We start from the raw sequence: 144,179 nt of genomic DNA, 5'->3' as shown, positions 1-144,179 counted from the left end.
AAACCTCAACTTCCCCCCACCCCCCCCACCCTTGTTTTTTTTTTTTTTTTCCTTTCTTTCCTCCCCATCCTCCCTATCTATTTGTCCTCCGTGTTCCACCCCACTTCATTCTGATATTACATCCCATACTCTTTTTCCATTTCCACTCGAGTCTCTTTCTTTTCTTTTCTTTCTCCCTTTTGCAACCCTTTTTCTCATATTATAATTAGCTATATTTTTCATAAGATACAAACACTCATAGATGTACAAGTGTGATAATAATCTATAAAACTAACCCACGATTTTTGGATGCGGAAACATAAGACATATATGCCTTGAGATAATACTTTTGTCTTGCACTTCATAGGCTTGATGCTTGAGCTCTCTCTACATAGAGACTAATGTATACCATATTTATCTAAAATGACATACTGTGAATAGTATTGCTATGGTTATACTTTTTGCATGTGCTTTACTGTGGGACTTGGATTCATGTTGATCTACAATTTATTCTAATGTCCTATTCCCGTCTGCGATACAGGAGAACATGTATGAAGATGTGCACGGACTGCGATCCGTATGTGTCTATGATCTGTTTTGTCTTTCTTACTTCAATAAAACTATTTTTTTGGGAAAAAAAAAAAAAATACATATGTAGCCCCTTCTAGGCTAGCTAGATAGGATTTTTGTTAGAGAAGTGGCCTGGGATGAGCCAGCCTGGGAATGAGGTAGTGAGTTCACCTCAGGACAAGCTGGGAGGCTCTACAGGTCAGGGCTTCTGGAGCCCTCCCATCTTTCCAGAAACTTCTGGCACTTTCTGGAAGAGGGGCGGAGGAGGGGAGTAGGCCCAGATTTGCATATTTAGGGGAACTTGGCCAATCCCCAGGCAAGAGGCCAGGTAGTGTGGTCAAGGACAGCCCTTAAATGTGGCAGAGCCTGAGCAGCAGGGTTTATTGTTGGAGTCGAGTGAGGTGGAAGATGGACTGAGAAGGTGCTAGAGTGCGGAGCCCGGGAGAAGACCCCAGGGAGGGGAGCCTACCTACTGGCTGGATGCTGGACAGAAGGATCTCCACTGTGCCACAAGTCTCCTAGGGAGGACAACCTGTAAGCAGGGAAGGAGCTAGCCCAGCGTAAGGCTTGAAAGATGCTACCAACCCACTGAGCTACAGGACAGTATGAGAACTCCTCCACCCCCTGGGCCACAGAAGGGAGAAGACGGTCAGGTGCAACACCCAACTTCTCATCTGGGACTACTTAATTGCAGATCTTAGAATGCCTTGCCAAGAGATACCCTCAGGACAGCCGGGTGCAAGAGGAAGGATTCATCTGGAGTCTGAGGAGGTACAACAAAGGGGACTCGGAGCTCCTTAAATTAGCTGTTGCTGATGTTTGTTCCACATTTTGTACAGTGTGTGCTAAGCAGTTGTCCTCAAGTTCTACAGTTCCTTGGGCATCCCACATACCCCTAGACCCCATCCAAGTTGTTGTAGCGCTACACATACATAATATATGGAAGTGATCACTTACCTGTGTATACCGATACAGACTGAGCAATTGGGCCATCGCATTATTCGAATAGAAAGTACTGTCACCAATAAAACCGGCCACTTCTCCGTCTCCCTTACAGTAATAGTTGGGAGCTTCCTTCTCTCCAGACAATATCTTTATGACATATCCCAAAGTTTTCATTGGATCAGAACAAGTATTAAATATATGATAGCCCAGGGTGACATTGGGCAGGAGATCGGGGTTCTGGTTTATCTCATCGACAGCAGTAATCATCGCCAAGATGCTTTTGTACTCTTCAATGTCAACACTGCCAGATAATGAGAGGTTTTAAAAATGAAAATGGTTACTTCTGAGAGAACAGTTTGGCCACAGCCCACAAAACTAAAGCCCCGTATACACAATGAGAATATTGGACGAATGATCGTCTGTTTTTTGGGGGGGTCACGTCTTAGTCTCATATTGAAAGTGAAGAGGCTGCCAATGTTACGAACATTCTTGTACAACAGAAAGAACATTCTGGAGTGATGTCATGTATTTGTATTGTATTATCAGATGAAAACTGTACTGATTAAATCTTACAATCTGATATCATATGAGACACATTTCGTCCCTTCATATAGCTGTGTACGGACGATCAGATTATTGTACGATCGCTTAAAAAGCGGGAATTTCCGTACGATTTTCTGATCATGTGTGCTAGGCTTATCACTTCTTAGAAAACTATAAAAAAATGTAATTTGATAGGCAACTGCAGATCGCATAAATGACAAACAGCAGACTGCAGATGATATCTGGTAAACATGTTCCGGTTCCCTGGAGGTGCAGAGTTGAAAAGTGCTGGAAGAGGGGTGCAGAGGGGGAAAGGGGAGAGCAGGGTTGCAAAACAAGTAATTTTGGAAGAAATTGCATGAAGAGCAGTGCTGGATCAGAAGTATTTGAAAAGGATTTCAGGGGGAAAAGGGGACAGTATTGAATGACCATTGCAGCAGGTGCAGAGGTGAGAAGTGTTGGAAGAGGATTGCAGGGGGAGCAGTGAGGAATTAGGGTTCCAGGGGGTGCAGAGGTGAGAAGTGTTGGAAGAGGATTGCAGGGGGAGCAGTGTGGAATTAGGGTTCCAGGGGGTGCAGAGGTGAGAAGTGTTGGAAGAGGATTGCAGGGGGAGCAGTGTGGAATTAGGGTTCCAGGGGGAGTAGAGATGAGAAGCGTTGGAAGAGGATTGCAGGGGGAGCAGTGTGGAATTAGGGTTCCAGGGGGCGCAGAGGTGAGAAGCGTTGGAAGAGGATTGCAGGGGGAGCAGTGTGGAATTAGGGTTCCAGGGAGTGCAGAGGTGAGAAGTGTTGGAAGAGGATTGCAGGGGGAGCAGTGTGGAATTAGGGTTCCAGGGGGTGCAGAGGTGAGAAGCGTTGGAAGAGGATTGCAGGGGGAGCAGTGTGGAATTAGGGTTCCAGGGAGTGCAGAGGTGAGAAGCGTTGGAAGAGGATTGCAGGGGGAGCAGTGTGGAATTAGGGTTCCAGGGAGTGCAGAGATGAGAAGCGCTGGAAGAGGATTGCAGGGGGAGCAGTGTGGAATTAGGGTTCCAGGGGGTGCAGAGGTGAGAAGTGTTGGAAGAGGATTGCAGGGGGAGCAGTGTGGAATTAGGGTTCCAGGGGGTGCAGAGGTGAGAAGTGTTGGAAGAGGATTGCAGGGGGAGCAGTGTGGAATTAGGGTTCCAGGGGGTGCAGAGGTGAGAAGCGTTGGAAGAGGATTGCAGGGGGAGCAGTGTGGAATTAGGGTTCCAGGGGGTGCAGAGGTGAGAAGTGTTGGAGGCAGGAGGTACAAGGGTGAGCAGATTTGCACAGTACATCACCGCTACTATTGTATGTTACATTCAGGTGTACCTCGGTTTACGAATTTAATGCGTTTTCCGGGACGTTTAATTTTGCAAAAAATTTGTAAACTGAAATGTGGTTCCCATAGGAATGCAGAGAAAACCAATTAATCTTTCTGAAGGTCAGAAAAAAGTAGAAAAAAAGTTGATGTCACTATAGCTAAGTGTCGGTTTTTAAATGTAATTACTGCTTTTTTCTCCCTTCACTATAGCTCAGAGATTCAGCTGTCACTTCCCCCCAGCTAAAAGAAACAATGTTTCCTTCTAGTTTATTTCTTGGAGTTAAAAGAAACAATGTTTCCTGTAACTCCGGGGAAAGTGACAGCAATTGCATTTAAAAATCGGCACCGCCATACACTTCGTATTGTGAAAAAAATCCATAAAAAATTTGTACACCGAGGAGTTATTTTCAATGGATTTTCATTCATAAACTGAAAATTACAGTAACCGAGGCGTTGGTAATCCGAGGTACACCCGTACTTATATACATTGTTTGGCATTTTTCCTGCTTCTGACCACAGCACTCCCTACACTGGGCTGAACATGACATGCTCCTGATTATTGCTTACTTCACATTATAGACATGTGTGGTTCGTTTTGTTCCGAATCAAAATTCAGATCAATAAATCATTATTCGGAGATTCAGATGTATCCAAATTTCTGAACTACAATAGTAATGAATTTAAATGAATCCGAAACAACAATTCAAAATTTTGTCTGAAATTTGAATCTGAATACAAAATTGAATTTGAACACAGGAGTAAAGGCAAACTAAATAGAAAAGAATGGAGGAAAACAGAACAGAATAGAACAGAAAATAAAAGAAAATAATGAAACAGAATAGAAAATAATAGAATAGAATAGAGCATGAGGTTTTGATTCATTGTTTAAATAATTTTGTTTTGTTAACTTTGTTTAATTTGGAATTATTTTAGTTTATTCATTTTCAAGTTCGATTGAAGTTTTCCAAATTCCTTCAAATTGAATTTAATTCGACCAAATCGAAAAGCATTGAATTCTAATTTGAATGTATTCTTTTCAAAATTCAAATTTCTATTTTATTCTGTTGTTTATTTCTCTTCTCTTCTACAAGGTATCACAAAGTTTCAAGACTAGTTTTATAACACGCCAACAGATGGCAGCACAAGGCTGTATGCACAGTCACAGGGAGCACCGACCTTCATAAGTCAGTGTGCCAAAAGACATTGTCCTGTGTACATCGGGAGTTGTGCAACTGGTGCTATTCTGACCACGTGTGTTACCACGTCTGTTATTTCATCATGGATCATGACTTGATGTTTTGCTTTTTGAGATCTTTTAGCATGCTTCACTTTGTCAGACAGTGTCTATTTAAGTGATTTCTTGATTCAACAGGTCTGGCAGTAATCAGGCCTTGGTGTGGCAAATGTAACTCAGCTTTCCAAAAATGTGGTTAATCACAGTACATTCATGATTTAACATGGGGGGGACAATTACTTTTTTTACATAGTGCCAGGTGGGTTTGGGCAGCTTTTTTACCTTAATAAATGAAATCATAATTTAAAACACTACATTTTGTATTTGCTTTGGTTATCTTTGTGTAATATAAAAATTTGTTTGATAATCTGAATAATTTAAGTGTAACAAATATGTAAAAAGAAATCAGGAAGGCAGCAAATACTTTTTCACAGCACTGTCGCTGTCACAGTCTAGGCTGCAGTTTCCAGTTTGTGAAATTCTTACCTCCTTGCTCCATTGGTTCTGCTAAACCTGCGATTTCATTCACATGTGCTGCTGTCTTCTGTGTTCACCTATGGGCATCGCCTGCTCTACTGTGGATTTATATCCCCTTCCCTTCTATCACTTCCTGTCCTGCTTCCCCCTGTATATAGGCATGCTCAGTGCAGCTGGCGTTGCCTGAGCAACTTCCTAGTTTCTCTGTGATTCTTGTTTTCCTTGTATCACTTGTGAGGAACAGAAGTATTTGAACCCCCTGCGATTTTGCAGGTTCTCCCACTTCTCCATCATGGAGGGTCTGACATTCACATTGTAGGTGCATTCCCACTCTGAGGACAGAATTCAGGAGATCACATTGTATGATTTGTAAAGAATGTATTTGTCTCGCACGGCTGAACAGAAGTATTTGAACCCCTGAGAAGATCCGTGTTAATATTTGATACAGAAGCCTTTGTCTGCAATTACAGAGGTCAGACGTTTAGTTAGTTCCTGACCAGGTTTGCACTGCAACAGGGATTTTGGCCCCCTCCCCCACACAGATCTCCTCTAGATCTGTCAGGTATCGGGGCTGTCGCTTAGCAACACGGAGTTTCAGCTCCCTCCAAAGATGTTCTATTGGATTTAGGTGCGGAGACTGGCTAGGCCACTCCAGATCCTTGATATGCTTCTTACGGAGCCACTCCTTGGTTATCCTGGCTGTGTGCTTCGGGTCATTGTCATGTTGGAAGACCCAGCCACCACCCATCTTCAATGCTCTGACTGAGGGAAGGAGGTTGTTACTCAAAATCTCACAATAAATGGCCCCATTCATCCTCTCTTTAATACAGTGCAGTCGTCCTGTCCCCTTCGCAGAAAAGCACCCCCAAAGCATGATGTTACCACCCCCATGCTTCACAGTAGGGATGGTGTTCTTGGGATGCAACTCATCCTTCTTTTTCCTCCAAACACGAGGACTTAACTTTAGACCAAAAAGTTCTACTTTGGTCTCATCTGACCACATGACTTTCTCCCACGCCTCCTCTGGATCATCCAGATGGTCATTGGCAACCTTCAGACGGGCCTGGACATGTGATGACTTGAGCAGGGGAACCTTCCATGCAATGCATGATTTGAAACTATGACGGCGTAGTGTTCTACTGACAGTGACCTTTGAAACTGTGGTCCCAGCTCTCTTCATGTCATTGACCAGCTCCTCCCTTGTAGTTCTGGGCTGATTCCTCACCTTTCTTATCATCAGTGATACCCCACGAGGTGAGATCTTGCATGGAGCCCCAGTCCGAGGGAGACTGACAGTCGCCTTTAGCCTCTTCCATTTTCTAACAATTGTTCCAACAGTTGATCTATTTTCACCAAGCTGCTTGGCAATTGCCCCGTAGCCCTTTCCAGCCTTGTGGAGGTCCACAATTTTGTCTCTGGTGTCTTTTGACAGCTCTTTGGTCTTGCCCATGGTAGTAGTTGGCGCCTGACTGACTGTGGGGTGGACAGGTGTCTTTAAAGAGCTCAGACAGGTGCTACTAAGTTAGATTCATGAGTGGAGTAGAGGTGGACTTTTTAAAGGCACAGTAACAGGTCTTTGAGAGCCAGAATTCTTGCTGTTTCTTAGGTGTTCAAATACTTCTGTTCAGCAGTGCAAGACAAATACATTCTTTACAAATCATACAATGTGATTTCCTAAATTTTTTTTTAAATTCTGTCTCTCAGAGTGGGAATGCACCTACAATGTGAATTTCAGACCCCGCCATGATTTCTAAGTAGGAGAACTTGCAAAATCGCAGGGTGTTCAAATACTTCTGTTCCTCACTGTATTCTGTAAATAAGAATAATGCAACCGAATGCATGTACTCCTGCGCTGGACAGTGGACTCCACAATGTCACAATGTCAAAATCCTCACAGGAGTATGAAAGGAATGCAAGCCTTGCTGCCCTCAAAGGAGCAGGAAAAATCCAAAGAGAACTGTATATAAGAAACAAAGAGAGGGCGCACGGCCCTAGTGCATTACCTAGTGTCCACTGGCTCTGAGGAAGAGGTACAACCTCGAAACGCGTCAGCCACCAGCTATCTAGAGGTCTACAGTCCCCCACCAGACCACTTCCAGGGGTTTTGGACCACATTGCATCCTTTGTGACATGCTTTCCATTTGATTTTATTTCTCTTGTGAGTATTTGACTATTTATAATAAATCTCATTTTTAAAGTTAATGCACTAGGCCCGTGCGCCCCCTCTTTGTTTCTTATATAAACTTGTATTCTGTGCCTAACTACCCCTGTACCGACCCCAGCTTTGTCTACCATTTTCCTGAGTTCAACATATCTTTTTGGATCCTCTTCTGTTTCCTTCCATCTGTACTTTGCACATGCGAGTGGACTTTGCTTCATCAGCTGGGCATACCCGGTTCCAGTTTGCTGCAAGTCCATCCCCACCATTAGGGGCCCTGGTGAAGAAGCAGACTGGGAACCCCGAGTTGGATTTCTACCACTCTACCACTCACTACCATAGAAACCTGACATTTGCTTTCCAAAATGGGGTAATTCTGTAGGTGTTTCCTCTGTCATGGTGTTCCAGTGCATCCACAAATGTGAAAGGTAGTCAGGAAATGACATGCGTAGTTTATGTTCCTTTAAAGGCCAAAGATGCTCCTTGGATTTTGAGTGGATTTGTAATAAACAATCTGGTTATAAGAATTCAATAGAGAGCACTATGGTTTGTTTGTTTCTTCTGAGTGGCAATGCTGTACATGTTCCCTGGAGCTGGCTCTGATGATAGGGAAGACCTTCAACCCTCTAGTGCAGCTTATCCCGGCTAATTAACCACTTCCCTACGCTTCCGTCATACTGGTTGGCAGCGGTGGGATCAGGACACTGAGGAGATGGTAGACAGAGAAAGCCAGCGGATGCGGGAACAGGCCCAACCCACATAATACAAGAAGTCGACTGTGGCATATCTGAAGGAGAGGGCCAAGAAGCTGTCCCTTACCTGGAAGGGCCTAGCCAAAGAGGATCTGATTGCAGCCATTGAGGAAGCTGATTCCCAGGATGCCCCAGCAAGGGAGGAGAGCATGCCAACCCCAGCCTCCCCAGCACGCCATGACCCAGGGCCCAAGAGCCCCTGGCTTACTCGGGTGGAGAAAGAGATGGCCCTCCTGGGGTCAGACGCCATGGCAGAGGACAAGCTAGAGGCTAACCGGAGGGCGCATGAAAGAGAGAGCCAAGGGAGCCACCGTGAGCTAAGCTGTCCTTCCAGCCCCAGGGCTGCGGGTTACCATCCTCCCCGGGTCAGCCGCAAGGACTTTAAACCCTTCAACGAAGCCGCCAGGGATGTTTAGAGGTTCTTTCAGGACTTTGAGCAGCAGTGACAGCTCATGGAGGTGCCAAGCACGGATTGGATACGGCACCTCGTGGGTCTGCTAGAAGGGGGTGCAGCTGCAGCCTTCCGCACTCTGGATTATGTGGATGGCCGGGATTATGCCCGGGTCAAACAGACTGTGTTGGAGTGACCTGCCCTGCCATGCGGAGCCGTCCTATCGGATGTATGCGCACAAGATGTCACAGTCCAGTCAGAGGTGGCTAGAGGGGGAACAGGCCCGCACCGCAGAAGAAATCATCCAAGCATTTCTGAAGGGGCAATTCTACAACCAATGCCCGGTGGAGGTGCGCGGATGGGTAAGAGAGAAAGCCCCTACCACCCTTGCAAAGGCCGCTGCCCTGGCCGACGAGACCCTGGCCATCAAACCCCACTGGAAACGGCGGGCCTCTGAGCTGCCAAGGGCCCCGCCCCCCACCACCTCTGCCAAAACGGCCCCCCACCTACCACTGCCAACTCTGCAGGACCACCACCCAGAGCCCGGTTCATGGGCACCCCCATGGACCACCGCTGCTACAGGTGCAAAAGGCCGGGGCACCTCCAAGCCAACTGCCCCACCTCCCGAAGCCGCCACTTCCCCTGCCCAGTCCACTACCTGGAGCTCCATCCCGCAGAAGAACCACTGCCCCACCTCCCAGCGAATGGATGAGCTTCCCAGAAGACAACCACTCCCAGGGGGTTTACAGTGTCCACCCCCCAGAGGCTACATACCCCACCCAGAAACAGCGCCACCTGAAGGTCATGCGGGTGGGCTGGCAACCCACCACCAGTTTTTGTGATACGGTTTGCCTTCTTGACCATCGCCGACCCCCGAGTGATCTGGCCAGAAGCCATCCAACTCGACCCTGGATTCGCCATCGAGCTGGCAGGAGAAGCCAGACATCATATCCCCAGAGCATCCGTACATCTCGACTATGGGTTCGGGGAGCAACAGTGCTAGATCGGCATCATGGGTGGCCTCCTGGTGGATGTTCTGTTTGGCAACAACCTAGGGGAGCTACGATGCCAGTACATCGGGGCGGTGACCTGGAGCCAAGCAGGTCGAGGTCCTCCTACAGACGAAGCCACCACAGGACCTTTCCCCAGCATGGGTGAACCCCCACCTGACCCCGACCTTCCCCTGACCTGGGACCGGGAGACCTTCAAGCAGGAGGTAGCCACAGACCCCACCTTGGCTAAGTTTAGAACCCAGGCCGCCGCAGGGCGGCAGGAGGGGGGTGGAGACCAGCTTTGGTGGGAGCAGGGGCTGTTGTACCACGAGGCAGGCCCAAGCCACCCGGATCAACCCTCTGCTAGCTCCAAACAACTGATAGTGCCTAGACGGTTCAGGTTCCCACTACTCCAGATAGCCCATGACATTCCAGTAGCCGGCCACCTGGGCAAGAGGAGAATGGGGCTGCGGCTGACCCAAGCCTTCTACTGGCCAGGTATCATCCAGGAGGTAGCCCACTTCTGTCAGACTTGTGACATCTGTCAGAGGAATGGACGCCCAGGGGATCACCCCAAGGCCCCGCTCCGCCCCTTACCTATCATTGACGAACCCTTTCAGCAGGTAGCTGTAGATATCCTGGGACCCCTGGCCTGACCCAGTAAGTCCGGAAAGCGGTACATTCTCACGGTGGTAGATTACCCTACCCGCTACCCCGAGGCTGTTCCCCTGTTCAGCATCTCCGCCTCTAAAGTGGCCGAGGCCCTAGTCACCGTTTTCTCCCGGGTGGATCTTGACCCAGTTCATGTCCGAGGTGGTCCAATCCCTCTGGCGCACATGCAGGGTACGGGCAATCCGGACCACTCCCTATCACCCCCAAACCAATGGCCTCTGCGAGTGCTTCAATGGCACACTGAAGAGCATGCTGAGGTCCTTCGTTGACGGGGAGGCGGACTGGGAGAAGCTCCTATCTCACCTGCTGTTTGCATATCGGGAGGTACCGCAAGAGTCAACGGGGTTCTCCCCCTTCAAACTCCTTTACGGGCAGAAGGTCCTCAGTCCCCTATCCCTGCTTTGGGAGCATTGGGAAGGGCAGATAGAGGACACGGGTACCCCCACCGTTCCCTACGTTCTCGAGCTGCGGGAGAGGCTGACCCGCCTGGCCACCATGGCCCACGACCACCTCCGAGCAGCCCAGACACGCCAGGTATGGTACGACCGAAAGGCACGCGGTCACGAGTTCACTGAAGGGTAGCAGGTGCTCAAGATCATCCCCAACCCCCAGAACAAGCTCCAGCACACCTGGGAAGGACCCTACAAGGTCCTTCGCAAGTTAGACGAGACTAGCTACGTCATTAGCCTTGACGTCCACGACTGCAAGCTGCGCACGGTCCACATCAACGTGTTCATAGAGTACCACGACCGGACTCTACCCGTGCTAGCCGTCTGCCCCGCCTCCACAGGCGGAGAAGATGAGGGAGCCCTGCCCGATCTCCTGCAAGCCACCAAGGTCACCACTCCTCTAGATCAGATTCCCACAGGAGCTCAGCTGAACCCCCGCCAGACAGCCCAGATGCGGACCGGGCCGTCGCCTTCTCAGCCACCCCGGGCCGCACCGGGCTAGCCCTCCACCACGTGGAGATCCACAGTCAGAAACCCATTCAGCAGGCCCCATACCGGGTACCTGAATCTGTGAAGTCGGCCTTCCAGGCCGAACTCTCCGAGATGCTCCTGCTGGGTATAATCCGACCCTCCCGCAGTCCTTGGGCGTCCCAGGTGGTGCTGGTTCCAAAGAAGGATGGGACCACCGGCTTTTGCATGGACTACCAAAGGTTGAATGACTACACTGTCAGTCACGCCTACCCCATGCCCCGTATAGACGACCTGCTGGACCGTCTAGCCGGGGCCCGCTACATTAGCACCCTAGACTTCAGCAAGGGTTACTGGCAAATTGCCCTTATAAAAGAGGGCGTTGAGCACTCTGCCTCTATTACCCCATTCGGCCTGTACGAATTCCTCATCATATCCTTTGGCATGAAAAATGCCCCCGCCACCTTCCAACGGGTCATGGACCAGCTACTAGAGGGATCTCAAGAGTTCACGTGCGCCTACCTAGATGACATAGCCATCTTTAGCGACACATGGGAGGAGCACCTGGCCCACGTGGGGGCCATCCTAGACCGCATCTGCAGGGCCAGGCTGACAGTGAGACCAGACAAGTGCCAGTTGGGAATGGCTGAGGTACAGTACCTCGGGCACAGAGTAGGGGGGGACACTGAAACCTGCACCAGCCAAGGTTCAGGCCATTTATGACTGGCCCACCCCCCAGACCAAGAAGCAAGTGATGGCTGTCATGGAAATTACAGGTTGTCCTTTAAATGTGTCATATATTAGTGTTATTCATATGTCTCTCGTGTGGCTTAATTAAAGCTCTGAAGGCTGCAATTGGGCCATGCGCATGTACAATGTATATATTACAGTACTCAGCTCGGTAATGGATGAGATGGCAGATCTGCGCTTATAGACTGGCGTGTATGCCACCACGGCATTCGATGCGGGCCTGTATCCACATATCAGCAGCATAGTACCACATGGACTTCGTATGGCCAGGCGCCGGGCAGTGCGAACTCCGCGTGTAGGCTCATGTATATCTCTACAAGCCGTTACCGACCTGAACTGTATCTGGATGGATGTGTTTCAATAAAGATTGTATCGGGCCCATTCAGATACAGACTGGAACTGTTTAATCTAAGGGATGCTTGTACAGACAATGTACATACTGCTGGGAGCTGATAGCATGTAAATAATGGGAAACTCGCTCTCCAAAGAGAGCTTACGGGGGAGGGCAGGAAAAACTGGCTTAACTGGTTTTAGTAAGAGGGAACTTTACACTCCGAGCAGGATGGACATTCTCGTGTATGGACACTCCCTATACATTGTTCTGTGGAAGGGGGATTGACTTGGCCCCCGTGCGGGGGGGTGTTTTTGTAAGATAATAAAACAGGAGTCTGGTGTTAGACCCAGACAGAGTGGATTCCAACTCCAACCTGGGAGTATCGTCTGATTATTCCTGGATCACGGAAGCTCCATTTTCCCCACATCTCAAAAGAGCTAAACCTTTGCACACCAGTTGGAGGTGCAGGAATCGTGGAGCTAAGCTGCAGTCGCGGTAAGCGAAGTTCGCACAGATTTATGGGGGATTGCTGCGCATCCAACTGTGGGTATTTACGGTAAGAAAAAATTTGTTGAAAGCGAATTTCCAAGACATGGCCTTTCTCGGCACTGCCAGCTATTACCGTAAATTTGTGCCTTATTTCAGCTCCACGGCCCAGCCCCTGTCCGACCTGACCCGAAAGAACAGTCCCCGGATGGTGACCTGGACCTACGGCCTGTGAATCCGCCTTCCATGACCTCAAAGCTGCCCTGGCGAGCAACCCCATCCTGGCCGCCCCTGACCACAACAGACACTTCCTTGTGCAGACAGACGCCTACGGCCTAGGGGCTGTCTTCAGCCAAGTCAACGAGGTTGGGGAGGAACATCCCGTCGCTTTCCTCAGCCGCAAACTACTGGACCAGGAAGTTGCCTATGCTACGGTGGAGAAGGAATGTCTGGCCATAGTCTGGGCCCTAAAGAAACTACAGCCCTACCTGTACGGCCGGGAGTTCACCATCGTCACCGATCACAACCCCCTCACATGGCTGAACCTGGTGTCCGGGGACAATGGGCGCTAGCTTAGGTGGAGCCTCGCCCTCCAGCTTTATAATTTCACCATTCAATATAGACGGGGAAGCCAACACCAAAATGCAGAAGTCCTTTCCCGCCAACAACATCCACAGTAGCTAAGTCGGGGCCCACAAGTGCTTTCAAGGGAATCCGGTTGGGTCCCCCTTGCTGGCACTTGTAAAATGGAAGGGGGAGGATTGTCACAGCTTCTCCCCCCACTCAGCCCCTTGCTCTGTCCCTGTTCTCTCTGCCGTCTTTCATCCATGCCCCTCTCCCTTTCTGCAAACATGAAAGGCATTCCTAAGACAAGCTGGAGCCACGCTACCTCAGGCCCCCCCCCCTCCCCCAGTTGCCTAGGTGACTAGGGGGTCCTTCCAGTTTTAAGAAGCTGATGCCAGAGCTCCCAAGGTATTCACCGCTGTGTAGCTACTGAAGGAGCCTGGGCTGTGGCTGGGACCTTTTGTAGCCAGAGACTCAAGGCTGCCTAGGACCCCCCTTCTCCCAGAGCTGGGGAAGACTCTCTGCTAGACACCAGAGATCCGTGAGTACATGCTCCCTGCCTGCTTCATTTGAATTGTTCTTGTGCTGACCTCACACCAACCTCCCTGTTGGATTACTTGCTACAGAGACTCACACCAAACCCCCTGTTGGATTACTTGCTACAGAGACTCACACCAACCTCCCTGTTGGATTACTTGCTACAGAGACTCACACCAACCTCCCTGTTGGATTACTTGCTACAGAGACTCACACCAACCTCCCTGTTGGATTACTTGCTACAGAGACTCACACCAACCTCCCTGTTGGATTACTTGCTACAGAGACTCACACCAACCTTCCTGTTGGATTACTTGCTACAGAGACTCACACCAACCTCCCTGTTGGATTACTTGCTACAGAGACTCACACCAACCTCCCTGTTGGATTACTTGCTACAGAGACTCACACCAACCTTCCTGTTGGATTACTTGCTACAGAGACTCTCCCTTGGCTCTCGGTGTTGGACTTTAAGTGTGTTGGTCCTTCCATGTCGCCCTGGACTGGCGTATTCACCCTCCCTGTGAACTTCCCTATTCGGTGACTGCCATCTGTTTGCCTCAATAAAGCTTTGTGCATTTGCCATCTACTCTGTGTGTTCCATCCTGCCTACGCTTCTGTCATAATCCCATACACCTCGTACACCTCATACATCCCATACAGCCCATACATCCTGTACTCCACATACAGCCCATACACCTTTAACGTCCCCGTACACATTTTACATCCCCCACACCCCATACATCCCATACATCTCCATACACCCGGTACATCCCGTACACCTCGTACATCCCCCACACCCCATACATCCCATATACCTCCATACACCCCGTACATCTCGTACACCTTGTACATCCCCATACATCCCTGTTTATCCCATACATCCCAGTACATCCCATACATCGTGTACATCCTGTACATCCCATACACCTCATACATCCCATACACCCCGTACAGCCCATACATCCTGTACACCTTTTACATCCCCGTACACCTCGTACATCCCATACATCCCCATACATCCCCATACATCCCATACATCCCCATACATCCCATACACCCCATACACCCTGTACATCCCATAAATCCCCATACATCCCCATATACCCTGTACATCCTCATATACCTCGTACATCCCGTACACCTCATACATCCCCACACATCCCGTACATCCCCATTCATCCCCATACATCTCCCACACCACTACATCCCTGTACATCCCCATACACCCCGTACAACCCATACACCTCGTACATCCCCCACACTCCATACACATCCATACACCCCGTACATCTCTTACACCCCTTACATCCCCATACACCCCATGCATCCCCATACATCCTGTACATCCCGTACATCCTGTACATCCCATACACCTTGTATATCCCATACACCTCGTACATCCCTGTACACCCCGTACGTCCCATACACCCCCATACACACCATACATCCTGTACACTCCGTACAGCCCATACACCCTGTACATCCCCGTACACCTCGTAGATCTCATACATCCCCATACATCCTGTACATCTTGTACACCTCGTACATCCCCATACACCCTGTACATCCCGTACATCCTGTACATCCCATACATCCCCGTACATCCCCATACATCCCCGTTTATCCCCGTACATACTATACATCCCCGTACATCCCATACATGATGTACACCCCGTACATCCTGTACATCCCATACACCCCCATACACCCCATACATCCTGTTCCCCCCCCATACAGCCCATACATCCCGTACACCTTGTACATCCCCGTACACCTTGTATATCCCATACATCCCCGTACAGCCCATACATTCCCATACACCCCATACATCTCATACACCTCGTACATCCTATACACCCCGTATACCCTATACATCCCATAAATCCCCGTACATCCCATACATCTCATACACCTCGTACATCCCCGTACACCCCATACATCCCCATACACTGTGTACACCCCGTACATCCTGTACACCTCGTACATCCTGTACATCCCATACATCCCTGTACACCCCCATGCACCCTGTACATCCCCATATACCTCGTACATCCCATACATCTCATACATCTCATACACTTCTTACATCCCCATACACCCCTACATCCCCGTACATCCCAATACACTCTATACATCCCATACATCCCTGTACATCCCGTACACTCCATACACTGTGTACACCCCATACATCCTGTACATCCCATACACCTCATACATCTCGTACATCCTGTACACCCCGTACATCCTGTACATCCCATACACCTCGTACATCTCGTACATCCTGTACATCCCATACATCCCATACAACCCTGTACACCCCCATACACCCTGTACATCCCCATATACCTTATACATCCCATACATCTCATACATCCCATACACCTCATACATCCCATACACCTCATACATCCCCATACATCCCGTACATCCCCGTACACCCCTACATCCCCGTACATCCCCATACACTCTGTACATCCCATACATTCCCATACATCCCTGTGACGGAAGCGTAGGTAGGACACAACACACAAAGAAGATGGTAAACACACAAAGCTTTATTGAACTATGAAAGACACTCAATCAGGACCGTTTATGGCACTCCGTGACATGCGGCCTGTAGGGACACCCACGGTAAGCAGGCTCATGGGGACTCAACAGGACCTTGGTGATGGGGTCTGACCTCAGCACAATCCCCACACAGCTTTCTAAGGACAACATCAGGCTCACGGGGACTCAACGGGACCTTGGCTGTGGAGGCTGGCCTCAACACAGCTCCCACACAGCTTACTAGGGACGACATCAGGTTCATGGGGACTCAACAGGACTTTGGCTTTGGAGGCTGGCCTTAACACAGCTCCAACACAGCTTGCTAGGGACGACATCAGGCTCACGGGGACTCAACGGGACTTTGGCTGTGGAGGCTGGCCTCAACACAGCTCCCACACAGCTTACTAGGGGTGACATCAGGCTCACGGGGACTCAACAGGACTTTGGCTGTGGAGTCTGGCCTCAACACAGCTCCCACACAGCTTACTAGGGACGACCTAAGGCTCACGGGGACTCAATGGGACTTTGGCTGTGGAGTCTGGCCTCAACACAGCTCCCACACAGCTTACTAGGGATGACATCAGGCTCACAGAGACTCAACGGGACCTTGGCTGTGGAGTCTGGTCTCAACACAGCTCCCACACAGCTTACTAGGGACAACATGCTCACAGGGACTCAGCAGGACCTAGACTAGGGGGTCTGACCTCACTGCAGCTCCCACACAGCTTACTAGGGACGACCTAAGGCTCACGGGGACTCAATGGGACTTTGGCTGTGGAGTCTGGCCTCAACACAGCTCCCACACAGCTTACTAGGGATGACATCAGGCTCACAGAGACTCAACGGGACCTTGGCTGTGGAGTCTGGTCTCAACACAGCTCCCACACAGCTTACTAGGGACAACATGCTCACAGGGACTCAGCAGGACCTAGACTAGGGGGTCTGACCTCACTGCAGCTCCCACACAGCTTTCTAGGGACAACAGACTCACGGGGACTCAGCAGGACCTTGACAAGGGGGTTGACCTCAGTACAGCTCCCACCCAGCTTTCTAGGGACATGGGGCTCACGGGGCTCAATGGGACTTTGGCTGTGGAGACTGGCCTCAGCGCAGCTCCCACACAGTTTTCTAGGGACATCGGGCTCACGGGGACTCAACAGGACCTTGACTAGGGGGGCTGACTCAGCACAGCACCCACCCAGCTTTCTAGGGACATCGGGCTCACGGGGACTCAGCAGGTAGCGATGGCTCACTCACTCAAGGGGGCAGTCCAGGTAGCTATACCCTGGGCACGCCATGGGGCGGTTCAAACAAGGATGCACACAATAGGGGCAGCTCATGACAAGGGTGGTCTGAGTGCACAATAGGGACAGTTCATGACAAGGGTGGTCTGTGCGCACACTAGGGACAGTTCATGACAAGGGTGGCCTGTGCGCACAATAGGGACAGTGCTAGACAAGGGTGGTCTGTGCGCACACTAGGGACAGTTCATGACAAGGGTGGTCTGTGTGCACACTAGGGACAGTTCATGACAAGGGTGGTCTGTGCGCACACTAGGGACAGTTCATGGATTCTAGGTACACTCCCGGTAGGCATCTTGCAGATGCTCAGCAGCAGGCGGATTCCAGGGGGGGGTAGGCGACTTGCGGACGCTCAGCAGCAGGCAGCTTCCAGGGAGGTAGGGGAATTGTGGATGTTCAGCAGCAGGCGGCTTCTGGGGTGGTAGGTGGCTTGCGGACGTTCAGCAGCAGGTGGCTTCCAGGGAGATAGGTGGCTTGCGGAGACTCACGGCACCAGCAGGTAGGTCATGGCTCACAGCAGGCGACAGGAACACAAAAAGGGGGGGCAAACCTCCTCAGCACACAGCATAGTGGATAATCCGGGCCCCAGAGAATTAGGGGGATGGCAGCGGATAAACCCACCCTGGGCTATTCCAGAGTGGCAGCAGGTAACAGTCCTGACCTTTGGGGTCTTGCAGAGTGCTCAGCGGGGATGGCTGCGGAGGCCCGGTCCCCACCCGGACCTCCCACGACAGCGGTGGCCCCAGTGACATTAGCGGGAGTCCTGTCTGTGGGGCTAACCTTTGAGGGGGGGGCTCTGCAGAGTGCTAAGTGGGGATGGCTGCGGAGGCCCGGTCCCCATCCGAACCTCCCAAGACAGCGGTGGCCACAGAGACAGCAGCAGGAGGAAGAGACTGACCAGCTCCCGCGCCGGCCTTTTAAAGCTCCCAGGACGCTTCCGGGTTGCCCCGGCAACAGCGGCTCAGTGCTGCATTGCCAGGGAAATGAGGCACGCCCCCTTGACTCGGGCTGCGCTTCTCGTGAGCGCAGCCTTTGTCACTGCGGGGCGCAGAGCAAGGGAAGCCCCTTTGCCCACGCTGCGTCCACCAGAGGTGTGCAGAGACATCTCGGCGATCTGCCGCTGGGGTCTCCTGGCGGGGTCACAGCTCCTCCGCCTAGATTGCCGGATGAGCTGTGATCCCCCGCCGCAGGGGTCCCTTCCCCCCATCCTGCACAGCCTGGCTTCAGAGGCTGTGTGCAGGATGAGGACGCGGCAAGGGGGGAGGAGGGGGAAGGGTGAAGGCACACCGTGACACACCCCGTACATCCCGTACACCCTGTATATCCCGTACACCCTATACATCGTGTACACCCCGTACATCCCCATACACCCCGTACATCCCGTACACCCCGTACATAGTGTACAACCCGTACATCCCGTACACCCCATACATAGTGTACACCCCGTACATCCCGTACACCCTGTATATCCCATACACCCTATACATCGTGTACACCCTGTACATCCCCATACACCCCGTACACCCCATACATAGTGTACAACCCGTACATCCCATACACCCTGTACGGGCAACAAATAATACTGATAAATCTGCATGAGACCTGCACCACCATGGTGTAATGCTTTCCAAGCCCCTGCAGACAACAATTATAAATGCACATTTTTTTTACCTGCAAAAAATGTGCATTTATTATTTTTTACTAAAAGTTGAACTTATCCTTTAGAATTGCTGGCAAATTACATTTCATTTTCAGCTTCTTAAAAAAAAAAAAAGCACAAAACCCATACAAAGGCATGCTATGTATTTTGGAGACCATTGGAAATGTCTTAAAAAAAGAAGTCAGTATCGAAACGTCATCAACCTGCAATTTAAACTTTTTTTTTGCTTTGTAGCGCACCCTACACAGTGTTTGAGTCTGGTGTGGATTTTAAGGGGGACCTCACACCTAAAAAAACACTTGGGTTTTCCCCTAAAAATCCATTTCAGACCCTTAATAAAAGCATGCAGCCTGGTTGGCCAGGAAAGGTGGTGGGAGCCCTCCTGAACCATACAAAAGAGAGTGGGCCAGAACCATACCACCCCCTGGCAAAGCATCTTGTCACCATGTTGATGAGGACAGGGCCAACGATTCCTAGGAAGGTGGCAGGAGCCAGCACCCACTGCTTCCTTAGTGACCATTAACAGAGAGAAGCGGCCATATAGAAGCCATAGAAATACCACGTCTGTGTATGATGCTTGGCTCCAGCTGAACAGGGGGCTGACCAGTCTGAACCTAGATTTGCTCATCCATAGTGAAAGCAAATAGTGAGCATGAGGAACAAGAAGCCATACTTATAAAGCAGTAAATGTGACTTTGCCAATCTTTCACTGCTGGTGAATCAATCACTGTCATTTAAAGCAAATTTAGCAGGGAGAATCACCTGCAGTGAATATTTGTTGAATGTCATTCATTGCTTTATACGTATACCCCTAAGTTTTCACCAGGCTGACTTACTGCTGTGTTGTGAATAGGCTTGACTGTGACCATGTCAAACAACAAAAAAGACAAATTCCCGGCTCTAACTTGCCAGCCAGCCTGCAAACAAACCGAATTAACCTGTCTAGCAGTATGCGTTATAAACAGGGGTTTAGTTATCACACATTTGCAAATACATGAGTAAGCTACAGAGGCACATCACGGCACCCCAGTATTCTGTAGTTCCTAACTCTAAAATTTTAAGAGCCCCCATAGTAGAGGCACATGTATTCAATTTATAGACCAAGGCCACTGAGGGAGCCCACCCCACCTTAAAGGTACAGGAGCGCACTGGACACCCAGCATGTAGCACAATGGCAGCCAAGGTGTCCAGTGCGCCCCCTCGACAGTTCAACAGTACAAATAGTAAGCTACAGAGCCTCGTCATGGCACCCCCGTCCACCTGCCCTTGGTCTATCCATTAAATACATGTGCCTCTACTATGCGGGCTTGTAAAATTGGAGAGTTAGGAACTACAGAATACTTGGGCTCCATGACGTGGCTCTGTAGCTTACGCATGTATTTGCAAACATATGCTAACTAAACCCGTTTCTAATGCATACTGCTAGACAGGTTAATTTGGTTTGTTTGCAGGCTGGCTAGCAAATTAGAGCCGGGAATTGTTCTGTTTTGTTGTTTGACATGCGTCACCCTTCCATGTGCTCCTTGCTGTGAAGGCCAATTATAGACTGGGGCAGCGGCCATTTGTTGTACTGTTGACTGTGACCATCCCTGAATAGTAGGAGACTATACTAATAAGCTATTAAATGACAGCACACCTCCCTCCCTCCTGGCAGAAAGAGAGACATCAAGATTTTCATTCTGCAGGAGCCGTCAATAGGCACATGACATGACTATCTATCAGAAATCCCAGCACGGCCTGAAGACAAAGTATTATGCAAGCCATAGTTATCACATTTATTTTTTGGTGAAACACAGACTGGAATCAAGTAATCAGAAAATGTATAAAACATCATTAGAAACATTTGTACATTTTCATAAAAAATTACAGTGAAAATGAAGACAAAGCATTATTTTAACTCTTTGTTGAGACATAGGGACAGAGCAAAGATGATGAAAAGAGACTTACTAGAAACAATAAGAGAAGCATATCAATAAATTAGACAAACTGCAGTTATATAAAGTTGTCGGAAATTGACTACTAAAGTGAGCAGAAATCAGTCCTCCGATAATCACGTCTCCCTTCTGGTAATATTCATACTCAAACAATGGCTTTTGCATGTTAAGTCTACAACGAGGTGCTGAGCTTCGGGTCAATACTTCTCCATAGTGTGTGATGTGAAGGATGAGGATGAGCAGGTAACAGACCCAGAAGAGTGGAGACCACCTCATGGCACACAGCAGATCCTCTCAGTCACCGGAAGATCTGCCCAGGAGGAGACACAATCACCAGAACTTTATACACATCGACTGAGACCGATTTACTCTACAGAACAAAGAAGAGAAGAATAGAAACATCGACTGAGACCGATTTACACTACAGAACAAAGAACGGGAATAGAAACATGGACTGAGACCGATTTACACTACAGAACAAAGAAGGGAAGAATAGAAACATCGACTGAGACCGATTTACACTACAGAACAAAGAACGGAAGAATAGAAACATCGACTGAGACCGATTTACACTACAGAACAAAGAAGGGAAGAATAGAAACATCGACTGAGACCGATTTACACTACAGAACAAAGAACGGAAGAATAGAAACATCGACTGAGACCGATTTACACTACAGAACAAAGAACGGAAGAATAGAAACATCGACTGAGACCGATTTACACTACAGAACAAAGAAGGGAAGAATAGAAACATCGACTGAGACCGATTTACACTACAGAACAAAGAAGGGAAGAATAGAAACATCGACTGAGACCGATTTACTCTACAGAACAAAGAAGGGAAGAATAGAAACATCGACTGACACCGATTTACACTACAGAACAAAGAACGGTAATAGTAACATCAATCTGAAAATATGAAATCTATATCCAGCAGTGTAGCTGATCTAACAAAGTTGGTTTATTCTTATATTTCTCATTCAGTACACCTTCAGTAGTTCAGAATTACAATTATTCAATTATAAGATATATTTCCCTAAATATACATATTTTTTCTAGTACAATATCTTACATCCCAGGGTGGGGATGTCCAATAGGGGCGAATGAGTCATATATGATTTGATTTGTTGGGTGTTTGGACACAAGACCCACTCTTCTAGGGAAAATTCACAACAAAAATCGGTCAGTAGAATGAGCTATGGTGTTTAATGAGTTGGAGGGACATGCTGATTAGGATCTGTATTGGTACAGAATTATTGAACCCCTTAGCACTCCGTTGTACAGGATTGGTAGATCCTTTCTGCAGTCTTTCTAGCTGTTTCAAAATGTTCTCACCAATTTACCTTTACTCTCTATTTCATTAGCAATGCTTATCGGAACACGATATTCAGAAAACTCCCCAACAGGGGCAAAGCACTAAAATATTTCACGATTGTCTACACCAGCCTTTCTCAACCTCTTCAACATAGAAGAACTCTTGAAGTAACTTTCCGGTCTCAGGGAACCCCAGCTAAAAATGACTATATCTACAACTCATGATACATTAGTGTGATGGTCAGTGGGAAGAATGCTCCTTACACCTGAGGTCATTGGGAAGAATTTCCCCCTTACAGATAGCTAAAGATCAGTGGTGTCAGTGGGAACTTATCTGAGGCAAAAATTGCTCATTGCTCAACCTTTGAGGGAACCTTGTGGTTCCATGGAACCCTGGTTGAGAAACCCTGGTCTATACTGTATGGAAAAATGGGTTTTCATTGCTGTCCATGTCCCTGTAGGAGTGATTACCTTTCTCTTTATTTCCCAATCATCATTCTCACAAAGGCAGGAAATAAAGGGAAAATTTCCCAACTAGGACTTGGAAAGAATTAAAACCTGACAGAAGGGGACACCTACGGTACATGTGATGGAGCATGGCAGACATGTGACTCCGTATCTCGGCTACATTCCATCCATAAAACCTGGCAGAGACACTTCATAGGGACCCGTGGTGTTACAGACAGAGCTTCCAGCAGATCATTGTATGGTGAAAGTGGTTCTAAAGGGTGAAGGTTTCTTACTTTAAGGCATTCTATTCATTAAGGTAAAACACCTTCTGTATGCAGCCCCCCAGCCCCCTCCTTATACTTACCATTGGCTCCTGCTGCTGTCAATCACAGGCCATTGATGTCTATTGACACACAGAGCTAGCTTGGGAGCAGGCCCACACAAGTGCCCCCATAGCAAGCGATGGCAGACAGGGCCGTTACAAGGGGTAGGAAGAAGGGGTGGCTGCCCTGGGCACAGACGCTGCCCTGCTGGAACAAGGGTCTTGACAAAACAACGTACCTCTGTGTGGTGGTTAAACGAGTGCCTGCATAGGGTACATCATTTTATTAAGGGGATGAGGAGAGAGGAGAGAGAAATTAGACATGGCTCAGGCAGAATTGTTTCACTGGTAACAAATCTCACACTATCTACAGTAAATGGTTTATTGAAAGGCCACAGGTCTATGTGCTATGACAGCTTTTGAAACCTAGTGTGTTACCTGGGCTCTGGGGGAACCATTTTTGCATCTTATACCCAGAAAGTTAATTCTCCCAATAGGCTATCACAAGCTTTTAGCATCAGAGCAGGAGTTTAATACCATTGTGGAACAAGAGGACGGGTCCAAGTGGAGAGCTAGAATGTCTTAAAACAGTCCCTGGTGGAAGCAAAACATTTTCTCTAAATGGTAACTGGTACCAACTATACTGGGGAAATATTTCCCGACTCCTCCCTCAATTGCAAATGACAGTGCGACTAAAAGGGGATGTGTTAAATGTATGGGGATGTAACAGAAAGTAATGTTACTGGCGCTGCAGGACTCCCTTTCATCCACGAGATGGCAGCAGCAGGTGTACTTTTTAGCTTGTGATTGTCTTTGGGCTGCGGCATTCTGGGAGATGTAGTTTGGAGGGGGATTAGAATCATTGACTACAGTATCCAGTGATGCCTGAGATCAGGAGACGTTTTAAGAATAGAAAATCCCATGAAAGAGTAAGGCAGATGTGGAGAACACCAACCAGTGACTGAAAAAAGACTGGTGTGCCTCGCTGGGAGTGGTAAGAGCCGCTGATCTGCAGTATGCTGACCGCTGATGTACCCTGACCCAGCAAGCTCGAGTAAGCTAGGCTTTGTTGCCCCATCAGCTGTTCCAGTACCCTTTCTGGATCTCCAGTCTGTGAACCAGGCTGCTGCTATTCAGACCCACTTAAGGAATCACAAAGGTGAACTGCCAGAGTGTTGTCATCTTTCCTGCCACAAGTAAGAGTCATCAAATAAAGGAGGGCCCCTCCAACACTTCAGCCAACGGATACAGGAGGATTCCAGACAGAGAGAGTGGTGAGTGGGTCACAGACCTACAGTTAGTCTGAGCCTTTGATAGTGTCCATGTGTAAGAAGTTGACATGTCCTTCTCCCAATGTCTTCAAGGGCCCCAACCTAGCCGGTAGAAGGTTCACTTTAAGGACTATAGTTAGACAGCTTTATCCTGAAGGCAGATTTGTGTTTAACTTTAAATTCTTCTCCTCAGGACTAACCCTAGTCCCCTTGTCTGAGAGCTCTCAAGTGGCATAGCCTGATCTCTGTTATTACTTTTGTGGTCACTTGGGGCAAATCATCTCATATAGAGAGCTACTGTAAGGGATTTCCAGAAAGAAGAATCGCGATCGGGAACGCGCATGCGCAAAAGAGATCCTGCAGAAGAATTGCCGGTTGTGCGCAGGCACGCAGGAATGAGCGATCGCGCACATGCACGCACATGTGCACACATACGGCGAAGATTGGCGCCAGACGGGCTATTTAAGGTGCTCCTCTGCCCAGATTCAGTGCTGACTGGTCTTCAGCTCCCCTGTGTCCTGCTTGTTCCTGTGCGTTTCCTTTGGTGTTGACCCGGCTTGTTCCTGACCCAACTCTGAGTACTCTCCTGCCCCCCGGTTCCTGACTTCGGCTCTGATCCTGACTTTTGCTTTTCCTCCTGATTCTGTACCACGCTGCCCGACTGTTATGACCCTGGCTATCCTACGACTCCGCTCCAGTCCTGTGTCCTGGCTGCATACCTGGCTCTGCTGTGCATCTGGCAACCCACTGTACCTGCCTGGTCTATCACCACAGTACCCAAATCAGAGGATATCCTGCCTATCAAGGTCATCATCTGCAAGAGCCGCAAGCAAACCTCTGGCACTCTTGTCCCCCTGGTCCCTAGACGCCTTCTATTCCAACTTCAATGGGGTCAGGGCTAGTGATACAAGTGAGGCCGACCTCGTCAATTCACTCTCCCATCAGGTACGTGACAGCTACAGTTTATGCTGTTGGGGATCACAGTATATGCTGGAATTTAAAATCTCTGGAGGGGACCCTGTGAATCTAATTGTGTGCTCATTATTATGTTTATGCTGGTTGACTTTAACTTTTCAATACATTCTATTATTCTTTCATAGAGTTGTAAGTCTAATTCTTGTGTGCTTGTTAAGGTTCACAGAAAGATAAACTGGTGGTGTCAGTGAGGCCTCACATAGGGCTAAACAAGAGCAGAGCACCAAAATCAACCATTGGCTCCTGAGGGTGAGGCACTACATGTGGGGGCTGGTCCAGGATTCCGCTGCTGGATGTGCCAGTAAGTCATTTAATGAGCCAGAAGAAGATAACCATGGAGCCCACAGCAGCTGATAAGTGGTCCCAAGAAAAAATGGGTAACTGGAACTGTGTGGTGATTGGTATAGTGTACCTGGGGGCACATGGTCTGAAGAACAGGTGTGACAGACACCAGTAGCGTTGGTCCCTGGCCAACAAGTATTCATCCTTAACTGTGAAGACAAATCCATACACTCGTCACACCTGTGTCCTGACAGAATGGAAGAAAGGGATTCCTGCTGTGCTGCAAGAGGGAAGTCTCCAACTGGCTGATTCAATTGAAGTCCAGTTAATCCAATTAGGCAGACCAAGACCAAATCCAGAAAGCTCTGGGCGAGCCACATCTGACCCAAAAGTAGCCACCTCCGCTCCTGCCATGACCATTAAAGGTCTCTCAGCTTCTCTTGTGGCTGAGTTTGGGAAGCTATTAGAAGGTCTTCAATTCAAGCCATCGAGGAGTGGTAAGGGGCTGACAATGTCAAGAGTCAGAGAGTAATCAAGAGCCTACGGGCTCCAGATTCAGACACAATCTGGAATCTAAAGAACGATAAGATGCACTGCAGCTGAATGCCTGGAGGCTCTCTGAGAAATCTATGTGAGTCAAAAAGTTGATCTATCTCTCCAAGCATACTTGACAACAAGAGAATGAGAAGCTGTCAGACTATGTCAGGTGACTAGGCAAAATTCTTCACCAAGTTATAGTGAAAGGTGGTATGGAAGTGGAAGCTGCCATTAAGGCCTTTTATAGCACGTTCAGAAAGGGGCCCAGGCTTTAGTAATAAATAAATATAAAGGCCACAAAAAAAAATTTTTTTTCCAAAAGTATATGAATTGTGCTCAATCGCAAAAGAATCCGTGCTCCAAAATTCTTCAAAAAATGTGCTCCCATCATCCGTGATTAATGCTCTATCCGCACTCACCGGGTGGGGTGAACTCTTTGCTGAGATGGTAAAAGAGTCAAACAAGCTGAAAGTGACTGGGCGTGTCCTCCCAGAGAACTCTGTACTCAATACCCTCCAGAAACGACTCCCACGATTTTACCTCCTTTTTTTCACACAAATAGAGCTTTCTTTCGGTGGTATTTGGTCACCTGTGCACTTTTTATTTTTCATGCTATAAACAAAAAAAGACCAAAAATTTTGATGTTTTGTGTGAAAGTTATACAAAACTATGGTATAGATACTGCAATTTACGTCATTTTGTTGCTATACAGCGCTGTGCTAGTTTAATGGACAATTGCGCGGTCATGCAATACGGTACATAAATGTAATTTATGTCCTTTTTTTCACACAAATAGAGCTTTCTTTTGGTGGTGTTTGATCACCTGTGCATTTTTTATTTTTGGCGCTATAAACAGAAAAATTTTGAAGAAAAATTTTTTTTTTGAAAAAAACTATATTTTCGCATTTCGGTCGTAAAAAATATCCAAAAAAAACTTAAATTCTGTCATAAATTTAGGCCAAAATGTATTCTGCTCCATGTTTTTGGTTAAAAAAATCCCAATAAGTGCATATTTATTGCTTTGTGTGACAGTTATAGCGTCTACAAACTATGGGAGAGATAATGGAATTTACACAACTTTTACTTTCTGACTGCCCATCACATTTCTTAAGGTGCTCAAATATCAGGACAGTACAAACACCCCCAAATACCAGGACAGTACAAACACCCCCAAATACCAGGACAGTACAAACACCCCCAAATACCAGGACAGTACAAACACCCCCAAATAACAGGACAGTACAAACACCCCCAAATACCAGGACAGTACAAACACCTCCAAATACCAGGACAGTACAAACACCTTCAAATACCAGGACAGTACAAACACCCCCAAATACCAGGACGGTACAAACACCCCCAAATACCAGGACAGTACAAACACCTCCAAATACCAGGACGGTACAAACACCCCCAAATACCAGGACAGTACAAACATTCCCCAAATACCAGGACAGTAAAAACACCCCCAAATACCAGGACAGTACAAACACCCCCAAATACCAGGACAGTACAAACACCCCCAAATACCAGGACAGTACAAATATTCCCCAAATACCAGGACAGTAAAAACACCCCCAAATACCAGGACAGTACAAACACCCCCAAATACCAGGACAGTACAAACACCCCCAAATACCAGGATAGAACAAACACCTCCAAATACCAGGACAGTACAAACACCTCCAAATACCAGGACAGTACAAACACCCCCAAATACCAGGACAGTACAAACACCCCCAAATACCAGGACAGTACAAACACCTTCAAATACCAGGACAGTACAAACACCTCCAAATACCAGGACAGTACAAACACCCCCAAATACCAGGACAGTACAAACACCTTCAAATACCAGGACAGTACAAACACCCCCAAATACCAGGACAGTACAAACACCTCCAAATACCAGGACAGTACAAACACCCCCAAATATCAGGACAGTACCAACACCCCCAAATACCAGGACAGTACAGATACCCCCAAATACCAGGACAGTACAGACACCCCCAAATACCAGGACAGTACAAACACCCCCAAATACCAGGACAGTACCAACACCTCCAAATACCAGGACAGTACAGACACCCCCAAATACCAGGACAGTACAGACACCCCCAAATACCAGGACAGTACAAACACCCCCAAATATCAGGACAGTACCAACACCTCCAAATACCAGGACAGTACAGACACCCCCAAATACCAGGACAGTACAAACACCTTCAAATACCAGGACAGTACAGACACCCCCAAATACCAGGACAGTACAAACACCCCCAAATATCAGGACAGTACCAACACCTCCAAATACCAGGACAGTACAGACACCCCCAAATACCAGGACAGTACAGACACCCCCAAATATCAGGACAGTACAACACCCCCAAATACCAGGACAGTACAAACACCCCCAAATACCAGGTCAGTACAAACACCCCCAAATACCAGAACAGTACAAACACCTCCAAATACCAGGTCAGTACAAACACCCCCAAATACCAGGACAGTACAAACACCCCCAAATACCAGGACAGTACAAACATCCCCAAATATCAGGACAGTACAACACCCCCAAATACCAGGACAGTACAAACACCCCCAAATACCAGGTCAGTACAAACACCCCCAAATACCAGGACAGTACAAACACCCCCAAATACCAGGACAGTACAAACATTCCCCAAATACCAGGACAGTAAAAACACCTTCAAATACCAGGACAGTACAGACACCCCCAAATACCAGGACAGTACAGACACCCCCAAATACCAGGACAGTACAAACACCTTCAAATACCAGGACAGTACAGACACCCCCAAATACCAGGACAGTACAAACACCTTCAAATACCAGGACAGTACAAACACCCCCAAATACCAGGACAGTACAAACACCTTCAAATACCAGGACAGTACAGACACCCCCAAATACCAGGACAGTACAAACACCCCCAAATATCAGGACAGTACAAACACCCCCAAATACCAGGACAGTACAAACACCTTCAAATACCAGGACAGTACAGACACCCCCAAATACCAGGACAGTACAAACACCCCCAAATATCAGGACAGTACCAACACCTCCAAATACCAGGACAGTACAGACACCCCCAAATACCAGGACAGTACCAACACCCCCAAATACCAGGACAGTACAAACACCCCCAAATACCAGGACAGTACAAACATCCCCAAATATCAGGACAGTACAACACCCCCAAATACCAGGACAGTACAAACACCCCCAAATACCAGGTCAGTACAAACACCCCCAAATACCAGGACAGTACAAACATTCCCCAAATACCAGTTCAGTACAAACACCCCCAAATACCAGGACAGTACAAACATTCCCCAAATACCAGGACAGTAAAAACACCTTCAAATACCAGGACAGTACAGACACCCCCAAATACCAGGACAGTACAGACACCCCCAAATACCAGGACAGTACAAACACCCCAAAATACCAGGACAGTACAAACACCTTCAAATACCAGGACAGTACAAACACCTTCAAATACCAGGACAGTACAGACACCCCCAAATACCAGGACAGTACAGACCCCCCCAAATACCAGGACAGTACAAACACCTTCAAATACCAGGACAGTACAAACACCCCCAAATACCAGGACAGTACAAACATCCCCAAATATCAGGACAGTACAACACCCCCAAATACCAGGACAGTACAAACACCCCCAAATACCAGGTCAGTACAAACACCCCCAAATACCAGGACAGTACAAACACCTCCAAATACCAGGTCAGTACAAACACCCCCAAATATCAGGACAGTACAACACCCCCAAATACCAGGACAGTACAAACACCCCCAAATACCAGGACAGTACAAACACCCCCAAATACCAGGTCAGTACAAACACCCCCAAATACCAGGACAGTACAAACATTCCCCAAATACCAGGACAATAAAAACACCTTCAAATACCAGGACAGTACAGACACCCCCAAATACCAGGACAGTACAGACACCCCCAAATACCAGGACAGTACAAACACCCCAAAATACCAGGACAGTACAAACACCTTCAAATACCAGGACAGTACAAACACCTTCAAATACCAGGACAGTACAGACACCCCCAAATACCAGGACAGTACAGACACCCCCAAATACCAGGACAGTACAAACACCTTCAAATACCAGGACAGTACAAACACCCCCAAATACCAGGACAGTACAAACATCCCCAAATATCAGGACAGTACAACACCCCCAAATACCAGGACAGTACAAACACCCCCAAATACCAGGTCAGTACAAACACCCCCAAATACCAGGACAGTACAAACACCTCCAAATACCAGGTCAGTACAAACACCCCCAAATACCAGGACAGTACAAACACCCCCAAATACCAGGACAGTACAAACACCGCCAAATACCAGGACAGTACAAACACCCCAAATACCAGGACAGTACAAACACCTCCAAATACCAGGAAAGTACAAACACCCCCAAATACCAGGACAGTACAAACACCTCCAAATACCAGGACAGTACAGACACCCCCAAATACCAGGACAGTACAAACATTCCCCAAATACCAGGACAGTAAAAACACCTCCAAATACCAGGACAGTACAAACACCTTCAAATACCAGGACAGTACAGACACCCCCAAATACCAGGACAGTACAAACACCTTCAAATACCAGGACAGTACAGACACCCCCAAATACCAGGACAGTACAAACACCCCCAAATATCAGGACAGTACCAACACCTCCAAATACCAGGACAGTACAGACACCCCCAAATACCAGGACAGTACAGACACCCCCAAATATCAGGACAGTACAACACCCCCAAATACCAGGACAGTACAAACACCCCCAAATACCAGGTCAGTACAAACACCCCCAAATACCAGAACAGTACAAACACCTCCAAATACCAGGTCAGTACAAACACCCCCAAATACCAGGACAGTACAAACACCCCCAAATACCAGGACAGTACAAACACCCCCAAATACCAGGACAGTACAAACACCCCCAAATACCAGGACAGTACAAACACCCCAAATACCAGGACAGTACAAACACCTCCAAATACCAGGAAAGTACAAACACCCCCAAATACCAGGACAGTACAAACACCTTCAAATACCAGGACAGTACAAACACCCCCAAATACCAGGACAGTACAAACACCTCCAAATACCAGGACAGTACAAACACCCCCAAATACCAGGACAGTACAAACATTCCCCAAATACCAGGACAGTACAAACACCCCCAAATACCAGGACAGTACAAACACCCCCAAATACCAGGACAGTACAGACACCCCCAAATACCAGGACAGTACAGACACCCCCAAATACCAGGACAGTACAAACACCTCCAAATACCAGGACAGTACAGACACCCCCAAATACCAGGACAGTACAAACATCCCCAAATATCAGAACAGTACAACACCCCCAAATACCAGGACAGTACAAACACACCCAAATACCAGGTCAGTGCAAACACCCCCAAATACCAGGACAGTGCAAACACCTCCAAATACAAGGTCAGTACAAACACCCCCAAATACCAGGACAGTACAAACACCCCCAAATACCAGGACAGTACAAACACCCCCAAATACCAGGAAAGTACAAACACCCCCAAATACCAGGACAGTACAAAAACCCCCAAATACCAGGACAGTACAAACACCCCCAAATACCAGGACAGTACAAACACCTCCAAATACCAGGACAGTACAAACACACCCAAATACCAGGACAGTACAAACATTCCCCAAATACCAGGACAGTAAAAACACCTTCAAATACCAGGACAGTACAGACACCCCCAAATACCAGAACAGTACAGGCACCCCCAAATTCCAGGACAGTACAAACACCTTCAAATACCAGGACAGTACAGACACCCCCAAATACCATAACAGTACAGACACCCCCAAATACCAGGACAGTACAAACACCTTCAAATACCAGGACAGTACAAACACCTTCAATTACCAGGACAGTACAGACACCCCCAAATACCAGGACAGTACAGACACCCCCAAATACCAGGACAGTACAAACACCTTCAAATACCAGGACAGTACAGACACCCCCAAATACCAGGACAGTACAAACATCCCCAAATATCAGGACAGTACAACACCCCCAAATACCAGGACAGTACAAACACCTCCAAATACCAGGAAGTACAAACACCCCCAAATACCAGGACAGTACAAACAGTACAAACACCTTCAAATACCAGGACAGTACAAACACCCCAAATACCAGGACAGTACAAACACCCCCAAATACCAGGACAGTACAGACACCCCCAAATACCAGGACAGTACAGACACCCCCAAATACCAGGACAGTACAAACACCTTCAAATACCAGGACAGTACAGACACCCCCAAAATACAAGGACAGTACAAACACCCCCAAATACCAGGACAGTACAAACACCTTCAAATACCAGGACAGTACAGACACCCCCAAATACCAGGACAGTACAGACACCCCCAAATACCAGGACAGTACAAACACCTTCAAATACGAGGACAGTACAGACACCCCCAAATACCAGGACAGTACAAACATCCCCAAATATCAGGACAGTACCAACACCCCCAAATACCAGGACAGTACAAACACCCCCAAATACCAGGTCAGTACAAACACCCCCAAATACCAGGACAGTATAAACACCTCCAAATACCAGGTCAGTACAAACACCCCCAAATACCAGGACAGTACAAACACCCCAAATACCAGGACAGTACAAACACCTCCAAATACCAGGAGAGTACAAACACCCCAAATACCAGGACAGTACAAACATTCCCCAAATACCAGGACAGTACAAACATTCCCCAAATACCAGGACAGTACAAACACCCCCAAATACCAGGACAGTACAAACACCCCCAAATACCAGGACAGTACAAACATTCCCCAAATACCAGGACAGTACAAACACCTCCAAATACCAGGACAGTACAAACACCCCCAAATACCAGGACAGTACAAACATTCCCCAAATACCAGGACAGTACAGACACCCCCAAATACCAGGACAGTACAAACACCTTCAAATACCAGGACAGTACAGACACCCCCAAAATACAAGGACAGTACAAACACCCCCAAATACCAGGACAGTACAAACACCTTCAAATACCAGGACAGTACAGACACCCCCAAATACCAGGACAGTACAGACACCCCCAAATACCAGGACAGTACAAACACCTTCAAATACGAGGACAGTACAGACACCCCCAAATACCAGGACAGTACAAACATCCCCAAATATCAGGACAGTACCAACACCCCCAAATACCAGGACAGTACAAACACCCCCAAATACCAGGTCAGTACAAACACCCCCAAATACCAGGACAGTATAAACACCTCCAAATACCAGGTCAGTACAAACACCCCCAAATACCAGGACAGTACAAACACCCCAAATACCAGGACAGTACAAACACCCCCAAATACCAGGAGAGTACAAACACCTCCAAATACCAGGAGAGTACAAACACCCCCAAATACCAGGACAGTACAAACTCCCCCAAATACCAGGATAGTACAAACTCCCCCAAATACCAGGACAGTACAAACACCCCCAAATACCAGGACAGTACAAACACCCCCAAATACCAGGACAGTACAAACACCTCCAAATACCAGGACAGTACAAACATTCCCCAAATACCAGGAGAGTACAAACACCCCCAAATACCAGGACAGTACAAACACCCCCAAATACCAGGACAGTACAAACACCCCCAAATACCAGGAGAGTACAAACACCTCCAAATACCAGGACAGTACAAACACCCCCTAATACCAGGACAGTATAAACATTCCCCAAATACCAGGACAGTAAAAACACCTCCAAATAGCAGGACAGTACAAACACCCCCAAATACCAGGACAGTACAAACACCCCCAAATACCAGGACAGTACAAACACCCCCAAATACCAGGACAGTACAAACATCCCCAAATACCAGGACAGTACAAACACCTCCAAATACCAGGACAGTACAAACACCCCCAAATACCAGGAGAGTACAAACACCCCCAAATACCAGGACAGTACCAACATCCCCAAATACCAGGACAGTACCAACACCCCCAAATACCAGGACAGTACAGACACCTCCAAATACCAGGACAGTACAGACACCTCCAAATACCAGGACAGTACAGACACCTCCAAATAGCAGGAGAGTACAAACACCTCCAAATACCAGGACAGTACAAACACCCCCAAATACCAGGACAGTACAAACACCCCCAAATACCAGGACAGTACAAACACCCCCAAATACCAGGAGAGTACAAACACCTCCAAATACCAGGACAGTACAGACACCCCCAAATACCAGGACAGTACAAACACCTCCAAATACCAGGACAGTACAGACACCTCAAAATACCAGGACAGTACAAACACCCCCAAATACCAGGACAGTACAGACACCCCCAAATACCAGGAGAGTACAAACACCTCCAAATACCAGGACAGTACAAACACCCCCAAATACCAGGACAGTACAAACATTCCCCAAATACCAGGACAGTACAAACACCTTCAAATACCAGGACAGTACAGACACCTTCAAATACCAGGACAGTAGAAACACCTCCAAATACCAGGACAGTACAAACACCCCCAAATACCAGGACAGTACAGACACCTCCAAATACCAGGACAGTACAAACACCTCCAAATACCAGGACAGTACAAACACCCCCAAATACCAGGACAGTACAGACACCTCCAAATACCAGGAGAGTACAAACACCTCCAAATACCAGGACAGTACAAACACCCCCAAATACCAGGACAGTACAGACACCCCCAAATACCAGGACAGTACAAACACCCCCAAATACCAGGACAGTACAAACACCTCCAAATACCAGGACAGTACAAACACCCCCAAATACCAGGACAGTACAAACACCCCCAAATACCAGGACAGTACAAACACCTCCAAATACCAGGACAGTATAAACATTCCCCAAATACCAGGACAGTACAAACACCCCCAAATACCAGGAGAGTACAAACACCCCCAAATACCAGGACAGTACAAACACCCCCAAATACCAGGAGAGTACAAACACCTCCAAATACCAGGACAGTACAGACACCCCCAAATACCAGGACAGTACAAACACCTCCAAATACCAGGACAGTACAGACACCTCCAAATACCAGGACAGTACAGACACCTCAAAATACCAGGACAGTACAAACACCCCCAAATACCAGGAGAGTACAAACACCTCCAAATACCAGGACAGTACAAACACCCCCAAATACCAGGACAGTACATACACCCCCAAATACCAGGACAGTACAAACATTCCCCAAATACCAGGACAGTACAAACACCCCCAAATACCAGGAGAGTACAAACACCTCCAAATACCAGGACAGTACAGACACCTCCAAATACAAGGACAGTACAGACACCCCAAAATACCAGGAGAGTACAAACACCTCCAAATACCAGGACAGTACAAACACCCCCAAATACCAGGACAGTACAAACATTCCCCAAATACCAGGACAGTACAAACACCTTCAAATACCAGGACAGTACAGACACCTTCAAATACCAAGACAGTAGAAACACCTCCAAATACCAGGACAGTACAAACACCCCCAAATACCAGGACAGTACAGACACCTCCAAATACCAGGACAGTACAAACACCTCCAAATACCAGGACAGTACAAACACCCCCAAATACCAGTACAGTACAGACACCTCCAAATACCAGGAGAGTACAAACACCTCCAAATACCAGGACAGTACAAACACCCCCAAATACCAGGACAGTACAGACACCCCCAAATACCAGGACAGTACAAACACCCCCAAATACCAGGACAGTACAAACACCTCCAAATACCAGGACAGTACAAACACCCCCAAATACCAGGACAGTACAAACACCCCCAAATACCAGGACAGTACAAACACCTCCAAATACCAGGACAGTACAAACACCCCCAAATACCAGGACAGTACAAACATTCCCCAAATACCAGGACAGTAAAAACACCTCCAAATACCAGGACAGTACAAACACCTCCAAATACCAGGAGAGTACAAACACCTCCAAATACCAGGACAGTACAAACACCTCCAAATACCAGGAGAGTACAAACACCTCCAAATATCAGGACAGTACAAACACCTCCAAATACCAGGACAGTACAGACACCCCCAAATACCAGGACAGTACAAACACCCCCAAATACCAGGACAGTACAAACACCCCCAAATAGCAGGACAGTACAAACACCCCCAAATACCAGGAGAGTACAAACACCTCCAAATACCAGGAGAGTACAAACACCTCCAAATACCAGGACAGTAAAAACACCTCCAAATACCAGGACAGTACAAACACCCCCAAATACCAGGACAGTACAAACATTTCCCAAATACCAGGACAGTAAAAACACCTCCAAATACCAGGACAGTACAAACACCCCCAAATACCAGGACAGTACAAACACCCCCAAATACCAGGACAGTACAAACATCCCCAAATATCAGGACAGTACCAACTCCCCCAAATACCAGGACAGTACAAACACCCCCAAATACCAGGACAGTACAAACACCCCCAAATACCAGGACAGTACAAACACCTTCAAATACCAGGAAAGTACAAACACCCCCAAATACCAGGACAGTACAAACACCCCCAAATACCAGGACAGTACAAACACCTTCAAATACCAGGACAGTACAAACACCTTCAAATACCAGGACAGTACAAACACCCCAAATATCAGGACAGTACAAACACCTTCAAATACCAGGACAGTACAAACACCCCCAAATATCAGGACAGTACCAACACCCCCAAATACCAGGACAGTACAAACACCCCCAAATACCAGGACAGTACAAACACCTTCAAATACCAGGAAAGTACAAACACCCCCAAATACCAGGACAGTACAAACACCCCCAAATACCAGGACAGTACAAACACCCCCAAATACCAGGAGAGTACAAACACCTACAAATACCAGGACAGTACAGACACCCCCAAATACCAGGACAGTACAAACATTTCCCAAATACCCGGACAGTAAAAACACCTCCAAATACCAGGACAGTACAAACACCCCCAAATACCAGGACAGTACAAACACCCCCAAATACCAGGACATTACAAACACCCCCAAATACCAGGACGGTACAAACACCCCCAAATACCAGGACGGTACAAACATCCCCAAATACCAGGAGAGTACAAACACCCCCAAATACCAGGACAGTACAAACATTTCTCAAATACCAGGACAGTAAAAACACCTCCAAATACCAGGACAGTACAAACACCCCCAAATACCAGGACAGTACAAACACCCCCAAATACCAGGACAGTACAAACATCCCCAAATATCAGGACAGTACCAACTCCCCCAAATACCAGGAGAGTACAAACACCTTCAAATACCAGGAAAGTACAAACACCCCCAAATACCAGGACAGTACAAACACCCCCAAATACCAGGACAGTACAAACACCTTCAAATACCAGGACAGTACAAACACCTTCAAATACCAGGACAGTACAAACACCCCCAAATATCAGGACAGTACAAACACCTTCAAATACCAGGACAGTACAAACACCCCCAAATATCAGGACAGTACCAACACCCCCAATTACCAGGACAGTACAAACACCCCCAAATACCAGGACAGTACAAACACCCCCAAATACCAGGACAGTACAAACACCCCCAAATACCAGGAGAGTACAAACACCCCCAAATACCAGGACAGTACAAACACCCCCAAATACCAGGACAATACAAACACCCCCAAATACCAGGAGAGTACAAACACCCCCAAATACCAGGACAGTACAAACACCCCCAAATACCAGGACAGTACAAACACCCCCAAATACCAGGATAGTACAAACACCTCCAAATACCAGGACAGTACAAACACCCCCAAATACCAGGACAGTACAAACACCCCCAAATGACCCCTTTTCGGAAAGTAGGCACCATAAGCTATCTGCTGAGAGGCATATTGAGTCCATGGAAGATTTTTTTTTTCAACAAGTTTCTGGAAAATCACAAAAACATTTTTGTTTTACACAAAATGATTTATTTTTCGCACAAGCCATGGGTATGCAGTAAGGAACAGAAGTATTTGAACACCCTTCGATTTTGAAAGTTCTCCCACTTAGAAATCACGGAGGGGTCTGAAATTCACATTGTAGTTGCATTCCCACTCTGAGAGACAGAATTAAAAAAAAAATTCAGGAAATCACATTGTATGATTTTTTTAATGAATTTATTTATTTTGAACTGCTGAACAGAAGTATTTGAACCCCTGAGAAACAGCAAGAATTCTGGCTCTCAAAGACCTGTTACTGTGCCTTTACAAAGTCCACCTCTACTCCACTCATTAATCTAACTTAGTAGCACCTCTCTGAGCTCTTTAAAGACACCTGTCCACCCCACAGTCAGTCAGATGCAAACTACTACCATGGGCAAGACCAAAGAGCTGTCAAAGAGACACCAGAGACAAAATTGTGGACCTCCACAAGGCTGGAAAGGGCTACGGGGCAATTGCCAAGCAGCTTGGTGAAAATAGATCAACTGTTGGAGCAATTGTTAGAAAATGGAAGAGGCTAAAGACGACTGTCAGTCTCCCTGGGACTGGGGCTCCATGCAAGATGTCCCCTCGTGGGGTATCACTGATGATAAGAAAGGTGAGAAATCAGCCCAGAATTACAAGAGAGGAGCTGGTCAATGACATGAAGAAAGCTGGACCACAGTTTCAAAGGTCACTGTCGGTAGAACACTACACCGTCATAGTTTCAAATCATGCATTGCACGGAAGGTTCCCCTGCTCAAGTCATCACATGTCCAGGCCCGTCTGAAGGTTGCCAATGACCATCTGGATGATCCAGAGGAGGCATGGGAGTCATGTGGTCAGATGAGACCAAAGTAGAACTTTTTGTTTTAAACTTCACTCGTCGTGTTTGGAGGAAAAAGAAGGATGAGTTGCATCCCAAGAACACCATCCCTACTGTGAAGCATGGGGGTGGTAACATCATGCTTTGGGGGTGCTTTTCTGTGAATGGGGCACGACGACTGCACTGTATTAAGGAGAGGATGAATGGGGCCATTTATTGTGGGATTTTCAGCAACAACCTCCTTCCCTCAGTCAGAGCATTGAAGATGGGTCCTGGCTGGGTCTTCCAACATGACAACGACCAGAAGCACACAGCCAGGAGAACCAAGGAGTGGCTCCGTAAGAAGCATATCAAGGTTCTGGAGTGCCTAGCCAGTTTCCACACCTAAATCCAATAGGACATCTTTGGAGGGAGCTGAAACTCCGTGTTGCTCAGCGACAGCCCCGAAGCCTGACAGATCTAGAGGAGATCTGTGTGGAGGAGTCGGCCAAAATCCCTGTTGCATTGCAAACCTGGCCAAGGACTACAGGAAACGTCTGACCTCTGTAATTGCAGACAAAAACTTCTGTACCAAATATTAACACGGATCTTCTCAGGGGTTCAAATACTTCTGCTCAGCCGTGCGAGACAAATACATTCTTTACAAATCATACAATGTGATCTCCTGAATTCTGTCCTCAGAGTGGGAATGCACCTACAATGTGAATTTCAGACCCCTCCATGATTTCTAAGTGGGAGAACTTGCAAAATCGCAGGGTGTTCAAATACTTCTGTTCCTCACTGTATATGGAATTACACCCCAAAATACATTCTGCTACTTCTCCTGAGTATGGGGGTACCACATGTGTGAGACTTTTTGGGAGCCTAGCTACATACAGGAGCCTGAAATCCAATGACCACTTTGAAAGCCTGAAGGTGTGTAACTTCCTCATTTCACTTCCTCACTACCTATCACAGTTTCGGAGGCCCTGAAATGCCAGGATAGCACCAAACCCCCCCAAATGACCCCTTTCTGGAAAGTAGACACCCCAAGGAATTTAAAAAGAGGCATGGTGAGTATTTTGAAGATCTAATTTTTTCTCATAAGGTTTTGAAATATAAAAAAGAATAGAAAAAATATGTTTTTGTTTTTTTTCTTCATTTTCCAAAAACTTGTGGCAACAAATGAGATCTGCAAAATACTCACCATGCTTCTTATCAAATTCCTTGGGGTGTCTACTTTCCAAAAAAGGGGTAATTTGGGGGGGTTAGGTGCTATCCTGGCATTTCAGGGACTCCGAAACTGTGATAGGTAGTCAGGAAGTGTAATGAGGAAATAAAGCCCTTTAAAAGCCTGAAGGTTCTTATTGGATTTTGGGGTCCTGTACTTGGCTAGACTGCCAAAACGTGTCTCACATGTGGTACCCCCATACTCGGGAGAAGTAGCAGAATGTATTTTGGGGAGTAATTCCACATATACCCATGGCATGTGTGAGCAGTAAATCATTTAGGTGACAATTTTGTGTAAAAAAAAAAAAATGTTCTTTGTCATTTTCCAAAAATTTGTGGTAAACAAATTAATTCTTCTATTGATTCAACATGCCTCTCAGCAAATAGTTTGGGGTGTCCACTTTCCAAAAAGGGGTCATTTTGGGGGGTGGGGGCGTTTTATGCCCAGCATTAGAAGTTTATGCCACACATCACTCACTCTTCTAACCACCTGAAGACCAAGCCTTTTCTGACACTTTTTGTTCACATGAAAAAATCTAACTTTTTTGCTAGGAAATTAATTTAAACCCCAAACATTATATATTTTTTAAAGCAGACACCCTAGTGAATAAAATGGTGGGTACTACAAATTTTTATGGCACATAGTACTCGCACAGCGATTTTTCTAAGCAAATTTAAAAAAAAAATACACTTTTTTTACTTTTAATGCACAAAACACAATATATTGGCCAATTATTTGGCAAAATATAGAAGACGATGGTATGCCGAGTAAATAGATACCAAACATGACATGCTTTAAAACTGTGCATGCCTCGTGCAATGGCGACAAACTGCATACATTGTTAATATCTTAATATTTGCACACCTCTGGGACACCATGTCGCACAACCAGGCCACACAATGGGAGACCTCAATGTTTTAGTACTTAAGGGAAATTTCAAATCCATTCAGGAAAGAAAAACCTTTGAACTAAGAATGATAATTCTACTTGACACCAGAGATAACGGCCTGAATGTGGACCTGGGATTCCTCACTCATCATCCAACAGTTTTATGGCTATTAGCTGTAGCTTGACTCCCTCTGTGTGAGTGTAGTATCCCCCCCTCCCCCCTCTGTGTGAGTGTAGTATCCCCCCCCTCCCCCCTCTGTGTGAGTGTAGTATCCCCCCCTCCCCCCTCTGTGTGAGTGTAGTATCCCCCCCCTCCCCCCTCTGTGTGAGTGTAGTATCCCCCCCCCTCCCCCCTCTGTGTGAGTGTAGTATCCCCCCCCCTCCCCCCCTCGCTTTGGCTGTATCTTATCTCTAGCCTCTTTTTTTTTTTTATCTCTTCTAACATTTTGGTAAAACTTTGTGAGTAGTACTGCTTAGACTTGAAGAAGGGGACATTTCCCGAAAGCTTGTCCTCAAAATTGTATGTTAGCGCAAATAAAAAAAGTATCACGGACAGGACTCAATTGTTAATATCCATAGGCAAAGCTTTAATAGCCTTTACAAGCCACCATTTTAGATTTACAGAGGAGGTCGGGTGTTAGAATTACTGCCCTGGATCTGACAGTCACGGCGATACCTCACATGCATGGTGCAACCGCTGTTTACATACCGGCACAGGGTCAAGGCTTGTGCACACAGGTGTGCGCCATGGGAGGTCAAGTTTTTATTTTTTTTTTTAAGTTATTTTTATTTTTTTTATTATTTTTACACTTTACCTTTCATTTTTTTTTTATTACTTTTAATGCTATCACAGAGAATGCAAATATCCCCTATAACTTCAATGGGCATTGTCATATATTCTTTTTTGAGAAATCTGGGGTCTATCAGACTCTGGATCTCTCCTCTGCCCTTACATTATCTAATCAAACCAAGATCGGTGATCAGATGCTTTCCCAATTTACAAATGGCGCTGTTTATATCCTGCAAAACTGAAGTGATGAAATGCTCGGAGCTTCCGATTCTTAGACTATAGAGATGATTGGCACCACTCTGGTTTCCAATCAGCTCTATGGTCAGCCGGCAGAAACATTCTCAGGTATCCGCAATGACACGGGACTGCCCGAGAAGGCTGTGGAAGGCAGCGGGGGAGGGGGGACATCATCTTCCGCTGCTTGTAAAAGCAATCCTGCAGCTAATTAGCCACTAGGATTGCTTTTACATGAAAGCCGTTTGCTGGCTGAAAAAAACAATCCCAGGATGATACCTGCAGCTGTAGCATCATCCTGGTATAAGCATTCAAATCCAGTGATGTACCAGTACATCGTTGGTCCTTGTTGGGTGTATATGCTATGTTCTTTTTTTTTTGTATGCAGCCTGTGGACTGAATGAAAAAAAGAGAAGAAATCTCTGTCAGAAAAAGTGTGTGGTATGCCCACCATTAGAATATACCGCCCTGCATCCACCCACTTCTAATGGTGGGCACACATTAGGTCACGCGGTGCCACATGCGCCAGTTCCAAGATTGTACAAATGTCTAAATAGTGGCATGCTTGAATAAAACTTGTCCACGTATAAGTGGTACTCCATATGGAGAAATGATGACACCAAGTCCCAAACTATCTTGCCACTGCTCCCCATGTAGTCTGGGCATCCGGGGGGCTCCACGTGACTATCTTTTCCCTCGTAAATCTGAAACTTATAAGTATAGCCTGTTGCCCTCTCACAGGTCTTCTACATCTTGACCCCATATCTGGCACGCTTGTTGGGGAGAAATTGTTTGAATGGAAGGTGGCCAGAAAAATTAATGAGGGACTCATCAACGCAGATGTTTTGCTGGGGAGTATAGACATCTGCAAATTTTTGGTTAACGTGATTTACGAGGGGCTGAATTTTGTGGAGCCGGTCAAATTCAGGGTCATCCCGAGGATGACAGAGTGTATTGTCATTGAAATGCATAAAACACAATATACTCTGGGGAGTGCGCATGCGCGGCCGGCGGGACGGACATGTCCCCGTGAGGCTCCGTCTCCCCGTCGGGTGACGGCGCTCTACAGCAGCGGGTCCCGGCCCGCAATCACTCAAGGGGGATCCGATCCCCATGGCAACCACCCCGGGTCCTGATCCGCCCGGGTCTGAGGGGGATCCTCAGCTTCAGGTCGGAGAAATCCGACAGGGGACTTGGTCTCCACTGTGAGCCGCCATAAGCCCGCCCACCGCTACACACAGCATACCGCGGCTGCGGTGAAGAAGGAGAGAGCAGGGGGGGCTGAGCATAGTATAACAGCCCCCCCTTAGCAAACAGCAAAATGGTCAAAGGGGCACCCCGACATCAGGTCCCCCCATCGACCAAAACTATTAAAGAGGCCTTGGCAAAGGCCTCCACAAAGATGGCCGCCGCTCCAACACGTGGAAGCAAGCAAGCAGCAGGGGCATATGCAGCCCTGCAGGATCCGCAGCCCAGCCATCCCTGCACGTCTGAGGGTGAGTCCGACAATGAGACAGATGTCCCTGCACAAGCCATGATGCCTGACCTTACATCCCCAGACCTGTTGTCACGATTTGAAAAAATGCTACACAAAGCTTTGAAGCAAACCTCGGACCGCATTACTGCCACGCTATCTAGGGAAATCCGTAAGCTAGGACAGTGCACTGCGGACCTAGAACAGAGCGTAGATGGTCTTGACGCTTCGCTTCAGACGCTTACGGATGACCTCGATCTTCTGCGCGACGAGAACGCAACATTATTAACACGACTGGAGGACTTTGAAAACCGAGCACGGCGTTCAAACCTGCGTATCCGTGGCCTTCCGGAAACGATTGTTGATGTCCAATCAACGATAACAGCTCTGTTCAAAGAGCTCGCTCCAGCTATCCCAATTGACAGATTAGAATTGGATAGAGTTTACAGGGCGTTAGCACCAAGACGCACGGATGGTCCACCACGCGATATTATAGCCAAGCTCCACTTTTTCCGCACCAGGGAGCAACTCCTGCAGGCTGCCCGTAACGCAGAATCTCTTCAGTTCCAAGGTCATACCTACCAATTGTTCCAAGATTTATGCCCCACAACTATCTCCAAGCGCAGGGCAATGAAACCCCACCTACAAGTACTCCAACACCACGCTATACAATATAGGTGGAGCTTCCCCTTCGCAGTGCGATTCTGATACCAGTCCAGAGATTACACCTGCAAGACTCCAGAGGACCTTTTAGACACCCTACGGATCCTGCAACTACATTCCCCAGCGACGCCTTCAGAAAGCGCCAAGCGGAGGTCCACATCTTGCTCACCGCGGAAGTCCCTCCCCACACGTGCAGTTGAAGGTCAACTCCATTTCCACAAGCGGGGACGTTTTTCGTCTCCGGGCCTACCTTCGCAAGATACCATGGACTGAACAATATTCCATGTTTATTTTTCTTTCTCCTGTTTTCGCCACATGCATTGTAAGGTGTACTCGTTTGGTTATCACCATGGCGGTTACCACTGTAGTTATCCACTTTTCCTCTACCTGTTAAATTTTGGTTGCCCCAATATCTGGGGATTGTTCTACACCCCCCTCCTGAGCTCCACTGTAGTTTATGTTTGGGATCCTGGGTTCTGGCGGCATGAGATACCATACCCTTACACCGACGTTATCCAACTAGCACTACCAGTGCCGCCTGAGTCTAGAATCCCTGATTTTCCTGAATGTTCTTTTTATGCACCAGCTTTTTTTTTTCTATCGGGACCTAGCCACCATTTATTAAATACGCAGCTGTCACCCTCACGGTCCGCGTACCTGCACATTCCACCCTAGCCCCTGTGTTATTGGTTATTTATTAACACTTGGGCTATTGTTGTTCCCTGGCCAACCCTGATTCAGGGTGTCCTTAGGGAACCCACCTTTTAGGCCACGAATGGCCTTCTACACCCCTTTTCACCTGTTACCTTTCTCATACCGTACCCCTCCTCCTTCCTTCCAACATGACTCCATGACTTCGCACAACACGCTTCGTAACGCTCTCATCCCCTGCAGTAAGCGTCAGGCTACACCCCGAGTGGGAGTGCCACGATATACAAACCGCTTTGCACTTTATCCATGGGCTTGTTAAATATCCTCACCCTGAATGTACAGGGTCTCAATATTCCACAGAAACGGAATAAGGCTTTCCGAACCTTTGCTACACTTAAAGCCCACGTGGTCTGTCTACAGGAAACGCATTTCACTCCCAACTCCACTCCTAAGTTTTTTGGTCCTCGATATACTCAGGTCTATACAGCTTCTGCCACCTCCAAGCGCAGGGGGGTACTGATAGCCTTCCACCACACAACACCTTTCACGCTATGCACCGAAATCAAAGACCCGGAGGGTCGTTACCTCATATTAGTAGGGCAACTCCTGGACACAGATGTTACCATTGTAGTATATTACGCCCCAAACCAAGACCCCTTACCATTCCTCTCCCACTTACTCTCGGTTATAGATCACCATAAGCGCGGAACTCTAATTGTTAGCGGAGACTCTAACAGTGTAATATATCCCTTTCTTGACAAATCTCCTCAACCATCCCCCATCCCTGCCTCTAAACAGACCTTCCAAGCTATACTACATCGTTATTCTTTGATAGACACATGGCGGGAACTCAACCCAACTAAACGCCAATACACCTTTTATTCTCATCCTCACCAGTCATTCTCCAGGATAGACCATATTTTCATTACTATCGCCTCCTCCCCTCGGCTTCTGGCCTCTGAAATAATTCCAATCCCTTGGACTGACCATTGCGCCGTATTCACGGCTATGGCCTCGTTAGCCCCAGCTCCCACCGAATCCTCTTGTATCATTAACGATAACCTGCTTGCAAACCCAGCTCCCTGTTTAGAAATTGAAGCAGCCCTAAAAGACTATTTCACTCTTAACCAGTCTCCTGGTATATCCCCTCTCCTGTTATGGGAAGCGCATAAACCGGTATTAAGAGGGTTCTGTATTAGTAAAGCATCCTTTTTAAATAAAACCAAAAGACAACAACGTCTCTTACTGGAGCAAACCTACGATCGTTCCCATCAAACTTTTCAGGCGGCTGCTACGCCCGACAATCGTGAAGCCTTGGAGCGATCTAGATTGGCTCTAGATCTTTTTCTCACAGATCAAGCGGAACTCTCTCTCCGTAGATCTAGACATAAATATTATACTAGGGCAAATAAACCCAATACACTCCTGGCCCTCTCACTTCGTAGGCTCGACCAACTCACTAAACCTATCCGGATTCGCTCCTCCTCTGGCAACCTCACTAGTAACCCAGAACATATTCTACAGACTTTCCATAAACATCTGTCACAGCTTTACTCTTCTTCCACGCCTTTTGACCCCGCACAAGCTGACACCCTTCTAACTTCCATTTCCCTCCCGAAACTCTCAGAGTGCCAGTTAGCGGCGCTTGAGCGACCTATCTCCCCTGCCAAAACCTTAGACGCTATTAAAAATCTAAAATTACGGAAACGCCCAGGACCGGATGGCTTCTCAGCCACTTATTATAGGAAATTTGCTCACCTCCTCACTCCCATCCTTACTAATGCTTTTAACGATTTATTATCTGGCCAAACCTTTAACCACAAAACAGTGCAAGCGAACATTTCAATGATCCCAAAGCCGAACTCTGATGACACGCAGTGGTCCAATTACAGGCCAATATCTCTTCTTAATATTGACATCAAATTGTTAGCAAAAATCCTATCTTCACGTCTTAACTTGTGTATTGGCTCTCTAATTCATAACGACCAAGTGGGCTTTATCCCAACTAGACAAGCAGGAGATAACATCAGGCGTGCATCTCTTCTAGCAAACTTAGCCAGGTCTCGTAATATCCCTACCTGTTTCCTCTCCCTAGATATCCGGAAAGCATTTGACAAAGTCTCATGGCCATACCTCAACTATATTTTACATCGTTGGGGTTTTGGCCCACACTTCTTAACCTGGATCTTTTTGTTGTATCGAGAACCTTCGGCCAGAATCAGGTATCTGGGGCACAGATCAGCTCAGTTCCCAATTTCCAGAGGCACGAGACAGGGCTGTCCTCTGTCCCCCCTGCTCTTTGCCCTGGCTATAGAGCCCCTGGCCCTCTTAATCAGAGCTAACCCGGATGTTAAGGGACTCGAAATAGGGGGCACGCATCATAAATTATGTCTCTTTGCAGATGTTGTCTTGCTCTTTCTTACATCCCCATTAACTTCCTCCCCTTCTTTACTTCGGCTCCTTGAGACATTTGGCGCGCTTTCGGGCCTAATAGTAAACCCTAATAAGTCGACAGCACTCAACATTTCCCTCTCCCCTTTAGAGTTGTCGCACTTGCAGCAGATTTTACCATTCCCTTGGTCACAGCGTCATATCCCTTTCCTGGGTATCAAACTGACTCCTAGATTATCAGACCTTTACGCAGCTAACTATCTTCCGATGCTAAACCACCTCTCAACCCTTCTGACCAAATGGTCTTCCCTTCCCCTCGCATGGCTCGGCAGAATAGCAGGTATCAAGATGTCAATCCTCCCAAAAATTCTATATCTGTTTAGAGTCCTCCCTGTCCCAGTACCTCCTCACTACCTCCGCACACTGCAGCGTCGCATCTTTTCCTATGTATGGGGCAATACTCGTCCTCGTATACCTCGCTCCACCCTCTATCGCCCTAAGCTCAGTGGAGGTCTAGGCCTACCTGACATTAACAAATATTATCAGGCAGCGCATTTAGCCCAGTTGCCTAAATACCATGCAACTTTTGAAATCCCTCAATGGGTTGCGCTTGAATCGATAGAATGTGACCCTTTATCTACCGCAAACTTACTCTGGTTGAGGCCGACGGATCGCCGCTCTATAATCAATCCCATCACTTCTCACTTTCTATCCTTATGGGACAAACTGAAAACCCGTTATCTTCTCCAATCACCACACAATCCTATGCTCTCGTTCCTGCGAAATCCAGCTTTCCCCCCAGCTTGGCAGGCACCCCTTTTATTTAAAGCCTGGTCCTCTGCTAATTTACTCCGTACACATCATTTCCTACAGAGGAAAAAGTTTAAATTCTTTGCCTCGCTGCGGGAAACGCATAGCCTCCCAGCCTCCGAGATATTCCGATACTTGCAGCTACAACACTTTTACGCTCCCTATACCACAATAACCAATCGGCCAGACACCATGTCTTCCTTTGAACGAGCGTGCTACAAAGACCCTCATAGGCGTGGGCTTATTTCCTGCTTATATTCACTTCTCACTACTTCGGTTACCACGTCCCCCCCTTTGTATACCCATAAGTGGGAAGTGGATATGGGAAAGACATTCGACCCGTCTGAATGGGACCGCATTTGGGCCAACACAAAATCATCCTCACAGAACATTGTAGCACTGGAAACAAATTATAAAGTCTTAACCCGATGGTACTTAGTCCCGGTGAGAATAGCAAAATTTACCCCTAATTACTCACCCAACTGTTTTAGAGGCTGTACGGACCCAGGAACGCATTACCATATGTGGTGGGACTGTCCAATAGCCTGATCCTTTTGGGGTGAAATCTTCACCATGATCTCTACACTTAGCACAACCACCCTACAACCTGACCCATCAATAGCCCTACTCAATCAATGCCCCCCTGGCATCTCCAACTCGCAATTTAGGCTCATCATGCAAGTTACAACGGCGGCTAAGCAGGTTATAGCAAAATCCTGGAAATCCCCCACCCTGAGTATTGCGGCCGTCAAAACTAGAATAACACAAGCCATGATACATGCAAAGGTGGAAGCCACAATTCTTGACACGATTCCTAAATTCTTACGCATATGGAGCCCCTGGGTAGAGCGCTTTCTCCTCCCTAACTTTGACAAATCACTCCTTCTCCCCTGATTTGTATACAATGCGCTTTGGATATACTCAATAGCCCTTTGTACGTAGCACGCAGGGGTGGTTGTAAACTCGCTGAACGTTCATGGAGTCATGGTTGTTGTTCCACTTTCCCTCTCCCCCCTTCCACCCCGGTTTGACCCCCCCTTCAAATTCCCCCTATTTCTTTAATGCACTCGGGAGACATTACCGTGATTGGCGGGAACAATACTGTTTGTTATTGTCAACCTGTATCTACCTGTTTATGCTAGTAACATATAGACATTTGTATTGTGAATCTCATTCATTTTTTTATATATATATATTCTATTGCCACTTCCATGTCCATTATACTCTAACAATGTCTCCTTGCTTGTTCCACTCTGCTTTATTGTTAATAAAAATAGTTTGAACAAGAAAATGAAGTCAGCTTAAAATGTGAACTTACTGAGCTCCCATCATCTTTACCTAATATTAAAAATGATTTTAGAATGCCCAAAGCAAATTGTATTTATTGATATAGCAGGATACATCTACATACAATATAATTAAAAGTGACCCTGACACTATATAAATCACAATCAGCTTACAGAAGAACGTTTAATATCTATCTTCATGGAAGGTGGTGAGTGAAATCTTCCCTCTCTTGAACAGTGATTGGCTCTGGTATCTGACACTTTAGGAAGTTTTGGATTCCCCCCCCCCCCCTCTGGTCTCTGTAGTTTCTCCTCACTAAGTGATTACATTGTTCTGTAGTGATGTAATGTTCGATGGGAGGAACCACTACACCCAGTAGGGGACAAGGTTTCCAACAAATCCAAAGTGTCTGATACCAACGGTGTCCAGAGCAAAAATTAAATGCACCATCCACCAGAGAAATAAGTATGAAATGTTTTTCTATACAATGTTCATTCTCAATACACTAGCAAAATACTACAATGAACACTAATAGAGATAATGCCATAACTACAGGTAGCCCAGTGTTGCTCCATACATATCAGCGGATAACTGTCTTTGTATTCAGGTCAGGTCTGAGCAGAATTATGTAACATTTTGGGAAGAATATACAGCCAAGAAGTCCAGAACTTGATGCTATTATAGCAAAGACCTCCACAGCCACCATGTATTTCCCTCTGGTGCTCAGATAGGCCGGGATCATGGCAATCCAGACACTGCAGAACACCAGCATGCTGAAGGTGATGTACTTGGCCTCATTAAAACTGTCCGGTAATGTCCTGGCCATAAAAGCGATAATGAAGCTCACAGCTGCCAGAAGCCCCATATATCCCAGGACAGAGTAGAAGCCGATAACTGAACCCTCATTACACTGAATGATGATCTTCCCCTGATAAGAGTGAGTGTCTCTATCCTGGAAGGGGGGAGAAATAGACAACCAAGTGACACAGATTATGACTTGGACCAGTGAGAAGACACAAATGATACAATTGGGCAGTTTGGCTCCCATCCATTTCCTCCAGGGACTCCCAGGTTTGGTGGCCTTAAAGGCAATACACACCATGATACTTTTGGCAAGTAGAGAAGAGACGGCAACTGAGAAGATGACACCAAAAGAGGTGACACGCAGCATGCAGGTCACATCTACTGGATGGCCAAGGAACAAGAAGACACAGAGGAAGCTCAGCATGATGGAGACCAGGAGAAGATAGCTCAGGTTCCGGTTATTGGCTTTAACAATGGGGGTGTCCCGGTAATGTATAAATATCCCCAATATTAAACCAGTCAGAAGGCAACAGAGGATGGAGACGGCTGAAAATACGGCAACAATGGTGTCACCAGTGTAGGAGAGAAATTCCACCACTCTTGGAACACACCGATCCTTCTTCTCATTTGGCCAGTCATCATCAGGACATTTCATGCAGTTTTCACTGTCTGCAGAAAGAACAATACAAACACAATGAGCATCGGGGTCAGAGCTTGTGAGGAAATGAACTGTCTTGTGTTGTCTCACAGCTAGCAATGGGATTTCCATCAGTTAATTGTGGGAGATAGATAGATAGATAGATAGATAGATAGATAGATAATAGATAGATAGATAGATAGATAGATAGATAGATAGATAGATAGATAAATAGATAGATAAATAGATAGATAGATAGATAGATAGATAGATAGATAGATAGATGGATGATAGATAAATAGATAGATAGATAGATAGATAGATAGATAGATAGATAATAGATAGATAGATAGATAGATAGATAGATAGATAGATAGAGAGATAGAGAGATAGATAGATAGATAGATAGATAGATAGATAGATAGATAGATAATAGATAGATAGATAGATAGACAGATAGATAATAGATAGATAGATAGATAGATAGATAGATAGATAGATAATAGATAGATAATAGATAGATAATAGATAGATAGATAATAGATAGATAATAGATAGATAGATAGATAGATAATAGATAGATAGATAGATAGATAGATAGATAGATAGATAGATAATAGATAGATAGATAGATAGATAGATAGATAGATAGATAGATAGATAATAGATAGATAGATAGATAGATAGATAGATAGATAATAGATAGATAGATAGATAGATAGATAGATAGATAGATAGATAGACAGATAATAGATAGATAGATAGATAGATAGATAGATAGATAGATAGATAATAGATAGATAGATAGATGATAGATAGATAGATAGATAGATAGATAGATAGATAGATAGATAGATAATAGATAGATAGATAGATAATAGATAGATAGATAGATAGATAGATAGATAGATAGATAGATAGATAATAGATAGATAGATAGATAGATAGATAGATAGATAGATAATAGATAGATAATAGATAGATAGATAGATAGATAGATAGATAGATAGATAGATAGATAGATAGATAGATAAATAGATAGATAAATAGATAGATAGATAGATAGATAGATAGATAGATAGATGGATGATAGATAAATAGATAGATAGATAGATAGATAGATAGATAATAGATAGATAATAGATAGATAGATAGATAGATAGATAATAGATAGATAATAGATAGATAGATAGATAGATAGATAGATAGATAGATAGATAATAGATAGATAGATAATAGATAGATAGATAGATAGATAATAGATAGATAGATAGATAATAGATAGATAGATAGATAGATAGATAGATAGATAGATAGATAATAGATAGATAGATAATAGATAGATAGATAGATAGATAGATAATAGATAGATAGATAATAGATAGATAGATAGATAATAGATAGATAATAGATAGATAGATAGATAATAGATAGATAGATAATAGATAGATAGATAATAGATAATAGATAGATAATAGATAGATAGATAGATAGATAGATAGATAGATAGATAGATAGATAGATAGATAATAGATAGATAGATAACACTGTTCAACAGGTAAAAAGTTTTGGGCATAAAATTAGCTAATCTTACATAATTTTGGGGTGCTGAAAACGAAAATGACCCTAAAAAATGTTGATTGGCTCTAGTTTCCATGATATATTCACCCATCTAATGACGTAAGCCATTCAAAATTATGATGCAACTTCAGCTGCATATTGCGCAATTGATACTGGTGACCAATAGAAAATGTCATGTATACTGAGATGATGCAATATTAGCCTTTAATTGCATCACTTCACTGCATAAAAGCTGCAGTATCTGTAGCTGATTGGAGTTCGTCTTTACATTTCGTTTTATGCTTCTATAGGCTACTCAGTAATGCCTCGAACTTGTGTGAATAAAGCAGATAATTTCTGCTATATCTGCGGTGAAATAACTTTTATCTCACAAAAAAGGAGGATAACAGGAATGATTAAGAAAGCCTACAACTTGTATTTTGGCTGCAAGATAGGAGACCAGGACAAGAGCTGGGCACCACATATATGCTGCAATTCTTGTGGGACGGCTCTGGAGCAATGGTTGAATGGAAAAAAGGCATCTATGCCTTTCGCTGTGCCAATGATTTGGAGAGAGCCAACAGATCATGTTAGTAATTGTTACTTTTGTATGGTGCCTCCAACAAAAGGGCTAAATAAGAAGAAAAAGTTATCTGTGCGCAATCCAAATATTCCATCGGCAATACGTCCAGTTCCTCATGGAGAGGGGCTACCAATTCCTAAAGCACCAGAATCCTTCGTGGTTGAGTCAAGTGAGGAAGAACCTGAAGCGTGTAGTCATCAACCGTCAACCTCACATGACCCAGACTTTCTTCCATCCACACCCACTGAACCACACCTCATTACACAAGTGGAATTGAGCGATCTTATCAGAGACCTGGATCTTCTGAAGAACAAGTCAGAGCTTTTGGGGTCAAGACTACAACAGTGGAATCTCCTAGCAAGTGATGTTCGTACGTCTTTCTACCGTCATCGTCAGAAAGATCTGATCCCATTCTTCGTCCAGGAAGGTGATATTGCTGTATGTAACAATGTTCATGGTTTAATCTCAGCCATCGGCGTATGCTATGATCCCGATGAGTGGAGGCTGTTCATTGATGCTTCAAAGGCGAGTCTTAAAGCTGTTTTGCTCCATAATGGCAATCAGCTGCCGTCAGTTCCAGTTGCTTACGCAGTTTCAATGAAAGAAACGTATGAAAACTTGAAAGAGCTTTTAAGGTGCATCAACTATGATGAACATCAATGGTCGATTTGTGGTGACCTGAAGGTGATTGCTATCCTACTTGGACTTCAAGGTGGATATACTAAGTACTGCTGCTTCCTCTGTGAGTGGGACAGTCGTGCGAGAGAAATGCACTATGCCAAAAGAGACTGGCCATTACGCCAGTCATTGCAGCCTGGAGAAAAAAATGTTAACTATCCAGCACTTGTAGACAGCAATAAGATCTTATTACCTCCATTACACATCAAGTTGGGATTAATGAAAAACTTTGTTAAGGCAATGGACAAGAATAAAGCAGGTTTCAAGTACCTGATTAGCAAATTTCCAGCACTTAGTGCTGCAAAAATAAATGAAGGAGTCTTTGTTGGGCCACAGATTCGTAAACTTATTCATGATGATGAGTTTGTTTCTCTGTTGCGTGGAAAGGAAAAGGCTGCCTGGACAGCATTTGTATCAGTGACATCAAATTTTCTTGGAAACAATAAAACACCAGACTACAAGAAAGTGGTAGAAAAACTCATCCAGACTTACAGAAATCTGGGTTGCAACATGTCTCTAAAAATTCATTTTCTACATTCGCATCTGGATTTTTTCCCACCAAACTGTGGAGCAGTGAGTGATGAACACGGAGAGCCCTTCCATCAAGACATTGCAGCTATGGAAAGAAGATATCAAGGTAAATGGAGCCCATCAATGCTTGCTGACTATTGCTGGACAGTTGTAAGAGATAGCCCTTTCCTCGAATACAAGAGAAAAGCCAAGAGAAGCAAAACCGACACAAACTGAAGACAAAACTAGTGAGAAACCTAAGTATTAAAATGATTCAACTTGGCTTATGGCTATAATTTTTCTTGGTAATCCTATGCAATATATTCTGCCATTTAGGCTGTTATGTAGTCATATCACTTGCTTTATATTTGTGGAAAGACATCTATCTATATAATTATTGTGCATTATGTAGTCATTACGCCTATGGTAGAAAACTTTCCGTTTACAGAAAAACTAGAGCCAATTGACAAATTTAATTGTTATATTTGAACTCAGAATGTGAAATTCATTAAGAAATGGATCCTTTTGTTTCCAAAACTGGCAAAAAATAAACATTTGTTGAACAGTGTAATAGATAGATAGATAGATAGATAGAAAGATAGATAGATAGATAATAGATAGATAGATAGATAGATAGATAGATAGATAATAGATAGATAGATAGATAGATAATAGATAGATAGATAGATAGATAGATAGATAGATAGATAGATAGATAGATAATAGATAGATAGATAGATAGATAGATAGATAGATAATAGATAGATAGATAGATAGATAATAGATAGATAATAGATAGATAGATAATAGATAATAGATAGATAGATAGATAATAGATAGATAGATAATAGATAGATAGATAGATAGATAGATAGATAGATAATAGATAGATAGATAATAGATAGATAGATAGATAGATAGATAGATAGATAGATAATAGATAGATAGATAGATAGATAGATAGATAGATAATAGATAGATAATAGATAGATAGATAATAGATAATAGATAGATAGATAGATAGATAGATAGATAGATAGATAGATAGATAATAGATAGATAGATAATAGATAGATAGATAGATAGATAGATAGATAGATAATAGATAGATAGATAGATAGATAGATAGATAGATAGATAGATAGATAATAGATAGATAGATAGATAGATAGATAGATAGATAATAGATAGATAGATAATAGATAGATAGATAGATAGATAGATAGATAGATAATAGATAGATAGATAGATAAATAGATAGATAGATAGATAGATAGATAGATAGATAGATAATAGATAGATAGATAATAGATAGATAGATAATAGATAGATAGATAATAGATAGATAGATAGATAATAGATAGATAGATAGATAATAGATAGATAGATAATAGATAGATAGATAGATAGATAGATAGATAGATAGATAGATAATAGATAGATAGATAGATAGATAGATAGATAGATAGATAGATAGATAGATAGATGGATGGATAGATAGATAGATAGATAATAGATAGATAGATAATAGATAGATAATAGATAATAGATAGATAATAGATAGATAATAGATAATAGATAGATAATAGATAATAGATAGATAATAGATAGATAGATAGATAATAGATAGATAATAGATAGATAGATAATAGATAGATAGATAATAGATAGATAGATAATAGATAGATAGATAATAGATAATAGATAGATAATAGATAATAGATAGATAATAGATAGATAGATAGATAGATATCACGCAGTTGAACTCCTATGTGTAGAGGCTGCACATTATGTACATTATTATGTGCTTAAAAAAACACGAAAAGAAAAAAAAAAGATATGTAAAATAAATAGGCAAAAAGTGACAATGGGGAATTTCAATTTAATTGTCTGAAAACCCTGAAAATGAACATCTCTTTTTTCCTACCGTTTAGCCCGTTAAATATACCATTGTAAACATTTTGTTTTAATAATGAATGCAAATAAAAAAAAATAATAGCTGTTGATTATGTCAGAAATTCAGAGCTGTCCTGTTATTATTATACAGGATTTATGGCGCCCACAGATTGCACAGATCTTTATATTATAAAGGGAGACAATACAGTTACAATGCAATACAAACTAGAGTATTAAGAGGGCCCGGCACATAAGAGCTCACAATCTAATAGGGTCAGGCAAGTGGTACAAAGGGTTATAACTGTGGGGGTAGAGCTGATGGAAGTGATAAATGTGTGATTGGAGTCGTATAGTTACATAGTTACATAATTAGTCCGGCTGAAAAAAGTCCATCCAATTCAACCATAGAAAAAAAAAAAAGAAAAAGTTATAATCCTACACCCACAGTTGATCCAGAGGAAGGCAAAAAAAACCCAGCAAAGCACGACCCAATTTGCTCCTGTAGGGGAAAAAATTCCTTCCTGATCCCCCGAGAGGCAATCGGATATTCCCTGGATCAACTTTCCTTGTAAATGTTCTATCCAGTTATATTCTGTGTATCCAAGAAAGAATCCAGAACTTTCCTACAGCAATCCACTGAGCTGGCCACAACCAACTCTGGAGGGAGTCTATTCCACATTCTCACAGCTCTCACTGTGAAGAAACCTTTCCGTGTTTGGAGATGACATTTCTTTTGCTCCAGATGTAAAGAGCGCCCCCTTGTCCTCTGTGATGACCTCAGGGGGGATAACTACACCGAGTTCACTATATGAACCACTGATGTATTTATAGATGGAGATCATATCCCCCCCTTATGTATTATACATGGAGATCATATCCCCCCTTATGTATTATACATGGAGATCATATCCCCCCCTTATGTATTATACGTGGAGATCATATCCCCCTTATGTATTATACATGGAGATCATATCCCCCCCTTATGTATTATACATGGAGATCATATCCCCCCTTATGTATTATACATGGAGATCATAACTCCCCTTATGTATTATACATGGAGATCATATCCCCCCCTTATGTATTATACATGGAGATCATATCCCCCCCTTATGTATTATACATGAGGATCATATCCCCCCCTTATGTATTATACATGGAGATCATATCCCCCCTTATGTATTATACATGGAGATCATATCCCCCTTATGTATTATATATGGAGATCATATCCCCCCTTATGTATTATACATGGAGATCATATCCCCCTTATGTATTATACATGGAGATCATACCCCCCCTTATGTATTATACATGGAGATCATATCCCCTCTTATGTATTATACATGAAGATCATATCCCCCCTTATGTATTATACATGGAGATCATATCCCCCTTATGTATTATACATGGAGATCATATCCCCCCTTATGTATTATACATGGTGATCATATCCCCCCTTATGTATTATGCATGGAGATCATATCCCCCTTATGTATTATACATGGAGATCATATCCCCCTTATGTATTATATGTGGAGATTATATCCCCCTTATGTATTATACATGGAGATCATAACTCCCCTTATGTATTATACATGGAGATCATATCCCCTCTTATGTATTATACATGGTGATCATATCCCCCCTTATGTATTATACATGGAGATCATATCCCCCCTTATGTATTATACATGGAGATCATATCCCCCTTATGTATTATATGTGGAGATTATATCCCCCCTTATGTATTATACATGGAGATCATATCCCCCCTTATGTATTATACATGGAGATCATATCCCCCCTTATGTATTATACATGGAGATCATAACTCCCCTTATGTATTATACATGGAGATCATATCCCCCTTATGTATTATACATGGAGATCATATCCCCCTTATGTATTATATGTGGAGATTATATCCCCCTTATGTATTATACATGGAGATCATAACTCCCCTTATGTATTATACATGGAGATCATATCCCCTCTTATGTATTATACATGGTGATCATATCCCCCCTTATGTATTATACATGGAGATCATATCCCCCCTTATGTATTATACATGGAGATCATAACTCCCCTTATGTATTATACATGGAGATCATATCCCCCTTATGTATTATACATGGAGATCATATCCCCCTTATGTATTATATGTGGAGATTATATCCCCCCTTATGTATTATACATGGAGATCATATCCTCCCTTATGTATTATACATGGAGATCATATCCCCCCTTATGTATTATACATGGTGATCATATCCCCCTTATGTATTATACATGGAGATCATAACTCCCCTTATGTATTATACATGGAGATCATATCCCCCTTATGTATTATACATGGAGATCATATCCCCCTTATGTATTATACATGGAGATCATATCCCCCTTATGTATTATACATGGAGATCATATCCCCCCCTTATGTATTATACATGGAGATCATATCCCCCTTATGTATTATGCATGGAGATCATATCTCCCCTTATGTATTATACATGGAGATCATATCCCCCCTTATGTAGTATACATGGAGATCATATCCCCCCTTATGTATTATACATGGTGATCATATCCTCCCTTATGTATTATACATGGAGATCATATCCTCCCTTATGTATTATACATGGAGATCATATCCCCCCTTATGTATTATACATGGAGATCATATCCTCCCTTATGTATTATACATGGAGATCATATCCTCCCTTATGTATTATACATGGAGATCATATCCCCCCCTTATGTATTATACATGGTGATCATATCCCCCCGTATGTATTATACCTGGAGATCATATCCCCCCTATGTATTATACATGGAGATCATATCCCCCCTTATGTATTATACATGGAGATTATATCCCCCCCCTTATGTATTATACATGGAGATCATATCCCCCTTATGTATTATACATGGAGATCATATCCCCCTTATGTATTATACATGGTGATCATATCCCCCCTTATGTATTATACATGGAGATCATATCCCCCCTTATGTATTATACATGGTGATCATATCCCCCTTATGTATTATACATGGAGATCATATCCCCCCTTATGTATTATACATGGAGATCATATCCCCCCTTATGTATTATACATGGAGATCATATCCCCCCTTATGTATTATACATGGAGATCATATCCCCCCTTATGTATTATACATGGTGATCATATCCCCCTTATGTGTTATACATGGAGATCATATCCCCCCTTATGTATTATGCATGGAGATCATATCCCCCCTTATGTATTATACATGGAGATCATATCCCCCTTATGTATTATACATGGAGATCATATCCCCCTTATGTATTATACATGGAGATCATTTCCCCCCTTATGTATTATACATGGAGATCATATCCCCCCCTTATGTATTATACATGGAGATCATATCCCCCCTTATGTATTATACATGGTGATCATATCCCCCTTATGTGTTATACATGGAGATCATATCCCTCCCTATGTATTATACATGGAGATCATATCCCCCCTTATGTATTATACATGGAGATCATATCCCCCCTTATGTATTATACATGGTGATCATATCCCCCTTATGTGTTATACATGGAGATCATATCCCCCCTTATGTATTATACATGGAGATCATATCCCCCTTATGTATTATACATGGGGATCATATCCCCCCTTATGTATTATACATGGAGATCATATCCCCCTTATGTATTATACATGGAGATCATATCCCCCCTTATGTATTATACATGGAGATCATATCCCCCCTTATGTATTATACATGGGGATCATATCCCCCCTTATGTATTATACATGGAGATCATATCCCCCTTATGTATTATACATGGAGATCATATCCCCCCTTATGTATTATACATGGAGATCATATCCCCCTTATGTATTATACATGGAGATCATATCCCCCCTTATGTATTATACATGGAGATCATATCCCTCCCTATGTATTATACATGGAGATCATATCCCCCTTATGTATTATACATGGAGATCATATCCCCCCTTATGTATTATACATGGAGATCATATCCCCCCTTATGTATTATACATGGAGATCATATCCCCCCTTATGTATTATACATGGAGATCATATCCCCCCTTATGTATTATACAGGGAGATCATATCCCCCTTATGTATTATACATGGAGATCATATCCCCCCATTATGTATTATACATGGAGATCATATCCCCCCCTTATGTATTATACATGGAGATCATATCCCCCCTTATGTATTATACATGGAGATCATATCCCCCCTTAATCTCCTCTTTTAAGTAGAGGATACATTCAATTCCTCTAATCTTTCCTCGTAGCTGAGCTCCTCCATGTCTTGTATCAGTTTGGTTTCCATTCGCTTTTTTTTTCCTCCAGTTCCCCAATGTTCTTTTTGTTAATTGGTGCCCAAAACTGAACTGCATATTCTAGTTGAGGTTTTAATAATGATAATAATACAAGAGAGGATTTTGCTCGCTTTAGAACCCGCAGTTTGCATTCCATTATTAAGCTTGTGATCTACCAGAACCCCTAAATCCTTCTCCACCATTGACCCCCCAGTTGTACCCCCCCAGTATGTATGATGCATATTCTTATCCCCCAAGTGCAGAACCTTACATTTATCAACAGTAAACCTCATTGGCCCCATAGTCCCCCAATTACACAGAGCATTGAGGTCGGCTTGTAAGTTGGAGACATCCTGTAAGGACGTTATTCCCGGCACAGCTTGGTGTCATCTGCAAACACTGAAATGGGATTTATAATCCCAAATCCTATATTGTTTATAAATATATTAAAAAGTAAGGGTCCCAACACTGAACCTTGGGGTACACCACTAATAACACTGAACCTTGGGGGACCCCACTAATAACACTGAACCTTGGGGTACCCCACTAATAACACTGAACCTTGGGGGACCCCACTAATAACACTGAACCTCGGGGTACCCCACTAATAACACTGAACCTTGGGGGACCCCACTAATAACACTGAACCTCGGGGTACCCCACTAATAACAGTGAACCTTGGGATACCCCACTAATCACGCTGAACCTTGGGGTACACCACTGACACCCCTAGACCATTCAGATTATGAATCATTAACCACTACTCTGTGAATACGATCTTTTAGCCAGTTTTCTATCCATTTACATTCTGATTTTTCCAGCCCATAGACTTTACCTTACACATTAGCCGTGTGTGGGGAACTGTGTTCAAGTATACCACATCCCCTGCCACCCCTCTGTCCAAGTATACCACATCCCCTGCCACCCCTCTGTCCAAGTATACCACATCTACCGCCACCCCTCTGTCCAAGTATACCACGTCCACTGCCACCCCTCTGTCCAAGTATACCACGTCCACTGCCACCCCTCTGTCCAAGTATACCACGTCCACTGCCACCCCTCTGTCCAAGTATACCACGTCCACTGCCACCCCTCTGTCCAAGTATACCACGTCCACTGCCACCCCTCTGTCCAAGTATACCACGTCCACCGCCACCCCTCTGTCCGAGTATACCACGTCCACAGCCACCCCTCTGTCTGAGTATACCACGTCCACAGCCACCCCTCTGTCCAAGGTTTTGCTCACCTCCTCATAAAAAGAAATCAGATTTGTGTGACAACTTCTGTCTTTCATGAATCCATGCTGTCTGTTGCTTACAATATTTGTTTCCAGCAAGAACTCATCTATGTGTCTTTTATTAAACTCTCCAGTATCTTCCCAACTATAGAAGTTACACTAACAGGTCTATAATTACTTGGGAAAGATTTTGACCCCTTTTTACGCCAATCCAGTGGTACTATGTTAGTCATTAAAGAGTCTCTAAAAATGAGAAACAATGGCTGTGAAATGACAGAGCTCAATTCTTTAAGGCCCCGTGGGTGTCTGCCATCCGGTCCAGGGGCTTTATTCACCTTTATTCTGTCTAAATATTTTTGGATCATTTAAATTGTGAGCCAATGTGAATCATCTGGAGCTGTGTCAGTACCATCCCCCATTATGGACAGGAGCCCCCCATGCCCCTTTGTATACACAGAGCTGAAGAAGGGATTTCATACATTGTCCTTCTCTTTGTCCCCAGTCACCCCCTCTAGATGGTTCTGTAAAGGGCCTACATACTACAGACTGGACCTTTTTACTATTAATATATTTGAAATTTTTTTGGAGGTTTGTTCTGCAATTTTTGGCCTCCCTGAACAGATGAGTTTTCAGGGATCACCTAAAGGGGATAGCCAGACAGATTGAGGTCAAGAATTCCAGAGGATGGGAGAGGAGGAGGCAAGGGATCTTGAGAGCAGGAGATCATGAGAGGAGCGGAGAGGATGGTTTGGGAGATATCTGTATACAAGACTGGTGATGTAGCTGGGGGTAGAGTTGTGAATAGCTTTGCATGTTGTTGTTGTTAGCATTTTGAATTTCATTCATTGGGCAATCGGAAGCCAGTGGAGGGATTGGCAGAGAGAGGTGGCAAACAGCGAGCAGTTGGTAAGGTAGTTGATCCTGGCAGCAGCATTCATGATAGACTGGAGAGGGAATAGCCTATGGAGAGATCGGTATATGAGAAGGGAGTTTCAAAAGTCAAGGCAAGATATAATAAGGGAGTGATTGAGTAGCTTGGTGGTTTCATTAGTCATTTCATTAGTTAGAGGATCAAGTGCATCCACTGAGGATGAGAGTGAACTGTTGTAGACAGAGGAGGCCGGGTCAGGACAGGAAATGGGAGAGATTTTGTCATAGAGGTGGTCAGTAGCAGAATAGAAAAGAGAAGGGTGAAGGCTTCTACAAGTAATCATTTGCTGCTTGGGGGGATAGGTGGTTGAAAACAAGTATACTGTGAAACTGATGAGGTTGTGATCAGAGAAAGGACAGGGGGTGTTGGTGAAGTTGCCAGGAGTGCAGAGATGGGGTTATACAAGGCCAAGCGTATTACCATCAGAGTGAATGTCCATTGTGTTCTCATGAACACACTGTACACCCAGAAACATTAACAGCCCATATCTCAGTGATCACCAAAGAAAGGAAAGATCCCACTCGATGCGCCAACTAAAGGCCTATTTCTCTGCTCAAGCTTGATCCGAACTATTCACTAAAATCTTAGCTACCCATCTGATTCCTTATCTTAATAACATTATCCATTATGACTGGGTGGGCTTTATGCCAGACAGAGAGGCATGTGATGGTATGATCCGAAGACTTAATGTTATACATTCTGTCCTGCCAGGGACTACTCCAACTCTCCTTCGTTCTACTGATGTGAAAAGGCCTTTGACAGGGTGAATTTGTCCTTCATCAGGGTCACAAGACATGGGCCTTAGTCCAACTATGAGAACGTGGACTGAGTCACAGCACAGGTGCTAATGGATTGCTCTTGTCTCCTTTCCCTGTTACAAATGGTACAAGACACGGTTGTGCCTTTTCACCTCTCATTTTCCTTTTAATGTGTGAACCATTTCTACACTATGTTAGGAGTAAGCAGAACATTCATAATATCATGACTGGGCATAAATGCCATAAGGTCTCTACCTATGCAGATGATTTGCTCTTTTTTAGCAGTTAACTGGATGTCACCATTCCCAACTTGATGGCTGAATTTAGACGTTATGGTGAATTATCTAATTTTCAAATAAATTATCAGAAGTCTGAGGCACTCAGCTTGAACCTGCCGGAGGTCATGCTACAGAGACTCAAATCCTTTGCTTTTAGGTGGCCATTTTCCAGAGGGTGGGAGAGGGTCTAGAGAAGTTCTGGAGGTGAGTGTGGGAGGAGGTAACTGGAGAGCAGGAGGTCTTGGGAGGAGAGGACAATATTTGCAGATGAGGTTGGTGATGTAGCTGGGGGCAATGTTGTGGATGGCCTTGCATGTTGTGGTTAGTATTTTGAATGTATATGTTGGGTTAGTTGAAGCCAGTGAAGAGATAGGCAGAGGGGCAGTAGCCATGGTTTGGATAGTAAGATGCATTAGTCTGGCAGCAGCATTCATAGCAGACTGAAGGGGGGATAACCAGTGTAAGGGTAGGCCAGTGAGAAGGGAGTTGTAGTCAAGTTGGGAAATAATCAAGGAGTGAATAAGCTGTTGTGTGGTGTCTTTAGTCAGGAAGGGGAGAATTCTAGAAATGTTTTGGTGTTTGAGGCAGCAAAATTTAGCCAGATATTGGATGTGGGGATGAAGGAGAGATCAGAGTCTAGGATTACACCTAGCACCATTAAGATTACTCCTGGCATGTGTGGAGGGACCATTGGTTGTGCCGTTGATCTCAATGGTAAAGTCATGGGGAGGGAATACAGAAGGAGGAACTATTAGAAGCTCAGTTTTAGAAAGACTGAGTTTGAGGTAGTGGTGTGACATCCATACTGATATGTCACTTAGTAAATTTGTGATCTGTAAGGGGATTGAGGGGGTGAATTGAGAAGTTGAGAGATAGATCTGGGTGTCAGCAGCATAGAGGTGGCATTGAAAGCCACTGGAGGTTATCAACTGGCCTATGGAAGAGATATAGAGAGATAAGAGGAGGAGCCCAAGGATGGAGCCTTGGGGGACCCCAACAAAATGAGGAAGAGGAGCAGAGTAAATGGTATTGTATGTGAGACTAAAAGTGCACTGAGATAGGTACCAGAATAACCAGGAAAGAGCAGAGTCATGGAGGCCAAGGGAGTGGAGTTTGTTGAGGACGAGTGGGTGGTCAACTGTGTCAAAGGCAGCAGAAAGGTCTAAGAGTATGAGTATGGAGTAATGGCCGTTGGTTTTAGCAGTTAAAAGGTCATTGGTGAGTTTTAATAGAGCTTTTTCAGTGGAACATTGCGGGAGGAAGCAGGACTGTAGGGGATTGAGAAGGTTGTTGTGAAGGAGGTAGCAACTCATACCACTGTGGATAAGGAATTCAAAAAGCTTGGAGGCAAATGGGAGCAGGGAGATGGGTCTTAGGATATTCAAACAGGTGGGGTCCAGTGAGGATTTTTTAAGTATGGGGGTGGTTAGTACATGTTTGAGCGTGGAGGGAAATGTACTTGAAGAGAGGGAAAGGTTGAAGATGTGGGTTTGAGAGTTTAGGATGGAGCAGGAAGGTGGTCATAGTAATTGAGAGAGGGCAGGTCCAGGGGAAAGGTGGGCAGAGGAAAGGAGTTTGGCAACTTCCTCAGTGGTAACAGGGTTGAAGGAGGAGTGTGGTGTTGGACTTGGTGAGTTGGTTGGGAGAGAAAGCTGGATGCTGGCTATCTCATGACGAATTGTGTTGATTTTGTTATTGGAATGATTGGCAATATCCTGGGCAGTAAGCTAGTTGGTGGCTGGAGGCAGTGTGGGGTGAAGTAAGGAATTAAAGATAGAAAAGAGTTGACAGGATTTGGATGAGAGGGTTTTGATGAGACTTGTGTAGTAGGTTTGTTTAGCAGTATGGAGGCAGGAGCTGTATTTGAGAAGGAGGGATTAGTAGAGGGTGAAGTCTTTCAGGGATTTAGTTTTACTCCATACTCGCTCAAGAGCATGACTGCATCTCTTGAGACTTCTGGTGTCATCTGTTTGCCAGGGTTGTGACAGGTGAGGCCTGGTTCTGCGTGTAGTGAGAGAAGCATGGTGTCCAGGAAGGATGACAGAATGTTGTTGTAGTCAGAAGTGCCCAGGTCTGGGAAGGACAGGGGAGCCATTTTATCATAACGGCAGTCAGTAGCAGGATGAAGAAGGGAAGGGTTGAGGTGGCCAAGTTTCCTGTGGGTAACCATTTGATGGTTGGAGGCATGGGAGGTAGGAGACAGGGAAAGTGTGAAACTGAGAAGGTTGTGGTCAGAGAGAGGAAAAGGGATTTTGGAGAGGTTACAGGGAGTGCATAAGTGGGAGAATGCGAGGTTGAGGGTGTTGCCATTGGAGTAAGTGGTGGCTTGTGTCCATTGTATTAGGTTAAATGAGGAGGTTAAGCTGAGTAGTTGAGAAGTGGCTGAGGTGTTAACATTGATTGGACTGCTAAAGTCACCAAGGATGATGGTGGGTACTTCAGAGGAAAGTGGGGTAGCCATGTGGACAAATCATTGAGAAAGTGTGACACAGGGCCAGGAGGCCAGTAAATGACTGCAATCCTCAGATAAACTGGAGAAAAAAGACAGTAAAAATTTAAATTCAGCCAAAATGTATTCTGCTCCGTGTCTTTGGCGGTGATCAGTGATTTATAGCAGGACTGCAGAAGGCATTCTGATATTGGGGGGAATTGACTTAGTGTCTGTGACATCCCCAATGACACCAATACAGTGATCAATGCTAATAAAAAGCACTGACACTGTACTAATGGCACTGGGCAGGAAGGGGTTAACATGAGGGAAGATCAAAGGGTTAACTGTGTGCTGTGTGTTTCACTGTAGCACACTGCTATGCAGAGCCATACAAAGCAGTGTGCAGGAGCTGACAGAGGAGAGATATGTGTTGTTTATACACAGGTCTCTCTCCTGTCGGATATACTCGGCGATCACCGGGTGGCGGCAAGTAATCACCCACCAGGACTCGGTGATTGACAGCCGAGGCTGTGAATGGCGGCGCTACCCGGAACTGCAAAATCACATATACACATATATATATATATATACATACATACACACACATGACTTTGCGCACCCGTTCCGAGCTGTAGCAGTATTACATTGGTAAAGTCTGCCGAGTCCAACAATAACTAACAAATACAAACTGTACCGGAAATGTTGGATATCTCTCCTTCTGGACACGGGGAACACTCATAGCAGCATTTATGTCTGGAAGAGCCAAACTTTTTTCTGCTGCCGGGTAAACAGGGATCTGAGCATCGAGATATCAGAACCTGAAATCAGAAATTATTATTATTATCATCATTATTATTATCATTTTTAAATGTAAATGTCCATCATCCCTCAAGAGACTCTACAATCTAAGTGTAACAAATAGGAATAAGGTTCAGGTTTGCTTCTAATATGGGTCAAAATCTGCAGATCTGAGATCCTCTTGGGGGGCAGTATTTCGGGGTTTTCATTTATCTGGGGCATTCAGTCACGTTAAAAACCAGAGTTTTTCAGCTTTTTTTAGAATTTTTGCATTAGTGTTTAGCGGCATTTTTCCGCATTTGTGTTTCTTACAAAAAAACGTTGGGCATCAAAAACACCGGTTTGCGATGTTTTACTGCATTTTGGCACGTTTATCAGTGTTACGGGGTTTTTACAGCTAAAAAACTCCTTTAGAAACCCCGCTAGTCCTGTTTTTTTTTCAGCCAAAAAATGTTGATTCCAGTCTGTGTGTACGGACACATAGGATAACATGCTGGGGGGTTTACTGGTTGCAGAGAAAAACCTCAAAAGCCAAAAACAGCCGCTGTAAAAACGTCCCGTATGCAGGAGGACTTATGGCATGCTGATGGGACCTCTATTTTAGGTTAAACTGCTTTTTTAGTGCAAAGCTTCCCTTTAACCCCTTGACTCCGACGTCACACAAATACGTTGCTTCACAGAACTGGGCTGTTTTCCGTGGGGCCGCATATTTGTGTACCTGTCTTTTTGCTGGGAGCGCGCAGCACGGCGCACTCCCAGTCACAAAGACCTCGGTGTCACCGAGAGCCCCGGGTCCCATTCTAGCAATCAGGACACGGGTCTCCCGATTCTGGGTCACATGATCACTGTTATAGCTTCTGATTGGCTATCACAGTGATTAGTCTCTGTGCAACTCGTCCCCCTTGTTTTTTTCCCTTTCTCTATGAATGGTGGAGAGAGATACATTGTATCATTGTATACATTCCATTATACATTGTATCATTGTATACATTCCATTATACATTGTATCATTATATACATTTCATTATACATTGTAATATTATATACATCCTATTATACATTGTATCATTATATACATCCCATTATACATTGTATCATTATATATGTTCAGTTATACATTGTATCATTATATACATTCTATTATACATAGTATCATTATATACATCACATTATATATTGTATCATTATATACATCTCATTATACATTGTATCATTATATACATTATATTATACATTGTATCATTATATACATCCTATAATACATTGTATCATTATATACATTCCATTATACATTGTATCATTGTATACATTCCATTATACATTGTATCATTATATACATCCCATTATACATTGTATCATTATATACATTCTATTATACATTGTATCATTATATACATCCCATTATACATTGTATCATTATATACATCCTATTATACATTGTATCATTATATACATCCCATTATACATTGTATCATTATATATGTTCAGTTATACATTGTACCATTATATACATTCTATTATACAGTGTATCATTATATACATTCTATTATACATTGTATCATTATATACATCCTATTATACATTGTATCATTATATACATCACATTATATATTGTATCATTATATACATCCCATTATACATTGTATCATTATATACATTATGTTATACATTGTATCATTATATATATATATATATATATATATATATATATATATATATATATATATATATATATATATATATATATATATATATATATATCCTATAATACATTGTATCATTATATACATCCTATAATACATTGTATCATTATATACATTCCATTATACATTGTATCATTGTATACATTCCATTATACATTGTATCATTGTATACATTCTAGTATACGTTGTATCATTATATACGTTCAGTTATACATTGTATCATTATCTACGTTCAGTTATACATTGTATCATTATATACATTCTATTATACAGTGTATCATTATATACATCCTATTATACATTGTATCATTATATACATCACATTATATATTGTATCATTATATACATCCCATTATACATTGTATCATTATATACATTCTAGTATACATTGTATCATTATATACATCACATTATATATTGTATCATTATATACATCCCATTATACATTGTATCATTATATACATTCCATTATACATTGTATCATTATATACATTCTATTATACATTGTATCATTATATATAGTCTATTATACATTGTATACATCCTATTATACATTGTATCATTATATGCAATCTATTATACATTGTATCATTATATACATCCTATTATACATTGTATCATTATATACATTCTAGTATACGTTGTATCATTATATACGTTCAGTTATACGTTGTATCATTATATACATTATATTATACATTGTATCAGTATATGCATTTTATTATAATTGTATATTGTGTCCTCACTGCTCCCTTCACCCCTCTACGGCACCCACCACCTCCTCCTATTACTCCACTCTCCCACTGACCCGAACACCTCCACTAGTAGTTTCTCACACTCCTGCACATCCCGCTCCCATGCCAACTTTCTCCTCCTCCTAACTGCGGGGGACATCTCCCCGAATCCTGGCCCTCCACCACCTTCCTCACCCGCACAGCACCCTCCCGCCTCCACGTCCTACCGCAACCCCCGCAACTTAGTATCTGACCCCCTGCTAACTAAAATTTCCCCCCATTTTCATGTGCACTCCTGAACGCCCGATCGGTGTGCAACAAGCTTACTGCCATCCACGACCTCTTTGTTTAACGTACTTTTCCCAATCTAGAACAAATAGAAATATAATAACTCAATTATTCTATTAAGATCCAACTCATCCATACATATGTTAGTACTGTTACTAAGCAAATATTAGATATTAGGTTAAGGAAAGCTTCTAACAATGGCGTTCCCCTGAATATTGTGTCTGATCGAGGAGTGCAGGTCACATCCAAATTTTGGAAAGCTCTGTGTGAGGCATTAGAGATCGAGTTACGCTTTTCTTCTGCTTATCACCCGCAGACAAATGGACAAACGGAAAGGACAAATCAAACTCTGGAGCAATATCTCCGATGCTTCTCCTCATATTCACAGGATGACTGGGCATCACTCCTTCCTTTAGTGGAATTTGCGTGTAATAATTCCAGCCATTCCGCCACCAAGCAATCCCCCTTTTACTCTAACTACGGATACCATCCCTCCTTTCTTCCAGAAATACCAGTGGAGGCTGCTGTTCCGGCGGTACAAGAAAGGATGGAGTTCCTCAGGAGGAACGGCAAAGTGTCACAGAAAACAATTTCTGAAGCTCAGGTGAGCAACTAAAAATTTTTTGATAGAAAGAGAACGGGCAACTTGAAACTGAAACAAGGGGATAAAGTCTGGCTGTCCACGGCTAATCTGAAATTAAGTTGTCCATCAAGGAAGCTTGGTCCAAGATACCTGGGACCATTTACCATCAAGAGAAGGGTTAACCCTGTGGCATTTGAATTGGAACTACCGGCTAACTTGAAGATTCACCCGGTATTCCACTGCTCTTTATTAAAACCACACATCCCAAGTGGGTTTCCCAACCGGAATTCGGAGCCACCTGCTCCACTGCTAGTTGAGGGAAATGAAGAGTACGAGGTTGAGGCTATCTTGACTTGTAGGAAGAGGGGCGGACAGACCCAGTTCCTCATAAAATGGAAGGGTTATGGACCAGAGAATAACTCCTGGGAACCGTCCACTAATGTCCATGCCTCACAGATAGTGCAAGCCTACCTCCATCGTCATCCTGAGAAACGAGCCCTAGTGGGCATCTGGAGGCTGCCCCTAAGGGGGGGGGGGCAATGTAAGGGATTTCCAGCAAGAATCACGATCGGGAACGCGTACGCGCAAAGGAGATCCCGCAGAAGAATTTCCGGTTGTGCGCAGGCGTGCAGAAATGCGCAATCACGCACATGCACGCACGCGTGCACATGCACGGCAAAGATTGGCACCAGACGGGCTCTTTAAGCCTCTGCTCAGATTCAGTGCTGACTGGTCTTCAGCTCCCCCACGTGTCCTGCTTGCTCCTGTTTGATTCCTTTGTTGCTGACTCGGCTTGTTCCTGACCCGACTCTGATTACTCTCCTGCTCCTGGTTCCTGGTTCCTGACTTGGGCTCTGATCCTGACTTTGGCTTTTCCTTCTGACCCTGTACTGTGCTGCCTTACTGTTATGACCGCGGCTATCCTACGATTCCGCTCCAGTCCTGTGTCCTTGCTACCTACCTTCCTCTGCTGTGCATCTGGCAAATCCACTGAACCTGCCTGGTCTATTTCTACGGTTCCCAAATCAGAGGATATCCTGCCTACCAAGGTCATCATCTGCAAGAGTCGCAAGCAACAACCACTGGCGCTCTTGTCCCCCTGGTCCCTAGACTCCCTCTGTTTCAACCTCAGCCGGGTCAGGGCTAGTGGCACAAGTGAGGACCACCTCGTCAATTCAGTCTCCCATCAGGTACGTGACAACAGCACAGTGATCCGACCAGGGAATTGGGAGGATGTCGGAGGCCAGTACTCGGTGGGGAAGAGCTAGCAGTCATAAAGATGTGATCTCTTCTTGAGAATGTCTTATGAGGGTGGGAATAGAAGGTATATTGGCGTTTTATGGGATTGAGTTCTCTCCATGTATCTATCATTGAGTAACATTGTAATATAGTTTAGAAGGTTTGTTTAGAGGTGACCAGAGGAGGGGGTTGAGGGGACTTATTCAGGAAGGGGTATATCGTGCAATTTGAATCTCCACAGACTAACAACGTGCCGCGTTTGTGATGGTCGATAACTGATAACACTGTTCAACAAATTTTTATTTTTTGCCAGTTTTGGAAACAAAAGGATCCATTTCTTAATGAATTTCACATTCTGAGTTCAAATATAACAATGAAATTTGTCAATTGGCTCTAGTTTTTCTGTAAACGGAAAGTTTTCTACTATAGGCGTAATGACTACATAATGCACAATAATTATATAGATAGATGTCTTTCCACAAATATAAAGCAAGTGATATGACTACATAACAAAGCCTAAATGGCAGAATATATTGCATAGGATTACCAAGAAAAATTATAGCCATAAGCGAAGTTGAATCATTTTAATACTTAGGATTCTCACTAGTTTTGTCTTCAGTTTGTGTCGGTTTTGCTTCTCTTGGCTTTTCTCTTGTATTCGAGGAAAGGGCTATCTCTTACAACTGCACATGACTACACGCTTCAGGTTCTTCCTCACTTGACTCAACCATGAAGGATTCTGGTGCTTTAGGAATTGGTAGCCCCTCTCCATGAGGAACTGGACGTATTGCCGATGGAATATTTGGATAGTGCACAGATAACTTTTTCTTCTTATTTAGCCCTTTTACAATTGGAGGCACCATACAAAAGTAACAATTACTAACATGATCTGTTGGCTCTCTCCAAATCATTGGCACAGCGAAAGGCATAGATGCCTTTTTTCCATTCAACCATTGCTCCAGTGCCGTCCCACAAGAATTGCAGCATATATGTGGTGCCCAGCTCTTGTCCTGGTCTCCTATCTTGCAGCCAAAATACAAGTTGTAGGCTTTCTTAATCATTCCTGTTATCCTCCTTTTTTGTGAGATAAAAGTTATTTCACCGCAGATATAGCAGAAATTATCTGCTTTATTCACACAAGTTCGAGGCATTACTGAGTAGCCTATATAAGCATAAAACCAAATGTAAAGACGAACTACAATCAGCTACAGATACTGCAGCTTTTATGCAGGGAAGTGATGCAATTAAAGGCTAATATTGCATCATCTCAGTATACATGACATTTTCTATTGGTCACCAGTATCAATTGCGCAATATGCAGCTGAAGTTGCATCATAATTTTGAATGGCTTACGTCATTAGATGGGTGAATATATCATGGAAACTAGAGCCAATCAACATTTTTTAGGACCATTTTTGTTTTCAGCACCCCAAAATTATGTAAGATTAGCTAATTTTATGTCCAAAACTTTTTACCTGTTGAACAGTGAACAGTGTTGAATAGGTGGGAAAGAAATGGTAAGTGACCTTGGTTTGGGGCGTAATACGTGGTGATGGTGACTTCAAAGTCCAGAAGTTGCCCGGGGAGCAGGAGATAATAACCTTCAGGGTCTTTAATCTCAGTATGCAATGTGAAGGGCGTCGCACGGTTGAAGGCAATGAGTACCCCTCGACGTTTGTTAGCGGCGGAGGCTGTGTAGACCTGTGCGTAGCGGAGGCCAAAGAATTTGGGAGTGGAGGTAGGAGTATAGTGCGTCTCCTGGAGGGCATTGTATGATGCGAATGAACGGAATGCCTTGTTGTGCTTCTGCAGTATGTTAAGACCCTGAACATTCAGGATGAGAATGTTAAGGGAACCCATGGGGGGAGTGTGTGGTGATTCAGATAATAGAGCGGTACCAGCTGAGAGAGAATCTGGCAGTCTAGATGTAAGATTGTTGTGTGGGAGAAGGAGTTAGGCAAAGATGTGGAGTCATGTAGGGGAGAGGGGAGGAGGATAGGGCTAGGGAAGGGTATCAGGAGAGGGATATAGGGGGCCATACTTAGGCAAAGAAGTGGTCCCCGGGATCACCCGGGACTCAGCTGGTCTGGGGAGCGGTAATAGCCCAAGTGGTATCAAAAACGCGATACCAAAGGGGCTAGTGGTGAGTGTGCAGGTACGCTGGTTGTGGGGAAGACAGCATATAAACATGAATGTAGTAATGCGATCCTGGGGGGAGAAAGAACATCAGGATTGGCATACAGGAGAGTCAAGGGATCCTAGGGTCAGGTGGCATCGGTCGTCCAGGTAGGTCTACAGAGATGGGGGGACAAAATTTTCCATGCCACCAAAACCGAGGATCCTATACATAAAAAACAGGCATAATCGATTAAAGATTAAACCAACGAGTAATATATAAGGCACAACAAGCTCTTACCGATAGAGGAGAGAGAGTAGGACGGCCCTTGATATACGGTGCAGCAAGAAATTTTCCTCAATACAGGTTATAACATTGTTTTAAGAAAAAAGGGGGGGAGAACAGAAGAAGAAGTCAGAAGGACAGTATGAGCCCTGGGGGCTAACCTAAGGATATGGATACTTAGCATCTGCATTCAGGTGAGGGATGAGAGGAACAGACACCATGGGTGTCAACTACGAGGGTGGCGGAGTTCCACTTTGTTGAATGTAGGCTGTAAAGCGAGAGATGATTGATGAGATTCAGTCCATGGAATCTTGTGGAGATGGAGCAGGTGATGAAAAACGCCCTTGTTTGTGGGTATTGAGTTCACCGTTGGTGAGGTGTGTCGGGTGAGATTTCTGCGGTGAGCATGATGCTGATCGTCAGAGGCGTAGCTGGGGGGGCAGGGGGTACATATGTACCCGGGCACCAAGGTAAAGGGGCGCCAAAATGAGGTCACAAGATCACTGCAGCGGCTGCAGCAGACATGTCATCTGATACGTCTGCCATCTACAGTGAGCGGCCGGGAGAGGAGCGGAGAGGAGGGCAGTGAGCCGGGCATGTGCCGGAGGGGACGAGGGGAGATCCGAGCCGGGTGTGTAGTGCCACAGATGAAGGGGGAGCAATGTGATTGGGACGGGGGGTGTCTACATGGACCATATGAAGTGGGGGGGGGTGTCATGAGGTGGCTGATCATCCTCGGGTGCAAAATATCCTAGCTACGCCTCTGCTGATCGTCGTCTGGAGCTTTCTGATGGTGTTGTGTGAGGGTGCAGCTGGTGGTTCCGCAGGATGTCTTGAAGCTCATCAGGGGTCTTGCAGATGTGGTCTCAGGCCTGGTACTGGAAACGTACTGCGAAGGGGAAGCACCATTTATACAGTATGTCATGCTGTTGAAGAGCTTGTAAAGGTGGCTTCATGGCCCTTCCTTTGACGATGGTAGTGGGACAGAGGTCTTGGAATAGCTGGTAAGTGTGACCCTGGAACGTGAGGGATTCTGCGTTACGGGTCGCTTGTAGAAATTGTTCTTTAGTGCAAAAGAAGTGGAGCTTGGCTATGATATCTCATGGTGGGCCGCCGGTGCTTTTTGGATCCAGTGCCCTGTGAACCCTATCCATTTCTAGGCATTCTATGGAAATAGCAGGGGCGAGCTCTTGAAATAACACTGTGACAGTGGATTGGACATCAATAATCGACTCAGGAAGGCCAGGAATTTGCATGTTTGAGCGCCTAGCCCGATTCTCAAAGTCCTCTAAGCACATTTGTAATGTAGCGTTTTCGTCACGCAAAATGTCAAGTTTGTGTGTTTGTGTTTGAAATGAGGCGTTCAGTTCATCCACCCTCTGTTCCAGGTCAGCAGTGCATTGCTCTAGTTCGTGGATTTCTCTGGACAGCTTGTCTGTGGTGCGGTCAGAGGTCTGTGTTCAGGGCTTTGTGTAGCATTTTTCCAAAACGTGTGAGGTCAGGAGTAGTAAGATCAGGTGTTGAAGCATGTATGGGGGTCTCTGTCTCAGCATCAGACTCACCCTCAGAAGTGCAGGGATGGCTTGGCTGCTCCGTGTGCAGAGCTGTATACTTCAATGCTGCTGGCTTTCTGCTGTGAGAGGTTGCAGCGGCCATCTTGGAGGAGGCACGAGCAAGGGCCTCCTCGATTGGTTAGCCTGGCGGTGGAACCTGGTGCTGGGACACTCCCCTGACCATATTAGCGTGTGGCAGGGGGGTCGCTATGGCAACTGGGGCCATTTATATGACGTCTCGGGCCGGGATCATGGGTTGGGGTGGCTGTTTTCCCTGCGGTGCAGAGGAGCCTCAGGGAGACATGTCCATCCCCGCTGGCCGCGCATGCGCACCATGCCAACTTTATTTCATAACACATATATACACAAAATAGGAAATAGATCACTTATAGGAAATTTTGCACAAAATTATGGCAGTTAAAAGCCTTCACCGACTCCAAGAATGACCCCTTTAATGAACATACGTGTAACGGAGGGTAAGCGGGACAGAACACACAAGGCAGACGGCAAACACTTAAAGCTTTATTAAAACAAACAACAGTCACTCAATGGGGATTAGTGCAGGGAGAGAGTCCAAAATACTTGTAATCCAGCCCCGGTGGGCAAAGCTAAAGGCTCCACAGCAATTTGTAATCCAAGAGGCAGTTCATAAGCAGTCAGATAGCACAAGGGGAGCATACACTCACACAAATCTGATGTGATAGTCTCAGGCAGAGTTGACAGTGTTCCAGGCAGGCTGATGTAGCTTCTGGGATCCCCCTTCCTCCAATGGAGCTCAGGCAGAGCCGGGGGGCCACTAAAGTCCAGCTGAACCACTCAGTGGTTGCCCAGCAGAATGGCACAACAAGAGAGACCAGCACTGGCCTCTTAAACCCCCTGAGCAGGAAGAGAGGTGGAGGGGGGTCATTAGCAGGTGACAATGAAGAGAATGGAACTACAGTAATTTAATTTGTAGCTGTACACAGAAAGGACTGGTTGGGCCGGATAATTAGTGGGGGAAATACATTAATACAAAAGTAAGGCACTAATTAAGGATGTATAACTCATTGAATTTGGGACCTTTTGTGGAGGGGCGAGTTAATTACAGCTAGGGGTCTTTGGCACACAGGAGTGAATACTAATTGGAGGAAGCTCTTCCTATGGCCAGGAGGGATTAGGAACAAGGAATTAATACCTGGGGATTATTAACTGGGCTGGCAGAGAACTCATATCGTGACACTCCGGATCAGTAAGCAGGAATTGATAATTGGCCGGGTCCCTATACCGTGATAATACGTGTTTGTTGGTATATCTTAAAACAAGGATACAAATTCCTAGAAATCCTAATTATGAACCTCCTCAGCAAATGATATGAACAGAAAACATTGAAGTCATTTCTTACGTTGCCATGTTTCCAGAAGATGTTACTCATATCAAACGTTTTGGGTACAAAATCCGGGCCTTGAAAAACGGAAATTTTGCTTTGAGGAAAAGATATATTGTTTATATAAAGGCCGCTCTGTAAAATGAGATCGGTTGGAATTTCTCTTCTCTCATTGAAGTAGATCTCGCCTCCGTCTGGGTCGGTGTAATGAACATTTCTCACATATTTGTGCAGCTTTTCATGGAAGACAGAAATACTCACATTACTATATACAGGTATAAAGGTTCTGAAATTAAAGTCTGATTAAAAAATACAAAGTGGTTAGATCCAAGTTATTAAGTGTTCCTGCATGGAGGGATTGACAGTGAATGGAGGCCAGTGGAGGGATTGGCAGAAAGGGGTGGAGGACACTGAGTGGAGATCAGTAGAGGGATTGGAAGAGAGGGGTGGAGGACAGTAAATGGAGGCCAGTAGAGGGATTGGCCGCTCGGCTCTTCTGTGCAGCAGAACCTGCTCCTCGGTCCAGCTGTGTCCTCATCACCTCATCATCTTCAGTGTGGGCACCCGGCTGTTACAACTTGCGGCTTCACAGCCGGGAGCCCACTGCGCATGCGTGAGAAACGCTGCACTTTGTGAATGTCCCCGTAGTTTTCTGGGACCTGTCACGTGTCCTAGAAAACTACGGGGAGAGAGGTGATCACAGCAGAAGTGGGAGTGGGTATCAAATTCAGGCACCCGCTCCCCAAAGGTCCACAGTCTCTGGTCATCTCCTGTACTATGTCCGCAGTCTCTGGTCATCTCCTGTACTGTGTCCGCAGTCTCTGACCATCTCCTGTACTGTGTCTGCAGTCTCTGGTCATCTCCTGTACTGTGTCCGCAGTCTCTGACCATCTCCTGTACTATGTCTGCAGTCTCTGGTCATCTCCTGTACTGTGTCCGCAGTCTCTGGTCATCTCCTGTACCATGTCCACAGTCTCCGGTCATCTCCTGTACCATGTCCGCAGTCTCTGGTCATCTCCTGTACTGTGTCCGCAGTCTCCGGTCATCTCCTGTACTGTGTCTGCAGTCTCTGGTCATCTCCTGTACTGTGTCTGCAGTCTCTGGTCATCTTCTGTACTGTGTCTGCAGTCTCTGGTCATCTCCTGTACTGTGTCCGCAGTCTCTGGTCATCTCCTGTACTATGTCTGCAGTCTCTGGTCATCTCCTGTACTGTGTCCGCAGTCTCTGGTCATCTCCTGTACCGTGTCCGCAGTCTCTGGTCATCTCCTGTACTGTGTCCGCAGTCTCCGGTCATCTCCTGTACTGTGTCTGCAGTCTCTGGTCATCTCCTGTACTGTGTCCGCAGTCTCTGGTCATCTCCTGTACCGTGTCTGCAGTCTCTGACCATCTCCTGTACCGTGTCCACAGTCTCTGGTCATCTCCTGTACTGTGTCTGCAGTCTCTGGTCATCTCCTGTACCGTGTTTGCAGTCTCTGGTCATCTCTTGTACCGTGTCCGCAGTCTCTGGTCATCTCCTGTACTGTGTCTGCAGTCTCTGGTCATCTCCTGTACTGTGTCCGCAGTCTCTGGTCATCTCCTGTACTGTGTCCGCAGTCTCTGGTCATCTCCTGTACTGTGTCTGCAGTCTCTGGTCATCTCCTGTACTGTGTCCGCAGTCTCTGGTCATCTCCTGTACTGTGTCTGCAGTCTCTGACCATCTCCTGTACTATGTCTGCAGTCCAATATTTTTTTTCTTATCTCCCTCCTCTAAAACCTAGGTGCGTCTTATGGAATTAAAAATACGATATATATATACAGTTGTGTTCAAAATACTAGCAGTCAGACATCACTAACCGGATCAATCACTGTTTTTGGTGGAAATGATATTTCTACATGGCAAATAATTTCCTAGCAGGTGTAGTAGAGTCATAGAAATCCAACAGACGCAACAGTCATGACATGCATACTGCTGATTCTGTGTCATTGAATCACTCATTGAAAGGGGCGTGTTCACAATAATAGCCGTGTGGAGTTCTATTAGTGAGGTCATTCATTCTTTGATAAACAGGTGGCAATTATTGCCCTTATTTAAGGAAGGAAGGCAGCAAATGTTGGACATGCTGGTTACAGTGCATTTCTCTCTGAAATTCTGAGGAAAATGGGTGGTTCCAGACATTGTTCAGAAGAACAGCGTACCTTGATTAAAAAGTTGATTGGAGGGGAAAACATATAAAGAAGTGCAGAAAATGATCGGCTGCTCAGCTAAAATGATCGCAAATGCTTTAAAATGGCAACCAAAACCTGAAAGACGTGGAAGAAAGCGAAAAACTACCATTGGAATGGATAGAAGAATAGCCAACATGGCGCGGACTCCGCCAACAATCAGCTCCAGGAAGATGAAAGAAGGTGTGACGTTCCCTGTGAGGACTCAGCCAACAATCAGCTCCAGGAAGATGAAAGAAGGTGTGACGTTCCCTGTGAGGACTCAGCCAACAATCAGCCCCAGGAAGATGAAAGAAGGTGTGATGTTCCCTGTGAGGACTGTTATAATTAGAAGACGCCGATGTGAAGCCAAGCTATCTGCAAGAAGTTCCCGCAAAGTCCCACTGTTGGGAAAAAGACGTGTGCTGAAGAGGTTACAATCTGCCAAAGAGCACATTGACCGGCCTAAAGAGAAATGGCGCAACATTTTGTGGACTGATGAAAGTAAGATTGTTCTTTTTGGGTCTAGTGGGCAGAGACAGTTTGTCAGACGACCCCCAAACACTGAATTCAAGCCATAGTACACTGTGAGGACCGTGAAGCATGGTGGTGCAAGCATCATGATATGGGGATGTTTCTCATACTACGGTGTTGGGCCTATTTATCGCATACGAGGGATCATGGATCAGTTTGAATACATCAGAATACTTGAAGAGGTCATGCTGCCTTATGCTGAAGAGGAAATGCCCTTGAAATGGGTGTTCCAACAAGACAACGACCCCAAACACACCAGTAAACGTGCAACATCTTGGTTCCAGACCAACAAGATGGACGTTATGGAGTGGCCAGCCCAATCCCCGGATCTTCATCCAATAGAAAACTTGTGGGGTGACATCAAAAATGCCGTTTCTGAGGCAAAACCAAGAAATAGAGAAGAACTGTGGAATGTGGTCCAATCATCCTGGGCTGGAATACCTGATCACAGGGGCCAGAAGTTGGGGGACTCCATGCAACACAGATGTACAGCAGTTCTCAGAAACAGTGCGACTACAACCAAATATTCATGAAGTCATTCAAAGGAAAGCAAAATCTTCAAACATTTCTCAGTTTATATAGTGAATGTTGGAGTTTGTAAAGAAGAATACAAACACTGAGATTTTTTTGAACCGTCTAATATTCACTTTTCTTCCATTTTTTTAGAGGAACAACACAAATTTGATGTATTTTTCTTCATGTTGTGATTTGGAATAGAATGTGTCGTGTTCCCAATGCATTTGTGTGGATGGAAATAAAAGGATTAGAAGGATTTGCAGCTTTAGTCACTTTTTTCAACACACTGCTATTATTTTGAACACAACTGTACATATATAATGTATATCAATTATATATGAATCTGGACTATATGAATGTGTCTCATAACATGGCATATACAATTAGTAAAAAAAAATCCCCCCCTTTTAAAAGCCAACTATTTATTTAATTAGATTTAAAAACTGTATAGGAGAAACAAACATTGTATTGCCGGCAATTTTGCGGACAGTGAGAGGGAGGTCGGAGGTCGCGGTCCATCTCACTTTGGTCACACAATTACTATGTCATCTATGATAGGATCGTAGTAACAGCAGCGGTGTACTTAGGTATTGTACTGCCCTAGGTAACACAAAAATTGGACACCCCCCTCCCGGCACAGAGAGCCTGCCACCAACCAACACCAGACCCCCCCCCCTCCCCGCGGAGAGAGCCTGACAGTGACTAACCACACCCCTGCCCCATCCCCAGAAAAAGACACCTTCACAGCTCTGGACATCCCCCCCATGGAGAGAGACTGATGGTGACCAACAACACCCCTGATCCATCCCCACCCGAGAAAGCCTTTCACTAACACCCCCTCGACAGAAAAAAGGACACTCACCTTCACAGGTCTGGAAATCCCCCCCCCCCCATGGAGAGAGCCTGATGGTGCACAAACAGCATCCCTGCTCCACCCCCACCCAAGAAAGCCTTCCACTAACACCCCCTCGACAGAAAAAAAGACACTTACCTTTACAGCTCTGGACATCCCCCCCATGGAGAGAGCCTGAAGGTGACCAACAACACCCCTGCTCCACCCACACCCACAAGAGCCTTCCGCTAACACCCCCGCCAATGGAAAAAAAGACACCTTCACAGCTCTGGACATCACCTCCATGGAGAGAGCCTGACAGTGACCAACACCCCTGCTCCACTCCCACCTGAGAGAGCCTTCCACTAACACCCCCCAACAGAAAAAAAAGACACCTTCACAGCTCTGGACATCCCCCCATGGAGAGAGCCTGACAGTGACCAACAACACCCCTGATCCACCCACACCCGAGAGAGCCTTCCACTAACACACCCCCCACAGAAAAAAAGACACTTACCTTCACAGCTCTGGACATCCCCCCCATGGAGAAAGCCTGAAGGTGACCAACAACACCCCTGCTCCACCCCCACCTGAGACAGCCTGACAGTGACCAACAACACCCCAGCTCCACCCCCACCTGAGAGAGCCTAAGGGTGACCAACAACACCCCTGATCCACCCCCACCTGAGAGAGCCTTCTACTAACACCCCTGAACAGAAAAAAAGACACCTTCACAGCTCTGGACAGCCCCCCCATGGAGAGAGCCTGATGGTGACCAACAACACCCCTGCTCCATCCCCACCTGAGAGAGCCTGACAGTGACCAACAACACCCCTGATCCACCCCCACCTGAGAGAGCCTGACGGTGACCAACAACACCCCTGATCCACCCCCACCTGAGAGCGCCTTCCACTAACACCCCCGAACAGAAAAAAAGACACCTTCACAGCTCTGGACAGCCCCCCCATGGAGAGAGCCTGACAGTGACCAACAACACCCCTGATCCACCCACACCCGAGAGAGCCTTCCACTAACACCCCCCCCCCCACAGAAAAAAAGACAATTACCTTCACAGCTCTGGACATCCCCCCCATGGAGAGAGCCTGATGGAGACCAACAACACCCCTGCTCCACCCCCACCTGAGAGAGTCTTTCACTAACACCCCCCAACAGAAAAAAAGACACTCACATTCACAGCTCTGGACATCCCCCCCCAATGGAGAGCGCCTGACGGTGACCAACAACACCCCTGCTCCACCCCCACCCGAAAGAGCCTTCTACTAGCATCCCCTTGACAGAAAAAAAAGACACTCACCTTCACAGGTCTGGCTATCCCCAGGAATGACAGTGGGACTCTGCATACACCATCAAGCAGCCCACAGCCTCTCTCAGATCCCACCTGGTCCCCATGTCCCTCCTGCAGGGGCCAGTGCTGCCCCCCCTAAAAAAATGCCGCCCTAGGCAAATGCCTTTTTTTGCCTTGTGGTAAATACGCCCCCGAGTAACATAAGCACTTATTATCCAACTCACTCTGTGCTGGAATCCAGGTTGTTCAGATTGTATTTTCTTGGTGTACATTCCGTGTAGAGCGTGGGCCAGAACATACACAGCCCTGTATGCATAGGAAGGTATAGATGTATATTTAAAAAATACTTCAGAAATATCAATTACATCTGTACAAGGTCTGAAAGAGAGAGGAGAATATAAATGAAAAAGTTTATTTTTGTGCGGATTTGGGGAACGGCACAGAAGCAAAGAAATCCAAATATCTTCCAGTATTGGGTCAGTTAAGCAGCTGGAGAAGTTGACACCAACACCACGATGATTGAAGTTCACGCTTTTCATTTGTGGCCACTGAAATATGAAGGTGCAGTTGATTGGTTTAAAATTAGTATAGAAGGTATCTGGGACTTTACTCCACGACGGCGGGAAAATAAATGTGATCTTTTCTATAGCAGAGGGTATAATAGAAGCAACAAAATAAGAAAAGTACATTGTGGAAATTCCACAAACTACCACGACTTTAGCTGTTGATTCATTAATAACCTTTGATTGCCGATAATTATATTCCAAATGTGCAGAGATTTGAAGGATATAATGTATGCAGATCCCGTGTTGGCTCATCATCCTGCTCAGTTCTTGGGCCTCATCGACACCGCAGCCATCCAATGATGTAACTATTCCAACCCAGTTCCACCCAAAATGCTTCAAGAAATGTACAACAGCCGTATAATAGGCCCGAATGTCCGGTGTCATACGGAATAAAGTTGGATACATTCTTCCATCACTCCGGGGAGGGTGAGAGACTCGATAACTAAGCTGGATGATACGTTGGGAGATATTTTCATGGGATGGTATTATCATTCAAACAAAGAAAATATATAAATGACACACAAAGATCTCTATCATATTAGGATGGACTTTTGTCTTTTTTCAGCCAGACTAACTATGTAACTATATTTGTTTTTTCTGTTCTAATAAAAAGAAGTACTTGCCAGAATTTATATCCTAGAGATCTAAGTAGATGACGGCACACAATGCCTACTTACCTTCTACACCCTCACATTCAGCCCTTAATTCACCTACAGAACTGCTCATTCTAATGCTACATAATTACATAGTTAGTCTGGCAGAAAAAAAACAAAAGTCCATCCAGTTCAACCATAGAAAAAAAAAGAGTTATAATCCTACACCCAGAGTTGATCCGGAGGAAGTCGGAAAGAAAAAGAGTCTACCAGCTATACTTCGTAGCATTGAAAATGATCAGTCCAACTGACTGCCTGTCTCAATTCTTGAGGCCCTAAAATTCCAGGAAAGTACAAATCCCCCCCCCCCCCAAATGACACCTTTTTTGGAAAGCTGGAGAGAGAGCTGGAATGTTCTTAAAGGAGAAACTATTTTTGTCCCCATCTGTACATAGTTGCTAAGGAGTTTGTCCTCAAGTTCACAGTTCCCGTGGGCATCCCATACACCCCTCAACCCCATCCGAGATCTAAACCCCTAAATAAAATTACAAAACCAAGATCAAAGACTGTTTTCTGACTCCAGTGTGCAGAGTGTGGAAGAAAATGCGTGTTGCCTGGCTGTGTAGCGCATTACAGGGACCCAATAAGTGTTATTGTAAAAAAAAAAAAAAAAAAAGATCACTGATCACCCCCCAGAGTAGTACAATGTTACCAACTGCATTTAAAAATGTAAAAATAAAATAAAATAAAAAATATTGTATTGAGAATTTTAAATTTTTTTAAGGTTGTTTTTTTTTTTGAACAACTTGCCAATTGCCTGCCTACAATCTGCGGGCGAGTGGTGGGTCTGGGCAAAGCGATGTATCCTTACGTCACTTTCTATTTAGGGGTGTATCTGCGCCCCCACTGTCCCCCACGTCGGTCCAGGGAGAGAAGAAAGAACACCGCACTGTCAGTAAAAGCGCTACAATTTACACACACGCCGTAGATTAGCACATTAACCCTTTGATCACCCCGTCACCCAGCCACTGACATTAGTACAGTGTCAGTATATAGAATTTTTCACTGATCACTGTATTCCTGCCACTAGTGACATCAGATGATGTCAGGGTCAGTTATCGCCCCTCCCAGCCAGGGTCAGCCAGTGTTAGATTACCCGCACACTATAGGTCACTGATCTCCCCCATTACTAGTACAGTGTCACTATAGGAACCACTGATGTATTATACATGGAGATCATATCCCCCCTTATGTATTATACATGGAGATCATATCCCCCCTTATGTATTATACATGGAGATCATATCCCCCCTTATGTATTATACATGGAGATCATATCCCCCCTTATGTATTATACATGGAGATCATATCCCCCTTATGTATTATACATGGAGATCATATCCCCCCTTATGTATTATACATGGAGATCATATCCCCCTTATGTATTATACATGGAGATCATATCCCCCCAATATGTATTATACATGGTGATCATATCCCCCCTTATGTATTATACATGGAGATCATATCCCCCCTTATGTATTATACATGGAGATCATATCCCCCTTATGTATTATACATGGAGATCATATCCCCCCCTTATGTATTATACATGGAGATCATATCCCCCCTTATGTATTATACATGGAGAACATATCCCCCCTTATGTATTATACATGAAGATCATATCCCCCCTTATGTATTATACATGGAGATCATATCCCCCTTATGTATTATACATGGAGATCATATCCCCCCTTATGTATTATACATGGAGATCATATCCCCCCTTATGTATTATACATGGAGATCATATCCCCCCTTATGTATTATACATGGAGATCATATCCCCCCTTATGTATTATACATGGTGATCATATGCCCCCTTATGTATTATACGTGGAGATCATATCCCCCTTATCTATTATACGTGGAGATCATATCCCCTCTTATGTATTATACGTGGAGATCATATCCCCCTTATGTATTATACATGGAGATCATATCCCCCCTTATGTATTATACATGGAGATCATATCCCCCTTATGTATTATACATGGAGATCATATCCCCCCTTATGTATAATACATGGAGATCATATCCCCCCCATTATGTATTATACATGGTGATCATATCCCCCCTTATGTATTATACATGGAGATCATATCCCCCCTTATGTATTATACATGGTGATCATATCCCCCTTTATGTATTATACATGGAGATTATATCCCCCCTTATGTATTATACATGGAGATAATATCCCCCCCATTATGTATTATACATGGAGATCATATCCCCCTTATGTATTATACATGGAGATCATATCCCCCCTTATGTATTATACATGGAGATCATATCCCCCCTTATGTATTATACATGGAGATCATATGCCCCCTTATGTATTATACATGGAGATCATACCCCCCCTTATGTATTATACATGGAGATCATATCCCCCCTTATGTATTATACATGGAGATCATATCCCCTCTTATGTATTATACATGGAGATCATATCCCCCCCTTATGTATTATACTTGGAGATCATATCCCCCCTTATGTATTATACATGGAGATTATATCCCCCCTTATGTATTATACATGGAGATAATATCCCCCCCATTATGTATTATACATGGAGATCATATCCCCCTTATGTATTATACATGGAGATCATATCCCCCCTTATGTATTATACATGGAGATCATATCCCCCTTATGTATTATACATGGAGATCATATCCCCCTTATGTATTATACATGGAGATCATATCCCCCCTTATGTATTATACATGGTGATCATATCCCCCCCTATGTATTATACACGGAGATCATATCCCCCCCTTATGTATTATACATGGAGACCATATCCCCCCTTATGTATTATACATGCAGATCATATCCCCCTTATGTATTATACATGGAGACCATATCCCCCCTTATGTATTATACATGGAGATCATATCCCCCCTTATGTATTATACATGGAGATCATATCCCCCTTATGTATTATACTTGGAGATCATATCCCCCCTTATGTATTATACATGGAGATCATATCCCCTCTTATGTATTATACATGGAGATCATATCCCCCCCCTTATGTATTATACTTGGAGATCATATCCCCCCTTATGTATTATACATGGAGATCATACCCCCCCTTATGTATTATACATGGAGATCATATCCCCCTTATGTATTATACATGGTGATCATATCCCCCTTATGTATTATACATGGAGATCATATCCCCCTTATGTATTATACATGGAGATCATATCCCCCCTTATGTATTATACATGGTGATCATATCCCCCCCTATGTATTATACACGGAGATCATATCCCCCCCTTATGTATTATACATGGAGACCATATCCCCCCTTATGTATTATACATGCAGATCATATCCCCCTTATGTATTATACATGGAGACCATATCCCCCCTTATGTATTATACATGGAGATCATATCCCCCCTTATGTATTATACATGGAGATCATATCCCCCTTATGTATTATACATAGAGATCATATCCCCCCTTATGTATTATACATGGTGATCATATCCCCCCTTATGTATTATACATGGAGATCATATCCCCCCTTATGTATTATACATGGAGATCATATCCCCCCTTATGTATTATACATGGAGATCATATCCCCCCTTATGTATTATACATGGAGATCATATCCCCCCTTATGTATTATACATGGAGATCATATCCCCCCCTTATGTATTATACATGGAGATCATATCCCCCCTTATGTATTATACATGGAGATCATATCCCCCCCTTATGTATTATACATGGAGATCATATCCCCCCTTATGTATTATACATGGAGATCATATCCCCCTTTATGTATTATACATGGAGATCATATCCCCCTTATGTATTATACATGGAGATCATATCCCCCCCTTATGTATTATACATGGAGATAATATCCCCCCTTATGTATTATACATGGAGATCATATTCCCCCTTATGTATTATACATGGAGATCATATTCCCCCTTATGTATTATACATGGAGATCATATCCCCCCTTATGTATTATACATGGAGATCATATCCCCCCTTATGTATTATACATGGTGATCATATCCCCCTTATGTATTATACATGGACATCATATCCCCCCCTTATGTATTATACATGGAGATCATATCCCCCCTTATGTATTATACATGGAGATCATATCCCCCCTTATGTATTATACATGGAGATCATATCCCCCCTTATGTATTATACATGGAGATCATATCCCCCCTTATGTATTATACATGGAGATCATATCCCCCCTTATGTATTATACATGGTGATCATATCCCCCTTATGTATTATACATGGACATCATATCCCCCCCTTATGTATTATACATGGAGATCATATCCCCCCTTATGTATTATACATGGAGATCATATCCCCCCTTATGTATTATACATGGTGATCATATCCCCCCTTATGTATTATACATGGTGATCATATCCCCCCTTATGTATTATACATGGAGATCATATCCCCCCTTATGTATTATACATGGAGATCATATCCCCCCCTTATGTATTATACATGGAGATCTTATCCCCCCTTATGTATTATACATGGAGATCATATCCCCCCTTATGTATTATACATGGAGATCATATCCCCCCTTATGTATTATACATGGAGATCATATCCCCCCTTATGTATTATACATGGTGATCATATCCACCTTATGTATTATACATGGACATCATATCCCCCCTTATGTATTATACATCGAGATCATATCCCCCCTTATGTATTATACATGGAGATCATATCCCCCCTTATGTATTATACATGGAGACCATATCCCCCCTTATGTATTATACATGGAGATCATATCCCCCCTTATGTATTATTCATGGAGATCATATCCCCCCTTATGTATTATACATGGAGATCATATCCCCCCCTTATGTATTATACATGGAGATCATATCCCCCCTTATGTATTATACATGGAGATAATATCCCCCTTATGTATTATACATGGAGATCATATCCCCCCTTATGTATTATACATGGAGATCATATCCCCCCTTATGTATTATACATGGAGATCATATCCCCCCTTATGTATTATACATGGAGATCATATCCCCCCTTATGTATTATACATGGTGATCATATCCCCCCTTATGTATTATACATGGAGATCATATCCCCCCTTATGTATTATACATGGTGATCATATCCACCTTATGTATTATACATGGACATCATATCCCCCCTTATGTATTATACATCGAGATCATATCCCCCCTTATGTATTATACATGGAGATCATATCCCCCCTTATGTATTATACATGCAGATCATATCCCCCTTATGTATTATACATGGAGACCATATCCCCCCTTATGTATTATACATGGAGATCATATCCCCCCTTATGTATTATACATGGAGATCATATCCCCCTTATGTATTATACATAGAGATCATATCCCCCCTTATGTATTATACATGGTGATCATATCCCCCCTTATGTATTATACATGGAGATCATATCCCCCCTTATGTATTATACATGGAGATCATATCCCCCCTTATGTATTATACATGGAGATCATATCCCCCCTTATGTATTATACATGGAGATCATATCCCCCCTTATGTATTATACATGGAGATCATATCCCCCCCTTATGTATTATACATGGAGATCATATCCCCCCTTATGTATTATACATGGAGATCATATCCCCCCCTTATGTATTATACATGGAGATCATATCCCCCCTTATGTATTATACATGGAGATCATATCCCCCTTTATGTATTATACATGGAGATCATATCCCCCTTATGTATTATACATGGAGATCATATCCCCCCCTTATGTATTATACATGGAGATAATATCCCCCCTTATGTATTATACATGGAGATCATATTCCCCCTTATGTATTATACATGGAGATCATATTCCCCCTTATGTATTATACATGGAGATCATATCCCCCCTTATGTATTATACATGGAGATCATATCCCCCCTTATGTATTATACATGGTGATCATATCCCCCTTATGTATTATACATGGACATCATATCCCCCCCTTATGTATTATACATGGAGATCATATCCCCCCTTATGTATTATACATGGAGATCATATCCCCCCTTATGTATTATACATGGAGATCATATCCCCCCTTATGTATTATACATGGAGATCATATCCCCCCTTATGTATTATACATGGAGATCATATCCCCCCTTATGTATTATACATGGTGATCATATCCCCCTTATGTATTATACATGGACATCATATCCCCCCCTTATGTATTATACATGGAGATCATATCCCCCCTTATGTATTATACATGGAGATCATATCCCCCCTTATGTATTATACATGGTGATCATATCCCCCCTTATGTATTATACATGGTGATCATATCCCCCCTTATGTATTATACATGGAGATCATATCCCCCCTTATGTATTATACATGGAGATCATATCCCCCCCTTATGTATTATACATGGAGATCTTATCCCCCCTTATGTATTATACATGGAGATCATATCCCCCCTTATGTATTATACATGGAGATCATATCCCCCCTTATGTATTATACATGGAGATCATATCCCCCCTTATGTATTATACATGGTGATCATATCCACCTTATGTATTATACATGGACATCATATCCCCCCTTATGTATTATACATCGAGATCATATCCCCCCTTATGTATTATACATGGAGATCATATCCCCCCTTATGTATTATACATGGAGACCATATCCCCCCTTATGTATTATACATGGAGATCATATCCCCCCTTATGTATTATTCATGGAGATCATATCCCCCCTTATGTATTATACATGGAGATCATATCCCCCCCTTATGTATTATACATGGAGATCATATCCCCCCTTATGTATTATACATGGAGATAATATCCCCCTTATGTATTATACATGGAGATCATATCCCCCCTTATGTATTATACATGGAGATCATATCCCCCCTTATGTATTATACATGGAGATCATATCCCCCCTTATGTATTATACATGGAGATCATATCCCCCCTTATGTATTATACATGGTGATCATATCCCCCCTTATGTATTATACATGGAGATCATATCCCCCCTTATGTATTATACATGGTGATCATATCCACCTTATGTATTATACATGGACATCATATCCCCCCTTATGTATTATACATCGAGATCATATCCCCCCTTATGTATTATACATGGAGATCATATCCCCCCTTATGTATTATACATGGAGACCATATCCCCCCTTATGTATTATACATGGAGATCATATCCCCCCTTATGTATTATTCATGGAGATCATATCCCCCCTTATGTATTATACATGGAGATCATATCCCCCTCTTATGTATTATACATGGAGATCATATCCCCCCTTATGTATTATACATGGAGATCATATCACCCTTATGTATTATACATGGAGATCATATCCCTCCTTATGTATTATACATGGAGATCATATCCCCCCTTATGTATTATACATGGAGATCTTATCCCCCCCTTATGTATTATACATGGTGATCATATCCCCCATTATGTATTATACATGGAGATCATATCCCCTCTTATGTATTATACATGGAGATCATATCCCCCCTTATGTATTATACATGGAGATCATATCCCCCTTATGTATTATACATGGAGATCATATCCCCCCTTATGTATTATACATGGGGATCATATCCCCCCTTATGTATTATACATGGAGATCATATCCCCACTTATGTATTATACATGGGGATCATATCCCCCCTTATGTATTATACATGGAGATCATATCCCCACTTATGTATTATACATGGAGATCATATCCCCCCCTTATGTATTATACATGGAGATCATACCCCCCCTTATGTATTATACATGGAGATCATATCCCCACTTATGTATTATACATGGAGATCATATCCCCCTTATGTATTATACATGGAGATCATATCCCCACTTATGTATTATACATGGAGATCATATCCCTCCTTAAGCATTTGTGACGGAGGGTAAGCGGGACACAACACACAAGGCAGACGGCAAACACTTAAAGCTTTATTAAAACAGACAACAGTCACTCAATGGGGAGTAGTGCAGGGAGAGAGAGTCCAAAATACTTGTAATCCAGCCCCGGTGGGCAAAGCTAAAGGCTCCACAGCAATTTGTAATCCAAGAGGCAGTTCATAAGCAGTCAGATAGCACAAGGGGAGCATACACTCACGCAAAGCTGATGCGATAGTCTCAGGCAGAGCTGACAGCGTTCCAGGCAGGGCTGATGTAGCTTCTGGGACCCCCCTTCCTCCAATGGAGCTCAGGCAGAGCCGAGGGGCCACTAAAGTCCAGCTGAACCCCTCAGTGGTTGCCCAGCAGAATGGCACAACAAGAGAGACCAACACTGGCCTCTTAAACCCCCTGAGCAGGAAGAGAGGTGGAGGGGGGTCATTAGTATGTGACAATGAAGAGAATGGAACTACAGTAATTTAATTTGTAGCTGTACACAGAAAGGACTGGTTGGGCAGGATAATTAGTGGGGGAAATACATTAATACAAAAGTAAGGCACTAATTAGGGATGTATACACTCATTGAATTTGGGACCTTTTGTGGAGGGGTGAGTTAATTACAGCTAGGGGCCTTTGGCACACAGGAGTGAATACTAATTGGAGGAAGCTCTTTCTATGGCCAGGAGGGATTAGGAACAAGGAATTAATACCTGGGACTGGCAGAGACCCATATCGTGACACTGCTCCTCCGCCCCTTTTTACAAGTGCCGATAAGGAAAACCGAAACCAGGTTCCCTTGAAGGCACTTGTGGGCCCCTGACTTAGCTACTGTGGGTCTTGCTGGCGGGAAAGGCCATCTGCATTTTGGTGTTGGCTTCCCCGTCTATATCAGATTGTGAAATTATAAGGCTGGAGGGCGAGGCTCCACCTAAGGAGACGCCCATTGTCCCTGGACACCCGGTTCAGGCACGTGAGGGGGTCGTGATCGGTGACAATGGTGAATTCCCTGCTGTACAGGTAGGTTTGTAGTTTCTTTAGGGCCCAGACTATAGCCAGACATTCCTTCTCCAATGTAGCATAGGCAACTTCCCGGTCCAGTAGTTTTCGGCTGAGGAAGGCGACGGGATGTTCCTCTCCAGACTCGTTGACTTGGCTGAGGACGGCCCCTAGGCCGTAGGTGGAGGCGTCTGTCTGCACAAGGAAGCGTCTGTTGTGGTCAGGGGCGGCCAGGACAGGGTTGCTTGCCAGGGCGGATTTGAGGTCATGGAAGGTGGATTCACAGGCCGAGGTCCAGTTCACCATCCTGGGACTGTTTTTCCGGGTCAAGTCAGTCAGAGGTTGGGCCGTGGAGTTGAAATTAGGTACAAATTTACGGTAATAGCCGGAAGTACCAAGGAATGCCATCACTTGTTTCTTGGTCTGGGGGGTGGGCCAGTCATAAATTGCTTGAACCTTGGCCGGCTCAGGTTTCAGTATCCCCCCCCCCCCTACTCTGTGTCCGAGGTACTGTACCTCAGCCATTCTCAACTGGCACTTTTCAGGTCTCACTGTCAGCCCAGCCCTGCAGATGCGGTCTAGGATGGAGAAAAGGTGACGGCCCGATCCGCTAGCACAGTCCGCATCTGGGCCGCCTGGCGGGGGCTCAGCCGAGCCCCCCGTGGGGATCTGATCTAGGGAGGTGGTGACCTTGGTGGCTTGTAAGAGGTTGGGCAGGGCTCCCTCATCCGCTTCGCCTGTGGAGGCGGGGCAGACGGCTAGCACGGGCAGAGTCTGGTCATGGTACTCTTTCGACATGTTGATGTGAACCGTGCGCTGCTGGCGGTAACGAGCGTCAAGACTAATGACATAGCTAGTCACATCTAACTTGCGAAGGACCTTGTAGGGTCCTTCCCAGGTGTGCTGGAGCTTGTTTCTGGAGGTGAGGGACTATCCTGAGCATCTGCTCCCCTTCCGTGAACTCGCGTCTGCGTGCCTTGCGGCCGTACCATACCTAAATATAGAGTAAGTATGCAGCGCTCATGTAGTGAACGTAACAAAATATAAAAACTGTTGATAAATGAAAAATAAAAAATAGATAAAAAACAAATAATGAATGAGCATAACAATACATAAGGTGAATACATATGATTCGAAATCACTACTTATGTCCCAAAAGACATAAAGATTGTAAAGTTCTAGGTCATCCAGTAGACAGGTGAATGGATGGTGTCACTGGTCAATAAGCACAAGGTGTTCAAAGTGGTAACTCTACTCTATATTTAGGTTCTCTGAGGATTGTGAGGTTTTATCCTTTATGCTTGCAGCCTTCTTTGTCCTTTTAGTGTGCGCACTTTGATCCTGCGTTTTTGTTGTCTTACCTTTACCTCTACAAGTTGAGCAGCCAGATAATTGTTATTCTATACTCTCTTACTCAATATCATTCATTATGGATGTGTTTGAGTACAGAACTTCTAGACCAATTATTTCAGATGATATATTCACATGCGAAGAAGAAGTGGATAATTTACATGGACTATTTGTCCATTTAGCAAATCATACTACATCAGAGATTCTCACATTTTCTAGAAAAGTATATAAAAGAAGGTGTGGTCACACGGTCACTTAGATGTGATTTTCCACTAGAAACAGACAATATCAATAGTGACCAAGAATGGCACCAATTTTTTAACAATTTGGGTCTTGACATACTCAAGTGCCTTGTATTAAGGAAAAAGAAGAAGCTTGTGTATCTTGACACTGAAATTAGTAAAACCAGAGAAAAATTAGCTCCATATATAAAGAGAGAGGATTACAAACAAGAATCTGACAAATTGAAAATTTTATTGGATAATACTGATAAGGAGCAAAAAGCCAAAAAGCGCAAAAAATATTAAAGATTACAAAGATGGTTTGGTCTTTAAATGGGAAGCATCTAAACAAGTTCCACCCATTAGCTTAACACCAATGAACCCTCCTAACCAAACTATTAATAAAAATATTAATAAACGCAATTTACGAATTTCAAATCAACACACCCCTGTTAAACCTTACTATTCACCTATTAGAAATAAGAATACTCATTTTAATATCCCCACCCACAGTAAATCTGAAGCACTCCAAGATCTTCAGGATCAGGAAATAGGTAACAGAGATATGAGGACACATCCCCATAATGTAATGAACAACAGGAATTTCTTTAACTACAACCAAAGGTCTAATTATAGACCAAATAGATCTAGGATTCCAACATGTAAAGAACCACGGAATAGGGTCAATATCATCCTCCATCAACACAATATAACGCATATCCATACAATAACAGCAGATCTCGCCACCATAACTATGAACTACCCTACTCTCCTCGTCTACATAATACTTATACACCTCAGTCTAAAAACACGGGATCTCATTTTAGATTTCCAGATAATCACGTCTATAGATGGAATGATGATAGTTACAACTGAAATATAAATGATATAGATAACAGGAGACAACCCAACACCATCCTGCAATATAATCAACCAATGAATTTTTTAGGAAACTGCCAATCCCAGAAAAGAAATACTCGTTTAGAGGAAAACGAGGAGGAAGGAGAGTCAACAGATTATGAAAAATGTAGATAGAAACGGGATCTTTAATCTGAGTCAAACAACATTAACGGATAATGAAACTGATTTATTGAATAAAGGCCTGAAATTTGCTCCAAAATCCAAATTGAACAAATTATTGATGTCCATAAATTTTCCAGGAAACTGTCCATCAAAAGACACTTTATAGCTAACCCAATCACTAGAAATACCATATACAATAACAATTTCAAATCTTCACAACTCAGTAATGCCTCCTTGTTCAATCCTCCATCTCATTCTCACATTAATATTTTTTGGAATTTGGTGATAAATGATTTGAATAATCTGAAAATAAAAAACTGGTATAAGCAAGAAAATAAGGATTTGGTAATACGCCCTGCTGACAAGGGAGGTGGGGTGGTTGTGATGGATAAAGGTTACTATATTAAACAGGTAATGGACATCCTGAACGATACTAATACATATAGACTGTTACCCAATAACCCTGTACTTAAATATAAGAAAGATCTCAAAAGTCTAATTTCAGAAGGATTTAATTTGGGCATAGTGAATAAAAAAGAAAGAGTCTATCTATGTCCTACTGCTCCAAAATTGCCAGTACTTTATTGTCTTCCGAAAATTCATAAAGATGCCACGAATCCACCTGGTAGACCTATCGTAAGCTGTATTGGCTCATTGAGCTCGCGTATAGGAGAATACATAGACTTTTTTCTCCAGCCATTAGTAACATCCACTCCTGCATACCTCAGAGATACGAAACAGATTCTCATTGATCTAGCTAACGTAAGAACCAAATCATCCACTTATTTAGTTACAGCCGATGTGGCATCACTGTACACCAATATTAAACACCAAGATGGTATGACAGCTGTTCAGTTTTATCTAGAACAAGCTACAGATATTCCACAACAACAAAAATGCTTTATTATGAAATTACTCAGTTATGCTATGAACCACAAATACTTTTGGTTCAATAACCAATATTACCCCCAAATTACCGGTGTTGCTATGGGCGCGAAATTCGCACCCAGTTTAGCTAATTTATTTTTGTCCTGGTGGGAGGAAGTGATTATCCACGCAAGGGATTGGCCAGAACTATCTTTTTACTGTAGGTAATAGATGATGTGTTTTTACTTTGAGAAGGAGATGAATTTTCGTTGCATAATTTTTTTAGAACACAATTTTAACAGTTCCAATATCAATTTAACGTATCAATTTAGCCAAGTTGAAATTAATTTCTTAGATCTTGTCATCATAAATGAAGGTACCGATATCATTACCAAAATGTTTTTCATGGGTACAGACCGCAATAGCTTTATACCCATTGAAAGTTGCCACCACCCTATGTAGATTAAGAATATTCCTAGGGGCCAATTTCTCAGAATACGGTGTAACTGCAACAAGTTAGAAGATTTCTACTTACAAGCTAACATCCTGAAAGAAAGGTTCATAGAAAAAGGGTATAATGCTGATTCTTTACAAGAAGACATTAATGAGATAGCGGTTAAAAATAGGACTGAAATATTGTCCGCTAACAAAAAAGAAATAGTCCCCAAGGTATGCCCATTCATAACCAATTATTCAGTACAACACAAAGATATCTCAAGAATACTCAAGAAAAATTGGGGTGTTCTTAAAAATGACCCAATATTGGGCAATACCCTCCCAGACAAACCCGAACTTGTGTTCCGGGAAGCACCCTCACTACTCCATTATTTTGCACTTAATGCTATTGACCCATCGCAGAATATCACTTTTTCTTATGGCTTTAAAGGATTTTATCCTTGCAATACGTGTGTCATATGCACATGTAATGGTATTCGGAAAACCAAGAAAGACACATTTACCTCTAACATCACAGGCAAATCATATGATATAAATTCATTAAATCACATGTAACAGCATCCATGTGGTATACCTGCTAGAATGCCCATGTAAAAAGCAGTACGTAGGAAGGACAACCAGAAGACTGAGAGATCGTCTAAGAGAGCACGTATTCAACATTAAAAGAGGCTTTAAAGATCATGTGTTGTCCAAACATTATAGGTACTTTCATCAAAGGAATCCGGAAAGCCTCAGATTTCTTGGCATAGACATCATTAAACATAATTGGAGGGGTAATCATAGGACAAGAGAGGTCTCCAAATTAGAAACTAAATGGATCTACCAGCTCAGCTCCTTGTCTCCTTTGGGACACAATGTTGAATTAGACATTAACTGTTTCATTGATACTAGATAGAATATTTTAATATCTAACCCCCCCCCTCCCTCTTTGTATACATTTTAACATAGTCTGTTATACCTACCATATATATATTAAATAATACGAGTTTGTCCATTAATGTGTTACAATATTCTTAGGTGACTCCTAGTCTTTCACAATGGTTTGTCATTATTCAAATACAAAAAATTTGCAGCGCTTGAGTGTATAATACAGGGAATTAACATGAATAGCAGATTTAAATGTTCATATTTCGACATGCACCAGATTCCACACTCTTAAATTGTTGTAAACAGTAATCAGATAAGTAATGAAGATCTATCCGACTAATCAAGGTGCCTATAGTGATGGTGATGTTAAAGTCATAAGTTCTGTGATGTATCCAAACAAATCCGTGACTTCCGTGATAGGGGAATAACAGTATAATGCACTAACCAGATAGCGCAAGTACATGCGCATTGGAGTATAATGACCTACTCCTGGTCACAGCCAGATGGTCCTCAGCGTCAAGCCCTCAGGAACACCAGTGCACCACTCTTGCCATCTCCTACCACCAGGGGGAGTGCGCCTCTTTACAGTAACACAAAATCACTTTATATCCTCTATCGCCAGGATTGGTGTGCTTTCATATCAGGAGATCATCTCAGGGGCTCAGCAATAAGACCCAAAAGAAAGAAATCTTGATAGTGTAGTATTTTATTCAAAGGTAAAAAGTAAGTAATACACTTACATGGTAATGTCCAAAAAGCTGATGCATAGAATCCAAAAAGATGGCCGACAGTCAGATGCATGAAACAAGTGGATGATCAATGGTGTGAGAGGTGTCCTTATCCCTAACGCGTTTCGTGGCAATGGCACATTATCAAAGGCCATTATCACGGAAGTCACGGATTTGTTTGGATACATCACAGAACTTATGACTTTAACATCACCATCACTATAGGCACCTTGACTAGTCGGATAGATCTTCATTACTTATCTGATTACTGTTTACAACAATTTAAGAGTGTGGAATCTGGTGCATGTCGAAATATGAACATTTAAATCTGCTATTCATGTTAATTCCCTGTATTATACACTCAAGCGCTGCAAATTTTTTGTATTTGACTTTTGATGAAGGGGGTATACGAGGTTTACCTATATGCTAGCAGCTTGAATCCTGTCATATCCAGCGCTCGTTCCTCTCTTCATATATTTGTCATTATTACCTTTGGTGGTTAATCTTATTTCACATTTTACACATTTTTCATTAATCTATAAGGGATTGTTTAAAAAATAAGAATTTTTTAAACTAATTTTTGTAAATTTTATTATTTTCATGTGTATCTTACTCCTTAATAGTTTAATATGCTATTTTTAACATTCAGCCTTTTTTACTAATATCATGTGATTTTGTTAAAAAATTGATACGCGGTGGAGGGTATTTTCAAGAAGAGTGGAACTTCCCTCTTTTGAAAGGAATGTGCGATTAAATAGGTGAAAAGCTCTTTGTCGGGATGTTACATTTCTCCTGAAGGGTCGAAAAGGAGTCAAGATTGAGGGTTGTATAAAGATCTTTTATATGCGAGATGCCTCGGTGTTCCCAGTGTAACAGGTTTAAGGAAGGGATAATGAGGTGTAGAGTCTTAAGTGGGGTAGGTACTTGTCTGGTTTCCATCGATTTTAGTGCTAAGAAATCATACCAAGCTTGTAGGGAGGCTTGAATGCAAGAGTGTCTGAGTAAAGTATTGGACTGAGGGTTTGTTGGAAAGAAAAGTAGGTCGCATGGTGCAGTTCGGAAATGTGGGGGTGTTTCCATGGTGGACCATGTCTTTTCTCTAGTTGGGTGCCACCAAAAATAGAGTTGGTCTAGAATAGTGGCTTTATAATATGATTTTAAATGTGGGAGACCTGCTCCTCCTTTGGCAGTTGGTCGTATTAATAGATTTGTAGAATATCTGAGTTTTTTGGAATTCCATAGAAATTTAGCAAGTATCGCCTGTAATTTGGAGAAAAAGGAATCGGGGAAAGGAATGGGAAGCGTGCGGAATATGTTAAGAATTTTTGGAAGAATGTTCAATTTCAGGGTAGCTACTCTACCTAGTTTTGAAAGTGTTGCTGTACGAAGATTATTGAGTTCTCGTGGGATAGATTCGAGTAAGGGTTTGTGATTGGAGGCATAGAGTTGGTCTGTTGTGGTGGTCAATCTGATTCCTAGGTATGGTATGCTATGTTGTTCCCATGAGAAGGGAAATTGTTTAGCTAGTACAACTTGAGATTTGGTAGATGTGTGGAGATTTAATATGGAAGATTTGGGTTCATTGAGTTTATAGCATGATACTGTCGAATAACTTTGGAGATGTGCACGGATCGCACGGAGTGATTTGTGTGGGTTAGTTACCATAAATATAATGTCGTCTGCAAAAAGGCTGATTTTGTGTCCCTTATTAAGGTGAGTAATTCCAGTAAAGGTCGGGTCGTCTCTTAATTTAGACGCTAAGGGTTCGATGAGTAGCGTGAAGATTATGGGGGATAAGGGGCAACCCTGTCTTGTACCGTTGGATATGTGAAAGGTGTTTGAGAGAGTGCCGTTTGTTAGTACTCTAGCGGATGGGTTGGAGTTAAGAGAGAGGATTGCGGAAAGCATCCAATCTGTGATTCCGAATTTTTTGAGCGTCAGTTCCATAAATTGCCAGTGTATGCGGTCAAATGCTTTTTCAGCATCCAAGGATAGGAATAGGAATAATTAAAATAACTAATACTGGCTTTTTTTCGTAAAATAGTGGTATTTATTTACTAGCATTATTTCCCAGTTAGCTAGGAGTTAAAATCTCCGATGGATGTTGTTGTAATCATCATCCTGGGAATATACACCTGGCTTGGATATGAAGCCAGTGTTAGTTCTTACATACTAGGGAAAATGGCCGCCGGAGGAAGTATAGGGCTACAAGAAAATGGAGGATCAGTGACCGCCCTAATAGGGCAGAGTCATTACAGAAGGCCTTATAAATAATACAGGAATCCACCTATTGCGCTATCCTGATAAAGCCACGTGATATCGTGGAGTAACGCGTAGAGCGCAGTGGCGTACTTCTGGTACAGCACTTTTGGCAGACGCCATCTTTGAACACCCAGCACCTTGCAGTACACCCACAGCACATGGGAGACCAGCTGTACGACATCTGCTATACTGTGAGTGTTCTCTTTTGGCTTGTTTTTATCTGCTATATGGAATAAATGGCATCTCACTATGGAGGCTCTCTTTGTCTACCTCTCTATGGCCTTGTGATTATCCCGGGGGTATTACCATCTGAGGGCATAAGTGACCTGGCGGAGGAGATCGAGTGGTACTACAGCAGTATTATTACAGAGCTCCCCAGTCTGGTGGAGCATTATTACCTAAAGTGTTGTGGCCCTTAGGGGTCGCATGGTTAAGGTGAGGAGGCACTTTAGCCACTTTTGTATTACGATATACACGTGTGGCATGCTAACACGCATCATGTTTGGAGTGAAGAATTGAAGCTCTGACATTGCGTTGTTTGCACATGAAATGTCATGTTATTGCACTTTATTGTGAATTTTACTTTTTCCCAATATTCATCCTCATACTGAGCACTTGTCACTTTCAGTTAGAGTGTGCAATGTTATGGTGTATTATGTTTACTGTGCATATATTGTATTTTGGCACGGTCTAGTCAGCAAACACATGACCTGTTTTGCACTTTATTGTGGATCTTACTTTTAACCAATATTCATACCCTTACTGAGCACTTTCCACTTTCAGATACAGTGTGCTATGTTATGGTGTATTATGTTTACTGTGCATATATTGTATTTTTGGCACGATCTAGTCAGCAAACGCATGACCTGTTTTGCACTTTCAGCACTTGGCACTTATATATTTTTTGGGGGGATTATTTAGCATTAGTTATCAATACCTTTCAGTACAGTGTGGTCACTTTATATGTATTTTTATATCATTGCACCTACTTATTTAGTTTTTCATGTGAAGCGCTTCACCAATATTGTTTTTTTTAGTGTGAAGTATTTGCTGGCACTGGATCAGGCCAAGGCTTTTGATCAGGTAGATCATAAGTACCTCTGGCATTTCCTTGTCTGGTATGGCCTGGAAGGGAGGTTTATTGGCTGGTTGAAAACATTGTATAGAGTGGCGGAGAGCTTCATGTTGATCAATGGTTGGGTTGGGCAGTTCTTTGAGGTTGGCTCTGGGGTGCGCCAGGGGTGTCCGATGAGTCCCTTGCTCTATGCCTTTGCCATTGACCCCTTTGTCAGAAGACTAGATGGCGGGGCGTTGGGCAGGGTGTCGGTGGGTGCTACTGGTGAGTTGCCTTTTAGAGTCGTGGCCTATGCTGATGATGTGTTTGTTTTCATCTCTGGGACTGATGAGGCGCAGGAGGTGGTCTCAGAGATGGAACAGTATGCGGAGGCATCAGGCTCCAAGATCAATAGTGAGAAATGTGAAGTTTTCTGGATGGGTAGGGAAGGTGAGAACTTCTCGCTTGCGGATGCCTTCCCGGAGCCCCAGTCAAAGATCAAAGTGTTAGGCATCACATTTGGCCCTGATGATTATGGTAAATCGAATTGGAAATCCAGGTTGTCTGATGCTGAGGTTAAAGTGAGATGCTGGAAGAGGTGGCGGCTCTCCTTAAGGGAAAGGGTCGATCTGATTAAGACCTACTTGATTCCGGTCTTTGTACGTCAGTTACGTTTGCCTCTTGCCAGAGTCTCTCTATGTGAGGGTCTACAGCTGTTTCTTTCAGTTGTTATGGGGGAACAGACTGAACCTCGTGAAGTGGAATGTGACCTACCGGTCCAGGCGGGAGGGTGGCCCAGGGATGGTCAACCCGATCGTTTTCTTCTCTGTTTGTAAAACATAATTTTGGTAATATGCTGAAAGAGAAGCTGCCTAAATGGGTAGGTTTGTTTCAGGCATGGTTTAAACCCTTTCTGAGCTGTTGGGAGACTGGCGGGCCAGTGAGAAGCCTGAGAGTCAAGTACGGTAAGCTCCCGGCTTACGTTGCCCCAAGCTTGAAAATACTTAGGCGGTGGTGTGTGACAGCGGAGGAGGTCAGATCGCTTCCTGGGAAATTTCTTAGGGAGAGGGTTGTGGCCTCCACCTTTCATGCACCACTGGCCTTGAAGGATTGCCCAGGCCATAGTCTGCGGGAGGGCTTAAGATTGATAAATATGGAAAGGATTCCTTTACAATTTAGGGGCCAGGCCTGGCTCGTGTTCCATGGCAGGCTATATGTGAGAAGGAACTTGAAGTACCGTTCTCTGGACAACCATGGTTGTCCTAGGACGGAATGTGGGGGTGAAGTGGAGACTATGGACCACTTCTTGCTTCAGTGCCCTTTCAATATAGAGGTGTACAAAGAGGTGGGGAGGGCTCTAGACCTCCCCCTCCTGCACTGCATGTCTTATGCAGAGTGGGTATATGGGGCTTTCAAAAGACACGTGGATTTTGATTTTGACACTCTTTTTCTAGTTTGTCTAGTGGTCCGTTACTACACTTGGAACGCACGGTGTCAGGTTTCCATTTGGCAGAAAATTCTTCCTGTCTCGGTGGTGGTGTATGACATTCTTGGTGAGGTTGGGAAAATTCGGGGTCTTGAGACAGACAGGCAGCGGCGAAGGACCTAGATAGAGGCGTGGAGGAATATCAGGTCTGTAGCCGCGGTCTGTTGAACTCTGGGTGAGGATGCTGTTCTTTTTTTCCTCTGTGTTTTCACTCTCTTTTTTTCCTCTGTGATTTTGATGAGAAGAGCTTTTTGAAGAAAGGCTACGTGCATCTGAAGATCTGTTTCTTGGTCTTTACTGTATGTTTGTTAGTAGTATGTTTTTTGCTAGTATAGAGTGGGGTATGGCCGTAAAGGCCTAAAGAAGGTTATATGCCTGGATGGGCCAAAAGACCATGCTAATGAGGGTTTTCATGTTTTAATGTATTTACAGAATTTCTTTAATTTCTTTGTGTGATAATGTATTTGTTATTTTTGTGCTAAAGCACATATAGGCCATAAGGGCCCTATGTTATGTTTGCTGGTATGGCCATAAAGGCCTGAAATTCCTTTTTGCTGCATTTTTGTGGTTTCTGACATGTTTTTTTTTTTAGGAGGATGTTGTAACCAGATAGGGTTTTTCTTTGTTTATAACCAGATGTACAGTCAGGTCCATAAATATTGGGACATTGACACAATTCTAACATTTTGGGCTCTATACACCACCACAATGGATTTGAAATGAAACGAACAAGATGTGCTTTAACTGCAGACTGTCAGCTTTAATTTGAGGGTATTTACATCCAAATCAGGTGAACGATGTAGGAATTACAACAGTTTGCATATGTGCCTCCCACTTATTAAGGGACCAAAAGTAATGGGACAATTGGCTTCTCAGCTGTTCCATGGCCAGGTGTGTGTTATTTCCTCATTATCCCAATTACAATGAGCAGATAAAAGGTCCAGAGTTCATTTCAAGTGTGCTATTTGCATTTGGAATCTGTTGCTGTCAACTCTCAAGATGAGATCCAAAGAGCTGTCACTGTCAGTGAAGCAAGCCATCATTAGGCTGAAAAAACAAAACAAGCCCATCAAAGAGATAGCAAAAACATTAGGCGTGGCCAAAACAACTGTTTGGAACATTCTTAAAAAGAAGGAACGCACCGGTGAGCTCAGCAACACCAAAAGACCCAGAAGACCACGGAAAACAACTGTGGTGGATGACCGAAGAATTCTTTCCCTGGTGAAGAAAACACCCTTCACAACAGTTGGCCAGATCAAGAACACTCTCCAGGAGGTAGGTGTATGTGTGTCAAAGTCAATAATCAAGAGAAGACTTCACCAGAGTGAATACAGAAGGTTCACCACAAGATGTAAACCATTGGTGAGCCTCAAACACAGGAAGACCAGATTAGAGTTTGCCAAATGACATCTAAAAAAGCCTTCACAGTTCTGGAACAACATCCTATGGACAGATGAGACCAAGATCAACTTGTACCAGAGTGATGGGAAGAGAAGAGTATGGAGAAGGAAAGGAACTGCTCATGATCCGTCCATACCACCTCATCAGTGAAGCATGGTGGTGGTAGTGTCATGGCGTGGGCATGTATGGCTGCCAATGGAACTGGTTCTCTTGTATTTATTGATGATGTGACTGCTGACAAAAGCAGCAGGATGAATTCTGAAGTGTTTCGGGCAATATTATCCGCTCATATTCAGCCAAATGCTTCAGAACTCATTGGACGCTTCACAGTGCAGATGGACAATGACCCAAAGCAGACTGCAAAAGCAACCAAAGAAGTGGAATGTTCTGCAATGGCCAAGTCTATCACCTGACCTGAATCCGATTGAGCATTTCACTTGCTGAAGACAAAACTGAAGGGAAAATGCCCCAAGAACAAGCAGGAACTGAAGACAGTTGTAGTAAAGGCCTGGCAGAGCATCACCAGGGATGACACCCAGCGTCTGGTGATGTCTATGCGTTCCACACTTCAGGCTGTCATTGACTGCAAAGGATTTGTAACCAAGTATTAAAAAGTGAAAGTTTGATTTATGATTATTATTCTGTCCCATTACTTTTGGTTCCTTAATAAGTGGGAGGCACATATGCAAACTGTTGTAATTCCTACACCGTTCACCTGATTTGGATGTAAATACCCTCAAATTAAAGCTGGCAGTCTGCAGTTAAAGCACATCTTGTTCGTTTCATTTCAAATCCATTGTGGTGGTGTATAGAGCCAAAAATGTTAGAATTGTGTCGATGTCCCAATATTTATGGACCTGACTGTATGTTTTTTTTGTATTTAGTTATTTTGTATATATGTATTTTATACCTTTTTGTAAGAAATTTTGTTGCTGGTCGCAAGATTTTATCTAATAAAATATTTCCAGCTATCCTACAAGCTAGAATCACGGTGTGAATCACTCTTCCACTATCCACACCCCCCACACCAGACACACCACAAATGGTAGCTTGCCACCATCCAACAGCTTTACTGGCCTGTTGGGACACCACACACACACAGATGTCCGTCTGGCAGATGTGTTACCTTTACAATCTGCACGCAATCTGCCAACACGCAGTGCAATTGCATACACACAAGCAATGAACTTGACCGAGTGTATAAAAATACTAAAATACAATACAATCTAATCTCTCTGGAGATATGAGCCCGAGCTTAAATACCCAGAAGTATTTTATTAATTTTAAGATTTAATATCCTGAAAGTGGGCAGTGCATAAAATATGTACAAAGTATAAAAAGTTACAAAAAATGCAAAAAATACAAGAAGACACACATAGACTATTCACTATAAAATAAAAGGGAATAAAACAGAAATAAAACTTTTACCAAGATTTATCCTGCGACTGGAGCAAGTCAGAGAGTCCGTAATCCGTTAGTCGATCGAACCAGCTCTATACGAACTACAATGTCCTAATGTCAGGGTCCTCAATATATGGGGATATGGATGTAAGTGGGACATTAGTTCTCGGCCAATTGACCCTGGGGGGTGTTCCTATACCTGCCCACAGGATGTTCTGGGTGCTGAACTGCCGAAAGTCAATTGAACCAAGACCGGCTTGAATCACCAAGTCGGGGATTGAATTTCTGACAGCAGCGCATCAATCCGATCGCAACAGTACCAATCATTGTTCCGCTATCGCACTGCAGCGCCACATAACCATTTCCTGCATTTTTCTGGCATTCCACATAGGCCACAAATATAGTTTTTATATGCCGATGTAGCCTGCAGAGTGCCCCATCAGAAGGAAGTATTTTCATCTCTCTGCAACTAATATTTTAGCTTTTATGAGGGATGAAACATACTCCTTTGAGCTACAGTGAGGAACAGAAGTATTTGAACACCCTGCATTTTTTCAAGTTCTCCCACTTAGAAATCATGGAGGGGTCTGAAATTCACATTGTAGGTGCATTCCCACTCTGAGAGACAGAATGTAAAATAAAATTCAGGAAATCACATTGTATGATTTTTAAAGAATTTATTTGTCTTGCACGGCTGAACAGAAGTATTTGAACCCCTGAGAAGATCAGTGTTAATATTTGGTACAGAAGCCTTTGTTTGCAATTACAGAGGTCAAACGTTTCCTGTAGTTCCTGACCAGGTTTGCACTGCAACAGGGATTTTAGCCGACTCCTCCACACAGATCTCCTCTAGATCTGTCAGGTTTCGGGGCTGTCGCTGAGAAACACGGAGTTTCAGCTCCCTCCAAAGATGTTCTATTGTATTTAGGTCTGGAGACTGGCTAGGCCACTCCAGAACCTTGATATGCTTCTTACGGAGCCACTCCTTGGTTATCCTGGCTGTGTGCTTCGGGTAATTGTCATGTTAGAAGACCCAGCCACAACTCATCTTCAATGCTCTGACTGAGGGAAGGAGGTTGTTGCTCAAAATCTCACAATAAATGGCCCCATTCATCCTCTCCTTAATACAGTGCAGTCGTCGTGCCCCTTCACAGAAAAGCACCCCCAAAGCATGATGTTACCACCCCCATGCTTCACAGTAGGGATGGTGTTCTTGGGATGCAACTCATCATTCTTTTTCCTCCAAACACGACGAGTGAAGTTTAGACCAAAAAGTTCTACTTTGGTCTCATCTGACCACATGACTTTCTCCCATGCCTCCTCTGGATCATCCAGATGGTCATTGGCAAACTTCAGACGGGCCTGGACATGTGATGACTTGAGCAGGGGAACCTTCCGTGCAATGCATGATTGGAAACCATGACTGGGTAGTGTTCTACCGACAGTGACCTTTGAAACTGTGGTCCCAGCTCTCTTCATGTCATTGACCAGCTCCTCCCTTGTAGTTCTGGGCTGATTCCTCACCTTTCATATCATCAGTGATACCCCACGAGGTGAGATCTTGCATGGAGCCCCAGTACGAGGGAGACTGACAGTCGTCTTCAGCCTCTTCCATTTTCTAACAATTGCTCCAACAGTTGATCTATTTTCACCAAGCTGCTTGGCAATTGCCCCGTAGCCCTTTCCAGCCTTGTGGAGGTCCACAATTTTGTCTCTGGTGTCTTTTGAAAGCTCTTTGGTCTTGCCCATGGTAGTAGTTGGCGCCTGACTGACTGTGGGGTGGACAGGTGTCTTAAAAGAGCTCAGACAGGTGCTACTAAGTTAGATTAATGAGTGGACTAAAGGTGGACTTTTTAAAGGCGCAGTAACAGGTCTTTGAGAGCCAGAATTCTTGCTGTTTCTTAGGTATTCAAATACGTATGTTCAGCAGTGCGAGACAAATACATTCTTTACAAATCATACAATGTGATTTCCTGAATTTTTTTTTAATTCTGTCTCTCAGAGTGGGAATGCACCTACAATGTGAATTTCAGACCTCTCCATGATTTCTAAGTGGGAGAACTTGCAAAAACACAGGGTGTTCAAATACTTCTGTTCTTCACTGTATGTATATACCGTATTTTTCGCTCCATAAGACGCACCTAGGTTTTAGAGGCAAAAAACAAGAAAAAAAATATTCTGAACCAATGGACTGCAGACACAGTACAGGGGATGACCAGAGACTGCGGACACAGTACAGGAGATGACAAGAGACTGCGGACACAGTACAGGGGATGACCAGAGACTGCGGACACAGTACAGGGGATGACCAGAGACTGCGGACACAGTACAGGAGATGACAAGAGACTGCGGACATACTACAGGAGATGACCAGAGACTGCGGACACAGTGCAGGAGATGACCAGAGACTGCGGACACAGTGCAGGGGATGACCAGAGACTGCGGACACAGTGCAGGGGATGACCAGAGACTGCAGACAGTGCAGGGAATGACCAGAGACTGCAGACAGTGCAGGGAATGACCAGAGACTGCAGACAGTGCAGGGAATGACCAGAGACTGCAGACAGTGCAGGGAATGACCAGAGACTGCAGACAGTGCAGGGAATGACCAGAGACTGCAGACAGTGCAGGGAATGACCAGAGACTGCAGACAGTGCAGGGATTGACCAGAGACTGCAGACAGTGCAGGGATTGACCAGAGACTGCAGACAGTGCAGGGGATGACCAGAGACTGCAGACAGTGCAGGGGATGACCAGAGACTGCAGACAGTGCAGGGGATGACCAGAGACTGCAGACAGTGCAGGGGATGACCAGAGACTGCAGACAGTGCAGGGAATGACCAGAGACTGCTGACCTTTAGGGAGGGAGGGGGAGCGGGTACCTGAATTTGACAGGTACCCGCTCTCACTTCTGCAGAGTTGTCCTTCCCTCTTCTTCCTGGGCTGGCTTCTGTGACAGCCGGGTGTCCACTGCGCATGTGCTGCGCTTTGTGAATGGCCCGGCGCCTTCTGGGACCTGTCATGTGTCCCAGAAGACAGCGGATCATTCATAAAGCACAGCACATGCGCAGTGGGCACCCGGCTGTCACAGAAGCCAGCGCGGGAAGACTGTGCAGCGCTGGAGCAAGGAACAGGTAAGGCCCTGCAGGAGAGAACAGCTGAGCGGCCGGCCCGGTATTCTGACATGGTGGCGGCAGAAATACCGGACCAGCCGCTTTATATTCGCTCCATAAGACGCACTGACATTTCCCCCCCTTTTTTTGGGGGAAAAAAGTGTGTCTTATGGAGCGAAAAATACGGTACTTTTAGAGTTCTCTAGACAGATTGGAGCCCCCCTGGTGTCATGAAGCCAAAACATCTGTGTTTCTCTTTTAAGCTTCAGGAAAATGGCAAAGTCTGATTATGTATAGGTGGCAAAATCTTATTAGCACCCAGGTGCCACTTCCAGCCTGAGGAAGCTGTGTCTCTTTTCAGATGCTAATTGATGACCATCTGTCTCTGAGTACCTATGACTGAATATTTCTTTAATAACAAGGACTGAACTAAATTTACGATTACATATTGCTACAGGTCACATTTCAGCTACTCAGATCTGTACATTTATGTCACACTCTCCATCCCTGCATCGACTGTAGGGAACTCAACAAGATCACCATTAAGAATCAGTACCCACTCCCTCTCATTCCCGAGTTATTTCAGAGGTTTCGGCAGCCCGAGTGTTAATATAACTAGATTTATGAAGGGCCTACAATTTAGTTTGCACAAGGGAAGGCGATGAGTGGAAGACCGCTTTCAGAATGAGCTTTGGGCACTTTGAGTACCTTGTGATGCCGTTTGGATTATGCAACACCCCTACAACATTTCAACACTTTGTGAATGACATCTTCAGGTAATATCTCGATCTCTTCTTGATCATCTACCTGGAGGACATTTTTGATTTTCTACAAGTTATTGGAAGTCCACCGAGACCATGTTAAGAGGGTACTGACTACGTTGAGGATGTATGGCCTGTACACTAAGGCAGAAAAGACTGAAGGAATCCCCATAAATACTCAGAAAATCTCCGCCATCTTGGATTGGCCTGCACATACTGACAAAGGGGTCCAAAGATTTGTGGGCTTTGCCAACTTCTATCGGAAGTAAGTTTATCAAGGGCTTTTCAACCATTATTGCCCCTATTATCCAACTCACTCACCAGCATACACATTTTCTCTGGGGCCAGGAAGCACAAATAGCCTTTGAGCAATTAAAAAAGCAATTTACATCTGCTCCTGTATTACGACACCCAGAACCAACACTTCCCTTCATCCTGGAGGTGGACGCATCAGAGGTGGCTACAGGAGCCGTGATCTCGCAATGCCAAGGCCCAAAAGCTCTGTACATCTGGTAGCCTTTTTCTCCAGGAAACTAAGCCAAGCTGAAAGGTACTACGACATAGGCGACAGGGAACTTATGGTGATCAAAACGGCTTTTGAAGAATGGAGGTACCATTTGGAAGGAGCTAGTCACCCGATTATGATCTTCACAGATCATAAGAATCTGGAATATTTAAGATCCGCCAAGCGCCTAAGACCTCGGCAAGCTAGATGGGCCTTATATTTCTCCAGGTTCAATTTTCATATCACCTACCGCCCAGGATCCAAAAATCTGAAGGCAGATGCTCTATCTCATATGTTCCTGGATTCAGTTGAACCTTTGCCGCCAATACCATCCTGTCTGGCCAAAATTTTTTATTAATCCAGCTCAGTCTTAAGTTTTTGATTGAACAGGCCTCTGTACGGTGCACCAGACCTGAACAGGACTCATTAAGGAGGCAGGATGGCTTTCTTTGGCACCAGGATAAGTTCTTTTTACCCCAGGAGGTAAGATCCCAAGTTTTCAAGACATTCCACGACCATCAACTTGCTGGTCACTTCGGAGCCCGAAAAACAATGGAACTGATCCAGCGATCCTTTTGGTGACCCAACTTAAGTCAAGACTGCAGAGCCTATGTAAAATCCTGCACAGTTTGTCTACGCAGCAAGGGAGACAAAACCCAAGGCATGGGGGTTGCTGAGTCCCCTTTCCATTCCTAATCACCCCTGGGAAATTATTGCATTGGACTTTATAGTGGGCTTGCTGCCCTCTGAGGGGTTTACTACCATCCTAGTGGTGATAGATCGGCTATCCAAAATGGCCCACTTTTTGCCAATGATATGTACTCTGTCTGTGCCTGAGACAGCACATGCCTTTATCAAGGAAATTGGTAGGCTACACGGACTGCCCAGTAATATTGATTCAGACCGAGGGGTGCAAGTTACCTCCAGGTTTTGGAGAGCCCTATGCAAAACCCTGAAAGTGGAACTCTGCCTATCATCTGCTTACTACCCTCAAAGTAATGGCCAAACTGAATGAATGAACCAAATGTTAGAGCAATATTTACAATGTTTCTCCGCCTTTTCCCAGGATGACTGGACATCCCTACTCCCATTAGCAGAATTTGCTTACAACAATTCCGTCCATTCAGCTACGAATCAGTCACCATTTTGGGCTAATTACGGATTCCACCCTTCCTGTGTGCCAGATACCATACTCGAAACCTCGGTACCCGCAGTACAGGACAGAGTCAGCAGGATACAGGACAACTATTGAGCTCTCCAAGAGTTCATACAAAGATCGCAAACAGACTATAAAAATACTATGACAGGAAACGGAGGGGAAATCCTTCTCTGAAGGTCATAGACAAAGTTTGGTTGTCTACAGCGAATCTGAAACTTCCTTGCCGATCACGGAAGCTCGGTCCAAGATACATTGGCCCCTTTCAGATCAAACGAGAAATCAATCCAGATTCTCCCTGAATCATATAGAATTCATCCAGTCTTCCATGTCTCTCTGCTCACGTCAGCGGTTCATGACCCATTTCCAGGAAGAGTGGAACCACCTCCGCCGCCAATAACAGTTGGGGAGGATGCAGAATACGAGGTAGAATCAATCCTGGACTGCAGGAAATGGGGAAGGCAAATCCAATTCTTGATTCTCCTGAAGAAAGCTCCTGGGAACCAAAGGACAACATACATGCCCCCAGACTTCTCCAAGAGTTCTACTCCAAATATCCAGACAAGATGGCCCAAGTAGGCATCCGGAACCTGCCCTTTAGGGGAGGCACTGTCAGGGCTCTGTCCTCGGCAGAGGTGTTAGGAGACCTGGCACCTTGCATGGCCGCAGAAGTTCACATCAGGTCAAATTTGGTGCCAAACAGCCTTTATAAGGAATCCCTGCCCTACACTCAGGTGCTGGTTGATCTCTGGCTTCCCAGTACCTTGTTCCTGTGCTATTGTGATCTGTGATTTCCTGATACCGACTCGGCGTGCTCTTGGACCTGTCTTCTCTGCTTAACCCTGATCTGACCTTGGCTTTGCTAATGGATATTCTCTCTTGCTCCTCTGTGTATCCCATCTGACTACGTCTGCTCTGATCTCCACCTGGTACATGACCTCGGTTTTGAACCGGCTATCCTGTGATCCTCTGTTTCCCAGAAGGCTTGCATACCTTACATAGGCACCACCTGTCTGCAGATCTCAATGCATCAGCTGTGCTCCTTGGTGGACCACCAACAAGCACTCCTACAGGTGACCTGTGCTACTTTGGGCCTGACTCCTGCTGTCCCAGTCTCAGGGGAGTCTGGAACTTAGCCAGAAGGGAAGCTGTCTCTCCATTGGCCTCTAACACCAGGTACGCGATAGCTGCCTTACAGAAGTGAACCACTAAAGAGTCTGGTGCCCATAGGGTACCTGTAAAAGCCAAGAGGGCGGAAACGTGAGCCTTCAGAGTACTCACAGACAGACGCATATTCAGCCCCACCTGGAGGAATTCCAATAAGTGGAAGATTCTAAGGGTATCATGCGCAAAGCCATGCCTGTTTGCAAATTCCATGAACTTGTCCCATATCCTGCTATAGGCTGTGTTGGTGCTGTCCTTTCTGGCTCTCATCAAGGTATCTGTGACCTTAGTCGAGCAGCCTAGATTGATCAGCCTTTGCCTATCAAGACTCAGGCCGTCAGCCTGAGTTTCTCCAGAGCGGGGTGCCGAATGGGTCCCTGCATGAGCAGATCCATTGTTACTGGCAGACGGTGTGGTTCTCTGATGTTCAACGAACGGAGTAGCGGGTTCCAGGGTCTCTTTGGCCAATCTGGTATTACTGATAGACCCGTCACCCTCTCCAGGTGTATTCTGCGCAGCAAGCTGAGAATCACTGGAATTGGAGGGAAAGCGTACGCAGTCCTGAAGTTCCATGCCATAGTTAACGCATCCACCTCCATAGCTTGTGGGTGGCTGATCCTGGAGAAAAAACTAGGTAGTTTGGTATTCTTCGGGGAGGAAAACAGCAGCATACATTCTATTGCAGGAAGGTAGAGCCCGTTCTGGGCTACTGACATTGTTTTCAGGATGCCTGACTTCTTGTCCTCTGGTAACGCCACTGATGCTGCCCAAGTGTTCATTTCTGCGCCTAGGTATACCAGGTTCTGGGTTAGCACAAGGTGACTCTTCTGGTTGATTAACCATCGGAAGTTCTCTAGTGTCCCCATGGTTAACCTTCAGTGTGACAGAAGTGGTATAAATAAAATGGAAGTGAGCGCTTTCCCTGTAAGCCGCTGTACACTCAGGAGAACCAACATAAATCCTAGTACAAATATAACATAAAACAGTGCAGCGCTACTAGAAATAGAGAAAAATGATAAAGTAATTCACTATAATATACCCAAATGGTGACAAGTAAAATATTAGGGTAACTGAACAAAAATATGTAAAAAAGCAAAGTCTGTAGCAGAAGCAAAAATTAATAATAATATTGGAGCAAATAGTCCCACAAATTTCAATCCGGTGCTGGAATCTGATGTAAATATGAGAAATGCGCACTCACCGGACGTGCACTATAAATGTGCAAGGTATATATCCTGGTATCAACATGTAGTCATCTGGGCTGTAAAAGTGGAACAGTCTCTCCCTCTGAGGATGATGGAATCCAGGGACTTTAATGTTGTAAATCCAGGAGTGTCCAGAGTTCCCCTTAAGGGATGAATGGGTGCAGCTCTCACAGGATAAGACAGGAGGTTCCCTCTCTGGATACACAGGGTAGTGGTTGTCTAGGGTGAAAAATGCTCCCCGCAAGGGGTCAGAAACGGAAAGAAGCCCACAGTGTAGTATGGTTAAGGAACAGCAAATAGTTTATTGGTAAAAAAAGCAGATGCATCCAAAGTAATAAAACGTGGATCTAACCGTCCCTAAAGAGAAATGGCCACCGGAGCTCCACGATGCTCCGACGGCGTGACGTCACGGCGTGAGTAGGCTCCTCCTTAGACCAGCACAGCGGATAGAGCAGCCATCACCCCCAGCAGGAAGGAGGTTACCCCTGCCAGCAGCTGCAGCTACCAGTATCCAGCCGAGGAAGGAGGTTACCCCTGCCAGCTGCCGCAACTACCAGTATCCAACCGAGGAAGGAGGTTACCCCTACCAGCTGCCACAGCTACCAGTATCCAACCGAGGAAGGAGGTTACCCCTGCCAGCAGCCGCAACTACCAGTATCCAACCGAGGAAGGAGGTTACCCCTACCAGCTGCCGCAGCTACCAGTATCCAACTGAGGAAGGAGGTTACCCCTACCAGCTGCCGCAACTACCAGTATCCAACCGAGGAAGGAGGTTACCCCTACCAGCTGCCGCAACTACCAGTATCCAACCGAGGAAGGAGGTTACCCCTACCAGCTGCCGCAACTACCAGTATCCAACCGAGGAAGGAGGTTACCCCTGCCAGCAGCCGCAGCTACCAGTATCCAACCGAGGAAGGAGGTTACCCCTACCAGCTGCTGCAACTACCAGTATCCAACCGAGGAAGGAGGTTACCCCTGCCAGCAGCCGCAGCTACCAGTATCCAACCGAGGAAGGAGGTTACCCCTACCAGCTGCCGCAACTACCAGTATCCAATCGAGGAAGGAGGTTACCCCTACCAGCTGCCGCAGCTACCAGTATCCAACCGAGGAAGGAGGTTACCCCTACCAGCTGCTGCAGCTACCAGTATCCAACTGAGGAAGGAGGTTATCCATGCAAGCAGCCGCAGCTACCAGTATCCAACCGAGGAAGGAGATTACCCCTGCCAGCAGTCGCAGCTACCAGTATCCAACCGAGGAAGGAGATTACCCCTTCCAGCAGCCGCAGGGGAAGGAGATTACCCCTATCAGCAGAAGGAGATTACCCCTACCAGCAGCCACCGCAGGAATCCTGTAACACCCCAAAATCTGGCAGTACTTTACCATGGCCTGATGCTGCCCTGTGGACCAGCAGCGGGGCTCCCTGGTTAAACTGCTGTGATCAGAGAACTACAGGGACTGCGTCCAACCTTGAGAGTGATTCTGGATGGACAGAAGTCGCCAACTGTCTGCAGAGTCAATAGCTAAGACCTCCAAACTTGGTGTGGCCTTCATATGAGCACAACAACAGTGCGTAGAGAGCTTCATGGAATGGCTTTCCATGGCTGAGCAGCTGCATCCAAGCCTTCCATCACCAAGTGCAATGCAAAGCGTTGGATGCCGTGGTGTAAAGCACGCCGCCACTAGACTCTAGAGCAGTGGAGACGTGTTCTCTGAAGTGACCAATCACGCTTGTCTGTCTGGAAATCTGATGGACATGTCTGGGTTTAGCTGTTGCCAGGAGAATAGTACTTGCCTGACTGCATTGTGCCAAGTGTAAAGTTTGGTGGATTTGGGGTTGTTTTTCAGGGGTTGGGCTTGGCCCCCTAGTTCCATTAAAGGGAACTCTTAAGGCGTCAGCATACCAAGACATTTTGGACAATTTCATGCTCCCAACTTTGGGGATGGCCCCTTCCTGTTCCAACACAAAAAACCCATTAAAAGGGCTGATTTCAGAAGCTGGAATGGAAGCATTTGGGCATGGTGGTGTATTGGGGACACTTTTTCTTGCACTCCAGGAGCTGAAGAAGAGAAATGTATCTTGGGAATGATGCTTCTGGAAATGGTGAGGTGGGTGTAGAAGAATCATCCATCAGTTCAAGCCTTCTTTTGCTCATTGACTGTTCTCGGCCTGGCCCCAAAGGCCCCCTTTCCAGCTTTTTGTGGCATATTTTAAGCCACTGAAACCTCCTGTGAGACGTCCCTCCCAGTCAATAGAGACAGCCCATGTAGAGAATGTTATGATGTTGTAGGGGGTGGATGCGGAGAGTGAGGAACACTGAGAAGGAATGCTGTCCTTTTGCTGATGATCTCATTGAGGTTTTGCTTCACCTGAGCAGACGTGTTTCATTATGCATGTGGTACTCAAATGGCTGGGACATTTGCAATGGTTGATACTGCAGGTCACAGCGGTGCTGTCAAAGCAAATACATTAAAAAGCTTGCAATGGAGAACTCTTTCTGAAGTGTTTTTGTGCTTTTTGGTAAAACAATGCAGGGTGGTACTGCATCTCACAAACTCAACTAATGAACTTGTGTAGCAGGGCCAATTTATATACATTTGAGGGATTTTGCTTCTCTACAGCTTTAGACACACAGTTTACTGTGCTTCAGCCATGAATGAATACAAGAGAGATTGGTACTGATTGCTCCCTGTGTTCATTCAGGAAGGGGGTTGGTTAAACCTGACATGTTTACCATCCCCCCGGCTTTCTATCTTGAATGATCCCAATGCCCCACCAGCATCTGAAAGCTGATGGGAGGCAGAGGAGGGGAAGTAATGTGTTACTTTGAAAGGAAATCTCACAAACTATACTAACAAACTTGTACCAATTTATAAAGAAGTTGAGAGATTTAGCTTTTCTACAGATTTAAATTTGTTTAGGCACATGGTATACTATGTCACTGTAATAAATGAATAAAGGAGTGACTGGTACCAACTGCTCACTGTGTTCATTCAGGAAGTTCTCTATCCTGAATGATCCCAATGCCTCAGCAGCAGCGCCTGACAGCCGACAGGAGGGAGAGGAAGGGAAGCTGGCTAGCAGCTCTGTGAGGAAGGGGCAGCGGGGAATCAGTGCTGGGGGAGATTGAGGATGAAGGGGATCAGAGAAGTGTGGGGGTACTTATATTCAGATCCTTTTGTGGCTCCCCTGCAGCAGCTAAAGCCATAGGGGGATGGAGAATCAGAGGAAAAGGAGAAACTGGAGCAAAGGAGAGGATAAAAATAGAAGGGTCAGAGAATAAGAGCAGCAGGGGGCATTTTGAGAGCGGTCAGAGAGATGACAGAGCAGCGGGGGAAGCAGGATACAGTGCTACACGGCCTCCTGTTCTCACATTCAGGGGTGCCTGGAAATTAGCCACAAATGTAGGAAATGCAGTAAATACAAAATCTCACTGCCCCAGGACACAAAGGTACAGTGGAATATACATAACAAACCCAAAACATGCTGCATAAAAGGATCAACATAAACTAAACCAGAAGATATAACACCCAAACATCCCACCTTCCCCAGACCTGGCCATCCCCCACGAAAACCTTGGGAGGCCTAAGACCCAACCCTTGACATTGCATAAAACCACCATGTGCAAAAAGACGAGTGTGAAACAATTAAAAGTAATATAGGACACGGAGCATGCAGATGAAAGTGCAGTGCAGACACCCAGCATTGGCTGGTGGTACAGTCTTTGGGTCCACGTGGACCAAACTCAGCATGGCACCTGTCGGTGGGTTAGCAGCACACTATTCCCTATGAGCATAGCACTGGGGATGGGGGGGGGGGGGGTCTGGATCAGGAGGAGATAGCAGGCTGCAGCTCCAGATAGTGCTCTGCCCAAGTAGTTGTAACGGGTGGCTGCCAACAATTCTGGACAGGTCCCTAGGCTAAAAAGCAGTAGTGATGGGCCGAACACCCCCCTGTTTGGTTTGCGGTTGACCCAATTGAATGTACAACCATGAACTTTGAACATGAACCGGACATGTCTCTGCTGTCAGTGGGGTTCCCGGCTGACAGCTGAATGGAAAAAGTATTGTCGGCATTTCCCAGCTATTTATTTATTTTTCTTAAATGACATGGGGTCCCCCCTCCCATTCATACCAAGCCCTTTGGGTCTGGTATGAATTTTGAGGGGCCCCCCAATTCTATACCAGACCCTTATCCGAGCATTCAGCCCAGTAGGTCAGGAAAGGGGAGGGGGGTTGAGCGCCCCACCCTCCTGCACCATACCAGGCTACATGCCCTCAACATGGGGGGCTGCTTTGGGTCTCCCCCCGAAGCACTCTGTCCCCATATTGATGGGGACAATGGTCTCTTCCCCACAACAGTGGCCTTTGTCTGTGGAGGTCTGCGGGCGGGGGCTTATCAGAATCTGGAATCCCCCTTTAACAAGGGGGGGCCCCCAGATCCCGCCCCCAATGTGAATGAGTATGGGGTACATGGTACCGCTACCTAGTCACAAAAAAAGTGTAGTGCAAAAAAAGACAGGCAACAGTTTTTGGAAAGTCCTTTATTATGCCCGCCACTGCCGCTACCCAAAAAAAGGAAAAAAAAACCGCTCCGCTCTCCACGCCGGCCCCTGCTGTCTGACAGCTGCACCTGTGATGGCAATCCTTATATACTGTCATGATGTCACAAGGGGGTGATGTTCTGTGGTCAGGTACATTGCTTTGACCAATCACAATGCTCTGTCAGGGCGCAGTGCATTGTGGGGCATGGCGGGAAAACTTGTGTTCGACTCGAACATGCAGCCCATCTCTAAACAGAAGCTCTACAAATCAAGGCAGCAGTGTCTCTTCCCTCCCGACTAGTCTCTTGAGGAGGTGGGGTAAGGAGAAGTTTGACCCAGGTTGAGGGGAACTAACTGCTTCAGAAGGATAGAGAGCAGCAGAGACCACTCCACAGAGCCTCCAATGTCTCCCACCAGGGCTTTAGGCTGAGGAGCGATTCCCACTCTACAAGACTCTAGTTTCCTTCACCTCCCAGCCAGGATCTCTGGATAAAGCTTGTTATTGAGGCAGAACAGGCTGAATGGGACTCACAGCACCAAGTCACCAGTGTATCCCACCAGACTACAGACTCGGGATCGGTGCCCACTCTGCAAATCTGTGGAGCAGGGAACAGAGGTGCAGAAACAGGCTACGGGGGACACAGTGCACTGCAGGGATTAATAAGAGCTGAGATCATATCACAGAGCTTTGTGAAGGTGCACCTTCTCAGAATGCCATCTTGGACACCCCCCCACAATTTGTGCTATATTTACTTCTTGTACTGTTTGGACATTGCTTCTCAGTACAATAAATGGGTTCCTGTGCTGCCCGAATTTCCACTGGTGCTATGCCTCAGGGAAGCTAAGATTTTTACTGCAAGCACTTCTACTTTATCTTCTTGGATCTCTGAACCCACCACTTGTGTCCCACCATCCCTATATGTCACCTGCAAGGGATTCACGGTGTGGGATGGACTTTGTTTAAAGCTTCCATCCACGGATGGTGAGATTTCAAATTGGAAATATTGATGGCACCTCATGAGGATGCTTAATGTGATGGAAGTCATTGACTACTCTACTGAGTACGGTCTTGGGGGGTGATTATTTTAGTGATAGTAGTCATTTTTGTGCTAATCAAAACTTCATTTTAAGGCTTGTTGGCCCACTTTTATTAAACCCCAAAGTAAAGGTTCAACAGTAAACTTGCCCTTGCAGGGGTTCTATCATCAAAACTAGTAACACCTGGCTCCCTCTTTAGCAGAACCAACGTTCTCCTCACTGTTCCCTCAGACCATTTCACCTAGCTCTCCTTGCTCAGTCAGTCTGTAGTTACAGCACCCTGCTGCACAGGCCCACTCCCTGGCCTCTTAATTCGGGATCTCCTGACACTCCAGGCTCTCCCACTCCAGGCTCTCTCACTACTCTCAGACCACCAGATTCCCTCAATCCTCTGGACTTGTCTAGTCATCCTGGCTTTCTCAGACTTGTTTAGCTGCCTTGACCCCTTCAGCCTGATGAGCATGGAATCTCTCTTCCAGAATGGACCGCTCTCTCTTGAATGGATCACCTCTCCTAACGGGAACCCACATGTCAGGGATCTCCTCGATCCCCGCCACGATGGTCCCGGCGCAGGCGCAGTGCGCCGCCCTGTGCAGGGACTCAAGCACTAGGTCCGGGTCGGCCGCGGCGTTCGAGTTTGCGCATGCGCAGTAGAAGCCGTGGCCGCCCGCTGGGCACCAATGGCAGTGCAGGGCGGGATATTTAAATGGCCCTGAGCTGTCATTCAGTGCCTTCTGGTCTTACCTGTATCCTGTGAACCTGTGTATTGTAAGTTGCTGACCCGGATTGTGCTCTGACCTTGCTGAATTTCTCCTGCCCTGACCCTTGCTTTGCCTGACCTCTCTCTTGAATGCCCCCTATTGGATCTGACCTGCTGTTGCTGACCTGGCGTGTGACCCGACTATTCTCTGCCCGCTGCCTTGTACCATACCGTCCTCCCTGTTACCGACCCGGCTTGTCTGACCTCGCACCGGCTCAGTCATCCATCCATCCATCCCTCCCAGTGGGGTCTTCTGACCTCCTCATATCAGGCTCTTCCCCGCGGGAGCCCTCGGCGAATACCACTACCACTAACGGGTTTGCCCAGTAGTCACGACCTGGTCTCGGGGGGGCTCCAAGTCCATCCCCACCATCAGGGGCCCTGGTGAACAAGCACCCTGGGACTTAGACTCCGTGCTCTGGGAACGCCTATTTAGTGGAGTGCTAGTGGTACCGCCGGGTGGTCCCTTACACCACACCTGTTCCCTGATAGGCCTACGCCTGTCTCCTGATTCACAGTTCAGGATAGACTTTGTTTAAAGCTAACATTCATGGATGGTGAGCTTCCATTTGGAAATAATGGTGGCACCCGGTGAGGATGCAAAACGACTGACTGACTACTCTATTGAGTTAAAATACTTCCTGTATAGATCTTCCACACACAATGCAAAAAGGTCCAGATACATACAATTCTGACTGGTGTTAAAACAACTACATAAAGGAGACTTCCACAAATGGCACAGCTTGTTTTCTTACATCTCCTTATTGCTGAGCTAATATTTTGGGCACTGGATCCAAAGGCAATTCTAAAAACCTACCAAACGAACATGCTGAGTTCATGCCACCTGGAGTGTTCTCTCATTCAAGCAACTAAACCTGTTAAGCAAAATGGTGGACCCGGAAGGATTTGTGGATAATAATCACTGAATAATCCCCCCAAGTTGCAATGCTCTGTGTACACCCAATGTTCAAATTTCTGGTATACTGATCTGCACTCATTCTGGAAAAGTAATTCTAAAATATTCCACCCAGACTGTACAGAGCCATCTATTGAACACGCCATAATACATATGTAGCCCCTTCTAGGCTAGCTAGATAGGATTTTTGTTAGAGAAGCGGCCTGGGATGAGCCAGCCTGGCAATGAGGTAGTGAGTTCACCTCAGGACAAGGTGGGAGGCTCTACAGGTCAGGGCTTCTGGAGTCCTACCATCTTTCCAGAAACTTCTGGCACTTTCTGGAAGAGGGGCGGAGGAGGGGAGTAGGCCCATATTTGCATATTTAGGGGAACTTGGCCAATCCCCAGGCAAGAGGCCAGGTAGTGTGGTCAAGGACAGCCCTTAAATGTGGCAGAGCCTGAGCAGCAGGGTTTATTGTTGGAGTTGAGTCAGGTGGAAGATGGACTGAGAAGGCGCGGGAGTGCGGAGCCCGGGAGAAGGCCCCAGGGAGGGGAGCCTACCTACTGGCTGGATGCTGGACAGAAGGATCTCCACTGTGCCACAAGTCTCCTAGGGAGGACAACCTGTCAGCAGGGAAGGAGCTAGCCCAGCGTAAGGCTTGAAAGCAGCTACCAACCAACAAAGCTACATGACAGGACAGTATGAGTACTCCTCCACAAAAGGGAGCGGGCGGTCAGGTGTGTGACGGGAGCGACTTTTGGGGGTGGGGGGACCTCTGTATCATCTCCCCAAATCATTATGTTTAACCCACCCTGTGCCTGTTAAGGGTTACAGGGTGTGTATGTGAATGTCTGAGTCCTGTGTATAGTGTGTGTTCCTTTGTCTAGGCCACATGGCTGTCCATTGTCTGTTTACCATGTGCTACCCCCCATTGTGCTGTGTCTTCCTGTCCAGCGAACTATTATGGGATGTACTGTTTGTGTATTGGTGTGGGGGTTGGTCAATGTCCTTTGCCACATGGTTGCTTCCCATTGTTCTGTGTCTGGTTGGATGGGGAGGGGTGATGAGGTGTTTCCTGCCTATACTGTAGCCCTTCCCACTGAGAGGGTGGGCTGATGATGTATTTCCTGTTCCTGGTTGTGTTTCCCCGCCCTCTGTATAAAACATGTTGTTTGTGTAAAATAAAGGTTGTTGGCTTCCTGTTTTAGTAAGAGCTGGGTGTTGTCTTTTTTCCTGAGGGATTTCGAGGGTGTGGTCCGTGGATGGTGTTCGGACAGGGGAAGTTGTGCTATAACGGAAAAACTCAGTGCGGTCTGGGTTCCGGTTCCGTTACAAGGTGCAACACCCAACTTCTCATCTGGGACTACAGATCTTAGAATGCCTTGCCAAGAGATACCCTCAGGACAGCCGGGTGCAAGAGGAAGGATTCATCTGGGGTCTCAGGAGATACAACGAAGGGGACTCGGTGCTCCTTAAATTAGCTGTTGCTGATGTTTGTTCCACATTTTGTACAGTGTGTGCTAAAAAGTTGTCCTCAAGTTCTACAGTTCCTTGGGCATCCCACATACCCCTAGACCCCATCCATGTTGTTGTAGCGCTACACATACATAATATATAGAAGTGATCACTTACCTGTGTATACCGATACACACTGAGCAATTGGGCCATCGCAATATTCGTAAAGAAAGAGCTCTCACCAATAAAACCGGCCACTTCTCCGTCTCCCTTACAGTAATAGTTGGGAGCTTCCTTCTCTCCAGACAATATCTTTATGGCATATCCCAAAGTTTTCATTGGATCATTACAAGTATTAAATATATGATAGCCCAGGGTGACATTGGGCAGGAGATCGGGGTTCTGGTTTATCTCATCGACAGCAGTAATCATCGCCAAGATGCTTTTGTACTCTTCAACGTCAACACTGCCAGATAATGAGAGGTTTTAAATGGAAAATGGTTACTTCTGAGAGTACAGTTTGGTCACAGCCCACAAAACTAAAGCCCCGTATACACAATGAGAATATTGGACAAATGATCATCTGTTTTTTGGGGGGGTTGCGTCCTAGTCTCATATCGAAAGTGAAGAGGCTGCCAACGTTACGAACATTCTTGTACAACAGAAAGAACATTCGGGAGTGATGTCATGTATTTGTATTGTATTATCAGATAAACACTGTGCTGATTAAATCTTATGATCTGATATCGTATGAGACACATTTCATCCCTTCATATAGCTGTGTACAGACGATCAGATTATCGTACGATCGCTTGAAAAGAGGGAATTTCCGTACGATTTTCTGATCATGCGAGCTAGGCTTAGCACTTCTTAGAAAACCATTAAAAAAATTAATTTGATAGGCAACTGCAGATCGCATAAATGACACAGCAGAGGATTGCAGGGGGAGCAGTGTGGAATTAGGGTTCCATGGGGTGCAGAGGTGAGAAGCGTTGGAAGAGGATTGCAGGGGGAGCAGTGTGGAATTAGGGTTCCATGGGGTGCAGAGGTGAGAAGCGTTGGAAGAGGATTGCAGGGGGAGCAGTGTGGAATTAGGGTTCCAGGGGGTGCAGAGGTGAGAAGTGTTGGAGGCAGGAGGTACAAGGGTGAGCACATTTGCACAGTACATCACCACTACTATTGTATGTTACATTCAGGTGTACCTCGGTTTACGAATTTTGCAAAAAATTTGTAAACCGAAATGTGGTTCCCATAGGAATGCAGGGAAAACCAATTAATCTGTTCCGGAGGTCAGAAAAAAGTAGAAAAAAAGTTGATGTCACTATAGGTCAGTGCCGGTTTTTAAATGTAATTACTGCTTTTTTTTCCCTTCACTATAGCTCAGAGATTCAGCTGTCACTTCCCCCCCAGCTAAAAGAAACAAAGTTTCCTTCTAGTTTGTTTCTCTGAGTTAAAAGAAACAATGTTTCCTGTAACTCCGGGGAAAGTGACAGCAATTGTATTTAAAAATCGGCACCGACATACACTTCGTATTGTTAAAAAATCCATAAAAAATTTGTACACCGAGGAGTTATTTTCATTCGTAAACCGAAAATTACAGTAACCGAGGCGTTGGTAATCCGAGGTACACCCGTACTTATATACATTCTTTGGTGTTTTTCCTGCTTCTGACCACAGCACTCCCTACACTGGGCTGAACATGACATGCTCCTGATTATTGCTTACTTCACATTACAGACAGGTGTGGTTTGTTTTTGTTGCGAATGAAAATTCAGATCAATTAATCATTATTCAGAGATTCAGATGTATCCAAATTTCTGAACTACAATAGTAATGAATTTAAATGAATCCGAAACAACAATTCAAAATTTTGTCTGAAATTTTAATCCGAATACAAAATTGAATTTGAACACAGGAGTAAAGGCAAACTGAATAGAAAAGAATGGAGGAAAACAGAACAGAATAGAACAGAAAATAAAATAATGAAACAGAATAGAAAATAGTCGAATAGAATAGAGCATGAGGTTTTGATTCATTAAAACCAACTACCTTTTCATATTCTACAAACATATACACCCTATCCCGTAGTCTCATACTGCTAACATAATGTCCATCAAAAAGTCCCACATACAAAAAGTCCAAAAATAAATTAAATTATAAATAGAAATAAAGTAAATAAAAAATATAAATTAAAATGTGCAAATAATGATCCTCGCTTCTTCAATCTTCCAACTGTGACAATGTCCAAATCTTCCCTTCAATCCAAAAGTACCTCAAAAAAAATATACTAGATATAGTGCATTATCTTTTAAAAAATCAATATACGTGATAGCATGCAACCACACTGGTGACATAAATAAACATCACACATGTGAAGTGAAAAACAGCACACCACTTGACTAGTGGTCCTGTGAAACCACCACTGCAATGCGTGACACTCTACAAAAACACAATTTGTGATCAGTGACAAAATGGTGCCAAATACGTGCCACTCCGCATATAGGATAATATACAATTACCCCCTTAAACTTTCAAAGCATACTGGAAATCCTTTGTACCGCATACAGTTGCCTTCACTGGGAGTATGCTATCCTTTATATGAGTAGACAATGGAATCACCTCCTCACACAATGACGGGCATCGGGATCCCCGTTCCTCACAGGACAAAAGGGATCTTGTGAAAAAGTCGGAAGTGACGAAACGCGTCAGGGTCGTGACGTCAGACGCTAGGCCAGAAGGAGCAGAGCGGCCATTTTGGAGAAGGTCTCAGCACAGAACGGAGATCAGCGAGGATGGACGGCATTTTTACTATGTAAGCTGTATAATAAATTCTGTATACCATTTTATACTATTCCACTGAGTCTGCTCCCATTTTTCCTGTGAGGAACGGGGATCCCGATGCCCGTCATTGTGTGAGGAGGTGATTCCATTGTCTACTCATATAAAGGTGCCAAAAGACATTGTCAGTGTGCCAAAAGACATTGTCCTGTGCAGATCGGGAGTTGTACAACTGGTACTATTCTGACCATGTCTGTTATTTAATCATGGATCATGACTTGATGTTTTGCTTTTTGAGATCTTTTAGCATGCTTCACTTTGTCAGACAGTGTGTCAGGGCTCCAGGGTGTGACCAGAGGTATGTGACTGACGCAGGGAAACGCAGACTTCAGATATGTTATAAACAATATAATTTATTAAAGACTAACAATACAAACATAAATGCAGTGCAATACTAAAACATAACACAGTGCAAACGAACCAAACCACCCACAGATAACAATACATACAATGCAAGCGTCGTCAGGCAGGCCGGGTCAATAACAATCAGGCAGGTAGGAACAGGAGGAGCAGGCAGAGAGTAGTCAGGTCACGAGCCGGGTACAGCAACTAACAGGCAGGTAGGTACAGGGGGTCAGGCAGACAATGGTCGGGGTCACAAGCCAGGGATCAGAACAGGAGAAGTCAGCAGAGGTCAGGATCAAGCAGGGTCAGGAACAGGAACACAGGAACAAGATACAGGGCCCAGGAAAAACACACACACCAAGGCCCAGACTGCAGGTCTGGCCATCACTTAAATACACCTGCATAAGCAGTTTCAGGTGTTTGGCTGGCTGCAGGGTTGAGTCTCTGATTGCTGGGAGCACCCGCTGGCCAGCCCTGGTACTGCAGCCCACAAGGCAGGTGAGTCCCACCATTACTGGCCAGACCATTCCTGACAGTACCCCCCCCCTCAAGGAGCGGCCTCAGGACGCTCCAAACAGTCCTAGCTGGGCAACATGTTCCACCGCCCGGGTCTGGTAACTGGCGGGATATCAAAGACTGGCACACCGGGCAGGACTCCGGGCAGCGGCACACCGGACAGAGGCACATCGGGCAGCGGCACACCGGGCAGAGGCACATTGGGCAGCGGCACACCGGGCAGAGGCACATCGGGCAGCGGCACACCGGGCAGAGGCACACCGGGCAGCGGCACACCGGGCAGAGGCACATCGGGCAGCGGCACACCGGGCAGAGGCACATCGGGCAGTGGCACTCCGGGCAGAGGCACATCGGGCAGCGGCACTCCGGGCAGAGGCACATCGGGCAGGACTCCGGGCAGCGGCACATCGGGCTGGACTCCGGGCAGCGGCACATCGGGCTGGACTCCGGGCAGAGGCACATCGGACTGGACTCCGAATCACCAGGTGGAGCAGCAGGCCCTGGGCCAGCAGGCGGAGTGGCGGGCCCCGGGCCAGCAGGCGGAGTGGCGGGCCCTGGGCCACCAGGCGGAGTGGCGGGCGCCGGGCTCCCCGGCGGAGCGACAGGCATTGGGCCCCCAGGCGGGGCGACAGGCATCGGGCCCCCAGGCGGGGCGGCGGGCATTGGGCCCCCAGGCATGGCGACAGGCATCGGGCCCCCAGGCGGAGCGGCGGGCGCCAGGCCCCCAGGAGGGGCGACAGGCATCGGGCCCCCAGGCGGAGCGGCGGGCGCTGGGCCCCCAGGAGGGGCGACAGGCATCGGGCCCCCAGGCGGAGCGGCGGGCGCCAGGCCCCCAGGCGGAGTGACAGGTCTCGGACCCCCAGGCGGAGCGGCGGGCGCCGGACCCCCAGACGGAGCGACAGGTTTCGGGCCCCCAGGCGGAGCGTCAGGTCTCGGGCCCCCAGGCAGAGCAGCGGGCGCCGGACCCCCAGGCGGAGCGGCGGGCACCGGACCCCCAGGCGGAGCGACAGGTCTCGGGCCCCCAGGCAGAGCGACAGGCACCGAGTCACCAGGCACGACAGTGGGCTCCGAGCGCAACTGGCATGACCGCGGGCACTGGGTCAGACATTGGATCGTCTGGCTGGACAGCGGGCATCGGGTCACCAGGCATCAGATCATTTGGCTCGACAACGGGCACCGCGTCATCTGGCAAGGCAGTGGGCACCAAGTCACCAGGCACGGCAGTGGGCTCTGAGTCAATTGGCACAACAGCGGGCACCGGGTCATCAGGTACCAGATCGTCTGGCTCGACAGCAGGCACCGGGTCATCTGGCGCTGGATCGTCTGGCTCGACAGCGGGCGTCGGATCACCAGGCATGACCGCGGGCACTGGGTCATCAGGCATTGGATCGTCTGGCTCGAGGTTCTCAGACGGCAGGCTCACCAGTTTGGATACTGGCAGGATGGTATTGGTTGGAAAGAATTTTCGCTTTTTTCTGGTTTTAACTACTGGAGCACTGTAAGTAAACGCAGGTCTGCAAACGGATGGAGCAGCTGGAGACAGAGAAGAGCTGGAGGATGGAACAGGGGAGGGAACAGTTGCTACAGAGGGCTTCTTTACAGGGTTAAAGGCAGGATAGGTGCAGCGAGTGGGAACAGGGTACTGACATGCGGTAGATAGCAGGGTATACTGGGCTGTAACTGGAGGTGCTGTTGGGAATGCAGGAATAGAGCTTTGAGGAAATAGATTAGAAGCAGGACTGGGTTTTTGTAAGCTGACTGAGGCTGGGTGCAACAAGTCTGTCCATGTCTGCAGTATGGGTTGAACAAAGCTGAGCTTACACAAAGCCTGTCTGACCAAAGACTGCACTGCGTTTATACAATCCCTTAGTACCTGTGGTGAACATGCAGCATAATGCTCCAAGAAGCAATCCACATCATCCTCTAATAACCACACCAGGGACTCTACCTGGTCTGCACTAAATGGTGGCAAAAAGTCATCCCTGCTTTCAGGGGTACCAGATGAAGCCAACTCTACACAAACCTGAATCAAAGGCTGCACCTCAGAGAACTCTGTGCCCTGATCTACTAGAACATGAGCGATCCGTATACATTCTAGCAGTTGATCCCGGGGATACTCCCTCAGAGCCTGATAAGCATATTCTCTGTCATCAAAAACCAGCAGCGACAAACACACACACCAAGGCCCAGACTGCAGGTCTGGCCATCACTTAAATAAACCTGCATAAGCAGTTTCAGGTGTTTGGCTGGCTGCAGGGTTGAGTCTCTGATTGCTGGGAGCACCCGCTGGCCAGCCCTGGTACTGCAGCCCACAAGGCGGGTGAGTCCCACCATTACTGGCCAGACCATTCCTGACACAGTGTCTATTTAAGTGATTTCTTGATTCAACAGGTCTGGCAGTAATCAGGCCTTGGTGTGGCAAATGTAACTCAGCTTTCCCAAAATGTGGTTAATCACAGTACATTCATGATTTAACATGGAGGGGGCAATTACTTTTTTTTACATAGGGTCAGGTGGGTTTGGATGGCTTTTTTTCCTTAATAAATGAAATCATAATTTAAAACACTGCATTTTGTATTTACTCGGGTTATCTTTGTGTAATATTAAAATTTTTTTGATAATCTGAATAACTTAAGTGTGACAAATATGTTAAAAAAATCAGAAAGGCAGCAAATACTTTTTCACAGGACTGTCGCTGTCACGGTCTAGCCTGTAGTTTCCGGTTTGTGACATTCTTACCTCCTTGCTCCAGTGGTTCTGCTGAACCTGCGATTTCATTCACATGCGCTGCTGTCTTCTGTGTTCACCTATGGGCATCGCCTGCTCTACTGTGGATTTATATCCCCTTCCCTTCTATCACTTCCTGTCCTGATCCACAGTCTGCTTCCCCCTGTATATAGGCATGCTCGGTGCAGCTGGCATTGCCTGAGCGACTTCCTAGTTTCTCTGTGATTCTGGTTTTCCTTGTATCACTTGTACAGTAAGGAACAGAAGTATTTGAACCCCCTGCGATTTTGCAAGTTCCCCCACTTAGAAATCATGGAGGGGTCTGACATTCACATTGCAGGACATTCCCACTCTGAGTGACAGAATTCAGGAAATCACATTGTATGATTTGTAAAGAATGTATTTGTCTCGCACGGCTGAACAGAAGTATTTGAACCCCTGAGAAGATCCGTGTTAGTATTTGGTACAGAAGTCTTTGTCTGCAATTACAGAGGTCAGACGTTTCCTGTAGTCCTTGGCCAGGTTTGCACTGCAACAGGGATTTTGGCCCCTCCTCCACACCGATCTGCTCTAGATCTGTCAGGTTTCAGGGCTTTCGCTGAGCAACATGGAGTTTCAGCTCCCTCCAAAGATGTTCTATTGGATTTAGGTGTGGAGACTGGCTAGGCCACTCCAGAACCCTGATATGCTTCTTACGGACCCACTCCTTGGTTCTCCTGGCTGTGTGATTTGGGTCGTTGTCATGTTGGAAGACCCAGCCACGACCCATCTTCAATGCTCTAAATGAGGGAAGGAGGTTGTTGCTGAAAATCTCACTAAAAATGGCCCCATTCATCCTCTCCTTAATACAGTACAGTCGTCCTGTCCCCTTCGCAGAAAAGCACCCCCAAAGCATGATGTTACCACCCCCATGCTTCACAGTAGGGATGGTGTTCTTGGGATGCAACTCATCCTTCTTTTTCCCCCAAACACGACAAGTGAAGTTTAGACCAAAAAGTTCTACTTTGGTCTCATCTGACCACATGACTTTCTCCCATGCCTGCTCTGGATCATCCAGATGGTCATTGGCAACCTTCAGACGGACCTGGACATGTGATGACTGGTGCAGGGGAACCTTCCGTGCAATGCATGATTGGAAACCATGACGGCGTAGTGTTCTACCGACAGTGACCTTTGACACTGTGGTCCAGCTTTCTTCATGTCATTGACCAGCTCCTCCCTTGTAGTTCTGGGCTGATTCCTCACCTTTCTTATCATCAGTGATACCCCACGAGGTGAGATCTTGCATGGAGCCCCAGTCCGAGGGAGATTGACAGTCGTCTTTAGCCTCTTCCATTTTCTAACAATTGCTCCAACAGTTGATCTATTTTCACCAAGCTGCTTGGCAATTGCCCCGTAGCCCTTTCCAGCCTTGTGGAGGTCCACAATTTTGTCTCTGGTGTCTTTTGACAGCTCTTTGGTCTTGCCCATGGTAGTAGTTGGTGCCTGACTGACTGTGGGGTGGACAGGTGTCTTTAAAGAGCTCAGACAGGTGCTACTAAGTTAGATTAATGAGTGGAGTAGAGGTGGACTTTTTAAAGGCACAGTAACAGGTCTTTGAGAGCCAGAATTCTTGCTGTTTCTTAGATGTTCAAATTCTTCTGTTCAGCAGTGCAAGACAAATACATTCTTTACAAATCATACAATGTGATTTCCTGAATTTTTTTTTAAATTCTGTCTCTCAGAGTGGGAATGCACCTACAATGTGAATTTCAGACCCCTCCGTGATTTCTAAGTGGGAGAACTTGCAGAATCGCAGGGGGTTGTATTCTGTAAGGAAGAATAATGCAGCTGAATGCATATACTCCTGCGCTGGACAGTGGACTCCACAATGTCAAAATCCCCACATGAGTCTGAAAGGAATGCAAGCCTTGCTGCCCTCAATGGACCAGGAGAATCCAAAGAGAACTGTATAGAAGAAACAAAGAGAGGGCGCACGGCCCTAGTGCATTACCTAGTGTCTACTGGCTCTGAAGAAGAGGTACAACTCGAAACACATCAGCCACCAGCTATCTAGAGGTCTACAGTCCCCCACCAGACCACTTCCAGGGGTTTTGGACCTCATTCCATCCTTTGCGACATACTTTCCATTTGATTTTATTTCTCTTGTGAGTATTTTACTATTTATAATAAATCTAATTTTTAAAGGTAATGCACTAGGCCCGTGCGCCCTCTCTTTGCTTCTTATATACACTTGTATTCTGTGCCTGACTTCCCCTGTACCAACCCCAGCTTTGTCTACCATTTTCTTGAGTTCAGCATGTCTCTTTGGATCCTCTTCTGTTTCCTTCCATCTGTACTTTGCAAATGCGAGTGGACTTTGCTTCATCAGCTGGGCATACCCGGTTCCAGTTTGCTGCAAGTCCATCCCCACCATTAGGGGCCCTGGTGAAGAAGCAGACTGGGAACCCCGAGTTGGATTTCTACCGCTCACTACCATAGAAACCTGACATTTGCTTTCCAAAATGGGGTAATTTTGTAGGTGTTTCCTCTGTCTTGGTGCTATAATGCCTCCACAAATGTGAAAGGTAGTCAGGAAATGACATGCGTAGTTTATGTTCCTTTAAAGGTCAAAGGTGCTCCTTGGATTTTGAGTGGCTTTTTAATAAACAATCTGGTTTTAAAAATTCAATAGAGAGCACTATGGTTTGTTTTTTTTTCTTCTGAGTGGCAATGCTGTACATGTTCCCTGGAGCTGGCCCTGATGATAGGGAAGACCTTCAACTCTCTAGTGCAGCTTATCCCGGCTAATTAACCACTTCCGTCATACTGGTTGGCAGCGGTGGGATCAGGACACTGAGGAGATGGTAGACAGAGAAAGCCAGCGGATGCGGGAACAGGCCCAGCCCACATAATACAAGAAGTGGACTGTGGCATATCTGCAGGAGAGGGCTGAGCAGCTGTCCCTTACCTGGAGAGGCCTAGCCAAAGAGGATCTGATTGCAGCCATTGAGGGAGCTGATTCCCAGGATGCCCCAGCAAGGGAGGAGAGCAGGCCAACCCCAGCCTCCCCAGCATGCCATGACCCAGGGCCCAAGAGCCCCTGGCTTACTCGGGTGGAGGAAGAGATGGCCCTCCTGGGGTCAGACGCCATGGCAGAGGACAAGCGAGAGGCTAACCGGAGGGCGCATGAAAGAGAGAGCCAAGGGAGCCACCGTGAGCTAAGCTGTACTTCCAGCCCCAGGGCCGCGGATTACCTTCCTCCCCGGGTCAGCCGCAAGGACATTAAACCCTTCAACGAAGCCGCCGGGGATGTGGAGGGGTTCTTTCAGGACTTTGAGCAGCAGTGACAGCTCATAGAGGTGCCAAGCACGGATTGGATACGGCACCTTGTGGGTCTGCTAGAAGGGGGTGCAGCTGCGGCCTACCGCACTCTGGATTATGTGGATGGCCGGGATTTCACCTGGGTCAAACAGACTATGTTGGAGTATTATGCATTGACCCCAGAAGTGCACCGGGTGTGCTTCCGTGACCTGCCCTGCCATGCGGAGCCGTCCTATCGGATGTATGCGCACAAGATGTCACAGTCCTGTCGGAGGTGGCTAGAGGGGGAACAGGCCCGCACCGCAGAAGAAATCATCCAAGCATTTCTGAAGGAGCAATTCTACAACCAATGCCCGGCGGAGGTGCGCGGATGGGTAAGAGAGAAAGCCCCTACCACCCTTGCAAAGGCCGCTGCCTTGGCCGACAAGATCCTGGCCATCAAACCACATTGGAAACGGCGGGCACCTGAGCTGCCAAGGGCCCCGCCCCCCACCACCTCTGCCAAAACAGGCCCCCCACCTACCACTGCCAACTCCGCAGGACCACCACCCAGAGCCCGGTTCATGGGCACCCCCATGGACCACCGCTGCTACTGGTGCAAAAGGCCGGGGCACCTCCAAGCCAACTGCCCCACCTCCCGAAGCCACCGCTTCCCCCGCCCAGTCCACTACCTGGAGCTCCATCCCGCAGAAGAACCACTGCCCCGCCTCCCAGCGAAGGGATGATCTTCCCAGAAGACAACCACTCCCGGGGGGTTTACAGTGTCCACCCCCTGGAGGCTACATACCCCGCCCAGAAACAGTGCCACCTGCAGGTCATGCGGGTGGATGGGCAACCCACCACCGGTTTTCAGGATACGGGGGCCTTCTTAACCATCGCCGACCCCCGGGTGATCTGGCCAGAAGCCATCCAACCTGGCCCAGGATTCGCCATCAAGCTGGTGGGAGAAGCCAGACATCATATCCCCAGAGCATCCGTACATCTCGACTATAGGTTTGGGGAGCAACAGTGTCAAATCGGTGTCATGGGAAGAATCCCGGTGGATGTTATACAGCTACTCGACGCCCACGACTTCAAGCAGCGCACGGTCCACATCAACGTGTTGATAGAGTACCACGACCGGACTCTAGCCATCTGCCCTGCCTCCACAGGCGGAGAAGATGAGGGAGCCCTGTCCGATCTCCTGCAAGCCACCAAGGTCACCACTCCTCTAGATCAGATTCCCACAGGAGCTCAGCTGAACCCCTGCCAGACGGCCCAGATGTGGACCGGGCCGTCGCCTTCTCAGCCACCCGGGGCCGCACCAGGCTAGCCCTCCACCACGTGGAGACCCACAGTCAGAAACCCATTCAGCAGGCCCCATACAGGGTCCCCGAATTTGTGAAGTCGGCCTTCCAGGCCAAACTCTTTGAGATGCTCCAGCTAGGTATCATCCGACCCTCCCGCAGTCCTTGTGCGTCCCCAGTGGTGCTGGTTCCAAAGAAGGATGAGACCACAGGCTTTTGCATGGACTACCGGAGGTTGAATGACTACACTGTCAGTCACGCCTACCTCATGCCCCGCATAGACGACCTGATGGACCGTCTAGCCGGGTCCCGCTACGTTAGCACCCTAGACCTCAGCAAAGGTTACTGGCAAATCGCCCTAACAAAAGAGGGCGTTGAGCACTCCGCCTCTATTACCCTGTTCGGCCTGTACGAATTCCTCGTCATGTCCTTCGGCATGAAAAATGCCACCGCCACCTTCCAATGGGTCGTGGACCAGCTACTAGAGGGATGTTGAGAGTTCACGTGCGCCTACCTAGATGACATAGTCATCTTTAGCGACACATGGGAGGAGCACCTGGCCCACGTGGGGGCCATCCTAGACCGCATCTGCAGGGCCAGGCTGACAGTGAGACCAGACAAGTGCCAGTTGGGAATGGCTGAGTTACAGTATATCGGGCACAGAGTAGGGGGGCGACACTTAAAACCTGAACCAGCCAAGGTTCAGGCCATTTATGACCGGCCCACCCCCCAGATCAAGAAGCAAGTGATGGCCTTCCCCGGCACTGCCAGCTATTACCGTAAATTTGTGCCTAATTTCAGCTCCACGGCCCAGCCCCTGTCCGACCTGAGCCGAAAGAACAGTCCTGTGAATCCGCCTTCCATGACCTCAAAGCTGCCCTGGCGAGCAACCCCATCCTCGCCGCCCCTGACCACAACAGACACTTCCTTGTGCAGACAGACGCCTCCACCTATGGCCTAGGGGCTGTCTTCAGCCAAGTCAACGAGGCTGGGGAGGAACATCCCGTCGCTTTCCTCAGCCGCAAACTACTGGACCAGGAAGTTGCCTATGCTACGGTGAAGAAGCAATGTCTGGCCATAGTCTGGACCCTAAAGAAACTACAGCCCTACCTGTACGGCAGGGAGTTCACCATCGCCACCGATCACAACCCCCTCACATGGCTGAACCAGGGACAATGGGCGCCTCCTTAGGTGGAGCCTCGCCCTCCAGCCTTATAATTTCACCATTCGATATAGACGGGGAAGCCAACACCAAAATGCAGACGTCCTTTCCCGCCAACAACATCTTTCCCACCAACAACATCCACAGTAGCTAAGTCGGGGCCCACAAGTGCTTTCAAGGGAACCCGGTTGGGTCCCCCTTGTCGGCACTTGTGAAATGGAAGGGGGAGGAGTGTCACAGCTGCTCCCCCCACTCAGCCCCTTGCTCTGTCCCTGTTCTCTTTGCCGTCTTTCATCCGTGCCCCTCTCCCCTCCTGCAAACATGAAAGGCATTCCTAAGACAAACTGGAGCCACGGTACCTCCGGGGCTCCCCCCTCCCCCAGTTGCCTAGGTGATTAGGGGGTCCTACCAGTTTTAAGAAGCTGATGCCAGAGCTCCCGAGGTATTCACCGCTGTGTAGCTACGGAAGGAGCCTGGGCTGTGGCTGGGACCTTTTGTAGCCAGAGACACAAGGCTGCCTAGGACCCCCCTTCTCCCACAGCTGGGGAAGACTTTCTGCTAGACACCAGAGATCCGTGAGTACATGCTCCCTGCCTGCTTCATTTGAATTGTTCTTGTGCTGACCTCGCACCAACCCCCCTATTGGATTACTTGCTACAGAGACTCTCCCTTGGCTCTCGGTGTTGGACTTTAAGTGTGTTGGTCCTTGCATGTCGCCCTGCACTGGCATATTCGCCCTCCCTGCAAACTTTCCTATTCGGTGACTGCCATCTGTTTGCCTCAATAAAGCTTTGTGCGTTTGCCATCTACTCTGTGTGTTCTGTCCTGCCTACGCTTCTGTCATAATCCCATACACCTCGTACACCTCATACATCCCATACAGCCCATACATCCTGTACTCCACATACAGCCCATACACCTTTAACATCCCTGTACACCTTGTACATCCCCCACACCCCATACATCCCATACATCTCCATGCACCCCGTATATCCCGTACACCTTGTACATCCCCCACATCCCATACACCTCCATACACCTCATGCACCTCGTACATCCCCGTTTATCCCCGTACATCCCATACATCGTGTACACCCCGTACATCCTGTACATCCCATACACCTCATACATCCCATACACCCCGTACATTCTGTACAGCCCATACATCCTGTACACCTTGTACATCCCCGTATACCCCATACATCCCCTTACATCCCCGTACACCCCATACATCTCATACACCTCATACATCCCATACACCCATACACCCTGTACATCCCATAAATCCCCGTACATCTCATACACCTCATACATCCCCGTACATCCCCATACATCTTGTACATCCCATACACCTCGTACAACCAGTATGTCCTATACATCCCTGTACACCCCCATACACCCTGTACATCCCCATATACCTCGTACATCCCGTACACCTCATACATCCACATACACCCCGTACATCCCATACACCTCATCCATCCCCACACCCCATACACCCCGTACATTTTGTACATCCCCATACATCCCATACATCTCCATACATCCTGTACATCCCATACATCCTGTACATCCCATACACCTCGTACACCCCGTACGTCCCATACACCCCCATACACACCGTACATCCTGTACACCCCGTACAGCCCATACACCCTGTACACCCCCGTACACCTCGTATATCTCATACATCCCATACATCTGGTACACCGTGTACATCCCCGTTTATCCCCGTACATACTATACATCCCATACATCATGTACATCCTGTACATCCCATACACCTCGTACATATCTGTACATCTCATACACCCCCATACACCCCATACATCCCCCCCCCGTACAGCCCATACATCCCGTACACCTTGTACATCCCCGTACACCTTGTACATCCCATACATTCCCGCACACCCCATACATCCCATAAATCCCCGTACATCCCATACACCCCATACATTGTGTATATCCTGTACACCTCGTACATCCCCATATACCTCATACATCTCATACATCCCATACACCTCATACATCCCCATATATCCTGTACACCCCAATACACTCTGTACATCCCATACATCCCCGTACATCCCAATACACTCTGTACATCCCATACATCCTCATACATCCTGTACATCCCATACACCTCGTACATCTTGTACATCCAGTACATCCCATACATCTCTGTACACCCCCATACACCCCGTACATCCCCATATACCTAGTACATCCCATACATCTCATACATCCCATGCACCTCATACATCCCCATATACCTCGTACATCCCATACATCTCATACATCCCATACACCTCATACATCCCGTACATCCCCATACACTCTGTACATTCCCATACATCCCCGTACATCCCCATACATCCATACACCCCCGTACACCCCTACATCCCCATACACTCTGTACATCCCATATATTCCCATACATCCCCGTACATCCTGTACACTCCATACACTGTGTACACCTCGTACATTCCCATACATCCTGTGACGGAAGCGTAGGTAGGACAAAACACACAAAGAAGATGGTAAACACACAAAGCTTTATTGAACTATGAAAGACACTCAATCAGGACAGTTCATGGCACTCCGTGACATGCGGCCTGTAGGGACACCCACAGTAAGCAGGCTCAGGGGGACTCAACAGGACCTTGGCGATGGGGTCTGACCTCAGCACAACCCCAACACAGCTTTCTAAGGACAACATCAGGCTCACGGGACTCAACGGGACCTTGGCTGTGGAGTCTGGTCTCAACACAGCTAGTGCATGCATTTATCCATCAGGTGCTAAAGGGGTGTAACCACATTAACTCTAGAAATTCTGAAGGACCCTCTGCACTCTGGTATATACCCTTTCAAGCAAACTATGCAATAAATAGGGATATTTGGTTCACACATATTGCAATACATGCTTAAGCTGGCCAACTGCGTCAAAGTAATCCCTCTATGGCCAGTCCTACTCTGCTAGCATTGTGTCCACAGTAGCACTTGCGTAGGCAGGGATTACTTTGACGCAGTTGGCCAGCTTAAGCGCACTGGACACCAAGCATATAGCACAATGGCAGCCAAGGTGTCCAGTGCGCCCCCTCACCAACAATTCAACAGTACAAACAGTAAACTACAGAGCCTCGTCATGGCACCCAGTATTATGTAGTTCCTATCTCTCCAATTTTAAGAGCCCCCATAGTAGAGGCACATGTATTTAATGGACAGACCAAGGGCAGATGAACCTGAAGGAGCTCACCCCACCTTAAAGGTACAGGAGCGCACTGGACACCCAGCATGTAGCACAATGGCAGCCAAGGTGTCCAGTGCACCCCCTCACCAACAATTCAACAGTACAAACAGTAAGCTACAGAGCCTCACCATGGCACCCCAGTCCACCTGCCCTTGGTCTATCCATTAAAATACATGTGCCTCTACTATGGGGGCTCTTAAAATTGGAGAGTTAGGAACTACAGAATACTGGGGCTCTATGATGTGGCTCTGTAGCTTACGCATGTATTTGCAAATGTGTGCTAACTAAACCCCTGTTTCTAACGCATACTGCTAGACAGGTTAATTCGGTTTGTTTGCAGGCTGGCTGGCAAGTTAGAGCCGGGAATTGTTCGGTTTGGTTTTTTGACATGCGTCACCCTTCCATGTGCTCCTTGCTGTGAAGGCCAGTTATAGACTGGGGCAGCGGCCATTTGTTGTACTGTTGACTGTGACCATCCCTGAATAGTAGGAGACTATACAAATAAGCTACTAAATGACAGCACACCTCATTCCCTCCTGGCAGAAAGAGAGACATCAAGATTTTCATTCTGCAGGAGCCGTCAATAGGCACATGACATGACTACCTATCAGAAATCCCAGCACGGCCTGAAGACAAAGTATTATGCAAGCCATAGTTATCACATTTATTTTTTGGTGAAACACAGACTGGAATCAAGTAATCAGAAAATGTATAAAACATCATTAGAAACATTTGTACATTTTCATAAAATATTACAGTGAAAATGAAGACAAAGCATTATTTTTTCTCTTTGTTGAGTCATACAGACAGAGCAAAGATGATGAAAAGATACTTACAGGTAACAATAAGAGTAGCATATCAATAAATTAGACAAACTGCAATTATATAAAATTGTCGGAGATTGACTACTAAAGTGAGCAGAAATCAGTCCTCCGATAATCACGTCTCCCTTCTGGTAATATTCATACTCAAACAATGGCTTTTGCATGTAAAGTCTACAACGAGGTGCTGAGCTTCGGGTCAATACGATGCCATAGTATGTGATGTGAAGGATGAGGATGAGCAGGTAACAGACACAGAGGAGCAGAGAACATCTCATGGCACACAGCAGATCCTCTCAGTCACCGGCAGATCTGCCCAGGAGGAGACACAATCACCAGAACTTTATACACATCGACTGAGACCGATTTACACTACAGAACAAAGAAGGGAAGAATAGAAACATCGACTGAGACCGATTTACACTACAGAACAAAGAAGGGAAGAATAGAAACATCGACTGAGACCGATTTACACTACAGAACAAAGAAGGGAAGAATAGAAACATCGACTGAGACCGATTTACACTACAGAACAAAGAAGGGAAGAATAGAAACATCGACTGAGACCGATTTACACTACAGAACAAAGAAGGGAAGAATAGAAACATCGACTGAGACCGATTTACACTACAGAACAAAGAAGGGAAGAATAGAAACATCGACTGAGACCGATTTACACTACAGAACAAAGAAGGGAAGAATAGAAACATCGACTGAGACCGATTTACACTACAGAACAAAGAAGGGAAGAATAGAAACATCGACTGAGACCGATTTACACTACAGAACAAAGAACGATATTAGTAACATCAATCTGAAAATATGAAATCTATATCCAGCAGTGTAGCTGATCTAACAAAGTTGGTTTATTCTTATATTTCTTACTCAGTACACCTTCAGTAGTTCAGAATTATAATTATTCAATTAGAAGATATATTTCCCTAGAATATATATATTTTTTCTAGTAAAATATCTTACATCCCAGGGTGGGGATGTCCAATAGGGGCGAATGAGTCATATATGATTTGATTTGTTGGGTGTTTGGACACAAGACCCACTCTTCTAGGGAAAATCCACAACAAAAATTGGTCAGTAGAATGAGCTATGGTGTTTAATGAGTTGGAGGGACATGCTGATTAGGATCTGTATTGGTACAGAATTATTGAACCCCTTAGCACTCCGTTGTACAGGATTGGTAGATCCTTTCTGCAGTCTTTCTAGCTGTTTCAAAATGTTCTCACCAATTTACCTTTACTCTCTATTTCATTAGCAATGCTTATCGGAACACAATATTCAGAAAACTCCCCAACAGGGGCAAAGCACTAAAACATTTCACGATTGTCTACACCAGCCTTTCTCAACCTTTTCAACATAGAAGAACTCTTGAAGTAACTTTCCGGTCTCAGGGAACCCCGGCTAAAAATGACAATACAGTATCTACAACTCATGATACATTAGTGTGATGGTCAGTGGGAAGAATGCTCCTCACACCTGAGGTCATTGGGAAGAATTTCCCCCCTTACAGGTAGCTAAAGATCAGTGGTGTCAGTGGGAACTTATCTGATAGGCAAAAACCTTTGAAGGAACCCTGTGGTTCCATGGAACCCTGGTTGAGAAACCCTGGTCTATACTGTATGAAAAAATGGGTTTTCATTGCTGTCCATGTCCCTGTAGGAGTGATTACCTTTCTCTTTATTTCCCAATCATCATTCTTACAAAGGAAATAAACGGAAAATTTCAGAAATAGGACTTGGAAAGGGGACACCTACGGTACATGTGATGGAGCATGGCAGACATGTGACTCTGTATCTCTGCTACATTCCATCCATAAAACCTGGCAGAGACACTTCATAGGGACCCGTGGTGTTACAGACAGAGCTTCCAGCAGATCATTGTATGGTGAAAGTGGTTCTAAAGGGAGAAGGTTTCTTACTTTAAGGCATTCTATGCATTAAGGTAAAAAACTTTCTGTATGCAGCCCCCCAGCCCCCTCCTTATACTTACCATTGGCTCCTGCTGCTGTCAATCACAGGCCATTGATGTCTATTGACACACAGAGCTAGCTTGGGAGCAGGCCCACACAAGTGCCCCCATAGCAAGCGACAGCAGACAGGGCCGTTACAAGGGGTAGGAAGAAGGGGTGGCTGCCCTGGGCACAGACGCTGCCCTGCTGGAACAAGGGTCTTGACGAAACAACGTACCTCTGTGTGGTGGTTAAACAAGTGCCTGCATAGGGTACATCATTTTATTAAGGGGATGAGGAGAGAGGAGAGAGAAATTAGACATGGCTCAGGCAGAATTGTTTCACTGGTAACAAATCTCACACTATCTACAGTAAATGGTTTATTGAAAGGCCACAGGTCTATGTGCTATGACAGCTTTTGAAAACTAGTGTGTTACCTGGGCTCTGGGGGAACCATTTTTGCATCTTAGCAGGAGTTTAATACCATTGTGGAACAAGAGGACGGGTCCAAGTGGATAGCTAGAGTGTCCTAAAACAGTCCCTGGTGGAAGCAAAACATTTTCTCTAAATGGTAACTGGTACCAACTATACTGGGGAAATATTTCCCGACTCCTCCCTCAATTGCAAATGACAGTGCGACTAAAAGGGGATGTGTTAAATGTATGGGGATGTAGCAGAAAGTAATGTTACTGGCGCTGCAGGACTCCCTTTCATCCATGAGATGGCAGCAGCAGGTGTGCTTTATATCTTGTGATTGTCTTTGGGCTGCGACATTCTGGGAGATGTAGTTTGGAGGGGGATTAGAATCATTGACTACAGTATCCAGTGATGCCTGAGATCAGGAGACGTTTTAAGAATAGAAAATCCCATGAAAGAGTAAGGCAGATGTGGAGAACACCAACCAGTGACTGAAAAAAGACTGGTGTGCCTCGCTGGGAGTGGTAAGAGCCGCTGATCTGCAGTATGCTGATCGCTGATGTACCCTGACCCAGCAAGCTCGAGTAAGCTAGGCTTTGTTGCACCATCAGCTGTTCCGGTACCCTTTCTGGATCTCCAGTCTGTGAACCAGGCTGCTGCTATTCAGACCCACTTAAAGAATCACAAAGGTGAACTGCCAGAGTGTTGTCATCTTTCCTGCCACAAGTAAGAGTCAGTAAATAAAGGAGGGCCCCTCCAACACTTCAGCCAATGGATACAGGAGGATTCCAGACAGAGAGAGTGGTGAGTGGGTCACAGACCTACAGTTAGTCTGAGCCTTTGATAGTGTCCACTTGCAAGAAGTTGGCATGTCCTTCTCCCAATGTCTTCAAGGGCCCCAACCTAGCCGGTAGAAGGTTCACTTTAAGGACTATAGTTGGACAACTTTATCCTGAAGGCAGACTTGTGTTTAACTTTAAATTCTTCTCCTCAGGACTAACCCTAGTCCCCTTGTCTGAGAGCTCTCAAGTGGCATAGCCTGATCTCTGTTATTACTTTTGTGGTCACTTGGGGCAAATCATCTCATATAGAGAGCTATTGTAAGGGATTTCCGGCAAGAAGGATCACAATCGGGAACGCGCATGCACGAAAGAGATCCTGCAGAAGAATTGCCGGTTGTGCGCAGGCACGCAGGAATGAGCGATTGCACACATGCACGCACACGTGCACACACACGGTGAAGATTGGCGCCAGACAGGCTATTTAAGGTGTGTCTCTGCCCATATTCAGTGCTGACTGGTTTTCAGCTCCCCCTGTGTCCTGCTTGTTCCTGTGCGTTTCCTTTGGTGCTGACCCGGCTTGTTCCTGACCCAACTCTGAGTACTCTCCTGCCCCCCGGTTCCTGACTTCGGCTCTGATCCTGACTTTGGCTTTTCCTCCTGATTCTGTACCGCGCTGCCCGACTGTTATGACCCTGGCTATCCTACGACTCCGCTCCAGTCCTGTGTCCTGGCTGCATACCTGGCTCTGCTGTGCATCTGGCAACCCACTGTACCTGCCTGGTCTATTACCACAGTATCCAAATCAGAGGATATCCTGCCTATCAAGGTCATCATCTGCAAGAGCCGCAAGCAAACCTCTTGCACTCTTGTCCCCCTGGTCCCTAGACGCCCTCTATTCCAACTTCAATGGGGTCAGGGCTAGGGATACAAGTGAGGCCGACCTCGTCAATTCAGCCTCCCATCAGGTACGTGACAGCTACAGTTTATGCCGTTGGGGATCACAGTATATGCTGGAATTTAAAATCTCTGCAAGGGATCCTGTGAATCTAATTGTGTGCTCATTATTATGTTTATGCTGGTTGACTTTATCTTTTCAATACATTCTATTATTCTTTCATAGAGTTGTAAGTCTAATTCTTGTGTGCTTGTTAAGGTTCACAGAAAGATAAACTGGTGGTGTCAGTGAGGCCTCACATAGGGCTAAACAAGAGCAGAGCACCAAAATCAACCATTGGCTCCTGAGGGTGAGGCACTACATGTTGGGGCTGGTCCAGGATTCCTCTGCTGGATGTGCCAGGAAGTCATTTAATGAGCCAGAAGAAGATAACCATGGAGCCCACAGCAGCTGATAAGTGGTCCCAAGAAAAAATGGGTAACTGGAACTGTGTGGTGATTGGTATAGTGTACCTGGGGGCACATGGTCTGAAGAACAGGTGTGACAGACACCAGTAGCGTTGGTCCCTGGCCAACAAGTATTCATCATTAAATGTGAAGACAAATCCATACACTCGTCACACCTGTGTCCTGACAGAATGGAAGAAAGGGATTCCTGCTGTGCTGCAAGAGGGAAGTCTCCAACTGGCTGATTCAATTGAAGTCCAGTTAATCCAATTAGGCAGACCAAGACCAAATCCAGAAAGCTCTGGGCGAGCCACATCTGACCCAAAAGTAGCCACCTCTGCTCCTGCCATGACCATTAAAGGTCTCTCAGCTTCTCTTGTGGCTGAGTTTGGGAAGCTATTAGAAGGTCTTCAATTCAAGCCATCGAAGAGTGAGAAATGGCTGACAATGTCAAGAGTCAGAGAGTAATCAAGAGCCTACGGGGTCCAGATTCAGACACAATCTGGAATCTAAAGAACGATAAGATGCACTGCAGCTGAATGCCTGGAGGCTCTCTGAGAAATCTATGTGAGAGCCAAAAAGTTGATCTCTCTCTCCAAGCATACTTGACAACAAGAGAATGAGAAGCTGTCAGACTATGTCAGGTGACAAGGCAAAATTCTTCACCAAGTTATAGTGAAAGGTGGTATGGAAGTGGAAGCTGCCATTAAGGCCTTTTATAGCACGTTCAGAAAGGGGCCCAGTCTTTAGTAATAAATAAATATAAAGGCCACAAAAAAATTTTTTTTTTCCAAAAATATATGAATTGTGCTCAATCGCAAAAGAATCCGTGCTCCAAAATTCTTCAAAAAATGTGCTCCCATCATCCGTGATTAATGCTCTATCCGCACTCACCGGGTGGGGTGAACTCTTTGCTGAGATGGTAAAAGAGTCAAACAAGCTGAAAGTGACGGGGCGTGTCCTCCCAGAGAACTCTGTACTCAATACCCTCCAGAAACGACTCCCACGATTTTACCTCCTTTTTTTCACACAAATAGAGCTTTCTTTCGGTGGTATTTGATCACCTGTGCACTTTTTATTTTTCATGCTATAAACAAAAAAAGACCAAAAATTTTGATGCTTTGTGTGACAGTTATAGCGTCTACAATCTATGGTATAGATACTGCAATTTACGTCATTT

General features: G+C 45.3%; 1 protein-coding gene across 1 annotated transcript; it reads right to left on the bottom strand.

The window, feature by feature from the left end:
- Positions 1-49,686: 49,686 nt before the first annotated feature.
- Positions 49,687-122,476, bottom strand: LOC149440908 (vomeronasal type-2 receptor 26-like). Its single transcript, XM_089657998.1, has 3 exons — positions 122,426-122,476; positions 66,976-67,099; positions 49,687-51,082 (listed from the first exon to the last, which is right to left on the bottom strand). The coding sequence occupies exons 1-3, from the start codon at positions 122,459-122,461 to the stop codon at positions 50,190-50,192; spliced, it is 1,053 nt and encodes a 350-aa protein (XP_089514124.1). The 5' UTR covers positions 122,462-122,476; the 3' UTR covers positions 49,687-50,189.
- Between the last annotated feature and the right edge of the window lie 21,703 nt (positions 122,477-144,179).

The sequence above is a fragment of the Staurois parvus genome, unplaced genomic scaffold (genome assembly GCF_062004578.1).
Source record: "Staurois parvus isolate SC_StPar_1 unplaced genomic scaffold, SC_StPar_1.0 ptg001046l, whole genome shotgun sequence".
In the NCBI taxonomy this organism is placed as follows: domain Eukaryota; kingdom Metazoa; phylum Chordata; class Amphibia; order Anura; family Ranidae; genus Staurois; species Staurois parvus.
Note: the sequence above shows the minus strand (reverse complement) of the source record. Positions and strands in the feature narration are given on the sequence as shown.

Excerpts from the sequence above, each read along its gene's own strand:
- LOC149440908 (XM_089657998.1), bottom strand. The coding sequence starts at position 122,461 with ATGGCCCAATTGCTCAGTGTGTATCGGTATACACAG. Across the intron at positions 67,100-122,425 it reads GTGTGTATCGGTATACACAG|GTTCTGATATCTCGATGCTC; the intron begins GTAAGTGATCAC and ends TTCTGATTTCAG. Across the intron at positions 51,083-66,975 it reads AGAGATATCCAACATTTCCG|ACAGTGAAAACTGCATGAAA; the intron begins GTACAGTTTGTA and ends TTCTTTCTGCAG.